Source organism: Meles meles, chromosome 9 (assembly GCF_922984935.1).
Source record: "Meles meles chromosome 9, mMelMel3.1 paternal haplotype, whole genome shotgun sequence".
In the NCBI taxonomy this organism is placed as follows: domain Eukaryota; kingdom Metazoa; phylum Chordata; class Mammalia; order Carnivora; family Mustelidae; genus Meles; species Meles meles.
The window spans coordinates 99,446,432-99,590,610 of record NC_060074.1 but is presented as its reverse complement, the minus strand read 5'-3'; the positions used below and the strand labels follow the sequence as shown (position 1 = coordinate 99,590,610).

Genomic DNA, 144,179 nt, shown 5'->3' with positions numbered 1-144,179 from the left:
TACATACAATGGAAGATTATTACATGTTAAAAGAGGAGATCCCATCACAGGTTACAAGATGGATGAATTTTGAAGACATGATGCTCAGTGAAATAAGCCAGTCACAAGAAAGACAAATGTATTCCATGTATAAGAGGTATCTAAAGTAGCCATGTCTGTAGAAACAGAGAGTAGAATGGCAATTACTGGGAGCTGGGGGGAAGGAGAAAAGGGAAGTTGTTGTTCAATGGGTATAGAGTTTCAGTTTGCAAAATATTAATGTCATAGAGAGCCATCGCACAAAAATGTGTATATACTTACCATTACTGAACTGTACACTTAAAGATGGTAAATTTTATAGTATGTGACTTGTTCCACAATTAACAACTTTTTAAAATAAAAACTGTTCCTACAATTCCCTGTTGGAAACCTTTTCCTGGCATACTTTCTCATTTAGCCTTTACAAAATCTGTCTGCTGTGCTTGGAACCTTCTTCAAAATACCTCTCCTCCCCCACGTCCTCAGCTCCTGACAAATGCCTGCTGGTCCTACTGGATGGCTTCTCTGACCTCCCTCCTTTGTGCTGCCATGGCCCCTACACTTATCCCACTGGGGCACTCACACTAAGTAGCTGCTGCCCATTTTCCATGTCTGCTCACACTAAGAGATTGTAAAGGCCTCCCACACCAGTTCTCCAGCATCCTTCTTCTCTACATTTCTGGAGACCAGCATGCTGCCCTTCTCATGTCGCAAGGCATCCCTCAGAACCCAGTGCTGTGCTTAAGAAGGTTTCTGTTGGATTACATTTTTTCCATTTTATTCTACCTGAAATGAATGTTTCTCCTGTTTACACAATCTGAGTTTTCTGCCTTCCTTTTTTAGAGTCTCTTTCCTCGGTAAACTTCCGACCCTGGCCTGGTCGTGTCCTGACTAACCTCAGGCTTTCCAATTTCATTTTGCTTATTCTTCTCTCCCATGGCTGCTGGATTCCAACGCTTTTCGTCAATGTGATTTCCCTCCGACAGTATGGAGGATGACCGGCTGAAGTGGAATAAAGTCTCATTTTAACTGAGACCTATTACAACAAGGTAGTGGCCGGCGGGATTATTTACATGGAGTTTGAGGGATAATCTATTCCTCTGAGCCACTGGAGAAATTTCTGGACATTTCTCCACCTCTGCTCTGTTTTAAAAGGTAGAGTTTATTATTATTCCATTCTGGTGAGGCCGACAGATCAGGAGAGGGCTTCCATTAAAGAGATAGTTGGCTACTCACAGTGCCCAGGAGCAAAGGGCACACCACCCATCAGACCCTTAGGAGGAAGGAGTGAGGTGAATTCAGAGGCAGAGGAAGCTAGGAGAAAGCATTGATCAGAACTTTTCTTGTGGTTTTGGCTGGAAGAAGGGTGAGGCAGGGTTAGCAGGCCTTGTACATTTAGGATTGGCTACTTGGAATACTTACAGTAGGCTTCAGGGCCTAGCCATCTGGTACCTGGCCCTGTGGTGATCACGGCAGCAGGGTATAGTGGCTCAGAGTCTGAGAGCCCAAAAAAAGGAGGTGGGTGGGAGAGATGGGCTTGGGATCAGTTGGTTTTTGGTTTGCATGTGGAAGGTACGGAAGAGTCATAGTTATCTCTAGGGATTGGCTTACCCTGGGAGGGACAGTGTCTTCCCCTCTCAGCTAGTCTCCAAAACATCAGAGCATTATAAAATCCAGACAATAAAAAAATATGCTAATATACTTCCCAACACCAGAATCAGACCATAGGGCAGGAAGCATGGCTGTAGGGAGGACAAAGAAGAAGAAAAAAGTACGGATAATGTTGCTATTAACATTGCAGGTAACCCAGAGTATTCCCTGAGTCTTAAAAAGTCAGAAAGAAAAATTCTTGTAGCTATAGATTAAAAATAGCCACGCACTTTCTGAGAAGCCAGCTTCTAAAACATTTACTTTAGATTTCTTTTTATGTGAAGTGATAAATATACATTTTTCCCATGGAGAATATTTATGAAAACTTTTCTGGGAAATGTCTTTTCACTAAATATAGGGTCTCTGGAGACAGATCAGGAAAACAGCCCCCCAAATGTGCTGTCAATTGTGACCTGACAGTCTGAATTACCATATTTTTATATTGTAACTCACTTCCTTTAATGATATATATTCTACTAATGGTGTGAAAGAGATGGAAACTGGCAGCTTTAATGGTGCGTGATGTATGTGCTCCCTTAACCATTAAATGCAAGGTTTTGCCTGAGATAAGAGGGAGCTCCAACTTGCCTTCATCTGGGACATGGGCTTCAGCTTGACACTCAGCAGAGGTGACTTAGGAGGTGACATGGCACATGAAACCCCTCTCCTTAGTGCATATTAATGATGACCCCCAGCCAGACTTTGACAGTTGGTATGCAACTTCCTTTTTCCAGATGGCCTCCCCCTCCTACTACTTGGGTCCCTCCTCCCTCTCTTCTTTTTTTTTCCCCTCTCTTCCTGGATGAGGCTCTAGCCCTCCGCACTTACTGGAACTGATTGTCAATTCAAATGACTGCACCCAGGGGTCATCCTGCTGGAGGAGAGGCGTGATCACGTGTGTCTGCATTTTGAAAACTGGTATGTTTAAAATGAACCTGAGGTGGTATTTATACAGGAGAGTGCCCAAGGGTGCCCCTATCTGGTGGCACTTCCTGGAACACAGGACACCCTATCTTGCTGGCAGCCTGTGGCATGCTCTGCCCACACAGAGGGTATCAATGCCTTCTCCTTGATTGGCTGTACACCGAGAATGGGCCCAGTCTTCCAATCTTGATAGAATTTCCCAAGAGAGCGTATCTGTCTTAGCCACTTTCTGTGTTGTGCCATGTCTGCCCCTCACAGAGACATGAATGGTGTTTGTGCCTCGAGCCCTGTGCAGACGGCGTACGCACTGTCATGCTTACCTCCACTTCTCCCAGCTCTGCTTCCTCTCCTCTTCTTTCTCAAGACTGAAAGCTGCAAACCTGTCTTCCCTCATCCTAGCAACCCGTGACTACTGTTTGACATCTCAACATTAGGCCCACAATTTTTTTAAGTCAAAAATTATACTTTACATAAAATCAAAAAAAAAAAGAAATTAGGAACTAAAAAGACTACTCAAAAGATACTTGACTGCTTAACCATCAATCAAAAGACTTTTGTCCACGAGACCAATCCAATATCTGTACTGGCCCTTAAGGAGAAAAGAAATCCTGGCTTTTAAATCAAGAATGTGGACAGCTATAATAAATTAAAGGATATTTTTTGAAAGTTTCAATAAATGAGGAGATACACCATGCACCTGTATTTGCAAACTAAATATTGCAAAAACATCAAATATTTCAAAATGAAGTTCAGGCTTTAATGCAATCTCAATCATATTCTCAAATGAAAGTCTTTTTTTTATTTAGTGCATATTAATTATGGAGTTCATCTAAGATAGAAAACAGATAAGCAAAACAAAGGAAAACAACTGAGACTATTTAAATTCAATAGAATAAACAGTCCAGAAATAGACCGTATCATAAATGACAATTTTATATGTAGTAAAAGGATATCATAAATCAATGGCAACAAGGGTGGAAGTATCCCAATAGCATTGGTTTTGCTGATTAGCCTTAGAGGAAGAATTACTTTAGACCCAAGTAACATAATAAATAAATTTAAATGAATAAGAAGTTAAATGTAAGACTGTAACCACTAAAACATCATCATGGATATTCTTATCACTGATAATTTTTAAGTTCTGGAAAACCTGGAGGAGGGATGACTTTCTAAGTACAAATGTGATCAAAGAAATCAGAGAGAACAAGGAATAAATTTGTAGGAAAAAGTTAAAAACACCTAACCTCCAAGAAAAGTTATTAACTGAAAGAAAAAGATTAAGCTGGAAAATATGATATGGAAGTGAATAACATTTTAAGCATTTAAAAGTTCCAACTTCCAATAAACACATTCAGACCCAATACATAAACTAGAAAGACAATGAGATAATAAAATTTGCAAACAGGAAAGATGACTTTGCCAGTTATAAAACTAATGCAAATTAAACAAACAAAACCCATATTACATATTAAGTTAAAAAAATAAAAGTCTAATGGTAATTTATATTGTAATAATGGCAAATCAAAAATATTGTTACCTACATTGCATATGGCATTTTAAATCAATGCTATCCTTTTGGAAAATTCCTTGGCAATGTAGTTCAAGAACCATAGGAAAGATTCTATTGTTGAAAATGATAATCCTACTTTCATATAAACTATGGGAAAAGATATACACATGAGGATGTTTATCACAATATTATCTTGGCAGCAAAAACAAACAAACAACAACAACAACAACAACAACAAAAACCCAGAAGTAAACAAATGTCCAGTGATAAAAGAAGAACCAAACGGGTTGTGAAATTGAATTTTAAAACATCTCTGCAGACTCTTTCATCATACAGCCAGCAAGACATATCCTTTCCCCTTGAATCTGACCTTGATTACTGGTTAGTGTAGCTGGAGGGGTACTATGTGAAGGTCATAGAACACAATGCAGCTTCGGCCTGGCTGGTTAAAACATGCCCTCTAGAGCCCTGAATCACCACATAGGAAGGCCTGGCATCCTGAGGTTGCCATATTGTGAGGAAGCCCAAAGTAGCATGAGTCAGGGCTCCACAATGAGATGCTCTGAGACTACACAAAGAGAGATGGAAGCCTGGCCAACCCCCAACTGCCCCACATCCAGCCACCATGAGAGGGCAGCTGCATGAACTTAAACAAGCCAGACAATCTTTCCCAAGCTTGGGACACATGAGAGATAAAAGAGTGGTGGTGGTTGTTTTAGGTCACTAAGTTCTGAGAGGTATGTTGCACAGCAATAGATGACTAAAAGAAAAATCACTATTACACAGAACATGAAGCAGCCATGTTCTGTGCAAGATGCAAGACAAAATTTTTGTACATTATGATTGTAACCTTTTAAAATCCATACCAAAAAGGAATAGAATGGAGTAAGGGCCACGTTGAAAGTTGGGTTACATTGGTAGCATTAGAATAATATTATTGTGCTAATGTCTAGACTTACTAAAATGTAGCTATGATTATGTAATGAATTAATGAGAACCACTTGTCTCTTAAAAGAAAAAAAAAAACAGGGAGAGGTGCAAGATGGGGGAGGAATAGAAGACCTAAATATCATCGGGTCCCAGGAGTTGCAATAGATAGTTACCAAACCATTCTGAACACCTATAAACTCAACAGAAGATCAAAGAGAATAAGAGAAGCAATTCTAGGAACAGAAAATCGACCTTTCCGGAAGGTAGGACATGCAGAGAAGTGAATCCAAGGCAACATTTGGGAAGATAGACTGTGGTGGGAGGGGCCGGCTCCCAGCAAGTGAAAAAGGAGTGGAACACAAAATCAGAACTTTTAGAAGTCTGCTCCATGGAGGGATGTCGCTCCAGAGGACAAACTGTGACAGTGTGATCTCACAAAACGACCATGGGTGTCTGGGTGTCCCCAGGTATCAAAGCGGGGAAGCCAGCTGCAGCGACAGAGCTGAGGAGTGGGCTCTCAGCTCAGGATTACCTTAAACCATGATCCAAGGCACAGTTGGGCCACTGTTCTTCAAGCAGAAACCCCACAAATGGCAGATCCAGAGAGACCCCCTCTTTCCTCCTTTGGAAGGAGTGGTGTGGAAGCATGCTGCAGGAATCTGCTGGGTTGGGAAATTCCAAACAGGGCTATGTACCAGAGATAGAAATGCTCAGTACAGGCTGGGTGAGCTCAGAGTGTGGCAGGAGACCAGGGATATGGGAGGGACTGACTGTTTTTCTCTGAGGGTGCACTGAAGAGTGGGAACCTGAGCTCTCAGCTCCTCCAGGATGGAGATTGGGAGGCCAACATCTTCATTCCCATCCTCCAAAGCTCCACGGAAAGCATTCAGGGAGCAAAAGCTCCTGAGAGCAAACCGTAAACCTGAGCAGATTATACAGCCTGGCTCCTGGCAAGGGCAGTGCAATTCTGCCTCAGGCAAAGGCATTTGAGAATCACTGAAATAGGCCCCTCCCCCAGATCAGCAAGAATATCCAGCCAAGACCAAGTTCACCAATCAACGAGAACTGCAAAACCTCAGAGCTTTGGAAATACAGCACATAGAATTTATGGCTTTTTCCATGACTCTTTAATCCTTCAAAGTCAAATTTTTTAATTTTTATTTTTTTCTTTTTCTATTTTTTAACTTTTCCTCTTTCCTATTTTAATGTTTTTTAACTATTTTATCTAATCAAAACCTTTTTAAAAATCTTTTTTTTTAATTTTCATTGTTATAGTCATATTCTATACCATCATTTTATTTAAACTTACTTTTTGTATACATATAGGTTTTTCTTCCTTTAATTTTGGGGATACATTATCTTCTAACAGATCAAAATATACCCTAAATCTAGCACATGACTTTGTTCTCATCTCCAGCATGATCACATTCTTTCCTCTTTTTTTTCATTTTCTTTTTTTCTTTTTTTCACCAACTTCTTATCTTATCAATTCGTTTTTAAGAACCTTCTTAATTTTCATCTTTACAATCATATTCCAATCCTTCATCATGTTTACCCTTATTTTTATATATTTTATATATGTATATAAGTTTTTCTTTCTTTAAAATTTTGGGAGGCAGCTTCTTCTAATAGACCAAAATACACCCAAATCAAGTGTGTCGCTGTTCTATTCACCGGTCAAATAAATATATTTTTTTTCCATCCTTTCTTCTCCTCTCAGTTTCAATTCCCTTCTGATTTGCTTAGTGTTTATTTTTCTGGGTCATTGCTACTCTTTTAGTACTTTGTTCTCCAATTCACCTATTCTTATCTAGATAAAATGACAAGGCTGAAAAACTCACCTCAAAAAAAAAGAACAAGAGGCAGTACCAATGGCTAGGAACCTAATCAATATGGACATTAGTAAGAAGTCAGAACTAGAGTTCAGAATAACGATTATCAAGGTGGTACCTGGACTCAAAAAAAGCATGGAAGATACTAGAGAATCCCCTTCTGGAGAAATAAAATCTCTGTCTGGAAGAATAAGAAAACTAAAATGTAGCAAAGTTGAAAACCAAAAAAAAAAAAAAAAAAAAAGCTATTAATGAGGTGCAATAAAAAAATGGAGGGATATAGAAGACCAAATGATGAAGAATAAAGAAGCTGAAAAGAGAGATAAACAACTACTGGATCATGAGGGGAGAATGTGAGATGTAAGCAATACCCTAAGATGAAACAATATTAGAATAATTGGTATTGAAGAAGAAGAAGGAAAGAGGGGGGCATAAGGTATATTGGAGCAAATTATAGCAGAGAATTTCCTTAATTTGGTGAAGGGAACAAGCATTAAAATCCAGGAGGCACAGAGAACACCCCTCAAAATCAATAAAAATAGGTCAACACCCCATCATCTGATAGTAGAACATACAAGTCTCAGTGACAAAGAGAAAATCCTGGGGGCGCCTGGGTGGCTCAGTGGGTTAACCCTCTGCCTTCAGCTCAGGTCATGATCTCAGGGTCCTGGGATCAAGCCCCGCATTGGGCTCTCTGCTCAGCGGGGGGCCTGCTTCCTTCTCTCTCTCTGCCTACTTGTGATCTCTCTGTCTGTCAAATAAATAAAATCTTAAAAAAAAAAAAGAGAGAGAGAGAGAGAGAAAATCCTGAAAGTACCTCAGGGCAGGACTAGAGGTCTGTAACATACAACAGTAGAAATATTAGATTGGCAGCAGACTTATCCACAGAGACCTGGCAGGCCAAAAAGAACTGGCATGATATATTCAGAGCACTAATTGAGAAAAACATGCAGCCAAAAACACTATATCCAGCTAGGCTGTCATTGAAAATAGAAAGAGAGATAAAAACATTCCAGGACAAACAAAAACTAAAAGAATTTACAAAAATCAAGCCAGCCCAACAGGAAATATTGAAAGGGGTCCTCTAAGCAAGAGAGAGCCTAAACGTAACAGACTAGAAAGGAACAGAGACAATATACAGGAACAATCACCTTACAGTCAATACAATGGCACTAAATTCATATCTTTCAATAGTTACCCTGAATGTAAATGGGCTAAAATGCCCCAATCAACAGACAGGGTATGAGAATGGATAAAAAAAATAAACAAGACCCATCGATAGGCTGTCTGCAAGAAACTCATTTTAGACCCAAAGTTACCTCCAGATTGAAAGTGAGGGGGTGCAAAAAATTTACCATGCTAATGAACATCAAAAGAAAGCTGGGGTGGCAATCCTTAGATTAGATAAATAAGATTTTAAGCCAAAGACTATAATACGAGATGAGGAAGGACACTATATCATACTCAAAGGGTCTGTTCAACAAGAAGATTGAATAATTTTAAATATCTATGCCCCTAACATGGGAGCAGCCAATTATATAAACCAATTAATAATAAAATCAAAGAAACACATCAACAATAATACAATAATAATAGGGGACTTTAAAACGCCCCTCACTGAAATGGACAGATCATCCAAACAAAAGATCAACAAGGAAATAAAGGCCTTAAATGACACATTGGACCAGATATTTTCAGAACATTCCATCCCAAAGCAACAGAATACTCATTCTTCTCTACAGCACATGGAACATTCTCTGAAATAGATCATATCCTGGGTCACAAATTGGGTCTCAACCAGTACCAAAAGATTGTGATCACTCCCTGCATATTTTCAGAAGACAATGCTCTGAAGCTAGAACTCAACCACAAGAGGAAAGTTGGAAAGAACCCAAATACATGGAGGCTAAAGAGCATCCTTCTAAAGAATGAATGGGTCAACCAGGAAATTAAAGAAGAATTGAAAAAATTCATGGAAACAAATGAAAATGAAAATACAACTGTTCAAAATCTTTGGGACACAGCAAAGGCAGTCCTGAGAAGAAAGCACATAGCAATACAAGGACACAACCTAACCCTACACCTAAAGGAGCTGCAGAAAGAACAGCAAAGAAAGCCTAAACCCAACGGGAGAAGAGAAATAATAAAGACCAGGGCAGAAACCAATGAAACAGAAACCAAAAGAACAGTAGAAAAAAAATCAAAAAAGCTAGGAGCTGATTCTTTGGAAAAATTAATAGAATTGATAAACCCCTGGCCAGACTTATCAAAAAGAAAAGAGAAAGGGCCCAAATAAAATCATGAATGAAAGAGATCACAAACACCAAAGAAATACAAACAACTATAAGAACATATTATAAGCAACTATACACCAGCAAATTTGACAATCTGGAAGAAATGGATGCATACCTAGAGCCATCCAAAGCACCAAAACTGAACCAGGAAGAAATACAAAGCCTGAACAGACCCATAACCAATAAGGAGATTGAAACAGTCATCAAAAATCTCCCAACAAGGAGTCACCGATCCCGCGGGAAGCGCCAGGACAATGGGGACACAGGACGACGAGTACGACTACTTATTCAAAGTGGTGCTCATTGGGGACTCGGGGGTGGGGAAGAGCAACCTGCTATTACGCTTCACCCACAACGAGTTCAACCTGGAGAGCAAGAGAACCATCGGGGTGGAGTTTGCCACCCGCAGCATCCAGGTGGACGACAAGACCATCAAGGCACAGATCTGGGACATCGCGGCCAGGAGCGCTACCAGGCCATCACCTCCGCTTACTACCGTGGCGCAGTGGGCGCACTGCTCATACGACATCGCCAAGCACCTGACCTAAGAGAACGTGGAGCGCTGGCTGAAGGAGTGCGGGACCACGCTGACAGCAACATCGTCATCATGCTCGTGGGCAACAAGAGTGACCTTCGCCACCTGCGGGCCGTGCCCACTGACGAGGCTCCTGCCTTTGCAGAAAAGAACAACTTGTCTTTCATCGAGACCTCAGCATTGGATTCCAGCAACGTCGAGGAAGCTTTCAAGAACATCCTCACAGAGATCTACCGCATCGTGTCGCAGAAGCAGATCGCGGACCGTGCAGCCCACGACGAGTCCCCCGGCAACAACGTGATGAACATCAGCGTGCCGCCCACCACTGATGGACAGAAACCCAGCAAGCTGCAGTGTTGCCAGAACCTGTGAGCGCCCTGCGCCCCGCCCAAGCACGCCTGCGCCTCCTCGTCCTCCGCCGGCCCCGCCCCACACTGCACTCCCCGGCCCCGCCCTCTCCCTCCCTCCGTGACGGTGACCGGCTCCTGCCCTCACATCGAGCTCCGCATGGCTGGCGGAGGCCCAGGAAGAACAGGAGTTGAGTGGCACCTGCTGTCCCGCTCAAGGAAAGCCAGACGCCCCGGTCGCTGCGCCTGCTTTTCTGGGGTCCCAGTGTGCATCTCGGCGGGCCAGGGAGGGTGGCAGCCTAGACGGGCCGGTCAGAGGCGAGGAGGAGGGGCGCGCCAAGCGGGCTTCTCCAGGTTTCCACGGCAGACTCCAGGAAGCGATTGCCTCCCTCCCTCTGTGGCCAGTTGGCTTCACCCCTCCCCTGATCCCCACCCAGAACCCCCTTCCGAGCTGATGCTCGAAGATCAAGGAGCCAGGGGGCCGGGGCAGGCGAACACTCTTGGCTCCCGGCCCCCCTGCTCCCCCACGCACAGCCAGCACCGGCACACGCCTTGGACCTCTCCCGTGTGTGCGCGACTCCAGCTCCTGCCTGTAGATTTATGCTGGGGGAAGACCCCTCTCCCCCATCACTCTCTTTTTGCACACAGCGCGCTCTCCAGCCCCTCCCTGTGTCCCGTCTAGTCAGGAACCCTTTGCAAGTGAAGCAATATCTCTGTGTTTTGTATATACAACTGCTCTTGTAGCCTTTGGGGTTTTTTTTGTTATTGTAGAGAAACACAGATTCTTTATACACTTTGTAAGATTGACGCCAAACCCCAGCTCTCATTCTCTTATTCTCCCTGTGCCCCCCCCCCCCGCACTGTTGCCCCCGATGCCTCATTTCTCCCGCCCGTTACTAAAATGTATAATCCGACTTCCTGTACAGAAAAAAAAAAAAAAAAAAAATCTCCCAACAAGGGGCGCCAGGGTGGCTCAGTGGGTTAAGGCCTCTGCTTTTGGCTCAGGTCATGATCCCAGGGTCCTGGGATCGAGCCCCACATCGGGCTCTCTGCTCTGCAGAGAGCCTGCTTCCTCCTCTCTCTCCCTGCCTGCCTCTCTTGCCTGCTTGTAATCTCTGTCAAATAAATAAATAAAATCTTATTAAAAAAAAAAAATCTCCCAACAAACAAGAGCCCAGGGCCAGACGGCTTCCCAGGGGAATTCTACCAAACATTTAAAGAAAAGTTAATACTTACTCTCCTGAAAATGTTCCAAAAAATAGAAAAGAAAGGAAAACTTCCAAACTCATTTTATGAGGCCAGCATTACCTTGATCCCCAAACCAGACAAAACCCCATCAAAAAGGAGAATTACAGACCAATATCCTTGATGAATACAGATGCAAAAATTCTCACCAAAATACTAGCCACTAGGATCCAACAGTACAAAGGGTGATTCACCACACAAAGTGAGATTTATTCCTGGGCTGCAAGGTTGGTTCAACATCCACGAATCAATCAATGTGATACAATACATTAATAAAATAAAGAACAAGAACCATATGATACTCTCAATAGATGCTGAAAAAGTATTTGACAAAGTACAGCATCTTTTCTTGATCAAAATTCAGTGTAGGCATAGAGGGTGCATACCTCATTATCATCAAAGCCATCTATGAAAAACCCACAGCAAATATCCTTTTCAAAGGGGAAAAACTGAGACCTTTCCCCCTAAGGTCAGGACCAGAGCAGGGAGGTCCACTATCACCACTGTTATTCAACATAGTAGGAGAAGTTCTAGCCTCAGCAATCAGACAACAAAAAGAAATTAAAGGCATCCAAATGGGGAAAGAAGTCAAATCCTCACTCCTTGCAGATGATATGATACTTTATGTGGAAAACCCAAAAGACTCCACTCCAAACTTCTAGAACTCATACAGGAATTCAGTAAAGTGTCAAGATATAAAATCAGTGCAAAGAAATCAGTTGCATTTCTATACACCAACAGCAAGACAAAAGAAAGAGAAATTAAGGAGTTGATTCCATTTACAGTTGCACCCAAAAACATGAGATACCTAGGAATAAACCTAACCAAAGAGGCAAAGAATCTGTACTCAGAAAACTATAAAGTACTCATGAAAGAAACTGAGGAAGGCACAAAGAAATGAAAAAAAAAAATCATTCCGTGCTCATGGATTGGAAAAGCAAACATTGTGCAAATGTCTATGCTACATAAAGCAATCTTCACTTTTAATGCAAGCCCTATCATAATACCATCAATTTTTTTTTCAAAGAAATGGAACAAATATTCCTAAAATTTATATAGAACCAGAAAAGACCTCAAATACCAGAGGAATGTTGAAAAAGAAAACCAAAGTTGGCAGCATCACAATTTCAGACTTTAAGCTCTGTTACAAAGCTGTAATCATCAAGACAGTATGGTACTGGCACAAAAACAGACACATAGATCAATGGAACAGAATAGAGAGCCCAGAAATAGACCCTCAACTCTATGGTCAACTAATCTTTGACAAAGCAGGAAAGAATGCCCAATGGAAAAAAGACAGCCTCTTCAACAAATGGTGTTGGGAAAATTGGACAGCCACATGCAGAAAAATGAAATTGGACCATTTCCTTACACCACACACAAAAATAGACTCAAAATGGATGAAAGACCTCAATGTGAGACAGGAATCCATCAAAATCCTTGGGGAGAACACGGGCAGCAACCTCTTTGACCTCAGTTGCAGGAACTTCTCCCTAGAAACATCACCAAAGGCAAGGGAAGAAAGGGGTACTGGGACTTCATCAAGATCAAAATCTTTTGCACAGCAAAGGAAATGGTCAACAAAGCCAGAAGACAACTGACAGAATGGAAGAAGATATTCATAAATGGCATATCAGATAAAGGGCTAGTATCAAAAATCTATAAAGAAGTTATCAAACTCAACACTCAAAGAACAAATAATCCAATCACAAAATGGGCAGAAGACATGAACAGACATTTCTGCAAAGAAGACATCCAGATGGCCAACAGACACATGAAAAAGTGTTCCACATCACTCGGCATCAGGGAAATACAAACCAAAACCACAATGAGATACCACCTCACACCAGTCAGAATGGCTAAAATTAACAAGTCAGGAAATGGCAGATGCGGGCGAGGATGTGGAGAAAGGGGAACCCTCCTACACTGCTGGTGAGAATGCAAGCTGGTGTAACCACTCTGGAAAACAGCATGGAGGTTCCTCAAAATGTTGAAAATAGAGCTACCTTATGACCCTGAGGCTGCACTACTGGGTATTTACCCTAAAGATACAAATGTAGTGATCCGAAGGGGCATGTGCACCCAAATGTTTATAGCAGCAATGCCCACAATAGTCAAACTACAGAAAGAACCTAGATGCCCATTAACAGATGAATGGATAAAGAAGAGGTGGTATATACATACAATGGAATACTATGCAGCCATCAAAAGAAATGAAATCTTGCCATTTGCAACGATGTGGATGGAGCTAGAGGGTATTATGCTAAGTGAAATAAGTCAATCAGAGAAAGACAATTATATTATCTCTCTGATATGAGGAATTTGAGAGGTAGGGAGGGGGGATTGGTGGGTAGGGAAGGAAAGAATGAAACAAGATGGAATCGGGAGGGAGACAAACCATAAGAGGCTCTTAATCTCACAAAACAAACAGGGTTGCTGGGGGGTGGGAGGGTAGGATGAGGGTGGTTAGGTTATGGATATTGGGGAGGGTATGTGCTATGGTGAGTGCTATGAAATGTGTAAGCCTGATGATTGAAAGACCTATACCCCCGAGGCAAGTAATACATTATATGTTAATAAATATAATTAAATAAATTTTAAAAAATAAAAAGAAAAGAGCAAACCTGCAATAAAAAAACTAATGATGTACTATATGCTGGCTAACTGAAAATATTAATACATACATACACACATACATACATACATACATAAATGAACAACGACAATCAAGAAGTGTAGGATGAATGAACTTGCTTTTTAAACTGTTAAAATATTTTTATCTTTGTGATAGACTGATGAACCATCCTTGACATGTTTCGTGATTCGCTATAGAGCCACACATTGTGCAATTGCACTAGAAATCATATGAACAGGGAGAGTTTCTCTAGCCATGCTTTCTCATTCTGACAATATAGATGGCACCAGCACCCTCCCCCACTCTGTGCCTACCCCACAAGGCAATTACTTGGATTCCACTGAGTGTAGCATTCCACCTCAGAAATCCAACTGATTCATCTCCTCTTATTTAGAGTGAAGCAACCAAATGAACCTGGTATGCAGTGACTTTTCCAAAGTGATGAATCCAGTGGGGACCAAGTTCCTCACCTTCCAGACTAGAATACTTTACCTCATACCATGCTCAGTAGCAATGAAGAAATAGCAATGAAGAAATCCTGTGGAAATGTTCAAAGGTTAGGAAACTCAAGTTTAATGTAAATATTCTCAATATTTAACAGAGACAAAAGTATTATTGTGGAACAGAGACAAAAATGGGTGTGTGACTACTCACTCTGGCATCTAGGGAGGGAGAATTCTTGAAAGCCAGCTCAGCTCCTGGGCTGTCCTATACTTGGAAATTCTGGAAAGGGCAAAAGGGAAAGTAGAGAGAACAGTTGTGCTTAAAACTGTCAGGCATTGGTTTTTAGGGACAGGAAACAACAGTAGAAGAGAAAGATTATCAAGGGGCAAAGGATATCAAAAGGAGCACCAAGGCAAGGAAAACTCTTTTAAAGAGGGCAGCCATATATTAAGAACACAATATCTTCTTTCCCATTTCAATAAGAACTGAAATATTTGTTATAAACTTTTGGCCACCATTTTGCTCCTTTGAACATAACACCCTGCCCAAACCGAGCCTTGAGGTATTCTCTAATTTATTCAAATTATATTGAGAATCAAATTTATCTACCCAAGTCACCGACTCATAATTCAGGAAAAGAGTGCTCTCAGAGCCTCTTTTAACACACCATGTTTTGCTCTCCCTTATTGTAGTACATGAGCTGACAGCTAGTAGTGAATATTCAGGAAGTAGAATTCTAGTAGATGAGTAGAAATCTAGTAGATGAGTCCTTACTCATCTTTGTATCCCCAAAGTACCTACCACTGCTTTTACATAGGTGTGAGAACTGTCAACATTGCTAAGTTAACAAACCATCTGAATCTTCTGATGATTCTCAGATGTGAAAAGGGAAAAGGACAGCCGTGCCTTGGGCTCTGTGGTAGAAATGATGCTTATCCCCCAGGACAGCACAGGATACCTTGGCTGGTGTTGAGAAGAACAGTGCAGGCTGCATTTCCATCCAGTGCAGTCCTAAGTTTCAGATTTGGGGATTGATGTTTGACTTGTAATAGATTCTCCTCTGGAAGAAGAAAAGAAAGACAGAGAGCAAAGGGTGAGCTCAGAAGACCATTCCAGGAAATCGATCTAAGGCAGAAGCAGCAGGGACAGCTTTTTTTGAGAAGATGGCCAAAACGCATCAGCCCAAACATAACAAGAGTTCAAAAGATCCCAAGTTATTTAGATGAAAGACAATTCCAATGCTTTTTCTTGCACGCAGCCCATCAGAGCTGAAACAAGTGGACTGCGCAAAGACTCCAGACGATACCGTAAGAGTTATTTCCTTAGAAAACCAAGCTTGCAAATCCAACCAGCTCTCTGTCGGCCAGAGGCTGGCAGTTCGATCTGTGAATCCAGACTAATTCTTCATCTCTTTGAGATCCCTGCTATCTGCTTTTTAACACTTCGCCAACTCCCTCAAGCCTGGGAGGGAACATAAAAAGAAAACTCAAAATAGTTCATCCAGGAATTTGGATTATCAGTGCTTTTTTTCTCTTCCTCTGTCAGTAAAGTGATATTTCTCTCTAGACTACAATTTCTACCATTGACCAAATTTTATGGCCCGTTTCTTTCTCTATCAGTTAGGTTATGCTAGGTGAAACTACAGTAACTAACAACCGCAAATCTTAAAAGCTTAAAACACAATAGTTCATTTCACAGTGTATGCAAGTTCTGGCACCTTCTAGGCACTGTCTTGAGTGTTATAACACCCCTTGCCCCAACTTGTATGATCACCACAAGGAAGAGAGAATGTGGAAAGCCACACCAGTTCTTTATTTCTGTCTATTTTAATTTCCTGGTATTTTATTTGTTTGTTTGCAGTACAAGGATTATTTTTCTTTTTTCTTCTTAAATTGAGATTTAATTGACATAACTTTATATTGGTTTCAGGTGTAGAGCATACTTGTCTTCAATACTTGTACACACTTTGAAATGATCACCACAGTAAGTCTAGTTAACACCCATCACCACACATAGCTACACATTGTTTTCTTCTTATAATGAGCACTTCTCGGATTTACTCTTAGCAATTTTTGAATATACAATATGCAGCATCATTAATTAGAATCACATACCAGAGTAGCAGAGTGGCGCAGCGGAAGCGTGCTGGGCCCATAGAATCACATACCAGTTCTTATTTTTTATATTTTATTTATTTATTTGACAGAGAGAGATCACAAGTAGGCAGAGAGGCAGGCAGAGAGAGAGAGAGAGAGGAGGAAGCAGGCTCCCCACTGAACAGGGACCTCAATGTGGGGCTCAATCCCAGAACCCTGGGATCATGACCTGAGCTGAAGGCAGAGGCTTAACCCACTGAGCCACCCAGGCGCCCCCACATACCAGTTCTTAAGCATTTCCACCCAGAAGGGACCTACATCTCTCCCACTCACATCTCATTGACCGAAAAGATTAATGGAATATCCATATTCAGAGGCTGGGAAAGCACAATCACACTGTTTGGCCAAAGGAAGGAAGCAGGAAATATTGGGGGGAAGCAGTAGTCTCTTCCCCACCTGGCCTGCTCCTAAATATATTAAGTCTTGTTGTTGTTTGCTTTTTACTTTCATTTCTGAAAGCCCCAAGCATGGTAGGGAAGTGTTTTCCAGATGCTTGGGAGTAAGAGTGTTGGAAGGAATGACCCAAGTCTGGCCACCCTCATCCTGACCATCCTCTGATACCAATTACTTCTCCAAAACCTCCCTTCAGATGCTATGGTGACCCTTGGGGATCTACAGACAGTGCATGTTCGATAGGGTTCCATTTTAATGACCCATCCTCAACCCTGTCATCACTCCTTGTAAGTGATCCCAAGCCTCTGTACAACTAGAGAGCCTGTGTGACTTTGGAACCAAGTTTCAGAAAGTCTAAACTGACAACACTCTTTAAAAACAGCCCCATTTCATACGCAACACATGACACAGGAGAAACTTGAGGCCCAGAAATGAAATAACTAGTCAAAATCACAAAGCAAATAGATGGATGTTGTTTTAAGTTGCTAAATATATAGTAGTCTGTTACACAGAAAGAGAAAAAGAATACAAAGTTATAGTTTCCCAAGAGTATTTTCATTTTAAGTAAGCTCAAACTAAGACCTAATGTACTAAAAATTGAAAAGTCATTAAAAATATCTTGACATTCCACAGTCACTTCCATATGTAACTCAAAATGAAATGGAGTTTTGGGGCACCTGGGTGGTTCAGTGGGTTAAGCGTGTGTCTTCAGCTCAGGTCATGATCTCAGGGTTCTGGGATCAGGCTCCCTGCTCAGAGGGGAGCCCGCTTCCCCCTCGCCATCTGCCCTTCCCTCTGCTTGTGCTCTCACGCTTTCTCTCTCTCTGCCAAATAAATAAATAAAACTTTAAAAAAATAAAAATAAACAGAATGTTGTTTTTGAAATGTTTATATGTATGGTATAATTAAAACAAATTTGTTACAGATTTTCGGACTTCAAGAACCTGGATCTTTCTATCAACACAATCTCTTTCTCCTTTTTTCTTTTTGTAACAAATCCACCATTGATTTGTAAGATAAGAGAAGGAGCATTAAATCAAAGTTAATGTCTAACTATGGAATTTCAGAAATCAAGGTAAGAACGGGGGCACAGCCTGATGCGGAGTGGAACTCTTCCCTAGGGTCCAAAAATCATCTCAAGTCCACTTCTCCTGCCAGTCAGTAGACCACCACCCACATCAGCGGATTTCAAGCAGCAGGCCTTAGCAGGTGTTCTCTTAGTCTCCCCATTGGGTTCTCTCACTCCTCCTGCACTACTTTGGACTCATGCTTCTACCGCCATCCTCTCCAGCTATGTCCAGAAACTAAACAACACACAGTGGAATTATCAGATGCCTTTCAAGTCACATTCAGGTTACTTTGAGGTGGGAGAAACTAGTGAGGCCAACGGACTTCCTCAGGGCCATGGTTGCCAGGCTCTGCTGTGTGCAGCCAACCAGCACTGCACTACAAATAGACCAGCGGCTACTGAAGCAACTGCCCCCTTCAGGTCAGCCGCTGCCACCCCCTTGTAGCCAAGGTTTGCAGAAGGTCAACTGGGAAAGAAGTGGGGGGGGGGGGGCAACTGAGGGAGAAGGTGTACACACCTGTGGGAGAGAGCAAGTGTCAGGCCACCATGAAATAAAATTCAGTTCTACACACCTCAAGCCTGTGCAGAAGCCAGTCAGGCCACCCTCAAAGTAGTCTGTAGAGGTGAAGAACAACAGCCTTGACATCTTTTGCTACCCATGACCCTCAGCAAGTTATCTAACTTTAAGCATCTGTTACCTGCCTGTAAAATGAAGATGATAAAAGTAGCTTCCTCATTGGGCTGTTTTGGAGATTAAGTGAGTTAAAACACAAAGTGCTCCGGTGTCTGACAGAGAGGAAGTACTTTTTTCCAGACACTCTCTTTCTAAGCTCTGGTAAACTTGCTCTCACCCTGAAACGAAAGAATAACCATCCTCTAACTCCCTTCCCAAATGCACTTGACTTGCTCACAGGACCAAGTTTGGTACCAATGTGGAAGTTCGCTCTGCACTTGGCTTCTGTTTCAACCACTGCTTATCCCCTCAGCTCGCCCCTGAGCTGCCTCTAACACGACAGCTAATTGATGTGGGCAGTTGTTTTTTTGGGTTTTTTTTTTTTTTTTTTCTTAATTTGGTGCCAGAGGCAATGGCTCCTTGGAATCAGAGCTCTGATAGTTCTCAGTTAGGAGGTCTGGACTCTGTGAGGGGAAGTTGTGTCTCTTTCCCATTCCAAGTTCTCCCTGGCATGAATCCGCTTGGAGGTCAATATGGCTGGCGCAGTCTCGCATAAGTGGGCAGCCCTTGAGCGCCATCGCCCATCTGGAGAGAGGAAATCACAGATCCTGCCCTGCCCGCAGCAGTTGGCGAACCCCAGGCCAGCACCCTGAGCTGTAACAAAAAATAATGAGATGAGAAAGAAGAAATAGGCAAAAGGATTGTGGCTTTAAGCTACATGGTCTTAATTTAAAGAGGTGTCCAGCAAGTTCTCTGAACCAAGAGAGAGAGTATAGGAGAGTGATGGAAACAGAACACTGACTAGCTTATGAAACCAACCGGCAGAGCTGCATCATACCAGAAAAAAATTATTCAGAAGGTCTTTCAATTTATAGTTCAAAAATTACATTCCCTTGGTCAACTTTCTAACCTACCTTTGAAGGGACTTTCTTGTCTGAGCCCTGTGCTCAGGATGAGATGAAAACAGAAATAAGGGATTCTAGTGAGCTCTTTGATCCCCATAGGGCTGGGCCAAATGGCCTGAATGAGCTCCAAAATCTCTGAGTAAAGTTGTCTGTCCCTCAAAGTCACAGATGGGAAACTCTGATTCCAAAACCCCCCACAGATGAAACAAAACAGCATATCTATTATCTGAGCAACAGGAAGTCAGTGAAATTTTTCCGTCTTCACTTTCCAGTGTAGAATCTTTACCTACGTGTTGAAACCTCGTGGTTTAGAGCTTGTCTCATCCTTCATTCCAAAATGCACGGGCTCCATTTGTCCACAGAGTGGTAGTAATATGCTCTTTCCCAAAGAGAACGGCAGCAAGAATGGAAATGTAATTTATTTTTTATTGCTGAGTTGGGCTTTTGCAAATGATTCTTGCAGACGTATCTTTAATAGATTTTCAGACATATTTTATTTGTTGAAAAATTTCCATGCCCTAGCATAATTTCAATTATTCAATGGAAACCAGAGTTTGGGGAATTGTTCCAGCCACTCATTCAGCCCATTGAATAAGCTATATTTATCACGCGAATTGATTACTTTGTCCATTTGAAAATTAGCTCAGATGAAGGGAGATTAGGAGAGAATATGTTTCAGATCTCTCCCTCCTGCAGTCACACAGGGGCTCTTTGCTTCCTTGGAGAAGTTTGGAGCCTGGCCTTTCAGATCACTGGGCTCCTGAGGAAGAAGTGCAGGAGGAAGAGGGCATCACTGAGGGCACTATGCTCCTGAAGATACACTCAACAGTGTGTTTATTCAAAGGACAAGAAATCTAGACATGAACAATCACTGCTCTTGGTCGGGGGATCAACAATGCCCCTGGTCAGTGTCTTAGCATGTTTTTGGACCAAAGAAGGATGCTACCAGTCAGGTCATCACATTCATCAAGAAGAGTAAAGGGAGAAGAATCCATTTAGTATGATCTGCCTCTTTTTATTGGGAAATCAAAACCTTTTCTTGAAGCCTCCAGCTGATGTCCACATACTTCCACTGTCACCCTTGGTCAAGTCACCATCATATCACCCCATTGTCTTCCAGTTCTCACCCACCTCCTTCCCCTTGACCCATCCTGTCCTCTCTTAATACACCAAGCAGAGTGAGCACATTAAAGTAAAAATCAAAAAAGGCATTTCTCTGCTCCAAGCCCCAACAGCTTCCCAGCACACCCAGAGCTAACTCTGAACTCCTCAGAGGGGCTAATGAGGCCCGTGTGATCTGGTTATCTTATTTCCACTTGATCCCCTCTTTGACGACACAATCCTTGTACATTCCACTCTAGCCACACTGGCTCCCACTATTTTAAGAAGGCCAGGCCTCCCCTTTGCATCTGTTGTTGCCTCCACTTGGCATGCTTTTCCCTCTGTCGCTATATGGCTGGCTCCTCACCTCCTTCAGGCTTTGTGCATGTTTCAGCTTTGCGGTGAGACCTTCCCTGACCACCCCATTTATAATTCCACTTCCCTTCCACCATTCCTTTCTGTTACTTATTTTAATACTTTTGCAAAGCATTATCTAACATATATACATATTTTTTTCCATCTCACTCAGTGGCCAGAACAGTGTTTGGCACATACCAGATGGCCATATACTTTCTATTGAATAATGCGTGGCGGCATGCAATCATGAATGGGACAGAACTGTCTTGCATGGCCTCTACTAACAAGTATTTGCTCCTCCAGCCTCTAGAGCAAGAGCCAATTGGGAGAAAGGGGACTAGGAATGACTTTTGAGTGGTCAACAAATAGGGTGTGTCATATGGATCTACCTGTGAATGGTTGGAGCAAAATTGCTCAAATTAATTCTGCTTGTTTTTATTAAGTAAGGATCCCAAAGGTGGTTAGAGTATTAGGTGTAAGGGAAGAAGGAAAAAGTTAAAAGAAGTCCAGAATCTTCATAGACACTTTATGTGTTACTTCTTTAAATTCCCCAAGACAGCCCTGGAAGAGAGTGGCAAGTTCAGAGACATCAGGTAATGTGGCCACAGACTTTCAGCTGGGATGGAAGGCTGTGGGTTTTAGTCTCCAGGTTCTTTGTTTTTCCCACTGTCAGGTGTCTCCTGATGGACATATCAATGCCCTGATTTTTGCATCAGTAGCTGAGAGCATACCTTTAAGAAGCTGAGGGATATCAGTGTCCTTACCTGCCACCTTGGCCAATCACGTGGTCTGAAAAGGATAGGAAACAAAGGATAGGAAGATTTTAATCTCTGGCAAATTATAAGTGTGATTCAGAAAGTCTGGCAATGTTACCCTGTCCCTGGCCCAAAATATGTCCCACCCACTTCCATGTTGCTGCTCAATATTCCTTTATCCCCAGTTAAAGTTTTTATGATTTTAAATGCTAACTGAATATGTCTAGTCTCACAAATTTCTCCTGAAATTATTTTGATTTTTTTTCTATTTCACAGTTTGTTTGCCTGTCACAGGCTTTTGTGTGTCGTCCTTCCTAGAGCATAAGTAACTGAGGAAGAAACCATAGCGTACACACTTACCATAGCATTCTTTCCCATCAGTCAGTCAGTATTAAATAAGTGCTTGCTGATTGATTATAAAGTCAAAAATGCAAATCCCCAGGGGAGTGTATTGTACTGGGATAGTCCATGTTTGGGGCAGCATGCTGTGGAGAAAGCAGAGTGAGTCACACGTGCCTCAGTTGCCATCCTCGTTCTACCACTTATCACCTGTTACACCTTGGACTGTTGCCTTTCACCTCCCAGAGCCCTCAGTGTCCACATTCGAAGAATGGGTCTGTAAAGGGCCCAGCACAGTGCCCAGCCTGTCTTGTCTCTGAGTCAGATTCAGAATTAAGGACCCTCAGCTACGGCAGCAGGACATAGCAACTCCAATCCTGCCCCTCGGGGTGAAATTCCCCAGCACAGAAGATAGTGACCCTTCGGTGAAAGGATACCCCAAGGCTTAGATCCATCCCAGGCTCAGCACTCACTCACAGCAAGATCCACTCAGATAGAAGAGGAAACCAAAATCATCACACCCCCATTCATGCCCTGATACCCAGCCACTGGTCTGGGAGAAGCTGAGAACCACAGGCCCACAAATTCCAGAGTTTCTGGCTGACCCCCCACCCTTTCTAAACACCATGCCTGCCCTCCCTACCATTTCTGGGGCAGCTGCTCTCCTGTCATACCTGTGTCTTGGGGCCAGGTGGCAGATCCAGCTTCTCACACCTCCTCTGTGCCCTTCCAGACAATTCTTGCCACCCTTAGTCTGAAGCACAGTTGATTATCCCCTTTCCTGACCCACCCCTCAGTATCTACGGCAGAGACGTTTCTCTCCTCCCCACTGTAGAGATCTGCACTGTCAAGTGTGGCTTGGGAGCCCTGAAATGTGGCTGGTCCAACTTGAGATGTGCTGTACGGCCAAAGGTAGACCAGATTTTAATGACTTGGCATAAAAATAGTAAAATATTGAATATCTCTTTAAATGGATTATATATTGAAATGAGACTATTTTGGATATATTGGGCTCAGTAAATGTACTGTTAAAATGAATTACACTAGTTTGTTTTACTTTTTTAAAGTGACTCCTAGAAAATTTTAAATTACTTTTGTGGCTCATGTTTTATTTCTGTTGTATAGCACTGGTAAGGACAATTCATCATATTATACTGTCATTATTTGTTTTCTTTTGGTCCCACCCACTAGACTGGGAGCTCAAGGAGGGCATGAGGAGTGTCTTCCGGTGCCCCGAGAGAGGCTCTATCCAAGGTTAACCTTCCACAAATGCTTGTTAAATGAATGAAGGTATGACCAAAAACAAACACAACTATTCAGTGTTTCTGAAATAATTACAAAGTCACTTGGAATTATATGCTATGAATTGCTATTGAATTGCCTGCTGATCTCTTTGGTGTGGAGATGACTTTCAATACATATGGTTGGTATGTATGCCCAGTTCTGCCCACAGGTGTAAACGAAATGAATATTCCAGAACAACACTGAACCTTATGCACGCAGACTTGAGCTTGTACATTTATCTCATAGGTGAGCTGGGATGGCTACCAATTTATAAAACGTAAATAACAATTGCCCTTTCTCAAAATTTGGCTGTTTAGTCAGCTGTTCTGTTTATTGCCTTGGGTGAGCCAAGGACCACAGCATGAGCATCACCTGGGAGCTTGTTAGAAATCCAGAATATCCGGTTGCATCCCAAACCTACTGAATCAGAACAATATCTCTGGTTAATTGTATGCACTTAAAATTTGAGAAGCCTAAGCTATGCATTTTTGTTTCTCAACTCTAAGGAAGAGGACCACCTGGGAACTTGGCTATCATTCCCTTCTACTCTTCACACTTTTTTTTTTCTAAAAATGTGTTGAACTTTCACTTTGTATAAGATACCATCCTAGACCCTTGAGATATGAGGATGAACCAGACACATGACTGTAGTGGCTCATGTCTCCTGTGACTCATGTCTCCTGTGACTGAGCCTCACTGTGTGTGGGACAGCTGGACACACTGGTCTGCAGGAGGGTAGGACAGGAGTGTAGGGGACAGAAATGGTGCAAAATGGCCCTCTGTCTGGAGCAAATCTACAGACAGATGCTTTATGAATCATGCATGCTGAGGGTGTCCAGAGGAAAGGAAGCAGCCAATATTGCCCTTCTCTTCAAGAAGAAAACTTTTCCAGAATCTGCCTGTTTCCATGGAGACCCAAGAATCTGCCAAGCTGCCATTAGTTCTCTAGTCCGCAGGCTCAAGTTCAAGCGAGCTTAATTCACCCTTTGTCTAGTCTCTGGGGTAGTGCTAGTTATCTTCCTTGGAGGGAATACGGGTTTGTCAGTCTCATCTGTGTGTTCCCGGAGATACGAATCAACTCAAACTCTAACTTGGCAGCAGTCCCCAGACACTCTGTGCATGGTGAAGTACAGTGAAGCCTCAGTTCACTCTCATCCAAATAACCAGAAAATTGAACTACCAGGATTCTTTTCCTCTATTTCTACAATTATAATTGCATTCACTTCATTAGTCAAATTCCTTGAGCACCTATGGAGTTTACTATAAAGAATACAAAGATGCCCTTCCTAACAAGAGCAACTGATATGAAAACAAGTTATAGCTTAAAAATCTTCCCATGGCTCCCATTGCTTCATATATGGAAATTATTGTACAAGTGCATGCCCTACCAGGCTCTGTTCTGAATGGCCCTGGTCCCTCTGATTCCTTCCTGGTGCTCTGTGCATGCCAGCCATACTGGCTGCTCCCACTGCCTCCTCCCCAGCCTTCTCCTCTTCCCCTCATCTTTCTCCTCCTCCTCCTTGAAGGCCCTTATCTGGAATGTTCTTCCCTCCATCCCTCCTTATGCCTAGTAAACTCCTATTCATCCTTCATATCTCATCTCAAGATCACCTCCTCAAGGAACAGTTCAGATGCTCAATGGACTACATGCCCTAGGTCCCTGCTCTGTGCTCTTGAGCTGTTCTTCCTTACACTTCTTTCATTCATCCCTTAGGATACACCTCTCTTTCCTACTGGTACAAACTTTATTCCACAGGCTATGAGAATCTGAAAACTTTCAAGCTAGAGAGAGATAAGATTAAAGTTTGGAAAGATGAATTCAGCAGCTGAGAGCGGAGTGTATTAAACAAAGGGAGAAATTGCAGGCACGGGAAAGAGACTGGAATGATTCTCTTTGAAGTGCCAGGCCTGGGGCTATTTTTTAAATATTATCTTATTTGTTCTTCATCGTAGATTTATAGGGAAGGCATTGATGTCCCCATTATTCGGTTGAAGAGACTGAGAACACGAGGGGTTTAATAACTTGCTCCAGGCCACAGAGCTGGTGTGCCAGGTCTGCCTGGCATCTATAAGTCTACCTCCCAGAGAGACTATTGTAAGTGTTCCTTTATGGGAAGATATGGAAAGGAAAGACCTGACCTAGCCGAGATATTATATTGTGTTGTACATGGGAACATTGAGTGCAGCAGAGGAACTCATCAAAGATGATTGAAGTTCTCGCCTGGCCAGTTCCTCACAGAACTGTTCCAGACACATCTCCCATGTGTTCCCTTAGCACCCTGTGGATCCCCCCCACATCAGAGCATGCTTCATAGATTTTTTAAATCCCCAGTCTTCCCCGCCAAGCCCATTGTGGGGTTCACTGCTGGACTGACCCCCTCAGTGAGGCAGCCAGCCTATAAGCACCCAGTGAAGTCTTGCTAGATGACTATGAGCCAATGAAGGAAGGAAGGACCACATGACTGGGAGAGTGAGGACGCCAGTGACAGAGTCAGAGAGAGAAGTACCTGGAGCAAAATGCCAAGCATCAGTCAGTTGAAGCAGGTGGGTCAGCGGCTCTGGGGGAGACCCAGAGTGTTTGCCTAAGAGGACCTCGGTGACTTAATCCCACTAAGGAATGGGACTCTTCCAGGTGCAAGTGAGGTGATCAGATGGGGCACGGTTGCAGCCGCAGAGGAGACTCAGCTCATGCATCCAAGGCTAGGTACAAAGTCAATAATGCACAACTGCAAATCTCAGAGAATCCTTAGTGACTTGTTGACGGGAACATTTGGCACTTGAAGAACAATTTATGCCACAACTTTGTCAACGCCTTCCCCATAAATCTACGATGAGACTTTAACAACCTGAAGAACTGGTTTCCCTTGAGAGTTAGCAAGAATGTTCTACAGAGAGAATCCATATATTGGTTGCTCAAATGGCATCTACCTCAAACTTTATCTGTTCCCAATCTGGGGAAGGGTCAAAGAGCCTGCACACCTGTGATCACCATTTTATTCCCTCTGAAAGTTGTAAAAATTCCTCTTCACACTCTAGGGGAGTCTCAATATCTCCCCCACATCTCTCTGTGTTGGCTCTCGTCACCATCTCCTGAAAACACCATGCCAGTCACCTCCTTCTAATCCGCCGATACGATTTCTCCCCTTCTCGCACTTTCCTCCACACTATTAATAGATCCACACTGATCAGAACCAAGAGTAGAAAATTACAAGTTCTCGAGCTGGCATTCATGATCCTTCATGCTGGCTGTCATCTCCCTGCCTGGACTCACCGTCTACTGAATCTCTTTCCAGGTTCACAGACCACAGTCAAGCCAATTTTTAGCTCCTCCTCTATCCCATGCTCTGCTTTCTAGCCATATAGTCACTTTCAGCCCACGATGCCTTCTTTCCAAGGACTTTGTCAAAAAATCCTACTGTCCTTCCAGAATTTTCTCAAATACCACTTCCTCTCTGAAGCTGTTCCAAATTCTCTCAACGAAAGTTAACCTCTCCCTTTATATATTCCTGTAGTACTTCTTTTTTATGGTTGACAAAATTTTTCAAAAGACTGCCTCATATTGTATTAAGTTCCACGGAAGTTTATGAAACAGCCCAATTGCATCACGGTCTCATTTTGCATAATATGGTTAAGATACAACACATCAGCACATCAGTGGGTGGTTCTGGTGTTCTTTGCAACCTAAGAATTTCTGTATTTAATGGCCCTAATTAAAACTCTCAACATATCAAAGCAATTTTTTAGAAAAACAACAACAATTAGCTTTGGAAATTTTCACAATTTGTTAACTTTGTCAAGCTCAATAAACACTGTGTCTTTCTGCTTACAAGTCTCCCAGGGAAAGCTTTGAAATCCTGAAACTTCCCCTCTAATGAGTGGAATTAGCATGGGCAATCATTTCCAAACTTTTCTCTTTTTACTTCCTCTCCTATCTCAAGTGAAAAAGAGATTCTACATAGTCTTTAAGGGACGTCAACTCAAGTATTCATTATCAATTGTCCTCTTTCTCTTTGATAGTTCTTAGCTCACAAGAATATGTTCAAATCCTCCACATTTAACTACCTTCTCTTTTTTTTTTTTTTTTTAAAAAACCACACAACTTCAGCAGAATTTCATTTGTGTGTTTTTAAAAGATTTTTATTTATTTATTTGACAGAGAGAGATCACAAGTAGACAGAGAGGCAGGCAGAGAGAGAGAGGGAAGCAGGCTCGCCGCTGAGCAGAAAGCCCGATGTGGGACTTGATCCCAGGACCCCGAGATCATGACCTGAGCCGAAGGCAGCGGCTTAACCCACTGAGCCACCCAGGCGCCCCTTAACTACCTTCTCTTAACCTAGCTCCTCCCTCCAAAAATGACAACTACAAAACTTCCCAGAAAGAATTGTTCATATACTCCCTATCTGTAGTTTCTCACTGTCTATTCTCTGTTTTCTAATTAAATTTATATTTATATCACACTAAATATAAAATCATTGTGGAAAATGAGAAAATACATATAAACTAAGAGAAAATTAAAAGCACTTTTATGCGAAACTGCTAAGCACATGGTAAAAACTACATTTCTCAGCCTCTTCTACAGTTGAAGTGCACACTTACATTCCATTGGTGAGTGCAATGTAGTCTCATAATTTCAAAAAAAATAAATATTTCAAAATATTCAAAATATTTTTTTGAATCTTCAAATTCAATATTTTTTTAATTTTTTGAATTAATTTGAATATTCAAAATATTCAAAAATATTTCAAAAAAAAATAAAATATGAGTGGTAGTGCTACGTCCTGCTTACTGGCATGCGCCACAAACCCCCCTGCATAGCCTTCTGTGCTCTTTCCTCTCCCAGGAAGAATGAATTACAAGGACCAGAGCAACTTAGAAAGCCAGGTTTTTTAAAATAGCAGAGTCAATATTAGTCTTGGTCCTAGAAGGACTTTGTGGAGAAAGACCATCTGCTAATATTGAAGTCTAGCCCCAGAATACTCCAAGACTAAAAATAAACCTCCATTAAGTTTGAGCCATTAAGAAATTGATTTCCAGCATTAAGAAATGACTGACTTACTTCCCAGTGAAACTAGTGGAAATTATTTTTTAAAAATAATTATTCAAAGCCTTTGGTAATGGTCCTAAAGGTAAAAAGCAAATAAAGAAGTACGTATTCAAGAAAATCTATGAAAATTCAGAAAGAAAGAAGAGAGTCTATGGTTTCTGAGCCAGTACTGTTCCTTTCTTCTCCTTCCCTCCAGCTCAGTAGTTGGACACTCCACCCAGACTGCTTTAGTCAAGAGCCCAGGGCTCCTACTTGGGAACAGGGTATCTCTGTTTCTTATTCCATCCTCAGTACCTTACTGCCAAAGCTAAGTTTTGGGCAAGTGTCATTAAGAAGTAGAGATTCACTTCTTCCACCCGATTCCTACTCTACCTTGGCTGTGTCACACTGACTATACTAGGGTCCTGATGGTCCTTACTTTGACTCACAAATCAGTGGTTCTACACCAGAAGAGGCTAGCTAAGAGAAACCTAGGCTGCTGCCCCCTAACAATGTTCAGTTCCTAGAGTGGGGGTGTCCTTCAAAGAAGCTTACCATTTTCCCTACTCTCAGCCTCACAGTCCTGCCTAAGCAAAAATCTTAGGGGAAGAACAGGTCATAAAACAGATAACTCCTAATCTCTTCCCAAAAGAACTGACTTCATTTGCAACAGAGCATGTAAAATTTCAAGTCTAAGAATGTTCTCACAAATAATGAGGATTGTAGTGAAAGGCAATTGGAAGGAATTCGTGGATCAATGAAGATACAGCCCACACTTTAGGCTGGCTACTACAGGAGAGGAATGAGGAATAACACAGCTGGGAGGAACTTTCTTGAAATCAGAACAAACATCACACACTAACCACAAAAATCATTCCTCCCAAAGAACTACAATTTAACTGGATTAGTTTGCAGAGGAATATACACTCCAGAGCTTTGTTAAAACCCTAGAGCAATCAGGTGGCAATTACTGGAGTTTAATAGCTGTGTGTGAAAGGAGAAGAAAGCTTTATTAATGCCACTGCCATGTGGTGTCATCCTAGAGTGAGGAACAACATCAGAGGATTAATACTGTGGGAAAGGCACGGAACAGACTTCACTAAAATGACCCAGACAGTCACTAAACAAATAAGCAAGCAAATAACAAGTAAGCAAACAAACAATAATTAACAAGCTAGGCAGTGTTGAGAGGAGTTAGACCAATACCCAGGGTTGCTACAATATGTTATCTAAAATGTCAGTTTCCTTAAAAAAAAATTATAAGGAATGCAAAGAAATAGGAAAGTATGACCAATAACAGGCAACAGAAACTGCCTGTCAGAGTGAACAGACAGAAGATTTAACATAAAAATGGTTTCAAGATAGCCATTATAAATATGTCCATAGAACTATAGAAAAGCATGGGTAAAGAAGTAAAGGAAGGGGCGCCTGGGTGGCTCAGGGGGTTAAAGCATCTGCCTTCGGCTCAGGTCATGATCTCAGTGTCCTGGGATCAAGCCCCACATTAGGCTCTCTGCTCAGCAGGGAGCTGCTTCCCCATTTCTCTCTGCCTGCCTCTCTGCCTGCTTGTGATCTCTCTCTGTCAAATAAATAAATAAATCTCTAAAAAAACAAAATAAAGGAAGGTTTAATAACAATTTTGCACCAAATATAGAATATCAATTTAAAATGAAATTATTAAAAAATGAAAATTCTAGAGATGAAAGGTACAATGCATTAAAAAAAAGACAGAAGACTCAAATTGCTAGAATCAAACATGGAAGAGGGAACATTATTACCAACCCTACAGAAATAAGAAGGATTAGACTGGATGAAATGGACACATTCCTAGAAAGATGCAAACTACATAAACTGACTAAATCGACCTAAAACAAGTGAAGAGATAAAATTACTGATCAAAAAACTACTCACAGAGGTTGCTGCCTGTGTTCTCCTCAAGGATTTTGATGGATTCCTTTCTCACATTGAGGTCCTTCATCCATTTTGAGTCTATTTTCGTGTGTGGTGTAAGGAAATAGTCCAATTTCATTTTTCTGCATGTGGCTGTCCAATTTTCCCAGCACCATTTATTGAAGAGGCTGTCTTTTTTCCATTGGACATTCTTTCCTGCTTTGTCGAAGATTAGTTGACCATAGGGTATTTACCTTAAAGATACAAACATAGTTATCCGAAGGGGCACATGCACTCAAATGTTTATAGCAGCAATGCCTACAATAGCCAAACTATGGAAAGAACCTAGATGTCCATCAACAGATGAATGGATAAAGAAGTGGTAGTATATATACATAATGGAATACTATGCAGCCATCAAAAGAAATGAAATCTTGCCATTTGCGATGACGTGGATGGAACTAGAGGGTATCATGCTTAGTGAAATAAGTCAATCGGAGAAAGACAACTATCATGTGATCTCCCTGATATGAGGACGTGGAGATGCAACAGGGGGGGTTAGGGGGGTAGGAGAAGAATAAATGAAACAAGATGGGATTGGGAGGGAGACAAACCATAAGTGACCCTTAATCTCACAAAACAAACTGAGGGTTGCTGGGGGGAGGGGGGTTGGGAGAGGGGGAGTGGGGTTATGGACATTGGGGAGGGTATGTGCTATGGTGAGTGCTGTGAAGTGTGTAAACCTGGCAATTCACAGACCTGTACCCCTGGGGATAAAAATACATTATATGTTTATAAAAAATAAAAAATAAATTAAAAATTAAAGAAAAAAAAACTACTCACAAAGTAAAGCCCAGGTCTTGATGTCTTCACCACTGAATCTGACCAGTCAGTTAAATTAGAATTAACACCAATTCTTCACAAACTCATCCAAAAATATAAGTGTGGATATCACCTTACAACTCATTTTGTGAGGCCAAAATTGATAACAGAACCAAGAAGATACCACAAGAAATTCATATTTCTTATGAATATGGATGTAAAACCCTTCAACAAAATGCTAGCAAACAATATCCAGCAGTGTATAAAGCAAGTTATACACTATGATGAAGTGGGATTTACCCCAGAGATGCAAGTTTGGTATAAAACAGGAAAATCAATAAATGTAAGCCATTTTATCAATAACACAAAAACAAAAATGATGTGATCATCTCAATAGACACAACAAAAGCATTTAGCAAAATCCAACATTCTTTCAGGATAAAAACACTGAAAAAACTAAGAACAGAAGGAATTTCCTCAACATGATAAAGAGCATCTATGAAAACCCCAGAGCTAATAATTTACTTGCTGGTGAAAAATTGAAGGCTTTTCCCCTAAGATCAGGAACAAGACAAAGATGCCCATTGTTGCCACTTCTATTTAACATTGTACTAAATGTTCTAGCTGGGGCAATTAGCCCACTTGAGCTGCTATAAGAAAAATACCACAGACTGGGTAGCTTAAACAACAATTTTTTTTTTTTCTCACAGTTCTGGAAGCTGGAAATTCAAGAGCAAGGTACCAACAGATTCTTTGTCTTGTGAGAGCATGTTTCCTGGTTCAATGATCAGTTTTCTCACTGTATCCTCATATGGCAGAAGGGCCAAGGGAGCTCAATAGAGTCTCTTTTATAAGGCTCTGCATCAAAACTTGATCACCTTACCAAACATCCTACCTCCTAATGCCACCACATGAGAAGTTAGGATTTAAACATGAATTTGGGAGAGATACAAATATTTAGTCAATAATAGCACTTAATGAAGAAAAATAAATGAAAAGAAATCATACTGGGAAGGAAGAAGTAAAACTATCTCTATTCACAGATGACATGATGTTGTACATAGAAAATCTTAATGAATTAATTTAAAAAAAAACCATTAGAACTAATAAATGAGCTTGGCAAAGTTGTAAGGTACAACATCAATAGATAAAAATCAATTGTATTTTAATACACTTGTAATAAATTATCCAAAGATGAAATTATGAAACAATTGCACTCACAATAGTACTAAAAATAATAAAATACTTAGGAATAAGTTTGACCAAAAAAGTGCAAAATTTATATGCTGAAAACTACAATATATTATTGAAAGAAATTGAAGAATTAAGTAAATAAATAAACATGCCGTGTTTATGAATCAAAGGCTCAACATTATTTTAAGATGGCAATCATCCCATGTAACATTGTGTGTCAACTATACTTCAATAATTAATAAAAATAACAAAACTAAGTTAAGTTTTAAAAGATGGCAATCATCCCCAAACCAACTTACAGATTCAAAGCAGGATCCATCAGAATCCTAGTGGACTTCATTGTAGAAATTGACAAGCCTTTTCTAAATTCATACGGAATTGTAAGGAACACAGAATAGCTAATAAAATTCAGAAAAAGGAAAAATAGGGGGTAATACTTCCCAATTTCAAAACTTACCACAAAGCAATGGTAATCAAGATAGATTGGTATCAGCACAAGATTAATATAAATGATGCAAATCAATGGATTAGAATTGGGATTCCAGAAATAAACCCATACATCAATATTCAACTGTTTTCCACAAGAGTGCTGAGACCATTCAAAAGAGAAAGAATAGTCTTTTCAACAAACAGCACTGGAACAACTGGATAGCCACATGCTGAAGAATGGAACTGAAACTTTTCTTGACACCATATACAAAGATAAATACAAAACGAATCAAAGACCTTAATGTAAGAACTAAAACTATAAAACTCTCAGGAGGGAACATAGAGGTAAATCTTTATTCACGACCTGGTATTTGGCAAAGGAGCCTTCGATATGACCGTAAAGATAAGCAACATGAGGAAAAAAATGAACAAATTGGTGAGGACACGGAAACTTGAAATGTTCGTACACAGCTGGTGGGAATTTAAAATGATGCAGCCACATTAGAAAACAATCTGGCAATTCCTGAACAACTAAATATAGAGTGACCAAAATGACCAACCAATTCTACTTCTAAGTATATACACCCAAAGTAAGTTAAAATATATTCCACACAAAAAAGTATACTTAAATGTTTATAGCAGCATTACAACAAGCAAGGGTGGAAACAACACAAATGTCCATCAGCTGAGGAATGGATAAATAAAATGCAGTAAATTCCATCAAAAGGAATAAAGTACTGATCCATGCCACAACATGGAGCAACCTTGAACACTATGCTGAGCGAAAGAAGTCCATCACAAAAGCCCACATATTCTATGATTCAATTCACATTAAATGTCAAGAACAGGGACATCTACAGAGACAGGAAGTAGATCAGTGGTTGCTTGTGGTTGGGAGGTTAGCAATGTAGGAATAAAGGGGTGATGGTTAGCTAAGGGGGATAGGGCTTCTATTTGAGGTGATGAAATGCTCTAAAATTCACCATGGTGGGAGCTGTATGTATCTGTAAATATACTTTAAAAAAACCTTGAATTGCACATTTTAAATAAGATAATTGGATAGTGTATGAATTATATCTCAATAAAGCTGTTTTTAAAAGTTTGAGCCATTGACCATCGGTGTCTATTTGCTACAATGGTTCAGAATATCCTAACCAATATAACCCATAATCTCACAATCCAGTGATATACTTACTTTCATATATATTCTCTGGACTTTGTTTTGCAGGAATATAGTTTTAAATCAAGCCAATATTCTTTAAAATGCATTCTTCCACTTAATTATAACTATTTATGTCAATACATGTCTCTTTTTCATTTCATTTGCTATGTAGCACTAAAAACTTTCTGTTTTATTCCAGTTTAAAATCTTGAGTTTGTCAAATAGCTAAATTTTCATTTTCTATCAGTTTTACTTTTTCATAGTAGTATGAATTTTTTAGCTTTTCCCCCATATTTGTGTTATACTTTATATTCTAAAAGATTTCCTTAACTTTATTACACCAGTTCTTTTGGCACATTTTACATCTCCAACCTTCTATCTTTTTCTCTGAATATACCTTCATTATGGCATCCTATTGTTTTTCATGAACGTAAAATCTTCTCTTATGTTGCTGAAGGTATTGGAAGTTTTTGTCTGATCTCTGCATTGTCTGACTTCTCCAGGTTCTTTTTCTTTTCTTTTTCCTGTTTGTTTAATGCTCTGTGTTTCATCATAAAGGATTCCTCTGAGTATATGTTCTTCACTGGTTTTCTGTTCACGTCTAAAAGCGAGACACTAAAACATGACTGGAAGCTGTGTTTGAGCGCAGCGTTGTGTGCTAACTGGTGAGCTCACTGAGCTGTGAGGGAGCGAGTATCTGACTCCTTTACTGTGGTTCCTAAATGTCAGTATGTGGCCTTATTCTATCTCACACTAGACAGTTTCTCCAGGCAGAAGCCCTCCCACCTCCTGGCCTTCACACTTTCAGCTGCCAGCTTTCTGGTTGCTGAGAAAGGCGACAAGGCAGAGGATACCCCACCGGTATGTGGAGTTTCCCTTGATCCCCTCTGCATCCCCTTGCCTTACTTCCTTGTGGCCACTCCCAAGCCCAGAGCTTCTCCCTCCCAGTTTCTCTCTTCAGCTCATTCTGATCAGTTTTCCAGACCTCTGCAATGAGGAGTCTCTTATCTAAGTCCTTCATGGCCTCCATCTTGCTGAATCCCAAGGATGTTTTCCTGTCCTCATTTCAGCCTCATGGAAGAACTGAACACAGTTTAGTGTTCCTTCTTTCCAGAATCTTCTTATTTACTCTAGGACAAGAGATCTCTTTGCTATCTTGCAATCCATTTCCCACAATCTTTGTAAATATAATATAGACATGCCACTCTCCTGCCTAAAATATTTGAAAGCTTCCCCACACACTTTGAAAGCATCTGGCTTCCTTACCATAACTCGTAAGACTCCATATCACCTCTTCTTGTCTGCCCCTCACCTCATCTCTGACCACCCACTGTGCATTCACTCTGCCTCCAGACACACTTGTCTTCTTTCTGTGGCTCCAAAATATGGACTCGGTCTCCAAGGCAGGGGTGGGGGAGAGTTTTTCACTTATGCTCTCCACTAAGCACGCTTCCCTCAGATCTTCCTGAGGCTGGCTCCTTCTCATTATTCAATTCTCAGCTCAAACGTCTCCTCTTCACCCAATCCAACTATGTATTCCCACCACCATTACCCCAGCTACCCTTACTGTAACAATCTCTTCTGTTGCCACCATGACATTTAAATAATTACGTGAGATTATCTTATTTTTTTTATTTATGGTCTGCCTGAATTCTCCACAAGAATGAGGTGTTGTCTGATTTCCTCACAAGTGTCATCAAATGGTGCCTTGGCGTGCAGTAGGTGCTTGATAAGTGTTTGCTGCATGAGGGAGTGATGTGACTCTACAGTCAAGAGCCGAGGCCTCCATGAGAAATCACTGCAGTACAGCTCAGTGAGTGACCTATTTTCAGCTCAGACTACTACCTAGAAGTAACTCTTCCCAACAGAACAGACTTAAATTCTCCTCAACCACCATGGTTCCTAGAACTACTTAGCACCTCAGAGAACACAGAACTTTTAACTAGAAAGTCAGGGGACATACCTCATACAGACATTTCTCCTCAGTAGAGAAACAGGCAACCAGCAAGCAGGAACATCTTCTGAAAAAATTAGTCACAATAAAGTCAGCACCTTAAAACAGAACTTTGGACAAGTATACAAGTAAAAATCAAGAGTCTCACACAGATAAGTGTAATATACAATTAGCAGGAGAGCATCCAAAATAGTCTAAAAGAAGGACTGTTCCCTTGGTTCCACTGGTCAGAGGTTCTTGCCACTTTCTGAAAGAAATTAAATGTTGCCACCAAAATTTGCTGTAAGTCTTTTAGTTTGCAAGTTATATAAATATGCAAAGTAAAGTATATAATAAAATGGTGCTGGATTAGTCACTGTCAATGAATTCTGACTTAAAGAATTTCTCTCAATATTTCTTACGTACAGTACCCAAACAGATGGACTGTGCTGTGATTTCTTAAAAATTTGACCAATTCTTGGCCTTACAATTCTACTTTAAGGAAGTTAACCAAAGGAAATAATTAAGAATGTGAATTAATTTTCGGCTATAAGAATACTCAGTACACTATCATTTATAATAACAATCTAAATGTCCAACAATAGGGGCACCTGGATGGCTCAGTGGGTAGTGCATGTGACTCTTGATTTTGAGGTTGTGAGTTCAAGCCCCACGTTGGGCATGGAGCCTATTTAAAAAATTATAAATAAATAAATAAATACCCAACAATAGGAGATTGATTATAACCATTTACAAAATTATATTCCATGGATAAATATTTATTGGCAGAGAATGAGTTCATTAGTTTGGAAAAGGCAGGTTACAAAGCAATATGATCCCATTGTATTCATACAATTTTATATAATATAAATTTAAGAAAGAGTAAGGGGGAAAGGAAGGGCATAGACTAAACTGAGATTTTAAAGAATTTTCTCTAGATAGTAATTTTATACAAGTTTCTTTGTGTTTTTTTATCCTAACCTAAATTTTTTTCTTTTAATAAATAGTTGTTACCACTGCAATATAAAAAAAAACAAAAACAAAAACAAAAACCCTGTAGAGCTTGGGTGGCTCAGTGGGTTAAGCCTCTGCCTTCGGCTCAGGTCATGATCTCAGTGTCCTGGGATCGAGTTCCACATCGGGCTCTCTGCTCGGCAGGGATCCTGCTTCCTCCTCTCTCTCTCTCTCTCTCTCTCTCTCTCTGCCTCTCTGCCTACTTGTGATCTCTCTCTGTCAAATAAATAAATAAAATCTTAAAAAAAAAACCTGTAAAATTAAAATAGAAATTTTGTTGATGATCAGAATGGGCATAATCAGTTAAGAAACATTCTTCATAGTATTTCTTAATAGGTTTATTCTACCCAAAAGTGCCATATACCACACACATGGACAATATCAACCATTAAGTCCAAAATAGCCTGACAGAGTCCAACAGACAGCTCCTGTTCAGACATTTCCCAGCACTTTCTTCTCCCTGTGTGATGCTCACCCCATGAAGCCCTTTCCATGCTTTCCCTCTAGCATCCCATCAGTCTTTGCTTTCTTTCCCAGGAGCTCCTGTCTCAGTCACCCTGAGCTGATTACAAAATACCACAGATTGGATGGCTTAAACAGCCGACCTTTATTCCTCACGGTTCTGGAGGCTGCAAGTTCAAACTCAGGATGCTGGCTGATTCAGTTTCTGGTGAAAGCTCTCTGTCTGCTTGCAGATGGCACCTACCCCTCTCTTCTCACGGTCTTTCCTCTGTGCATGCAAGCAGGGAAAACAATCTCTCCCTTCCTCTACTTATAAGGCCACTAATACCATCTTGAAGGCTTCACCCACATGACTTCATATAACAAAATTACCTCCCGGAGGCTCCATCTTCAAATACCGTCACTTTGGGGATTAGGCCTTCAGCATGAGAATTGGGGAAGAGTGTGGTACAATACTCAGTCCATGACACTCCTCTTTTCCTAATTACACATGAATGTTTTCCAGGGATCTGTCCTGATGTCTTACACATTCTTCATCATTCACACACATTAATGGTTTCCATCCCATTTTTTTTAGATCCCAAATATGTCCCAAAAGATTCAAACTCCAATCCCAGACCTAATCTGCCCTGAGTCCCACAAAGAGTTCAAACTCACATGCCCTGAAGTGTTCATCCTCTTCCAAACCGCCTTCTTCCCCATCACCACTGTGGGAGATGCATAGCATGACCATCCGTTCATTTACCTGTGCTGAAAGACTCAGTAGCAGCAGATGGCCTAGACTCTTCCTCTCACCCATAATAGCTAGACACTCATTTTGTATCTGAAGCCTTGGCCACTCCTGCCCATAGAAAGACGCAAAGTATGTAAGAGGTATTCAGGCCGTGAAGCACTGGCAGAGAAAAGGGGAAATTGCTCAATCCAGAGCAATCTCAGGACTCAGAATTCAGAGCTTAGCATGACAGGTGTGACTTGCTTTGTGTGGAACTATCAGATACTGATACTGATGTGGCCGGGCCACGAAACCCAGAACCCTTGGCCTTCCTGACCTGGTGGACATCTCATGGAAGTGGACTGTCAAAACCTCCGAAATATAGGACCCATCCAGGAGCAAGAGAGGCAATAGTATGTCGCAAATGGCATATCATCTGTTTACTTGAGGTTTTGTAAGCAAAATAAAAGCAGCCTTGGACTGAGTTGAAGCCTTCCTTCTCACCAAATCTGTCCTAACTCGCACGGGTCCTGCAGGTTTCTAGAACATGTCCCAAATTTCTTCTTCCCATTCCTCTTCCCTCTTGCTCCAGCCATTTCTCATCCAGTTTAAAGCTTAGCTCCTAATTTCCTCCTTCACTCAAATCTGTTCTGACTCCCAACTACTGTCCATGTTGTCCCAGGAACGGTCTTTCAACATGTCAGTCTAACACATTTCACTCCCTGAAACCCCTGAGATGGCTTCCCATTATCCCCTAGAACAGAGATCCTTTATGACCTGGCTCCTGCTTGCCTGCATACCTCCACACCTCATTCTCACTCATTCTTGGCAAACCTGCTATTCCTCTGCTGCCTCCAGTCCTTGCATATGTATCCACTCTCACTGGGTCTCCCGTTCGCAGCCTCCCAGCTCGTCTCCCACAGGAGAACTTTCCTGGGTGCCCTCCCCAACACCACCTCAGAATTCCTTTCTACCTGATCCTGTTGTACCTTGTATAGCCTTTGAGGTAGCCAGACCTCGCTATATTTCGTGGACCTCTAACTCCTCCATGATGTATACATTTCCAGAAGAGCTCTGAAGTCCTTCTTACCTTTCTTCACACTTACATTTTTGAGCTTAGATATAAATGTTCAATATTTTGGAATGAGTTGATTAACAAGATGAAGGACAAATCAAAGAGTGACCAGATGGCACCAATGATGATAGACATTACCTCTAGGGTTAAAATATGCTTCAAAAGTGCTTGGGAATCCTTGTGGTCATGAATATGGGACATTGGAATTGGGAGAATAAAAAGGGTAGGGGGCCTCTCTGTGATACAGGACATCAGGAAGGTCAGGGTAATCCAAAGATGGGAAGACGTAGGAAACTGGCCTGAAGAGATTTGCAAGCTTCTGTAATGTAGATTTGGTGATTTTCCAATACCCAAGAGAAGGAAACATTGGAGCTTTTCCTAGCAAATAAACCCACATTTCCTTAGCAAATAAACCCAACCTTCCTCAGCCAAAAAAATGACCCTGGGGAAACAAATCCCACTGGAAGCAACATCCTTTTAATCAGGGTCTCTGAGATGTGACCTGCCCAGGCAGCTACTGGACCTCTTCTGCCATTCTATATTTCCTCTTTAATCAAATCCCTGGATGCTACAGTTCTCAACTTGCAGAGATTTAAAAGGCACTTTGATTAATGGACTTGATCAGTGTCCGCTCTTGTTTAACCACGGTGTTCTCCTCCACGTTTCACAGTTCACACCCACATAGCACCATTCCCCTTTTATTACAGGAACTGAAGAATGTGATGGCCTGCCAGACAGCAGAGTGATTTATGAAAAATATATTTTTAAAGGGCGAGTGTATTAAAACTTGAAAAGAACTCAGTGCCTGTTGCTATTTTAATTTTAAATAGGCTATGCAAATAATTACATGTCAGGTCATATTGACACCATCAAATTTAGGAGAGTAGAGATGGTGTACAGCTCGAGAGTCCTAGGGAATATTAAATCAGATCAGATTTACCAGGGCACTGAAACATATCTTGCTTTTGACATGAACTAACAGTATCGATTGGGTTAAAAATGAGCCAATTTTCAAAAACCTAAAAACCTCTACCTGCTACAAATGTTTCCATATACACCACAATTCTTTAAAAAGAGATAAAAAGAAATTGAGATGAATTTGTAACTTTATATTTAATCACTAAATCCCTCTTTGGTTTTTTTTTTTATTTTTCTCAAGCCTCTCCTGCCTTACACTAGCCTATTTCAAATATTGACTTCCAAGAAAGGATGGATGAGAACAGCAATATTCAGGGCTAAGGTAATGGATACTGCTCGCCTTACTTTAAAACAGTTCAATTTGGATATTTACCTGAACTTTGTTCATGGCGTTGTACACTTGAGTCGTAATTGGTCACACGAATGTGCTCTGTGTACTGTGTACTATGGTGCAGCTATTCTAGATTAATATGCAAGTCAAACATCCCTTTAAAATGACACTGAGAAAACACAAGTCATCAACGAACAAATATTTACTGTGGGAAGAATTGCATAATATCATAGAAGTTCTGTGATGAATAAGACACTACAGTACTTTTGAAGAAAGGAGATAACAGCAGAAAGTATACTTTTCTCCTTTTAAATTCTTAATTGGTGGTTGAAGGAAATTCCTATTCCCAGAGTACCCAATGACTGGTCAAACTGAATCAAGCTGCATGTCAGGAGGAAACCAGTTTTTCCTCCAGGATTGGTTTGTCCAATGACCCAACCCTATGATGAGAAAAGCTTGGCACTAACATCACGACTTGTCTATCCATGGACTATGACAGACACGACTAATCGATTACAGTGTTTGAGCAGAAATTCCACAAATATTTACTGAGTTTTCCCTACCCGTCTGCACCCTAAAATGCACAGAGACATTGTAGGGGATGAAAGAAACAAAGTCCTTGCCCTCTTGGAGCTCACCTTCGAGCAAGAGAAGAGGCAATGCACAAGGAAGATTGCTCATTTCAGATAATGAGAGGTGCTACAAAATACAGCTAAGCAAGGAAACCTGATAGAGTATGGCTGAGAGGATGAGGGAGGAATGGGTGGTTAAAGTCCTCTCTGTAGAGGTCACTTTGGGGAAGAAACTTGACCAGGGAGAGAGGGCCAGCAGTGAGCAGATCTGACTGAATCCTCCTAAGCACAGCACTGCAGGTGGCCATTAAGAGTCAAGTGCTGATTAGCTACGGATGAGTCCCGTGCAAGGCATGCTGGGGGATGCGGGGAAATCTAAGGTGAAAACGTATTCCGTATAGCTATGGGAACACATGTAACAACATCAAACACCAAGGGATTTTGAAACACGGTATGGAAGGAGGATGTGGAATGCTTGGGTTCTAGTCTTCCTCTTAGAATCTTGGTTTTCTCATCAGTAAAATGAGAGGGTGGACCAAATGATCTGTAAAACTCCTTTTAGATCCTATGACCAACAGTTCTAGCTAAAAAGTAGAATAGGGTTTTAAACAATTGGAGAGATAAGGTAGATTAAGTAGAGAAGTCCTTCCAGGACTGGGGTCATATGAACAGTCAGATGAGAACTAAGATACAGCTATGCCTTCCTGGAGGCTTCTTGGAGATTTCAGAAAAAAACCATAATCAGTCCCCAGTTTTTCAAACAGCTTCAAACTGCCATAAACCAAAGCAGTTTTCACCTTGAAATCTGGTTGAAAATTAATTGGTGTGATCTTCTCAGCCATCCGCATATTCCAAATCATCATCCCAATATGTCATCTGGTCATCGCAGAACACAAAGGGCTGCACAAAGGCAAATCACAACGCTGTAGAATAAAGAGGAAAGAGTTGTCAGGGACCCGTCTGGAAGAATTCACCTTTCCCTGCTGCCTGACAACAGGAGAGCCAGCACAGAGCGCCACAGGAGAGAATTATAGGCTTGCACGGTAATGATGGGTCTGGATCAAGACTCAGGTATTTAGTTCAAAAATTCCTGGTCTTGCTTCACAACGGCATTAAAAGCAGGTCCCAAGTGCATGAAAATATCCCATCTTACAAGCAGTAGTTCAAGTTTGGGTCACCAGCCATAATACAGATACTTACATGTGAGTTTGGATGATAAATGATTGAAATTCACTTTGTGGGTACAAAGTGCTTCCTAAATATTAACCTCCAGAGAGACTTCGACTCAGAGTTACTCACTCCATCTGGACTTCTCCAGGGTCACACAGGGTCCCTGTTCCTTTTGTAAATATTTCATGTTCTGCATGAATCTCTTCACAGTTCTCACTGTGGCTGATGGGCACTGGCTTGGATCTTGCCATTCCGGCAGACCAAGAGATCCAGAACAAGCCAAGAATGGTCTCTTGAGTAACTTCTGATTCCCAAACACCCCACCGACTTACTATTTCTCAGCTTTTCCATGCTCTGAAGCAAAAAATGGAACTATCTCTGTGACTTATTCCAGATCACAGGGATGGATGCTCTCTCCAAAGAAAAGTCCTTACAACCAGCTCAGTGCTTTTGGTCCACAAACTGTTCATTGGCCAAGGTACAGACCCCACTTCTCAGCCAGGAGCTAAACAGGAGGATAACCAAAGGCTTACATTCTCTGGAAACATAACAGGAAAGGACAGTGCCGACATCATCTCCTCTATCTCCCTTCCTAAAGCAACAGTTCAAAAGACATTCACTCAACATGGTTTTGGCCTGCACTCTAGACACCCTTTAGGGCCAGGATGGAGTTGTACTGCCAGAGAATTCATGGTTAGTGATAGAACACGGCAGCAATACTATGCCCTCTTCCTAATCTTCAATCTTCTCATTTATAAAATGAACCTCTGCATCTTTCTTGTAAGGCCTTAACATCCATGGTAGCCTGTTTGTTGGATAAGCCTGCTAGGTGTTCAAAACTCTTCTCCGGCACTTACTGTTTCGGGAGCCTGACCTCAACTTACTTGTTCATAATAAAATAATGCCTACCTCACAACGTAATTGTAAGAAATAAAACTAGTTAAGCATATGAGTGTTAAACCACAGTGAGCTGTTTCACCTTCATACATTACCATCCAGCACAGTTCCCTCCCCTTGGAGGTGCTCACTAAATGCTAGATTGATTACTTGTTGGACTTAAGCTGAGAACAAAATTGGACCCTCAAGGTAACCCAAACCCTGTTTGAATGAAGAGTTTATCTGGATCACCTCTTTTGAGGGTAGAGATCCCAGGCTAATCATACCTCTCAACTCGTCACATTTGGTTGAGCATCCAGCCCTGCAACATGAAGGATCCATGTTGAGAGAAAAGGAAAACCAGAAACCCAGGTGTGAGTAGTAAGTACATATCTCTTTCACTATTTTCTTGTCTTAAGAACACACCATTTTATTATATCTCATGATTTGTAGGTCTGGAATTCAGGCCAAGTTTAGCTGGAGGACATTTCAGTTCCACATGGAAGTAACTGAGGTCAGTCTGTGATATTTCAGTGGTGAGTTGGCCGGACTCAAGGGTCCAAGGCAGTTTCACTCACATTTGGGAAGCCCTGGCAAGACTGCCGGAGGTCTGTCTTCAGCAAGACTGCCCAGAGGTCTGTCCTCAGCTGGACTGCCAGCTGGAGCCGCTGAATACAACTATGCCAACATGGCAGTCTCAGGGGAGCCAAACATCCCACACAGTAAGTTGGGAGTCTTGAGGTAGCATTCTGTAAGACCAAGGCAGGAGCTGAAAGGCTTTTTCTGACCTGTCTTTGGAAGGCACGCTCTCTTGTTTCAGCCACATTATATCGGTCCACTGGTTCTACTGAATGACTGAGGCTGATCCAGATTTCAGGGGACAAGTATCTTTAATTTAGCTCAGTACCCAAGCCTCAGTTCTGCTGCATAGAACCAGCTATGCGTATAACCTCTTTCATCTTCTCATCCTTCCCATTGTTACCACCAATGTCTTCATCATGTAATGAGAATGCTAAGAATGAGACATCACCAGGGTAACAGAAAACCCCAGCAGGTAAGGACTGAAGGACCCTCTGCTTGCCACCCTCTTGAAATATCTGGCTGTGTCCAGCCAGTTTTCATTAGCCAAGAACCTAGAACCAAAGATCTTCCCAAAGTCTCTACTCCACGGAGATGAACACTGTCAACAGGAGCTTCTCTAGAGGCTGACACTTCCCAGGATGCTCTCTATCACCTGCTGTTGATGGCAGGCATGCTGAAATGTGAAGGGAATCAATCTTCCACAGAGAGGACAGGAAAATTGGGCAGCCAATAGGCTGTGTCCTTCTGCAGTTGGTAGCCATCGTGCAAGAGGGACCCAAGTCTGCTCAGAGTTGTCAGGGTGTTCCAGCCCTCTTCATTAGTATTAGTCCAGGGTCTTACAACAATGGAAGTTTGGTTTTTCGTGTGCTGCATTCATTGTGGGTTGACTGTGGCTTTGTTCTGCATCATCTTTCCAGGACCAAGGCTGAGAAAGTAGCCTCTATCTAGAACAGTCAGTTGTCACAGCAGAGGGAAAGGTGGACTCCAGGTTTTTTATCCTTCTGCTCAGAAGTGGCTCCTGTCACCTCTGACACACACGTGTCATTAGTCAAAGCAAATCAAATGGTCACACTGAATATCAAAGGATCAGGGTGTGGGACCCTCCCACCACAGAGAGGGGCCCTACGGAGAACGGTGCCACAATATTTGTTGAGTAAGAACATAATCCACCACTGTCTGTACACTGTACACCATATATGCCGTTCTTTTCCCTGTGCTCATAAGTGGACACTTACCCTTCCCAAGGGAGACAGCCTCCAATGCCCCTCCGGGGCCGTTCTGAGCTCAAAGTCCAGGATGTATGCATATGGCGCAATCACCTCTCTAGCAAGTTTGGCTGTACCTCCTCTAGGTGGGGACACTTCATTAAGTATGTCACTTGCTCCTACAGAGAAATTCAATATGCAGTTAGGGCAGGGACACAATAAATACTCCCATTTGGAAGTGGAAGCATGAGAGTCATTAACAGTCATTCCAGTCCCTCCAAGCAGACATTACAAGCAGCCCCTTGTCCTAAGGGTAGGACACATTCTTTGGTTAGTTCCCACTGATTCTTCCCCACCCCCCAGAAAAACTCCCAAGTCCACTATTCTCCATAGTCTGTGGCTCTACCCACTGACAGTTCCTTCCTTTCTCACTATCCTCCTTTGCTATATCTAAAAAGGAATATGATCTCTTTGGGGGTTAATCAGAGCTCTCACCCTACTCCTGACCTATAAAATGTTGGGGGAAGGGGCAAAGTTTGTTTTAAGTATCAAATGGGTGCATTCTCTTTTACTCCAAGCTGGTGGTGTTTTTGCTGATACAATTCTCTTAAAATGTTAGTTGGTTTCTTATATGTTTCATTCTAGTCAGCCCCAAGGACCAAGAAAGGTAATATTAAAATGACTACTTCTGTCTTAATCTCCTCCATTTGGGATCAGTCTGTTATGTAGTTGCAGATAAGCAGACCAAAACAGCTACAAAGTACAGACACCCAGGCCCAGGCCAGGCCAGAAGAACCAGAATCCCTGGTAGAGAAGCCTGTACCTCACCAATTTGTTTCTCCAGATGATTCTGTTGCTGCTGAGCACTAAAACCCTGTGGATCTTCTGTAGGCCGTATAGGGAACCAAAACAAAGGGTTACACAAAACATCATCTTTGGCTTAGCCCTACAAGGAACCACGTTTTCTTGTTTTGTTTCATTTTCTCCCCTATCACATTCACTTCACAGTCAGTTTCAACCAAGTAGACAGTGACCAGATGGCAAATGGTTGGAAACTACATCACAGGAAGAAAGTACAGGAGGCATGGGGAGGTGTTTAATGCAGAGATGAAAAGCTGAAAGGGAGCCTCGAGGTGTCTCCATGCATTTAAATGGTTAAGGAAAGCTTTCTCTGTGTACTAGAAATCAATAGTAAGCCATTAGATAGAAATCACAAGGATAGAGATTACACTTGGTATAATTTATTGTAATAAGATGAAGAACGTAGTATTTTCTTAGCAGCCATTACCAGAATACGTAACTAGGGCAGGGATTTGGGCTTTTCACAAATAGCCTGTGTTCTCTCCTACTGAGTACATGACAAATGTACAAAGGGGTTCCTCACCCTTTGAGTTTATGAATGACCAAATGACCCACTTTGACCAAAAAAAAAAAAAAAAAAAAAAAAGTGATTGGAAATGCTATATATTCCAGAAGAAAACTTCAAGAGCCAGTGTGCAAATGGCCATATCTCTTTTCTTTCTGTGATGTTTAGATAGTAGAGGTACCATTTGCCTGGGTCCAGAAAGGGGATGTGAAATGGAGTCCCCAAATAGCACTGCCAGATAAATTACAGGATTTCTGGTTAAATTTGAAGTTCAAAATGTTAGAATTGTTAGTATGCATTTTGGGGGACATACTCACTGCAAAAAACAAACACACAAACAAACATTACCAATTATTTGAGGGTATCCTGTATTTTCCCTTGCTAATTCTGGTAACCCTATCCCCAAGTGATCCACACGGGCCATGTAGCATTAAGAAATAAACCTTTGTTATTTTAAGCTGTAGAAACTTGGGGATTGTCTGTCACAGCCAAATAACTTAGCCTAAACTGACTTAACAATTTCCCATTTTTTATACAAAAATATTTTGATGAGATCTAAGTGTAGCCCTAATATGTACAAGGAGATAGGAAGCTTCTCTGCGTAATAAAGTGAAAAACTGAGAACTCCCAGCACGTCCTTGAAGAAGAGGAGATGGAGGGAAAACTGTTAAAACAGAGCCTCAACCGTCAGGGACTTTCTTGTCTACTTGAAAAATCAAGTAAGAGGAAACGATGGTAGAGAGGAGCCTTGAGGTCATAGAGTCATCGTGGGTTTGGAGTAAGCATGGAAGGACTCCATGGAAAGCACAGGCTTGCCTGCCCCAGGGATGGCCACATAAGCAGGAGTGAGCCTACTGAATAGCTATGAGAGAAGAAATGCCCCGTGGGGGACCGGCCACCTTCCAGCTTCATCAGTGCACGTGGGCCCTGGTTTCGGGGCAGGGCTGGAGATGAAGCTCTAGGTGGCCACCTGGACCCAAGCCACAGGCTTGATCTGACGCTGAGAGACTGACTGCATTCCATGATGTAGCTTCTGGCAGGCAGGGCGGATGGTGGTGGGGAGCCAACATTTCAACCCCCAAAGCCAAATATGTTGCCAACTTTTGTTTGGTACATCAGTCTTATAGGAAAGCTCCTTGAGAGCAAGGCCTGGATCTCTCATTTCCATGTGCCCTCACCCCACATAGCCCTCTCTTGGACGTGGTGGGTGTTAAATAAACATAGGAGTAATTGCTGGGAGGAGGCCCAGGAGTTTATTTTGAGACTACTTTAGCGACTCATTTTGGCCAGCAGGGGGCAGCATAGTGTCATGAACTATAAACTTGTGGGGCCTTCAGAATCAGCGTAGGCGTGATTCCTATTATAAACCAGCTGGTCCTGGGAGGCGGGTCTGTGCCAGCGTTTTCCTGGGACCACTGAAAAGGAGATAGGCAGTCATGTTTTCTTTTCCTATAAAGCTACATTGACCCACTTTAAAAGGACGGTCCTTTTTTCTGAGATTTTTCTTAATTTTTTTTTTTTAACCATTAAAACCTCCTTTCTTTTATGTGGTAGAGTTTTTGTTTTGTTTGCTTTTTACATCCTTATTTAACCAGATAAGTAATGGCAACCTTCTGATGTTCCAGAATATTTTCAGTAGATGACTTTTAAGGTTTGTGAAATCAACAGTCAGGAGATCCCTTAGTGTTGAATGTCAGAATCACACAAGGACCATAATAAAAAAAAAAAAAAAAGAAGAAGAAGATGTAGATGAACTTTACCTTTGGGTCCCCCAGGCCCTCTTTCCTGCCACCATTGCTCCTTCCTTTCTGCTCACCCCTGCTGTGGCCAGTGAGCCAGCTCAGGGTCCTCCGGCTCTCTCCCTATCCAACCTCCTCATCCGAGCTGAAACCTGTTCTCGGGAAAGAACCAGCTATCAGCAGCTCAGACCTCCGTGAGAATGTAAATTGCTCCCTTTCCTCCCATAAACCTTGCCTCCCATGTCTTCTCTCTGATTCCACAACACAGGTATGTGTGGCCAGTTCAAGGGACTTCAGGCATCTGCAGAGAACGATATGACATGACAGGCAGTCAGCAAAGTGATAAGATCAGGCCACCCAAAGGACTTGCAGATCCTACTCTGCTTTATTAGGGAGGCTGCAAGAGCCACCCCCAATGCACACGGACCAGTTCCTCAGACAGAGTGGCTCCAAATGTTTATTTTTCCCTCACCTTTTTGGAAAATCATAAGTCACACCCTTAAGTGCTTATGATATTTCGATCCAGATGACAGAGCCTTCTGTCCATTGGACATTGCACACGGGTTCTGGCTTCGGGGCAGGGCTGGAGATGAAGCTCTCGGTGGCCACCTGGACCCAAGCCACAGGCTTGATCTGACGCTGAGAGACTGACTGCATTCCATGATGTAGCTTCTGGCAGGCAGGGCGGATGGTGGTGGGGAGCCAACATTTCAACCCCCAAAGCCAAACATGTTGCCAACTTTTGTTTGGTACATCAGTCTTATAGGAAAGCTCCTTGAGAGCAAGGCCTGGATCTCTCATTTCCATGAGCCCAGGCCAGCCCAGGCAAGAGGCCATGTCCCAGCTCATAAAGAGGCTGCTTCGGTCACAAACCAAGACATATGATCCACACTATGTTTATACCCCTTGCTAGTGTTATGGGGGACACAAAGGAGTATGAGACACAACAGGGCCTGGCATCAAAGGTAGGAGTGTGACAGGAAACAGCAACGATACAGCCTGATCAAAGGGCTGGAGTAGGGAGCGCACGGTTGTACTTGGAGCACAGGGCCCAGTGCCATTTGGCATAGTGTCAGGCGTGCAGCAGGGAAAATGAGAAATAATAATGAAGGACGGGACAGCTTGGCAAGCTGGCAGAAGTGGGCCTGAATCCCCCTGCCAGAGCGGACCACTCGGTGGCCGTGGTTGACTCGCTGGTCAACGTCCTAAACTTCAGCTCCTGGAGCAGCAAATCTTAGCCCACAAACCCAAGCAATAAGACAAGTTGAATAGTAATCACTCCATTTCTTACGCACTTTCTGTGCAAGGCCACATTCTTCCTGATGTCGGAGATATCACTGCCCACAGTCCAGGCTCCCACTGTACGTGTTCCCTGCCGCAGTGGGCCCACCCGGTACTCAGTGCTGGTCTCAGTGCTGGCCTCTCCATCTCCAGGCTCACCAGCTGGGACCATGCTAAATGCCTCTCCTCCACCCTTGTTCCGGTCAGGGTCATTGCGGGAGCTGCTAGAACAAAGCACTACAACCTGGGTGGCTTAAAACAGCAGACACGTATCCTCCCACAGCTGTGGAGGCTGGAAGTCTGAAATTGAGGTGTCGCCAGGGCTGGGCTCCTTCCAAAGGCTCTGGGACAGGATCCTTCCTTGCCTCTTTGTCACTCCTGGTGGTGGCAGCTGGTAGTTCTGGGCGTTCCTTGGCTGTGCTGTCATCTTCACAGGGCACCTTCTCTCTGTGTGTGCCGCTCTGGTCCACGGTTCCCTTTTCTTACAAGGACACTAAAGCATTGGATTGGGACCCACCCTGATCCAATACCACCTCGTCTTAACTTGATATCTGCAAAGCCCGTTTCCAAACACCGCCGCGTGGTGAAGCCCTAGGTGGACATGAGTCTGGAGGGGCACTGTGCCGCGGGCCCCTCTCCGAGAAGTGCCTGCAAGCCCACGGATTTCGCCTGCTGGCTCGGCGACTCTCTGAGGCACCCAAAGCTCTCTGGCTCTCTGCTCTGGGGTAAGAAAACAACCCTCTCCTCTCTGAGGCCTGCACACCCCTCCTGTGCTCCCCACCAAGCCAAGGGGGCCAGGGTCCTCACCCTGAGAGCACACACTTCTCATCCTTGCCGGCGAGCTGGCAGAAGGCAGATGAAAGCCAACATGCTTCCCTGCTCAGAGACCCACGTCTCATCACCCCAGCCACTTCTCCTCTCTTTCCAACCTGAGAAAACTATTTATTTACCACCTCTTCTCCCAAATCTATCAGCTAAGGCCTAAACTTGTGAAACTCAGAAGCCAAGAGAAGACTCCTTTCCTCCAGAACATTGCTTTCCCTGACATAAGTCTCACTGGCGAAAGGGAACCTGGGAATCTGATAGGGAAACAACAGCAACAAAATGATTCATAATTTCAAAATAGTATCGCGCTGCCCCAAACCCCCAGCTCACTTCATGTGTGTGAAGGTCTAGCCTCATCCCTGGTGTGTACATCCCAGGCAGCCAGGATGACCAACCACCCCGGGCCAGAAGCAGGAAAGTACCAGACGGTGGGCTCCCTGCAGTAAAGACCAGTTATCCTCCCATTCCAAGGACACCAAGCAACCCGGGGAGACTGCCACTCAGGCCTCAGAACCCAAACTGTTCAATGATGAGCAAGTCTCTCCAACTGAGGCTTTCTTTTGTGGGATATCTAGCTACATTTCAGAGCACTCAGCAGTGTTGGGCAGACCCCGGGGAATAGCACTGAGGCAGCACCAAGGACTTTTATGACCAGGCCTCCTGGGGGCTAACCTCAAAGTCCTACCCTCCCTGGGAGACTTCTCTATGACTTGATTCCACACATCTGCCCGTGGCTCTCCTCATTACAGAAAAGACCCTTCGGCTTCAGTCCCATATTCCTGAAAGTGAACACACTGTAGCCACCCCCACCAGGTCCTCCAGTGCTCCCACCGGGAGAGGTGTTCTCATCAGCTTCCTTTCAACAGTAACCCGGGGCAGGCGTCTGACTCTGTAGCTGGTCTGCGGGGTAGAAAAAATGATGTGGAGTTCCACAGCCTGAAACGTAATTTCTGGTAGGAAGGTACCATCTGGTGGATAGTTGGGAAACTGCTCACGTCCTGCGTTTGAAAATGAGCGTCTGAGGGCAGTCTGTGCAGCCGCATGCCAATGGAAATGTTACTCTGAGACAGAAGGACAGCCCTGCCCCCGAATAGGGGCTGAGCCCCTTAAATGCTGGACTCCACGTGCAGATGGTTATTCTTAGAACCAATCTGAAGCATCCACAAGAGTCTTCTCCATGTTCTGGCCTCCGCTGTCCAGTGTACCATGAATTCAAACAGGGACTCGTAGTCTGTTCTCTTCCTCTCAAAGTAGAGTTCGTGCTTCTCTCTATCACATTTATTGATGAGCATTTTATCTTGAGAAATCTAGTTACACCTCATTCCATGAACACACTCACACAGTCAGCAACCCTTTGCCGGGGGGCTTCCCATGGCCCTTCTGCTGAGACTCACTCTGGCCTGGCCTTTATACCCATGCATCAGCCAGTCTCTGGATGTGGGTCATGTGGGAAAGGCCAGGACCTTGGACAAGGAGGCTGTCTTCAGCTGAAGGCTGTCTGTTGACCACTAGGAATGGTGAGACAAGTCTTCCCCTGAGGGAGAACCCAATCTGTGAAAACACACTGGGCTCTTAATGTAATTTTTACCCACTTGCTAAGGTCTCATTCCCACTAAGAGATGGCATCTTTCTTTTCTTGTTCTGTCTCTCTCTCTCTTTTTTTTTTTTTTTTTTTTTTTGCTTTGTTTCATTTGTTTTTCTTCTCTTCCTTCTTTACCTCACTCCATGAGCAATGGACATTTACCTAAAGTAGATCAAACCATTCCCAAAGGGCGCCTGGGTGGCTCAGTGGGCCTCTGCCTCTGCCTTCGGGTTAGGCCATAATCCCAGGGTCCTGGGATTGAGTCCCGCATTAGGCTCTCTGCTTGGCAGGGAGCCTGCTTCCTCCTCTCTCTCTGTCTGCCTCTCTGCCTACTTGTGATCTCTGTCTGTCAAATAAATAAATAAAAAATCTAAAACAAAACAAAACAAAAAACTTTCCCAAAAGATCGGAACCTCTGTGAGGAATACTGGGAAGCCATCAATATCTGTTCCATTTCTATTCTTGTTCCTTTGCCCTTTCCTTTTGCTGTACCCTCTCTCCATTCCTTCCTCCTAGAGTCAAGAGTTCTGATTTCTGGAAGGATAAGCAACAGGATAGACTGATTTATACTACGGAATGAGTGACTGCTAACCAATCATTCCTGTCCAATGTAATCTTCTCTATTCCTGCTATGGACCAAACATTCAACACAAGTGTATTTAGACGCTCCTATACCTGCTCTCCCTTCTCCACCTCGTCTCTAGTCTACCTTGACTACTGAAGCCATACCAGCAACCTTAAATTTCCGTTTTGTCGTGTCACTCCCTCATTCAGTGTAACCTCACCTCACTGACATGCCCAGTCCAAGGACAAGAGCGCTGGACCAGGAGTCAGAGGTCTGAGGGTCCGTGAGGAACTGAGAAATTAAGAGCACAAGCTCTGGAGCCCAACTGTGGCCTTGGAGTCTCAGTTCTACCACTTACTGGCTGGACTTTGGGCAAGGTACCAGTACTCTGCTGCCTTAGTTTCTCCACGTGTGAAAATACCATTTCAGAGGTGAAAAGAACATAACCTGTATTAGATTAGTTGATACACTTAAAGCACTTAGGATAATGCTGGCACACATAAGTACTCTGTATTCTTAGCTACTAATAGCACTGTTAGTACCATCATTAGTACTGCTATTAGTACTACCAGTTGTAGTACTATTCACCACGGGATTCCCAAAAACCAAATGATCTTGACGTTGAACAACTCACTTCATCTTGTGGAGAAGGGACTTCAGTTCCCTCATCTTCAAATTGAAGGGATTGCCAGTGTTTCTTCCAGCCCCAGAATTTTGTTTCTCCCACCCTCTGTATATCTTCTAGGACCTAGCCATCAACATGCATTAGATTATTGTGTGGTGGCTATAATTTCTGGCTTACCCTTACATAAGCTTCTGTTCAGACTTCGGCCAGCCTAGACTTGTCCATGCACCTCTCCTTGTGCTGTCCGTCTTCCGAAACATAAGACAGAATGTTGGTCTCTCTGATCTGTGTGCACGCCTATGGACTCCGGTATAGCTTCTTCTATCTGGGTGTTCAGGAAGTGTTTATTGATCAAATTGATGTCAAGCACCAAATGGTTCTGGCCACGTTCCAGCGATTTGTCTTCCCTGCCTCTCCCCCTTTGGAACGGCTCCTCTAACAGAGGTTCTGGAAATGCTCTGGCTTTTTCAATTGCCAGTTTAATCTGCCGCCATCTGTCATAGAGTGTGTGTTCCCAGAGGCCTGGAGCACATCTTCCAGGGGCTCAGTGCTGTGCCGAGTCCAACCACGCAGAGTGAGTTGACATGCAAGAAGCCCATTTTGGTGGTGGGAGGGGAGAAGGAAGGTGGAAGCTAGAAAGCAACACGCAGTTATGGCCTCCACTTCCTGAACTACGCTCACTCAGGGCGCACTGAAGCAATTTAGGAATTGATATCTAAACATTTAGAAAAACCAGTGTCCTTGAATATAGGAATCTCCAGAAAGATAACCTCCAACACACCATTTATTCTTTTGTATGTTGCCACTTATAGCACCAACCACAAGTAGGTTGAGGTTAGGCCACGATAAGAGAAGGAACTGACAACAAGTCTCAAGATCCACAGGTGTGAGAAGGGAGATGGAAGGGGCCCTTTATTTCTCAAGGAATCAGTGATAAATGTGTGATAGCAGATGAAGAAGCCACCACAATGTGAATGAGTGCAGCAGCCTTGCACCAGAGTCCTCTGTCTAGAAGGTCAACAAATATATTCGCGTATGTTTCAACCTGTGTATATTTGGGCCTTTTATGGCAGCCACACTGAGAACACTTGCTAGAGGTTTCAAAAAATATATCCTTTTTAAGAGGTAGCCAGTAGTATCCAGAATCTCTAAACACCTTATCAGACTCAATGCCCAAAGAACAAATAATCCAGTCAAGAAATGGGCAGAAGACAAGAACAGACATTTCTGCAAAGAAGACACCCAAATGGCCAACAGACACATGAAAAAGTGCTCCACCTCACTCGGCATCAGGGAAATACAAATCAAAACCACAATGAGATACCACCTCACACCAGTCAGAATGGCTAAAATTAACAAGTCAGGAAATGACAGATGCTGGCGAGGATGAGGAGAAAGGGGAACCCTCCTCCACTGTTGGTGGGAATGCAAGCTGGTGCAACCACTCTGGAAAACAACATGGAGATTCCTCAAAAAGTTGAAAATAGAGCTACCTTACGACCCTGCAGTTACACTACTGGGTATTTACTCTGAAAATACAAATGTAGTGAACTTAAGGGGCACGTGCACTCCAATGTTTATACCAGCAATGTCCACAATAGCCAAACTATGGAAAGAACCTAGATGTCCATCAACAAACGAATGGATCAAGAAGATGTGGTGTTATGTGTATATATATGTGTATATATACACATACACACACACACACACACACACACACACACACAATGGAATACTATGCAGCCATCAAAAAAATCTTGCCATTTGCAATGACATGGATGGAGCTAGAGGGTATTATGCTAAGCGAAAAAAATAATGAGAGAAAGACAATTATCATATGTTCTCTCTAATATGAGGAATTTGAAGGCAGGGTGGGAGGACGGGTGGGACAGGAGGGAAAAATGAAACAAGATGGGATGGGGAGGGAGACAAACCATAAGAGACTCTTAATCTCAGGAAACAAACTGAGGGTTCCTGGGGAGTTGAGGGGGATAGGGTGGCTGGGTTATGGACACTGGGGAGGGTATGTGCTATGGTGAGTGCTGTTAATTATGTAAAACTGATGATTCACAGACCTGTACCCCTGAAGCAAATAATACATTATATGTTAATCCAAAAATAAAAGAAGGGGCACCTGGGTGGCTCAGTGGGTTAAGCCTCTGCCTTCAGCTCAGGTCATGATCTCAGGGTCCTGGGACCGAGCCCCGCATGGGGTTCTTTGCTCAGCGGGGAGCCTGCTTCCCTCTCTCTCTCTCTCTGCCTGCCTCTCTGCCTACTTGTGATCTCTGTCAAATAAATAAATAAAATCTTTTAAATTTTAAATAAATAAATAAATAAAAGAGGTAGCCAAATCTGTAGCAACTTCAACCATCCAGAACACAAATGGGATCCCAAGTAAAAAGCCACAGCATTTCTGTCTTGCTGTGCATTGACTTGTACAGAATCATCTTAGACTGAGCAACACACGCTCCCAAGCATCACATCCATTGTGAAGCCCATCTAATCTTCTGGGAGTCCCTTTCGTGCTGCAGATATAATTTTGAAAATGAATGCAAATAAGCAGCGTTTCTGAATTCAAAGTCCAGTGTGTCCCAGGTTTGCTTTGTCAGCCTTCCGGTCGATGCTAATCTCTCCTGTTTGTGCAGTAGTTCCATCCCTGATAATTTGATCAATTGACACGTGGCCAGTGTCTCTTGCTAACACATCATAGTTGGGTTCCTAACCTAGAGCTTGCTGCCATCTGCCACAATGTGATAGACATTACAGATTGTCTCCTGGGAGGAGGGATCTGAAAGAGGGATCTCTACCATCTAGCCTGAGCAGTTAGAAGAGGCTTCCTCTATACGCACAGCTTTGAAATCCAATTTCCTGAACCCTAAAGGAGGCCATTTTATAAACTTCACATATTTAGAGTAGATAAAACAGAAAATCTCTTAAGGAGGGTGTCATGCCAAAAACAAGTGATTACAACAAGCATGCTCCATCCACACCTAGGAAGGGCTCACCCATTGTCTCCTCCTCTACTGCTTTAAGAGAAGACTGACTCTTCTCTACAATTCACTTACCCACACCCACCCCCAGCACTTTCCATCCCACTGTCTCTTACAACTCTTCTGGGAAGCTGAGTCAGAAACACTCTCTGCCTCCTCTGCCCAGGCCAGGGGCATGCTCAGTGCTTCCCAAGGAAACAAACCTCACAACCTGTCCTCCAGCCTTTCCTCCCATCCTCCTGCTACCCCAGAGCCCTTCTTTCATTCCTCGAAGTGCACATTTCTTTAAAAAAAAGCTATTTAGTTATTGGCTCTATCTCAGTACCCTCTCTTACTCCACAGCTCCTTGCAACCTGCTTCAACTCCCATTTCCTTTCTGTAATTGATCCTTCAAAAGCCAGCAGTAAGCTTCCAGTTGGCACATATAATGACCTGTCATTGTTTCACCTTGGTCAGCTCTCTGAAGCTTTGGCATTTCTGCTAACTACTTCCCTATCCTTTGCTCTCCCAGTTCTCAAGATATTCCATGCCCTGCTATTCTTATCTTAATGCTGTCACCACTCATCCTTCCCCCTTTGACTTCTCTTCCTCCTTGAGCCCTCTGCATGGCCTTCTTCAAAGCTCCACCCCTGCCTATTTATCTCCTTTAACTTTCCTTTCTCAAGATTTCAACATTCACCTCCTTGGGTATAACTCTCGACCTCACCCTCAGTTCTGAAGATGGTATTGAACTGGAGATCTCTTTTACCAATCCAGTGGACATTTCCAGTGTTACCTTCCATACCCCCCTCAAAATCAACAGGTACCAAACTAACTCATCCTTTTCCATCTTAGGCCTGGTCTACTCCTAGTTCTGCCATTGGCACCAACACTCATCCTTACTCCCAACCTGATCATGTCGGTCACCATCCAGGCTAAACTGCTCAGCCTTGTCCTTCTAGGACTGATGAGGTACCAACTTTCATGGGTGCTGCCCCTGCACCAGCTCTCTCTACCTTGTTTCCATGTTCCACTCTAACTCAGGCCCTCATCACCTCTTCCCAGGACAGGCTTATTTGTTATCAATTTGTTTTCACATTACCTTTCCCTCCTTTATCCCATGGAGACACTGAATACTTTGTGCATCCTTGCCTCTAGTAAAGTCCTTTATGGCTTTTATTGGAGAAAACATACTTAATGCCTCTGAAACCAACAAGGAGAAGGAAATGCTTTTATGGAAAGGGAAAGAAGGGAAAGACAGAAAGACAGACAGAGAGAAAGACAGAAAGAAAGAAAGGAAAGAGAAGAGAAGAAAGATGAAGGAAGGAAGGAAGGAAGGAAAATACAATTCCATAACAAAAATTACTAGGCAACAAAAAAGGAATGACTGTTGTCAAACACAATATGATGAGTCTCACAGATAAAACGTCGAGGGGAAAAGAAGCTGGAGTAGGATTTTACTTATATGAAATTCTAGAACAGGCCCACTAATCTTTGGGGAAAGAACTGACAGGAGTAGCTACCTCAGGGTAAGGAGAGGATTGCTTGGAAGGGGGCATGAAGGAAATTTCTGGAGAGTATCCTGTACCTTCAATGGGATGTGGTTACAAGGGTATTTGACTTATCCAAACCCTTCTAACTCTACACAGAAGTCTATAAATTTCACTGAATTCAAAGCTTAAAAAGAAGTCGGAGATTGGGGCACAGTGATGGGAGCAGTACTGATGGCAGGACCCTGAGAAGGAAACACCACCTGATGTCTGTAGAGAATCTGGACCTTGGACTACAAGGGTCTCAGAATTCCTAAAGCTTCGCACATTCTAAGCCGCAGGAGGCCACCAGCCTTCGTGGATGTTGGCGCAACCATGATGGAATAAAGGTCAGGGATTCTTTCCAGGCCAAGTGTGTAGTAATGTTTTCCAGATTCCAGAGTATGCTTGGGAAGGCAGAAGTGCCAAAGAATGGCTGATACTGAATTTCCTACCAGCCCAGCAAAATGAAACTGAAAATTAAACGTGAAGAAATAGGCATTTCTGGCACATCAGACTTACTGGGCTGAAAGTCAGACTCCTACAAATGTAAAAACCTCTTATATTTCTCTCAATTCTTATCTACTTTGACAGATCAGTCTCCCTAAATTGTGGTCAGGATCATGTCTTCCTGTGGCTAAAATCTTCAGTGACTCTACATTCCTTGGAGCAGGAAAAAAAAAGTCTATATCCCTTACCCTGAAATTCAAGGGCCTCCTTAATCTGTCTACTTTCCCAAACTCAGTAGCCAGCACTTCTCAGTAAGGACAGAGCGAGAGGGACACTATACAACACTAACACCAGTCAGAGGAATTGTTTTATTTTAAATGTTGCTGCCCTATTGCTGGGGGGGTGGGGATGGGGGGGCTCACATTCAAGACCACAGTTGTTCCACACACCACTTGGCTAATGTTGAGAGAATGTGAACACTTTAATACTTTAATACTTACATAACCCAAATATAATTTTAAGTGCAAACTTCTCAAAACTTGGGATTTGTTCCAGTCATGTTTTTTCTTTTTTTAAGATTTTATTTATTTGACAGAGATCGATCAATCACAAGTAGGCAGAGAGATAGGCAGAGAGAAAGAGGGAAGGAGGCTCCCTGCTGAGCAGAGAGCTGGATGCAGGGCTCAAATCCCAGGACCCTGAGATCAGGACCTGAGCCAAAAACAGAGGCTTAACCCACTGAGCCACCCAGGTGCCCCCCAGTCATGTTTTTCTTAAGAGTCACACGCAAAAAACCCTCATCCACATGTGAGCTTGGGGAGTGAGGCACACCCGGGCTTTGGGATGAGACAGACTGGGTTCGAATCCCTGCTCTGCTGAGAGTAGCAGACACGGTTGGACATGTACCTAACCACCAAGCACGCAGGCACACACACCCCTTCCAAACTGCCAGATGTTTCAGTAAGTCGCATTCCCCCGCTTGTCTCCCACTAAGTCAGTCACTGAAATCCACCCCACTTAGGACAGACATACGTGGCAACTCTGATCATTGAGACATAAGGAGAGCTCTTCTGAGAAGCTTGCAGGAAATTTTCCTCTCTTAAAATTAAACCACCACCCAGAAAGAGAGGGCTCTTTTGATGCTGGATTTGATTATGTCTGGATGTGAAGCCTGAAACAGCAATGTCATGTCAACCACAGGAGGAGACACCCTGAGGACAGAGGCTCTCCACTGAGAAGGGCAAGGCAGAAAGATGGGGGGAAATGCTAGGGGTACAGGTATCGGTATTGGCAGATCAATGACACATACCCCTTCCCAGGCTCTGAGAGGCAGAGATTTCCGGTTCCCCACCCGTCCCCTACGTAACAGGCAAGGCCCAGGGGGAAGACACTGGAGTAACTGAGACTGTGCTTTCAATGCTGCTACATTCAAATCTATTAATGTCTTCAGTGGTTTTCCTGAGCTATTTTTAATTGATGGTTTAGTTCGCTCTTCTTCAACTGAAGTGGTGGATGAACAGCAGTAAATACGCAGAGGTCTGAAAAACAAATGAGGTTGAGGTGAGGAATTGTGCATTTACTTCTGCACATTTTCAAATGCAAATGACATTGTTATTTCCTCAGAGTGGAATCTGACAGCTGATCACCTCTTTGAGTTCCTGCACATCTATTTATCTCTAATGATACAGCTAACAGGGGGCTTATTTCCACTTACCACACATTATGACAAACACATCTATCCATTGACATTTAGGTGACTGCAGAGAAATGGAGCCATAAAAAGCTTCAATTGCTCAGCGCCTCATTGCCTAAGGATAATTTGTACGTTGTAAGGTAGAGGTGGAATTGTGAAGAAGATACCACCAATCTGCTTCTTTCAAACTTAGCGGAAGTATCAAAGAAACAGCTAAGACACAAAGATTCCTTGATTCAATGTGGAAAGTATTTATTGAGCATCTACTGTATGTGCAACACTAGCCAACACTGAAAAAAATTCAGGTGAAATTTTAAGCAGCCAGACTACCCTGCAAAAAGAGATGCTACCCTTGTGGAAGTAAAGTATCTACATATAAAATCATAAAGGTGAAAAAACATGACACTGGGCTATGTGTAATGTACATCTTACATAAATACTTTACACATACACATATATTTAATGCTAGATTGACAACTGTCAAAATGGAAAAAAAAAATCCAAAAAATGGAATTGTCAAAAAGAAGAAAGTTTCTGTGGTCTCAAATCTGTAAGACCAAACAAAGAATGACATCTAATAAATCATTAACGCAGCTGCCTTCTGGACGTGTTCCTGAACACTCCGTTAAAATCAGTTTCTGGATCTTACTGTGCTTTTGCACTTTTAATGCACTTCTGTCCTAGGCTATCAGCCTAAGACTTCAGGGGAAAATCAACACTTTTCCTCCGACAAAGTCAAATTTATTGACCCATTCCTATGAAGGACGCAGCACACTGAGGAAAGGTGGAAATTTTAAGATCTGGGGTGGGGTATTCAAACAAAAATGAAATAAATTAGCTCTGCGAATAGGCTCAGAGTAAAGCACAGCTGAAAATAGAGGGCTAGACATCAGATCTGGACTGCAAAGTGGACCAAGGGGAACATAACCTTGGAAACTAAAGTTTAGATGTGAAGTGCTATGTCCCCAAACCCCTCATCTCTAGCTCTGTACCTTGTCTGGAAACCGAGGCAACTTCTTTGGATCAAAGTAAATTATATTAAAAGTGGGATGTTTCATTCTTACCGGTGTCATTTCAAACAGCAAAATTTCTGACAGTCTGATTTTAAAGAACAAAGTTCCTCTGAGTGAAAAAGCAGTAGACACTGGAAGGGAGTTGTTATGACAGGGTACAGCTACAGCATGTCCCTGGGAAAATTATGTTTTCTGTTAACTGCAGTCGGCTTTATCTGTGTCTGATGGCAGGGCAAGGCAGATTTATATTTTCTTAGTCTGAGCTAATTTTTAGTTTCTCACCTCCATTACAACTCAAAACACACACTGCCTCGCATTTTGGTTAGCGTTCAGAGCTGTCTCCAAGCTAGACTACAAATACAAAGTGTTGTGTGCCCACCAAGGGCTAGCAGTTGTCTCTGATGTGGTCGGTGGGTGCCCAAAAATATTTCCTGGATTTGATTACCAAGAAATAGCAATACTTCAACTTCATCAATGAGGGCACATCAGGCCCAAGGAAAACTAAGATCAGGGGACATCAAGTAGGAGGTTAGGAATTTCTTCTAGCAACGAAAAAACCTCCCACTTGCAAAACAAGGCAGGCCATTCCTCCTCAGCTGGAAGAAACATTTAGCAGGATTTCAACAGGAATCCATTTAGCAAAGATGCACCTACGAAAAGAACTTGCAAAAGAAATAAGCAGCTAGGCACACGGGTTAGCCTTCTGCTATATGAACAGTGTACTTTCAAATCTGCATCATTCAGATTTTGCTCTTTTATGAATGGTGACAGTAATCAGCTTTTTCTATCTTATCCTGCCCTAGGCATACATAATTGCTTAAAAAGGCATAGCCTGTCAAGTTTTTATTTGTTCAAGTAATGTCTGTTCAATCATCTCAGTTCAAATATGTCATCATTAAACAATCACACCATTATATAGAACACAATGAAACTATTTGGAGTGGAAAACTGTTCTTAACCCCGAAGTACCCCTTAAGTAAAGGGCTTTTGTGTCATAGGAACACTTTCCACTTCCTCTCATCATGAAATGTTAACACAGTTCAACTTGTTTGTCAATTGACCTAGTGGGTGGAAACCAGAGAGCAATCTGTACAAAAAGCTGTTGTTCACAAGACCTAAAGAAATGACACTAGAATCTTTCTATGCATTTAATAATTGTAGGGTAAACTTATGAGGATTTGGTGATGCCACAATTCCCATTTCATAACGCAGTTCTGCTTTGCACCAAATTATAAGCAAGAGTCCATGTCAACATTGAGATTACTGAATGAAAACCATTCTTAAAGAACATTCCTTACCAAGAATTCTTCCATGTCCTGATGATCAGCCACATCTGGGAGAACGGGCATTCATCTCAGAGAGTGTTAAGACACGGGTTCAGAGGCAGCAATGATGACAAATGTCAGCAATGCCTCTCCCCTAAAAAAGACTGCATTGTTTTCATTCAACATGTGGAGCCCCCTTTTGAGGTAAGGAGCAACATGACACGTGTATTACTATAGCTGTGTTTTAGAGTCGGGGTCTCCTGCCTGGTGTAATCTGCAAGTTCTCCCACTGTAAAGTAACTCAAGGCCACCTAAAATACTTAGGCACAAAACAATACATAGGACATTTATCCCATTTTCAAAACATTTGTATTTAGCTTCAGGGAGCTTTGATCTCAATCTGAATAACCCCCCCAAACTCAGAACAGCCAAGGGACATGCGGGGTGGGGGGGAGGTTAAGAGTCAGCTTTGGCTTGTGTTCAGTTCATTTTGAGGTTTAGGAGGATGCTCTAGAAGAACATAATAGCACACAGAAAAGAGAAAAATGCTTGTTTGATAAAGTATAACCAGTTTATTTACTACTTGGGCTAAAATGCCCCACACCCACTTAACCTTTAATCACTTCCTTCTGCTATTGTTATGTCACTCACTTTTGAGACCATAACGGGCCCAAGCAGGAAAGCTTCCTGGGAATGGGCCATTATCTAGCCAAGAACACAAGCAACCCAGAGGACACAACTATTAGGTCTCAGAACACCATAAATTCTCACTTCTTGTTTCAGTTGTTAAGATGTTCATCAGTTAGGACAAAAAAAAAGTTGAGCTTTTCTTTGGGAAATCACTAAACAATAAAATTATTATAATATGTAATAGAGGAGGGGAGAATCCTGAGTTAATATATTCTGGAATCAAAACCACAATCCTCTACCATCCCAAAGTTCAAGTTTCTCAGGACCAGACTGCCTATGATTAGTTCTCTGCTAAAACAGTAAGAGCAACTGACTAAACCAATTCATACTGTCACCCAAGGTTCCGTTCAATACATGTAAAACAACTCATGGAGATCTACATCACATGTTGCAAAGCAGTCCAGAAAAGAACCTTCATTTACATTGAATATATTAATAAGAAAATGTGGGGCATTAAGCTGATGGTTGCCTGATATCTGCATGACAAATTAAAGGCAATTATCATGTCCATGTACCTTCATAGTAAGGGAAGGAAATCCACCTTCCATTTCTTTGTTGACTCTGCAATCAAACTCTGCATCTTTTCAATGATCCGTATCACTAAAGAGAAATTGTACAAAGTCTAACCTTAGAGAAACATGGAGAACACTAGTAAGGACTATTTTTTTTTTTTTTTTTAGATTTTTATTTGTTTGACAGAGAGGGAGAGAGGGAACACAAGCAGGAGGAGTGGGAGAGGGAGAAGCAGGTGTCTTGTGCAGGGAGCCCAACACAGGGCTCGATCCCAGCACGCTGGGATCATGACCTGAGGCAAAGGTAGACAATGACTGAGGTACCCAGTTACCCCTAGGAAGTACTATTAAAAACTAAACTTAAAGCATAAAAAAGGCTTAAAGTGTTACCCAACCCCTTACCTTTTCTGGCTTTCCTTAACACAAGAATATAAATGACGATGGTTGCCATATTGCAGTTTTCATATATTCTGCTGTGGCCTGAACATTCTTTTAAAGTTCCAGGAGGCAAAGACATGTCTGTTTTGCCTATTATATCCCCACACACCTTGAAAAGTGTTTAGCATATTAAAGGTTCCAAATTGATACTGCTGAATAAATTACACTGACTTACTGTCACAACCTAAGGAACATCTTTGTTTTTATTGAAATCATGGGTATGTTGCTGAAAATGGCATACTTTAAATGGGAACATGAAATGTGTTACTTCCATAACTCAGATCCAACTTGCTTTTGACAGGAGCAAATTTAATTGGAATATATTCATTTACAGATGAGGGGAGGAAAGAGAGACATCTAGTGGATGGACTGAAATATTCAAAACTCAAAAGCCACATCTACCTTTCCATTCTTCTCTTGCTAAATGTCTCTGAAAAAAGTCATTGTCTTCTTTGTAAAAATTTCAAGACTACTACTAGAATGCTAATGCCTGAATGAAAATTCTTCTACCTGGGAGTTTAAGAAGTCACTTCGTTCTCCTGGGGGGAGATGTAGGGGGCTACTTAGAACCATTTCTGTTCATGCTCCAAATGCCCTAAAAAATAATGTTCATAAAGTTGCAACTTCTATAATGGTGAAGGAAAAAAATAGGTAGAAAAATTTAGTGCTGTTCAGATCAAATAACCCAATTTCTTTTGGGAGAAATATTAGAGGCAGGTGAATCCACAGACATACAATTCAAATGTAATCCAAATATGAGTTCATTAGCAGATTACCGATCTTGAATTTATTAAAACATACATTCATATAAGGATTGAACCATTTTTTTTAATATTTTATTTATTTATTTGACAGAGAGAGAGGTCACAAGTAGGCAGAGAGAGAGGCAGAGAGAGAGGGAGAAACAGGCTCCTCACTGAGCAGAGAGCCTGATGCGGGGCTCGATCCCAGGACTCTGAGATCATGACCTGAGCCGAAGGCAGAGGCTTAAACCACTGAGCCACCCATGCACCCCTTGAACAATTTTTTCAATGGACCATCTTGAAAGGGATGAATTTTTAAAAGATAGCTATAAATGGTTGGGGCGCCTGGGTGGTTCAGTGGATTAAAGCCTCTGCCTTCGGCTCAGGTCATGATCCCAGGGTTCTGGGATCAAGCCCCACATCCCGCTCTCTGCTCAGCAGGGAGCATGCTTCCCTTCCCTCTCTCTCTGCCTGCCTCTCTGCCACTTGTGATCTCTGTCTGTCAAATGTCAAATAAATAATAAATAAAATCTTTTAAAAGATAGCTATAAATGGATATGTAAACAGAATTTTAATTTGTGCCAAATGTGATTTTAAGAGAGGGAAAGAGAATCCCAAGCAGGTTCCTCTGCTCAGTATGGAGCCTGACATGGGGCTCAATCCCTCAACCCTGAGATCATAAACCAAGCTGAAATCAAGAGTCGGATGTTCAACCAACTAAGCCACCCAGGTACCCCAAACATGTGATCTATTTTAAAAATATATGATCATGCTGCCTATATCATAAGTATTCTTAATTACTATCAAAACAGTAAGAGGATCAAAAACACCATTTTCACAAGTGTTTTTTTAATCCAGAACTTTTTCAACAAATATTTGAGCACTTGCCACATGCCAAGAATTGTATTTCATAACATTATCACAAAGTTCACTTTTATCTGTAGCCTAAAGATGCTTTCCCAGTCTTTAAAACCAATTCAGGTACTTTCTAATTAATAAAAATCCAGTTATGTCACTGGCAAGTTTAATTTCAGTAGATCTGCTACTAGGTACATTAGTCTAGCTAATTTGGAGAGACATGACCAAAATGTGCAAGAGCTCGAATACACTACTGGGCCTAGATCACGACAGTTCAATGTTTCAGAGGTTGTTCTGTATGAAGTGGGGTCTCTTTTTTCTCTTCTTTTTAAAGAGATCATTTCCTCATAACATCCAATTCAGTCTCCAACAGATTTACTGAGTTTTTGCCTCCCGCTATTAGCTCAGCACTTTATAGTCTGCTAACTGTGGACATCATGCATGATTTGGTAGACACATTTAAGGTCATCTGATACCTCCCTTGCACCAGCAGCATCTATCACAATGAGATCAGCTCTCCCAACTAAATGGCTCACTGCCAAATTTTGAGAAAACTATTTAATAAACCATATGCTGTTCTGTATAAATAAAACATAAAAAGAATCATTACTAACAAGTCCTATTCTGCCCCTAACTACTAATATGGCCTTTGCCAAGTCACTTACAATATCAGTTGTCTTCCTTCATCTGTAAAACGTGATTAGGACTAGACCACTCTGAAAATTCCACATTACTGATGTCAGCTGTTTGCATGAGTGGTCTCAATCTCAACCACATCCACTTTTTTCAGTCCATGTGTGAAGACAGCAGACATCCCCATTGCAACCCACCACTGTTTCCAACTTGCATACTATAGTCACAACACACTCACCCAGACCACAATCACTAATTGTTACTCAGCCTGCTTCTCCCATACTAAAATATCTTCCCTACCTACTTTCCATCTACCGAATTCTTACTCACTGTTCAACATCTTGGGAAAGTCTGTTCAAACAGAACTGCTCTGTAAAGTACTTTGGTCATCCCAAAAATGTACGAGAGATCTCAATTAAGCATTATTGCACCAAAAAAGGAGTCTCATATTTTCTTATTGCACAACCCTCTGAACATTTTTCATTTGTTTGTAAAAGATACTATGTGCTCCTAATAAGAGAAAGGATGTACTCTCAATTCCAATATCAACTTTCTAATAAGACTTCCAACAAAGAGGAACAATCCACCGTACCAATGATTCTCATTCATTGAAAATGGGAGGAAATTTGGGGGCACTTGGGTGGCTCAGTTGGTTAAGTGTTATGCCTTCAGTTAAGGTCATGATTTCATGATCCTGGGAATTGAGCCCACATCTCTTCCCTGCTCAGTGGGGAGTCTGTTCTCCCTCACCCTTTACCCCTCCCCATTCTCATGCTCTCTCAAAGAAAAAAGAAAAGAAAAATGGAGAAAGTTTTTATTTAAGTCATCATCTCTAATATATCTCAAAATGGGATCTGCATAAGAGAGAATTGAAACTGGTCAACAAAAGCAAAGCTAGAAATTAGTAGAGTTCCTACTGTTGATAGTGAATTGTACCAAACATTTCAAAGCATTTCAGTTAGCACTGTACAATGCTCAGATTTAGAGTGAACATTATATTACAAAGATTTTAAAATGACCATAAACTAGATGAAGAATTACTGAAGACTCACTTCAGAAAATTTATGATCACTTAATAATCCTCCACTGTTTTATATAGAATTTCACTGTTTTAAGATAAAATCTAGAGAAACAGAAAAATTTAGTAATTTTTACTTTCTTGATAAATATGGGTATCTTTTAAAGGACCAAAAATTATATACACAATTCAAAGTTTTAATTCCAAAATGAAGGATGGATTTTACTCACTCATCCATTGATTTATCAAACACATTTACTGAACCATTACTATGTGCCAGGTAATATGTAAGGCACTAGAAATACCAAATGAATTAAGAATGATCTCTACTGGGGCGCCTGGGTGGCTCAGTGGTTTAAGCCTCTACCTTCAGCTCAGGTCATGATCTCAGGGTCCTGGGATCGAGCCCCGCGTCCAGCTCTCTGCTCTGCAGGGAGCCTGCTTCCTCCTCTCTCTCTGCCTGCCTCTCTGCCTAGTTGTGATTTCTCTCTGTTAAATAAATAAAATATTTAAAAAAAAAAAAGAATGATCTCTACTGTGTAATTATTTTCTTCAACTATTGTTGGATTTAATATTTCTGATTGTTTTAAGAATGCCAAGAACAGGGGCGCCTGGGTGGCTCAGTGGGTTAAAGCCTCTGCCTTCGGCTCGGGTCGTGATCCCGGGGTCCTGGGATCGAGGACCCTGCGGAGCAGAGAGCCTGCTTCCTCCTCTCTCTCTGCCTGCCTCTCTGCCTAGTTGTGATTTCTGTCAACTAAATAAAATATTTTAAAAAAAAATGCCAAGAACACATAAAAGACTAATTTTAAACTGCAGCCACGCCTTTAACTTTTACCGTAGTTTTTTCCCCTCAAAATAACCACCTCAACCACCATCATCTTCATGAAGAAAAATCCTAGGTTTATTAAGACATCTCTGAAATCTCACTCCTCTGTGTATTTATCACTATACTAACCTCTGAGCTCAGGGCAGAAAGTTTTATTTATCATGAGACACAGTGCCTAAAACATAGTATGCAGTCAAGAAATGTCTCTTAGGATTGGGAGGCCCAAACCCTGATGCAGTACATGGGTGGTATAAATGAGTTGTAGTGTTTGAACAACTGTGAAACCATTTCAATTCAGCACCTTAATTTTAATATAATGTATAAAAGTCACCAAAAGTGATAGAACGCTGAAAAACAGTAAGGATCATTTGTTAAATCAAAGTAAGAGTAATTTTTTTCTAATTTTTAATTTTCTTAGTTTTTTCCTTCAGTTGCCATTTTTGCTAAATCACTCATTTATATTTTTTGTACCCCTTTTTTTACTGCTGCGGCATTCATTAGAGCAAGATTAACACAATTCTGAAACTGAATAGGTGTTATTTAATTCATTTAATTCAGCTCCAAGTTCCAAGTGCATCAGTTAAACTGGGTTATGGCATGGAGAGTACCACAGACAGCCACAGACTTTAATTTGTTTCTGTTAAGATTCTATTAAGACCAAGCACGTTACGATAAAGTGCTGGTATGCTGATAAATAATACTATGGAAGAGGAATGAACAATATTGAGGAGTCATCAACACAGAATAGCAGAAATCCTTTTTCACTCAAGTCTCCAGACCTTCCTACAGATCTAAAAATTCGTTAAGGTCAGCTTAAATGCGATATGGGCCTAATTACAAAAACAAAGTCCTTATTTTTAGGTTTTGCTATGAGAGTTTCACATAATTTCTTGCTGACAAATCTGCCCATGGCCGGGGCATTAGGCATCTGCTTCGGCTCAGGTCATGATCCCAGAGTCCTGCTCAGCAGGGAAGCTGATTCTCCTTCTGCCCCTCCCCCTGCTCTCTCTGTCAAAAAAAATAGACTATATCTTAAAAAAGGGAGGGGGGGGGGCAAAAAAACCCTGCCTATGGCCAAGTGTATAGACTACATGCTATTACACTGAAATATGCTCTAGGGCCTAGAGAAGTAGAGGTTTCACTCTGAGAGTTTGTTAAGTATGTTGGTTTCTGTGTACTTTAGGTAACAGATTTAGTAACATTAAGCCAAGTCGGGAATCTATGTGCTAACAGCTTCAGAGACTGCACCAGGCTACTGGAGGTACCCAGGCACAGTGATACGAATAAGGTAAGGAAGTAGAGGGTCACAGGAATCAAAGCTGAGCTGGTAACAAAAGCAGGAATACACTGGACTTTATCATGGACTGATGAGTCCAGTATTTAGAGGAAGAACAACTCTTTACAATAGCACAAATACCATATGACACTAAAAATAATTTCATCAACAATGTTACCTGGTACCACCTTTATGGTTATCTGAATGAAGAAAGTTTCTATTTTGTAGATATATTCTCTAGGACTTCTCTGTAGAAAATAAATAAATAAACAATATAATAGCCTATTATCCCTCTACTTCATATTACTTCTGAAGCTATTTCTACAAGTAACTGCAAGAACAGTTATTTCAATTTGTTCAAGTAGCTTTGAAAACAAACCAAAAAATTATATTTGGTGGACCTTAACAATATTGGATCGTTCTTTTTTATCAAAAAAGAAGGCAGACAGGAAGGTGGACAATTGCAGTATATGCCACTTACTAATGGGTAAAGATTAAGTTGTGAAAACCCGCTTACTGAAGAGCAGGCAAACTAGAGAACCATTATCTACTTTATTTCTGTCCATTAATATTTCCCAATTGATCAAAGCTCTGCCTATTAAAATGGAGACATCAGAAAACACCTTTACTATCACAAATGAATCAATTCTAACAAATCATAAAAACGGCACTGTTAATCCATATATCACCTTCTATGTAAAGTGAACTAAGGTCCAGAAAATTCAAAGAATTCTTCGAGGATTATACAAATATATCTTCCATGTTTTAATAATAACAACAAAAAATAAAAGTTGAAGGAATTCTATCATCAATTTGTAGAACCAGAATAAAAATTTCAGTCACTGGTCTCATTTCCAATGTACCACACTCATGCAGCCTGGTATCAAATCAATGTTACAGGTCTGAATTCATCTTGGCCAGAATCTACACATATATAACCAAAGGTGCTGTAAATTGAAAAATGATATACAGTAATAGGGAAGATGTAAAGAAGAGCACTGTTTCTCTCATACTACAGCTCAGTCCCAGAAAAGCAGAGCAAAAGGGACAACAAGAAATATAGTAAAGGTTTGAATCTTGTTGTTTCCCTAAAATATATGTACGTTTTAAGGAAAATTTTTGATTCAGATTTTTTTTAATCAATCAGTTAACATCTTTATATAAGTATGCATGAGATTGTAATCTGTAGCTCTGTAAACATGTCTTTTGAGCTTACTCACTATTCAATAACACTAGGTGGAAAAGACATATTTAAGGCAATGCTAATAATACTTTATTGGACCAGGAGGATGAAATCTTTAATGCTTATCCATTTAGTTCTGTATCAAAAGATTTGAAAAGCAGAATGAAGAACAGTATATGTAGCAAACTCCAATTCGTGCTAAAATAAGGGAGCTATACTTCCTTCTATATGCACAAAAAATTACAAAAACACAAAGACATTTCTAACTGAAATGAGAAAATAAGACAAGTTAGGGTGAAAAAGAAAACTACTTTCACTATCTACTCTTTGGTACTGTTTGAATAGTTTTTTTCTTTACATATTCATGAACTACTTTTTTTAAGTGAGGGGGGGAAAAAATAAGATCTTTGATTCTGATACTACCACTACCAGAGGACATACACTCTGTTCTTTACTCCCATACTCAAAGTTTCACAGAAATGATTAATATAATTTTAAGTACCTGCTTCATTTTAAATAAAATCTAAAGTTTACTCCTCAATTCTATCTTTATATTAACACAAACAACAAAGACCCTTTACTTGTTCTTCAACTTTTAGATAGACGTATACTAATTCTCTGTGCGTTTTCACGGATAATGAAGTTCAAGTGTGCACTGGCATTAATGCTGAAGTTCTAAAAAGCCTAAAAAACATCTTCCATTTTTATTCTTCTATAAACATAACTGGTGAAATTTCAAGTTCACAAGGTATTTTCTACCATACACATTATAGCGATTTCAATGAATCCCTCTATTCCAACAGAAACAGAAATCCTGTAAGATACATAAACACAAAATAGAATGACACTGCTTCTTAAAAAAAAAAAAAAAAAAAAAACTTTAGAAAAGGTAATTCAGTTTTAATTTATTTTCATCACTTTTTCTTCATGATCCAGATATTTTAAAATGCAAAGAAAATTAACTTTCCATGATATGTCAGGGACTGGCACTAAAAAAATTTTCAGACTGCAAATGAGTTATACAAATGAAAATATCAAATGGAGATCCAGTTATCAAAATGAAAGCACTCAACATATTAAAAGTTCACAATTATTTGTTTAGAGCACATAAAAAAGTCAGCTTGCTAACCAATTGTTGTGATTTTAAAGAATTATAGCAGAGGTTTGAAGAAAATACATTAGTTAACTTATAAAGAGATTAAAGAGCTTGAAACAAGTATTAAAAAGAAATTTGTGCCTTTATTAGAATGGTGTTAGGCTTTAAATATACCAATTTTGGTAATCAAATTTACTTTTAATAAGAAATGACACTACAGAACTGCAGTACTGATCCAACAGTCTTCTCTTTACTTTTCCTTTAAAGCAAGAAACAGGATTCGAGTAGTCAGAAAGCACTAGCGGGCATCAGTTAATCCAAGATACTAGCTTCTTAGTTCCAAAAGCACTTGCAAAGAAAACCATTGCGGGGTACAAGGGGGTGGAAGCCATTTGTAATAACTGGAATCCCATGAGTGTGTGTGTATGCCAAGTCTCAGGAGGCTTTTTTTTTTTTTAATTTATCCTTTACTTGGTCACTTGTTTTTCCTCAAATACTAGTTTTTCTTTGACTTTTTTCCTCAAAGTATAAAAAGTATGAAATATAAACAAGCTCTTGCATTGCACACTTAGAAGTGTACAACTCAAGCATTATAGAGCTATCTACATACCGATAAATCCCATCAAATCTTGGATAATTCAATAATATACAAAATATCAGGGCACAGAAAGAACTAAAACCCATTTCTTTTTGTTACACATAAGATTCAAATATTCAGTCTAAAGAAAAACACTTAATCATTTTGGCTCCTCTACATTCGAATGTTGATACACTTATTAAAATATTCCTGTATAATTATGTTTGGTCTTACTTCAAGTCAGGTTTAAAACCTCAAAACCAGCCATCCAGACAAAACAGGTAATCAGAAAGATTATTTCTTCCCCACCTCCCTAGCCCCAATAATTATGAAATCAATTTTACGACATGACTCCAAACACTGGATTGTGACGACAAATGCTAGGTCCAATTTCTTCATAATCCTTTTTGGTGTGGCATACTTGGTAGAACTCAGGCTGAAAATAAAAACATGTACTTTTTACAAAGGTCAAATGTGTACCACCTCTCAAAATGCTTTAAAATAGAACAAAATGTTTATTATTAGTCCATCTGGGTATTTAAATGAAGCTTAAAAATTCTAGAAACCGTGACTTAAAAATCAGCTACAAATAGTTATCAGAAATGAAAAGTAGGATTTAACACATGTCCTAACACACATCCTCCTACCTCAACACGATTCTGATATTCTGAGGACTGGAAGACTGATTCTCAAAAGCTCAAACTATTCTGATGAGATTTCCCCACACTGTACAATAAATCAATATTCTAAAAAAGCAGCATTAATTTAAAATATAAATAAGGGGCTCCTAAGAGGTGCAGTTGGTTAAGTGTCTGACTCTTTAAGCTCAGGTCAGTGATCTCAGGGCCATGGGATCAAGCCCGCATTGGGCTCCATGCTGAGCGCTGAGGAGTCTGCTTCAGATTCTCTCTCACTCTCCCTCTGCTTCCCCACTCGCACCATCACTCTCTTTCTCACTCTCTAAAATAGATATAATTTTTAAAGTAAAATAAAATATAAACTCCTCTTAGTCATATACAAAAACTTCTAGATTGTTTGTTTCCTCAATAAAGATCTGATATAGACAGAGGCTCTCTCTCCCTGAAGGGCAAACTTACAAACTCATCAGGTTATATGGGACAAATGGAAGATAACTAAAGTAAGGAAGAAAGTAACTTTACCTCTTATTTTTCAATGGTTTTAAAAATCCAAGTTTATGTAATTTTCAGTAATTCAGATAAAATTTCTTTATCGTATTTATCTGTGTACTACAGGATAAAGCACTGATATTTAATAGGCATATGATGTTAAATTATCTTTTAAAGAGGTTTTAAGATGTTTTGTTTTGGGGAAATGGCCCTTAGAATAATTCCCTTTACTAACTTTTGAACATACTTCCTATGCAGTGATCTTGATGTTTTTAAATATTTGCACAGAAAAAGCAATGACCTTCTGATATCTGTATCATCACAAGATTAAAAGAACCTTACCTACAGATTAATTTTAAAAGTCTTAAGTGTTCACTCTAAAAAACTAAGCAAGCAAAAAATAAATCCAAATAACTACATTTTAATATACTATGTACAAAAAAATGTTTCTAATTTTAAAACTTTCTCATGCAATCTACAGCTATATGCAGATAAATTTAAAGAAATTTCCCTTGTTATTCTACACTGCATAAATACTGGCAATTTCTTCTCTCTGGAAAAAAAAAAAAATCAAATTTGAAATATAAGCTTTATCTCACCGTGGAAGCCAGCATGGATCCTCCAAACCAAACTGCATATCGCTGCATGTGGTGTGTAATGACTTGTACATCAATAGGTTTTGGCTAAAAATGACATAGCAACAGCAGTTCAATAGTAAATTCAAGTAACAATTTCTGTATCATTTAACCGTAAATGTATAACACAAAACTGTGTACTCAAATAAAACTTCAGAAGAAGCAGGACACATATAAAGCAAAATAGAATACAACAGAAACAAATTAAGCTAATTTTATAGCCACACTGAAGTGGGGAAAGAGACTAACCCAAGTAACTTATGAACACAGGATTATGACTAGCCCTCTGTCTTAAGATAAAAACGAAGTAGGGTGACTGGGTGGCACTGTGGGTTAAGCCTCTGACTCTTGGGTTTTAGCTAAGGTCATGATCTCAGGGTCAAGAGACCTAGCCCTGCCTTGGCCGGCAGGCTTAGCACAGAGTCTGCTAAGGACTCTCCCTCCCTCTTCCTATCTTTTGGTTTAAAAAGATAAAAATGAGGTAAATATTGAACTCCAGTTAGTATATTTATCACTGTGGTATGGATTAATAATTCTAAAAACACTATAATATGTATTACAGTTTGAGCAAAAACATAAATATATTGTAGATAATGGAAGCCAAATTTCTGTCAGAGAACAGCATTACAAATAAGGAAAAGTGGAAGGCTACAATGAACTTCTGGTATTCTGGAGCTAGCAGTATCACTATGAATTAAGTTTTTCATTTATATAAATATAAAACTGGATACAGATAAGTGTGTATAAGCATGTGCACAAATACCTCCCAGTTCTGACTCCCAAGAAGGCCTAAGGCAGTGACCCTCAGTAACAATGAGTATTTGGTTCCCTTTTCTTTTTTTTTTAAAGATTTATTTATTTGTCAGAAAGAGAAAGAGAGAGAGCACAAACAGGAGGAGTGGCAGGAAGAGGGAGGAGCAGGCTCCCTGGTGAGCAAGCAGCCCAATGCAGGGCTCCATCCCAGGACACTGAGATCATGACCTGAGCTGAAGGCAGACACAACCGACTGAGCCACCTAGGCATCCCCAAAATGTGTTTCCTAAATAGCATTCTCCACTAAAAGGAACAAGGGTGTCTCCAGAAAGGAAAAAAAAAAAAAAGGCTGACTCCAATATTGGAGAACAGAAAGTACAAGATGAATCTGAACTGTTCTGCTGTGTCAAGGAGTAGCAAAGAGCCTAAAGAATACTAGGGCCACATCAAAAGGACAAAAAGCTATCTTTAATGGCTCCCACTAGCCAAATCTGAGAAAATTTGAGCATCAAAATTAAAGATATTAATAGTATTGATGTGTTAGTATTTTATTGCAATGATATCAGTGATACAGCCTGAAGAAAAATATGAGAAATCAGGTTTTTATAGAGGTATTACTGAATGAATGAATGAATGAGAAGGGAAAACTCTTCCTTACAGTAAAATGAGGCTAAAAACCATAGAAGAATTAACGGAATTTGCACAATACCAGTTGGCAACTACCACATAGTGGTAACTATTTTAGAAAAGAGAAATGGTGTTAAAACCAGTGGCTCAAAGTCTGATAAGAAACATGATAGCTACATAGTCTGAAAGTATCTTCCCATAGTATTCTTATTACACATAAAGAAAAAATTATAACTTTATAGAGAAACCCAGCAGACACAACTTTAACCAACTGATCAAAATTAACATCTGGGACAAATTACACCATGTGTCTAGTGATACAACAAACTAAAAAAGGATACAACATCATTTCTGTGGTATTACTGCCAAAAGTACATAATCTGAACCTAACTAATCATGAGGAAATACCAGACAATCCCAAATTGAGAAACATTCTGTAAAATATATGGCCTCTATTCTTAAAAAAAAAAAGTTAAGGTTGAATAAGAAAGACAAAAACAGGGTTTGTGGGTGGCTCAGTCAGTGTGGAGTCTGCTTCAGATTCTTTCTCCCTCTCCCTCTCCCTCAAACCCTCTCCACTCAAGAGCACTTATGCACACACTCTCCCTTGCTCTCTACAATGAATAAATAAATGGAAGAAAGAAAGGAAGGAAGGAAGAATGAATGAATATAAAAGAAGACTGAGTACTTACTCCAGATTGAAGGGACATGATAACGAATTAATGAATTGAAATATGCAATCCTAAGATTGGATTCTAGACCAAAAAAAGGTATGTATTTTTTCTCCCTTTTGCTATAAAGGACAATAATGGAAGAAGTGGTGAAACGTAAATCAGGCCTATAACTAGATTTTTTATTTTATCAGGTTAGTTTTGTGACACTTGCAATGTCCTGTTTTGGGACATACACACTTAAGTATTTAGAGGTGATTGGGACATTATACTTCCAATTCATGTTCAAATAGTTCAGAAAAAATATTTGCACATATAGGTATGTGTGTATATTTGTGTATGTAGGTATCTTTGTAGATAAAGAATAAAGCAAATATAAAATGCTAACATTTGGAGAATCTAGGTGAATGATACACAGAAATTCCTATTAGGTTTATACGTTTTCTGTAAGTATGAAATTATTTCAAAATAAAAAGTTTAAAAATACATGTCATAAAAAATGGCATTTTTTTTTGGTTAAGAAAAGCTATTTAGTTGTTATTAAAAATTACAAATTGAAAGGCAATAAAGTCAGACCTAGATGTAGATATATAAAAATGTGATGAAAATCCATAAAAATAAAAAGTAAAATAAAAAAGGCAGAGTCCTCCAGTAAACTGGATTTCTCCTTTATCATTAATGTCAGTATAGTGCTAATATCACTGAGGGGGAAAAAAAGTCCTCATTTCTTATTCTGAAATGTACAAAAAGCCTAAAAATGTTAAATTTTTACCTTACTAAAATACTATACTAATAAACGGCATTTGCGTCATTTATCTATAATGAGCCATTACAAATTAAACTACTATGAAACAAACTTTTTTTACTGTGCTCCAAGGCTAAGTTTAAGATAATCAAAATTTAGGCACTGAAAACAGTCAGCTGTCATGAAATTTCTAAACAAGCAGCAAACCCTAGAGGATTATGTTTTACTTTTAAATAATTTTGAATGACTAGTAGTCTCAGATGAAGCCCTAATTCTTGGTAATTTTCCAAGCTGAATAAAGCTTGTTTTTATTTAGCAATGTATCCTCTAAGTCAATATTTTGTTCAGTATTCTACACTGAACGAGGATAAAACACAATATTTACTGAAAAACTGTCTCATAAATATAGAAAGCAAGCATCTGAGAATTTAAATTCATTTTGATTTTGACAGCAAACCCAACGTCCAAGACATTGTAAAAGAAGTTATTTCTGCTAAACCACCAACTGGATTTCACACTATGAGGCTGCTGTGGGAAAGTTAGAATGAGTCTGTGCAAGCAGGATAAACCTCACAACATCAGCTTCTCTACCAACTAGGCTTTGTTGTACTGCTATAGTACTCTTTAAAATTGTGTGGGTCCTTATGGAGTATTCCTAAAATGCAAGGAATTCTTCTCTATGTAAGTTATCCATGAGATATGTATGAAATACTGTCACTCACACAGGCTAAGAATATTTTCCAGAAATGCTGATACTATCCTAGAGGAATCAAATGACCAATCAAGGACATGATATTCTTGAACGATTCCATGTATGTAAATCCTTTAAAACTATATGTTTTTCTGAATACATGCACAGTTAAAAACATGACCTGGGTAACCTAAACTCATGATAGCAACTACCCTCGGGAGGAAAAAGAAAGGATGGAAACCCAACAGAGAAAGGAAAAGGTCTAAGGAAGGTAAGATACTCTTTTTGCAATATTTTATTTCTTAAAATAAGATCTCAATATGATTAACCACTTTCCATTAGAAAACCTGACAGAAATCCTCTTATTTCCCTAAATAAAAGTAGAAGTTAGCAGACATTTCCCATCCCCATTACAATTATCAAGGCACCCTCAACCCTCCCACCAATATCTGAAAAAACCAACCTTCAATCTGCCACCACTCAATTCCTCACTTAATTTCAGCCTGGCATCTACAGTTCTTTTCAAATCTCTTTGCAAGCGACGTCCAAAGTCCCTGAACATGGTTGAACCTCCAGAGAGGACAATATTCTATATCATTGGAGAAAAATAAATAAGTACGATTTTTATTTAGAAAGAAAAAGAAAAAATTTTAAGACATATGAAACAGTACTAAAATCCTATCATAGGCTTTTGAAGAGAGGATTTTTAAATTTAATATTCAACAATGGACAGAAAAATAAAGAAGTTTTTTAAAAGAAGACCTTGAACAATTTTGCTGTAAATACTGACCTTGTAGAGTGGACGTCTGACATCGATAGGGCAATTCTGAATTACTTCATCTACAACTTCTGAGATAGGTTGAGTAAAGTCTGGATTAGCAAACTGAAAAGTAAAGGTGGATATATGATAGAGATTAGATCTCTACTTAAATATCACAATAAAAATTTAAGAAAGTTTTCAGTAAAAAGAAAAAGGACTTTTTACAAACATAAATTTTGGTCTCTAACTCAAAATTAAAGACTCTGAAATCAGAGATTTCAGAAGAAATCAAATTATAGTAATGATGATATATACCATTTCATAATCATCAGAATAGCAAAAATGTAAAACCACACGTATACCATGAGCTGGTAAAAATCCGTAGGCATGCACATGAACCGCACTCTGAAAATCTGAGCTGACCAGCACATTCATAGTTGAGGTCAAAAAAGGAAATGCCCAGTCTTCTCATTTCAGCTTTCACACTGTAAGTGTCCTTTTCATCATCTATTTAGTGCCAGTTTCCACATTTTTCTGGGTAATTTTGCTATTTAAAAGGGTCTCTGGGGCACGCGGGTGGCTCAGTCGATTTGGGGGTCTGCCTCTGGCTTAGGTCATGATCCGAGGGTCCTGGAATTGAGCCCTGAGTCGAGCTCCCTGCTCCACAAGGAATCTGCTTTCTCCTTCACCCTGCTCTTGTGCTCTCACTTTCTCTCTCTCTCTTAAATAAATAAAAAATCTAAAATAAATAAATAAAAGGTTCCCCAACCATAGTAGTGCCAAAGTGCTATCTACTATTCCTAAGCTTAAGGTTATGATATATGTCATGAAGAAAATACAGTTTTGGATAAGGTTCATTCAGGCATGAGTCACAGTTCTGCTGTTGGCCATGGGATCAAGGCTAATACATCAATGATATATACTAAATAGTGCATCTTTAAACAGAAACACAAATAACAGCTCTATGTTCAGCTGACAAAAGTGTTGTAACCTAAAGCTCTAAGAACCTAACCCTGTTTCCCCCTATGAGCAATGATTCAGTATTCACTAATTCAGTGTTCATAGCAACTTTTTGGAGTATCTACTGTGAATAATGAGAATAGACTGTATACTCACATGATGTTATAACAGTTAAACTATTTCCAACAGTTGACACTCAAAAAGGAAAACTCATTTTTTAAAAAGCTGACTTCAAAAAAACTTCAGGAATTCCATATATGTAAATCCTATAAAAATATGTTTTTCTGAATGTATGCACAGTTAAACACATGAACTGGATATACACTAAATTTATAATAGCAACTGCCCTCCGGAGGAAAAAGAAAGGATGGGAACCAAATACAGAAAGAAAAACGTCTGAGGAAGGTAAGATACTCTTTTAGTAATATTTTACTTCTTAAAATCTCAATATGGTAAATATTAAAATATTAATGCGTATTTATTTGGAATGGAAGGTACATGTATTACACAAAACTTTTTAGAATTCTTTAACAGACTGGATAAGGTGTGAGGTAGAAAGCAATTTGACAACTTCAATTATTATGGAAATAGAATGAGGTTAAAAATAATAATTTTTTAAAAAGTGTTTATATATATAACAAACAGACTCATCAGATAAAGTACCCAAATTCCATAAAGAATTTAACAAACTCAACACCCAAAGAACAAATAATCCAATCAAGAAATGGACAGAAGACATGAACAGGCATTTCTGCAAAGACATCCAAATGGCCAACAGACACATGAAAAAGTGCTCAACATCACTCGGCATCAGGGAAATACAAATCAAAACCACAGTGAGATACCACCTCACATCTGTCAGAATGGCTGAATGAACAAGTTGGGAAACGACAGATGTTGGCAAGGATGAGGAGAAAGGGGAACTTACAGTGTTGGTGGGAATGCATGCTGGTGCAGAAACTCTGGAAAACAGTACGGAGGTTCCTCAAAAAGCTGAAAATAGAGCTACCCTACAACCCAGCAATCGCACTACTGGGTATTTACACTAAAGATACAAATGTAGTGATCCAAAGGGGCATGTGCACCCCAGTGTTTACAGCAGCAATGTCCACAATAGCCAAACTATGGAAAGAACCTAGATGTCCATCAACAGATGAATGCAAAAAGAAGATGTGGTATATACATACACAATGGAATACTATGCAGCCATCAAAAAGGAAATCTTGCCATTTGCAACGATGTGGCTGGAACTAGAAGGTATTACGCTGAGTGAAATAAGTCAATCAGAGGAAGACAATTATCATATGCTCTCTCTGACATGAGGAATTTAAGAGGCAGGGCGGGGGGGTCATAGGGGGTAGAGAGGGAAAAAAATGAAACAAGATGGGACCGGGGAGGGGGACAAACCATAAGAGAATCTTAATCTCACAAAACAAACTGAGGGTTCCTGGGGAGCAGGGGGTAGGGATAGGGTGGCTGGGTTATGGACATTGGGGAGGGTATGCGCTATGGTAAGTGCTGTTAATTGTTTAAGACTGATGATTCACAGACCTGTACCCCTAAAGCAAATAATACATTATATGTTAATAATAAATAAATAAATAAAGCTTAGCAACAGAAAAAAACTTTTTTTATATACAACAAACAGGCCTTATAAAAGGAGAAATAAGATTAAGGAGGTCTTCCTTTCTTCCCTGTTATTTATTTTTATATGCATGCTTATGAGCCTCCAAAATCATATAGATAGAGAAATGTGGCTTAATCTGAACCTTGAGAACCCAACCTATAGACTATTTGTTCTGTCAGAAGTAGCCCACACTGTATTCTGTGGAAAAATAGGAGAACATAACTCAACTCAGCTGGCTCTGTATGCCATGTATAGACAAGCTTAGTTTACTGGCAGGGAATGGCTCAGTCCACAACTAACTAGAATGAGCAAAAGAACTGGAATCCTGAAAATTTTGTCATCTGCAGAAATTCTCTAGGTTCTGACTATAAAATTTCTAAGGAAACTAAGTTCTCAAAACATGCTTTTATGATCCCATAAAGATACCTCAACCTGAGACCTAATCCCCAAAATGTGGACAGAGGCCAATTTGATAGAAAATATGTTCCAGGATATCTTAATAATAATATCAACTTATTAATACAGAACTTACAAATTCTCTACATTATCTTTATTAGCTATATTCCTTCAATATCTATCTAAACAACACACACACACACACACACACACACACACACACACACACACACACACACCCTCACAGAGGAACACATGTGCTCAAGAGATTAACCCTCCCATAATTCCTTCCTTAACCTTTAAGAAAGTTATCTGCTGTAACAAAAGCAAGTAAGACAGGAATAGAGTAATTGATTTCCTGTGCTAGGCCCTTCTCATAGCAATTTTTAATCAAGAACATACAAAAGAAAGAATTTATACATTCTTTAAATATTCACATATTCTGGATCTATACACAGATATTTTGATTTAGAAAGACATGAAGTCTGATTTGAATACGTCTTCACAAAAAGCTCGTGGACTATTATGCTATACAGAATCCTGGATGAGAATAAGAATAATAATATGCAATAAAGCAGCAAACATGGATACTCAGTAAATAAACAAAGGAAAAGAGTAAGAATTAACAATAAATTGCTGTAGGTTACTTAATACTTGACTATGCTCAATGTAGGGTCTCCATTAAGACTATTTTTAGGCCTTTTGTTTTCATTTTCAGCAAAAGGGTTAGTCTTGCCTCTAAATGCTAAATGCTCTCTGATCAGGTCTTAATACTACTGTAAGTGGCTATCAAAGGAGGAGTATCTTTTCTCTTTTCTGGAAAATTTATAGAGAATACACCCAAGCAAACAAAACAGTCCAAATAGCTTTGTCAAAAAAACTTAAATTTCCTTCAGAGGAAAAAAAAAAAAAAATCAGAGTGCCAAGTCAAGCCTGTTCCTTCTAAAAACAGTTCTTTCGGGGCACCTGGGTGGCTCAGTGGGTTAAGCCGCTGCCTTCGGCTCAGGTCATGATCTCAGGGTCCTGGGATCAAGTCCCACATCAGGCTCTCTGTTCAGCGGGGAGCCTGCTTCCCTCTCTCTCTTTCTCTCTCTTTGCCTGCCTCTCTACTTGTGATCTCTCTGTCAAATAAATAAAATCTTTAAAAAAAAATAAATAAAACAGTTCTTTCAAGCATCTGTGATGAATTTAGCTACTCAAAAAATAAATATCCTTACTCTTTCATAGAGTTTATGTTCAGTGTCCAAGTTTAGATACCTACACTTTCATCTAGACAAACAAAAAACAGAGTGAATATTTCAAATGACAGAGGAACTCTGACACAGAAATATCCAGAACTACAAAAGACAGAATCTTAAAATTCGCTTGGGAAGTGACACAGTTCATAGGATAGGAAAAAAAAAAAAAAAAAAAAAGGCTATTGTGGAAAAACATGGAAAAACTAAGCACACATATCTCAACTTGTTATCCCTACTAAAAGTACCAAAAAAGAATTTTTTTTTCTTTTTTTTTTTTAAGGAATAATCCCAAATGTATGGAGAGAACAGAACAAGAAGAAACAGCAACAAAATCTGGCAAACTGGAATCTGGAAAGCAGATGGACAAGACAGGCACTCCCTCCAAAACATTTAGTAAGTCATCAGTTAGGAAAGCCAAGAATAAGACTGTTTTCTATTACCACCCCACCCCCTAGCCAGAACTGGTTGTACCTGTCAGCACTGAAAGTGAGGTAGAAGGACAGGAAGGAACACTGGTTGAAAGTCTCTGTGGAAAAGCAATTAAGTCACAAACCCCAACCAAGTAAGTCTATGAAATGCCTCCTCATCCAAGGAGAAAGGTGACTTACCTATTCTCTAAAGGGGATAAATTAGAGCCCCAGGACTCTTATAAATGGCTGAAAAGAATGAAAGCTGGGGGCTTTTAAGTGAATGTATGCAGCCCACTGCTGACACATAATGGCTGACCCTCTTCCCATTTGGCTGCCAACCTCTACCCTCCAGGCAGCAATCTTCCTAGGACTATCTGAAATGATCTAAGGAAACATACATAGGGCATTCCCCCAAAGAAAAGGACATAGTCTACAAGCCCTATCCACAAAGCTCAGATTTCCAATCAGATTTTTAGTGTTCCCTTCTTAAATGAGTGGCCTTCAAAAACCTCTAGCATGAAAAATACAGGAATCAAAACAAAGAAAACAAAGAGAAAAAGCAACCTGGAGAAAAAGACTAGGCAGAAAGAAGAAAACTTAAAAAAACCTAGACTAATATCCTCAGAGAGCCAGAAGATATACAAACATGAAACAAGAACAGAGCAGCATAAAAAAGGAATATTCAAGAGCAGATGTAGGGGAGGCCTTGAAAATTAGGTATGTTATCAGAAATAAATTCAGTTGAAGGTTCAGAAGATAAAACTGAATAACCTAGAGAGTGGAACAAAAAGTAAAACTAGAAGAGAAAAAGAGAGTACATCAGAATGTTAGGGGAACAAAGGGACAATATACAAGTATCTGGAAAGAAAAAAAGCAGGCCCTATAAAAGGTTTAGGAATCAGAACTACCTTTTACTTCAAGTTATAACAGGAAGCAACTGAGCTGAGGCTTCAAAATGCTAAGGAAAAATGATTTACAATCTAGAATTCTATACCCAAATTATCAGCCAAGCATAAAGATAAAATGAGTACATTTTCAAACATACAAGATCCTGAAATTTTCATCCTTCATGTGCCTTTTATATCAGGAATCGCAAATGGAAATGATTTCCACCAAAATAAAGAAAGATAAAGATATGGGATAGAGGGAAGAGGGATTTAAGTGAAAGGCAAAAGAAATCTCCACAACAATGGTGAAGGAAGATGACAACTCTTTACCAGGTACAGAAGAAAACAGGTTCTGATTGGGATGTAATGCATGCTCTGAAAAATTAAATTAATTATAAAACCCTATGCATCTGAATATCCTGAGAAGACAGTTTTAAAACTGGTAGGTAGAATTCAGAGGTGAATTAAGGATCATTATTTTAAAACTAAGCAAACAAGTTACTATTTCCCATGGAAAACAAAATATAGGACAGAAAAATATTTCATGGTAAACTACATAACTCAGATTTGATCAGAATTTGTGTTCACAAGATCTGATTAAAATTTGTGTTCACAAAAATGTAAGCACTGAATTTTTACCTAACTAAAATCACAATGTAATTACTGGGACAAAAAGGTATGGAAAGGTACTGCTTGTCATGGCAAAAAAAGAAAGGGAGAAAAGGCAATCCTCTTCCTCCATAGCTGGAAACTGATAGAAAATGCCTAAAACTGAAAAATGCAACCAAAGCAATTTGTAGCAATGGAGGCAATCACCAAAACAATCAACTAAAAAAGGTTGAAGTGCTTGCCTCTAGGAAAAAAAATAGAGAAGTATGCTGCAGGACACTCCTAGTTATTGTTAGAAGTTCAATAATCAGGACTTTTAAACAATGTGCATATGCATAACTGGTTTTAAAGAACTCAGAAGAAGAGAAAAATACGGATTTCTACAGAAGAAATTATTTACAAAGAAAAAATGCTATAGAGAGTAAAAGATGTCTCAAAGTTTTAAAAAACTTAATAAAGAAAACTCAGCTTATCAAATGATAAAGATTAAATTAAAGGAAAAATATTACATATAAAACATTAGCAGCAAGGTAAACTGACATCCTGACATCCCTTTCCTAAGCAGCACAACACAACCAAAACCACAGTTTATTTAGGTATCTAATATGTCAAAGATTAAGACTGTCAGGACCTTGCTGAGGATGCAAGTATTCCGCTCAAATGCTTCTTCCTTTAAAATCCAAGATATCTCTTACCTCCCACACTATTATCTATCTTGTGACGATCCTATTCATCTAGGACTTTGGTTCTGGATCTTCTGCAATTCTCTAATTCCTGTCCTCCACATGGAGGTTTAGTATGTCTCTCCAATATTTCAACTTCAACTGATATTCCTTAACCTGTGACCTTTAATATGTTCAACTTCAGCAGTTCACAATATACATGACCCCAAAAGAAAATGTGACCTGACTGCCAGATACGTGGTTACCTTTTGATCTTCTTAAATCACTACTAACAAGACAGAAGAAAATTACAAGAAAGGATAAATGCCCAAGGATGAAAGGAGAAGGTGAGTAAACATGAATAAAATACTTCAATCCTGTTTGGAAGACAAAAAAGGAATGTTACATCCTAAGTGCCTCCAGAGGGCATACTGCTAAGAAGTCAATCCATTCACCCTGCAGAACCTTCGAAGTCCCCAAAATTCAAAGGATAAGGAACTACAAAGAAAAAAGTAAAACAAGGTTTTAAAAAAACTGTTAAATTTCTCTATATAGAAATAGACCCCCAAGATCCCTTCAGATTACAGTTAATTATACAACCTCAATGAATAAATGAAATAAATGAACAGAGAGAAAATGACACAAATGAAGAAATGAGGTAAAAATTTAGGAGAAGCTCAATTTAAGAGAAAAAATTTACATTACAATTTTGCCTCAAAAGCAAAAAATATTAACAGGCATAATAATATTTATATACTGTAAAACTACTGATTTATCTAATAACTATAACATAACATACAGACACGCTGAAGGAAGAGGGTCTAAGGAAATATCAACTAACCTAAAAGGAAGCTGGTAGATAAATTACTTATGTTGCTATGTCAAGAAATAAGAGGACAAATATTTGGAGATGTGAGGTAATTGCCAAGAGTGCGGGCTAATGAGAGCTAGTGAATGGTCTGCGGAACACAAAAAGAGTGAGAGTAGGGGTGGAGGATGAGGAGCTGCTATTTTCATTTAAGCCTGTCAGTGTTCTTGTAAAACTTTTAAAACTATGTACATATGTCCTTTTATGAATTTTTAAAGACTGCAAAGAAAACATGCTGTCTAAAGCCTTAAAACACCCATATACTTGTCTGACCACAATGCCTTATCCCAGGTGCTCGCTCACTCCTTTGCTCCCAATTTACAGCTATATGCCAATTCATCATGATCTCCGATCCCTGCCCATATCTCCTTCGCATCCAGCTGTTCAAGTTACATATATGGGAATCACAGATTTTTCATATTTACTCCCCTCACATCTAAGTAATCAGTAAGTCATGTTGATTCTATTGCTTTTTTTTACCTCTTTCTCAATCTTACTGGCCTGATATTACTTATCCTTCATCTGGAAAACTGCAATAAACTTACCTGTTTCCAATACAATTCACACCCCTGTTTCAAATCCATCCAAACTAGTGCTGTCAGAGTGATCTTTCTAGTCTGTGTCATATGCACTAAAGATCTCTGCACAGAATCCAGAACTCCTTTCTATACCATATTAGTCCCTCATAAACACCCATCTGGGTCCATCTCCTACCAATCCCTACCTTTATAATTTTATTACCTATTAATCTCCTATCCCAAACTTCTACCCAACCTATCTCTTCTGCCAGAAAGATACTTCCCTAACATACCTGCCTGACAAATATGTACTCACCCTTGAAGTCTCAGTTCATAAGAAGCTTCCTTCGTTCTCCCAAGCAGACTTAGATGTTCTTTGTTCCTATGCCCTCCCCAAATCCATGCCTTTATTGAAACAACTATGCCTGTTTAGATATTCATCTCCCTTACTCTCTGAGCTCAGTTAAGAGCAACAAAAATACTTTTTCATCTTTAAATATTCCATACTTGAACTGAGACCATGAAAATTATATTCACTATTTGCTAAGTGAATAAACAGTATTTTTTTTTTTTAAAGATATTTGATAGACAGAGATTACAAGTAGTCAGAGAGGCAGGCAAGGAGAAAGGAGGAAGCAGGCTCCCCTCTGAGCAGAGAGCCCGATGTGGGGCTCAATCCCAGGAGCCTGAGACCATGACCTGAGCTGAAGGCAGAGGCTTTAACCCACTGAGCCATCCAGGCGCCCCGTGAATAAACAATATTAAAAAATAACTTTTTAATGCCAAGTAAGCACAGTACGCATTTAATGTAATTCTATTAATAATAATAGAATTTCTTCTATTAAGTTACTGGAAGAATTTTTCATATTAAAAACACACCTTTTGGGGCGCCTGGGTGGCTCAGTAGGTTAAAGCCTCTGCCTTCGGCTCAGGTCATGATCTCAGGGTCCTGGGATCGAGCTCCGCATCGGGCTTCTCTGCTCAGCAGGGAGCCTGCTTCTTCCCTCTTTCTCTCTGCCTGCCTCTCTGCCTACTTGTGATATCTCTCTCTATCAAATAAATAAAATATTAAAAAAAAAACACTTTTTATTTACTTAATAAAACCTCCATGTTTCTAACATTTCATAGAGACAGAAAACTATTTTGCTAATAAATATTTTGTTATGATAGTCAACTAACGGTTCTTGGTTTAACGGTTATTTTATATAGGGCACTAGTAGTTCTAGAACTTTTCCAAAATACTTTATTTAAATAGTCATAAATTTTAAGGGCTCCCCTCTTTCCATGATCCCACATAAGCCACAAATATTAAAAAGACAAGTTTTAGTTTTCTAAATATACAAAAAATAATAACTTGTTTAGCCTATTTCAACATAGGAAACTATTCCTCTTGAAAATAACTCACAATAGCATTTTAGCATACAAAAGAAAAGTTCCTGAGATTAACTCTTCCCTGAATTTCTCAAAACAATCCCATCGAAGAAGAAAAAAAAAAACTTACCTCTGGATGAAAAAAGATTTCAGGTCCCAAGAATCTCTCATAACCAACATCAATAGAAAACTCTTTCTTTGAGATAGCATTGATTCCAGTATATTGCTTAATCCACTTTGATCCATCTGTGTCATACTTGTTAAATTCTTTTACTAAATCTGGGCAGACATAACTATAGCGTTCCTAGGAAAACAAAGAAATGGGTCATTATTTCCTCATCTTAGGAACAGTAGACAAGGATGACATATTTTTGGCAAACCAGAATCAAATGAACAAGTATCTTTGGAAAATAAAATTAAGAAATTAAGCTGAAGATAATTTCATGTTAGGACATTAGTTTATGTTTAGTACAAATAAATAACTCATCTCTCATTTCCTATACATAATTCCTAGCTTCATACATATTGAATAAGTCTTGATCAACTGAAGAGACAACCTCTACTATCTCAAGGTTATTTTATGAAAACATTCATTATTGTCTTTCAACATTTTATGCAGTTCCAATAATTAATGGAGTCTGCCTTATGAAGAGGAGAAAACATAAAATAAATACAGAACCAGAAAATAAATAATAGTTGATATAACCCACAAATTAATATAGACCTTTAATCCTTAATACCTTCCTGGAACAAAACTGAATATGATCTAAGTAAATAAGCAAAAGAAAAAAGGCTAAAAATAAAAACTATTCTTTTTTAATGTATCACATACAATGCCAAATTGTTGCATATCTGGTTATAAGTCCTAAGTAAAAGTTTTCATCAAAAATGCAATTCAAAAATGTTATGGGTTATAACATTCTATTTGCAATTTATGGACTCCTGAATCCACTTTTTTTTTTTTTTTAAAAGAAAAACACACACTTCACATATTTTTGTACATGAAGAATTCTAATCCACTATAGATGCAAATACTATTACTAATAATATAAAGACATATAAGGGAGGAATATGGAAAACAAAGAACAATTTGATGTTATTGTAGGTCTTCTTTTTCCAACATCAGAAGTAGGAATTACATGCAAATGATAATTCTTAAAATACATTCAGACTGAGCATCAATATTGTCTAAAACAGATTTTAATCCTTGGTGCTTTTGTTATTTTTTTAAACCCCAAAGGCTTCCCAAAGATGCTAAAGCAGTATTCATGTTAATTTTTTACATATTTAATTTTGATGCCATCCTTTGGGTTAGTTTTGGCAGCCATTTCATAATTCCTTTACTACTAGGAAGCAGTAAATTCCTTAAAGTTATTTTGGCTGGGGGATTTTTGCTTTCACATACCGAAAACCTATGAGAAACCCACTAAAATTTTTGTAGGTATGTTGGCAAATGATAAATTTAAAGAGTGATAAGTATTTTGACAGTTTACATAAAAGCACTGATCTAACAAAGACTTATATAACATACAAATTATTAAAACACCTTAAATAGTCTTCTCATTTTTCTTTTATTTGCCGTATCACGTGAGCCAAACACCACCTCTATTCTAGTGAAATGAAACAATTACATCAAAAAAAATTTTTCAACAGAAAATTGTTAGGATTAAAATAAAGAATTCAGGGGCACCAGGGTGGTTCAGTGGGTTAAAGTCTCTGCTTTCAACTTGGGTCATGATCCCAGGGTCCTGGGATCAAGCCCCACATCGGGGGCTCTGCTCCGCGGGAAGCCTGCTTCCTCCTCTCTCTGCCTGCCTCTCTGCCTACTTGTGATCTTTGTCTGTCAAATAAATAAATAAAATCTTAAAAAAAAAAAAAACAAAAAATAAAAAATTCAGTGAAAAAAACTGAGATACAAGAACTATGAAATGAACTAATTATTCTTACTATGGGGAATAATCACAAAAATGTATGCTTGAACACACAAATGTTCTTGACTCAAACGTGAAATGTGGAGACAACAAGGCACGGAGTTGATCGTCCTGCAAAATCTCCTTACAAGAAATAAAGAGAAAACATATATGTAATTAAGGGTAATAATTTATAATTGGCTAAGTAAAAAGGTTTTTTCTTTTAAAGTACTGCTCTTCACCGGAGAGTTTTCATGTTAATATTGTAAATTTGATTTTAATTTCTAGTTGAATTATACTCTGATCATTACTTGTTTACCTTTACTGCCTTAGCAGTTTCCAAGGATTGCTCTGGAGGGATTCCTACTTCTCGGTCTCTCAACAACTGCTGAATAAAATATGTTATATCTCGTCCTGCGATTGGAATGTGCTTAATACAGCTGCCAATCACATACCCTTCAGCCTATATGGGGGGGGAAAAAGTGGCAAATTTACTTTCAGTGATTTCAAAATTAAAATAACCTAAATAATCATCAAAGATCAATTTCTCAAGTTAGTGTGTTTATATACCCAAGTACTGCTTTATCCCAGGAGAGTTCTTCTAGTCTTTATTCTTCAACCGTATTCCTCACAATACTGTATAATTTATAATACTGTACAGATATTATGAACAAGAATGGCCAGCAACTTAGATTTTTCTTTTACTGGTAAGAGTTTATAACTAAGACTGAAATGGCTTAACAACACAGAAATGACAAATTTCAGAAGTTTAAATGTTTTGATAGCAGACCAGATAGGAAATTATCTTAAAATCTTTTATAATTTCAGTAAACAATTTAGATAGCATTGTAGGAAATCTGATCATTAATCCACAAACTCATTTTTCCTAATGAAACAGGTACCAATTTCACAAGGCAGAGGCATTCTATGCATTATTATAATGCCAAATAATTAAATTCTACACACTCATAAATTAACAGATATGAGTCAGAAGTACAAAAAATAATGTAACAAAATTAAATTTCATTAACAGAGAATATCATCTGGCCATGACAGAGTATTAGGGATTGGATTTAACCTCTCACCTTAAAGGGGAAAAAAAAAGGACAAATTAAATGAAATAAATGTTTTCCGACACTAAACAGGCAGAATAGGGCAGTGTTCCCAATGAGAAGGGAAAGCAAACAAGGTGAGTACTATAAACATCCCATCTCACTGCCTAGGAAGAGTTTCTAGGCAGCAATAATGGGAGGAAGAACCCAAGCAGAGTAAGAAAGTCTCATTAAGTTTAGGATACAAAATTTAGATTTCAGGGAAGTCTACTGCTACAGCTTACATGTCAAACTACCAAAGCTGAAATAGCTACAGTTACACAGAGCTCTGAGATGTGAAAAGTAACACCTTAGCTGACTAGTAATCATCACATTCATGTTAGGAAACCATCAAGGCCAGAGAAAGAACCTCTGGAAAGCGGGAACAAAACAATCCTCAAAGTTTATTGTAGCTGAGAATAGTTTACATTCCCATTAGCCACTGTAACAAGACCTCAAACACAGGACACTGGAGTAAAATCCTCAGAAGAGTGCTTCAAGAGTGAGGACAAAGTAGGACCAGACAAAAGATTGTTCTGGACTTGCTCAATAATGTTTAAAAGGAACCCCTGAAAGAATCAAACTGATTCTTAGTAATATAACTGTATCCCAGGAAAAATACCTCAAAGTATCTTTAAAAGTCCCCAAATCCAGGACATAACAATGTGAACATACAGTACCCAATGAAAAATTATACCCAAGCAAGAAAGCTGGAAAATACAACCCCTGACTGGGGGAAAAAAAATCAAGAGAAAGAAACAGAAATATCAAAGATAATAGCATTCATAGAAAAAGACATTAAAACAACTACTATATATTCCTCATAATCAAGAATGGAATCATGAATGGAAACATGAATGAGAGAGAAAGAAAAGATATAAAAAGATCCAAAGAGAACTGCTATGGAGAAAAACAAAAAATCTAAAATTAAAAAATACCCTAAATTGATTATAGCAAACTAAACAATAAAGAAAAATGTGAACTTGAAGAGAAAGAACGAAATGCAAAATGACAGAGATAAAAAAAAAGATCAGGAAAAAAATGATCAGAGTGTCAGTAACCTGTAAGACAACTTTAAGTAGCCTAAGAGACACATAACTGGAATACCCAAAGATACAGAGGAAAAAAGGGATACGAAAAAATATGTCAAGAAATAAAGAACTTCTCAGGTATGATTAAAAAAAAAAAACAAAAAAAAAACTTGCAAATCTAGATTCAAGAAGCTCGACAAATCCAAACCCCAAGGAGAAGAAATGGGGGGGAGGGGATAACACATTTAGGTACATCACAATCTTGAAGGCAGCCAGACAAGTAATATCACAAAGAAACAAGCAAAGGATTGACAGCAGACTTATTTTCATAAACAATTTAAGCCAAAAGGCATTTGAACTACAATAGAACTACAATTAGAGCTACTATAACATACTGAAAGGAAAAAACTATCAGCCTAAAATTCTACGCCAAGTAAAAATCTTTCAAAAAAGGCAGGCAAAATACTTTTTCAAAGGATGTACGTAATGAAAGATTTCCTAATCAGCAGATAAGCACGGTAAAATATACTAAAGGCCAGGGGTGCCTGGATGGCTCAGCTGGTTGAACATTCAACTCTATTTCAACTCAGGTCATGGTCTCAGTGTTGTGGGATTGGCCCTGTAGGGATTCTCACCTTAGCGTGAGTCTGCTTGTCCCTCTTCTCTTTCTCTCCCCCCGCTTTGCCCCTCCCTCCTCCCTACCCCTACATGCACGCATGCTCTCTAAAATAAATAAACAAATCTTTAAAATAAAAAAAAAAATCAATGCTAAAGGCCATCATTCTGGAAGAAAGAAAATGATGTTAGATGGAAATCTGGACCTTCACAAAGGAAACAAGCACTGGAAATGCTAAGTCCGTAAATACAAAAGAAATTTATCTTTTTCAAATTCTCTTTTAAAGATGGCGATTTGGGGGTACCTGGGTGACTCAGTGGGTTAAGCCTCTGCCTTCAGCTTAGGTCATGATCTCAGGGTTCTGGGATCGAGTCCCATATCGGGCTCTCTGCTTGGCAGGGAGCCTGCTTCCCCCTCTCCCTGCCTGCCTCTCTGCCTACTTGTGATCTCTCTCTCTGTGTGTCAAATAAATAAATAAATCTTTTAAAAAAACAAAAAATAAATAATAATAATAATAAAGATGGTGATTTGTTCTCAGCTGATATGGCCTACCCCTTCCAAAATTCGTATGTTTGAAGTGTTATCTTTGGATACCTCAACAATGTGACTGCATTTGGAGATGGGAATGTTAAAGAGATAATTAAGTTAAAATGAGGTGATTAGAGTGGATCCTAATCTGATATGATTAATATTCTTAAAAGAAGAAATCAGGATACAGACACACAAGGAGACCATGTGCAAACAAATGGAGAAAATTGGGCCACCTAGAGAGAAGACAGAGAAGCCTCAGAAGAAATCAACCCTACCAATATCTTGATCTCTTTGTTGCCTCCATCTGTGGAAAAATTAATTTTCTATTGTTTAAGCCACTCAGTCTGAGGTACTTTGTTACAGCAGCCCTAACAAAATATACTACTTACAGTAAAACAAATTAATAATGTACTGTAAGTTTATAACATGAAGAAGTAAAATGAGTGACTATTATAGTGTAGAAGCGAAGTACACTGTTGTACACTTCTATTTATAAAACAATATTATTTGTAATTAGATTATAAATTAAAGATGTTTATTATAAGCCCTAGAGCAACCACCAAAAAATCAGCAAGTGACAATAAGAAGTAGAACATAACTAATAAGTCAATAAAGATAAAATGGAATTATAAAAAAGTACTCCATTAATTCAAAAAAAGCAAAAAAGAAAAGAGAACAAAACACAGGAATATCCAATTCTTAATACCCTTATGAAAATTCATTCTTATTCATTTGATAGCATATATCTGAAAATTACCTCATTTGAATATTATCAGGATACTGATATTGCTGGTTACCTGTGCAGATGTTAAGACTGGGGTGAGACGAAACCAGTTTGAATCCTAGCTCCCCAACCTATTATGTGGTGATCTAATGCAATTCATTTATCTGCATTTTTAATGAGTAAACTGAGGTCTTCAATGTAACTTACATTATAGATTCTGAGGTTTAAATGAAAATCTTAAGTGAGTTACGCCTCTGCCTTTAGCTCAGGTCATGAGCTAAAAGGACCCTGGGATCTTGCCCCTGCATCGGGCTCCCTGCTGAGCAGGGAGTCTGCTCGTACCTCTCCCTCTGTCTCTTTCTCCCCACCACCACTCATGCTCTCACTCGCACTCTAATAAATAAATATAATCTTTAAAAAAAAAAAAAAAGGGCATAATATCTTTTACCATTTCTGTTACTCCAACATTTTCTAATTATGAATTAGAAACAATTTCTACTATTTTTAAATCATATTCTAATTACAGTACAAACCTACAGAGCAGAAGAAAGATTTTGGAATTTCTTTATAAAATTTTAATAATCAACTTGAGCAAAACACAGCCCTAGATGAACAAATGGCCGAATCAGTGCAAATTTTTCAAATGTTTAAAATTTTTTAAAAAGTAGTATTAATTCATATCATTTAACTCTGCCAGATATGTTATCTGATAGGACTATTTGATAATTTTAAAATATCCTTACCACTGGAATGACATGGGTGACACCATCTCCACTGTCTATTACTGTACCAGTCAATGTCCGTTCTCCTACTTGTCTTGAGGTCCAAGAGGCAGCTAAGGCAAGAACAGCCTTAGACCAAAAAATATGACAGGAAAGAAAATAAAAACAAGCACAAAGAGTTAATAGAAAAAAATATTTCATGGAGTACTTCAATTTTAAATGTGCAGTTGACTCTGGAGCAACACCAGGGTTAGGTGCACTGATCCCTCCAACACAAGCAGTCGAAAATCCAAGTATAACTTCTGACTCTCTAAAAACTGAACTACCACGTGTCTACTGTTGACCAGAACACATAAACAGTAGATTAACACAGATTTTGTATGTTATATCATATACTATATTCTTAATAAGTTAGAGAAAAAAAATGTTAAGAAAATCATAAGGGAGACAAACATTTTTAGTACTCATCTATTGAAAAAAATCTCCATGTAAGTGGACCTATGCAGTTCAAACCTGTACTGTTCAAGGGTCAACTACAGTAATCTCTGACAAGAAAATACATAAAATTCATTTACGTTATGCAATAAAATTATTCATATACTACAATTTAAGAAAAACGTAACAAGCTTGTATTTACTTCTAGGGGTATATTTGTAAATTTCCCATGTTTTTATGCAGGCCAAAATGGGGAAGACTAACATCAAGTATCACAGCACTAAGACTGCTAGGACTTAAAATTATGTTTATATGGGCTAGCCTGTATACAAACCACAAAGTGTAAGTAAGGTAAAGAAATACACAAACACCCAATCACTAGTTATTCCATACAGAGATGGCTATAAACAAGTATCTCTATCAAGATACGCTCCAAATTTTTAACTGCAACATGCATTTAGGAATATATAACAAGTTAATTAACCACAGGAAAAGCCATTATACACTTCTAAATATCATGAGTTAATTAGGAAACAAAGTTAATGAAATTATATTTTTCTATGAAAAAGACTGGCATGGGCAATAAAGTACAATTCTTTTTTTTAAAGTTTACAAACTAAGAAGTTAACACAGCTAATTCATTTTTTAAAAACCAAATTTCATATAATGCAAGCCTCCAACAAGATATATGTCCAATGATTAAAAACAGAGCTAAACTTTAACCTACTTGCAATATAATAGCTGAAAGGGACCTACAGAGTTATCCAGGACATCCTCCTATTTTAACACAAAATCACACATCATAATCACTGTTACCTAACAGAACTATACAATAGTTTATATACCTATTAAGCATTTGTGATATGCCAGGCATCACATTCATTACAGGGTAAGAGGTGAGCTGTGATCCTGAGAGGTGGGAGAGAAGCCATTCCATGAAGATACATTTACAAAGTAAGTTCAATATTATTGGAATTTATATTAATAAATTATTACAGGAATTTATGACACAGAATACAGAGGGGCACAAAAGAGAAAGTGGTCAAATATATCTAGCAGTAAGTGAATCAAAACAATGAAAAAAGGACACAACAAAAGTTTCAAGGATAAACGAATATGTATATAAAGTTCTTGACCTGAAATAAACACTCTGTAAATATTAATACCCTTATTTCTGTCCCATGAAAGCCTTAAATTATCTACAGATCAATAACTTACTTCCTTCAACATTTCTCTTTTACAAACTCCTATTTCCTATGATTTCTAAATTACTGATTCAGGAGAGAACAATGATATGCTCTGAGGTCATAAAAAATATATATTTAAGAGTGAATTAACCAGATAAAAATTCAAAAGTCAAGCTTATCTTGACTTGTGAACTTTCTTACCTGCACAGCAATGTACAAGCCTGGAACATTGAAGGATTCAAACATTATTTCAGCAGTATATTCCCTGTTTTCTGGAGTATTCAGTGGAGGTTCAGTCTATTAAATTGAATAACATTTTAAACAGACAAAACCAGATTATTTTGGCAACTTTTAGGCAATTTTTAAATAAAAAATAATTTATCTTAGAATTTTTATTTAAAAAATCTTAAATTTAGAGATACAAAGATAGACCAAAAAAAGAAAAATTTTATAAAGAATTCAAACAGATCTATGCATATATGAAAAGAATATAATCACTCACACAAAAAAAAAAGAAACCAAATTTCTACATTACACCATTAAACACTTATAAAAGGAATGAGAGGGAGAAAGGAGACCTGGTCAAATCATCTTATAAAAGGGTAATGACAGACCTCCAGAGAGACATAACAATGGTGTTTCTAGTGGCAGAATTCTCACCTATGTAATGTTTTCAGCGGGATGTACCAGGTCTGTTTATAACTACAGTAAATAAGCCAAGATTCTACAAATTTATGCCATGCTTCTTGGAAACTGTTATTTAAGGGATGTAACTGTTAAGAGTATTAAAATGGAGATATTTACACAGTTCTCTTCAGTTTATATGACCATATATATCACTTAGAAACCTGCAGATTTAAGTCTGGGGCAGAACACATTCTAATGAGGCAAGAGAGGACTGAGGAAACAGTACTTGCAATACTGGACTTCATGTTTCCCATATGCTTCGTGATTACTTAAGTCATTTAAATTAATAAAGTTGAAACTCTGTAAGACCTGATTCTTATGAATCTGATCTGACAATCCTTGTTTTCTCAAATATCAAAATGAAAGGCAAAACTTTTAAACTTCAGAAATGCAGAGCAATGATGTTTTTGATCTTGAGGTAAGAATGACTCCTTAAATGTCAAGAACACAAATTACAGAGAAACATGAATAAAACTTGAATTCATTGCAAATTAAATCTTTTTGTTAATTTAAGAAAACGCTATAAGGCTTTTTAAAAAAATGGTCAACTAGGAGTAGATTTTGTGCCTACATAAAACCTTTAATAGCTAAAACTACCTGATGTGTTTAAACTTATTGAAAGGAGTTTTAGAACTATTTTTCAAGGCTTTGGAGATAATTTAGTGACAGGTACATACTAAGCAAACTGAAAAAATCAAGTTAAATTATAAACTCTAAGAAAAACATAAGTTCTATATAAAATAAAACATAATCAGAAGACCTCCCAAGGAAAATATACTAATAGTTAATAAGCACATAAAAAAGCGCTAAACATCATTAGTCATCAGGAAAATGCAAATTAAAACCAAAATGAGAAATTTTACACACCCACCAGAATGGCTAAATTTAAAAAGACTGACAAACCAAACGCTGGATAGAGCAAGCAGATTGCTAACACATTGCTGGTGGGTGTGCACAAAGGTACAATCCCTTGGAAAGAGCTCTGAGAGTTTCCTATAAAGCTAATCGTGGACCTACCCTACAACACAGCAATTGGGTATGTAGGTCTTTATGTAAGACAAATGAAAACATGTCCACAAAAAGACTTGTATAAGAATGTTCACGATAAAACCACATTGTTCGTAACAGTCAAAAACTAGAAACAGCCCAGGTAATCATCAACAAAAAGACAGATAGTGAGGCATATTCATACAACAGAATATGATCCAGCAACAAATTACCAATATATGCAACAATGTGAATGAGTCTCAAAGATTATGCTGAATGAAGTCTTACCAAAGAGCATATAGTTCTGTATAGTTATAGAGCATGTATAGTTCTATTTATATAAACCTCAAATATAGACTAAACCAATCCGTGCTGGAAAGATGAGAACAGTTTAGGGGCAGGAATTAATCAGGAAAGGGCAGCGGAAAACTTGCAGGCTGAGAGTAATGTTCTATATCTTGATAACGGTTTAGGTTACACGGATGTATGCATCTGTTAAAAACAGGAGCTGGGCAAACTGTATCATGCATTCTATAAGACAAATCCATCTCACCACTTGTTTCTGTAAACACAGTTTTACTGGAACACATTTAGGTATCATCTAAGGCTGCTTTGCTGCTATAACAGCAGAGCTGCAGAGACCAGATGGCACTCAAGTCCAAAAATATTTACTATCTGGACCTTCAGAGAAAGTCTGCCAATGCACGGTCAATACCCACAGAATTGCAGAGTTAAGATTTATACATTTTATAGCATGTGAATTTTATATATATAAAAGAACCATAACTAAATAATGAACTCTAGGTGATGATATGCATGCTAACGTATTTAGGGGTGAAACTACTCCATCTGCAACTCATTTTGAAATAATTAAAAATATAAGATGGAGTGACAGATAACCTGATGGATATCATAAAGCAATTATAATAAAATACTTGAGTCTAGGTTGTGCACATGCAGGTATTTAAAGTTCTTTCAACTTTATGTTTACGGTCTACCCATAAACAATATTCACAAATTATAATAAAATATAGAACACTGATTTCATATAACTATATTGTAAAGAGGGGTAGAAGACAGGGATTCTGTGTTAAGAGGAGGGTAAAATAAAACCCTCATCTTTCCCACTTAGGAAGTCAGTAGGTAGTGTCAAGTATTTAAAAAATAATAAATAAAAAACATGTTTAAATTTATGAGATAACTATTAAAAAGCTCTTTAAAAATTTAAAAAGAGTTTGTCTCTAGATAATATGAATCAAAGGCTGGGAAAGGTGAGGAAGGAGAGTGCTACTTTTTTTGTTTCAAATCTTAGAGCATTTGATTTTTGTAAGCTATAAAAGCGCACTGCTTTGATAAAAATAAGTTTAAAATTACATTGTATTTTTGCTGCCAAGAATTACAAAAGAAATAATCAGACCAGTTATAAAAAAAGGCAAAGTGTCATAATTCCAACTTTTTTTGAACCTTACTATTCCTATCATAAAGATAACATATTAATTATGAAAAGAACTTTTTCTAAGTGCCTAAGCCTCAGTACTTCAACATATTACAACCCTACTGAAACCCAGAACTGGACGATCTTAAAGACAGTCATTATAAGAGTCTTTTAGACATAGGACAATTTAATAAACAATAAAGTATGCCCTAGTGAGTACAGATGTGATAAAAACATTCTCACTAAGTTTCTTCGAAAATGTCCTTGCTGAAATTATAATTTGTACTTACCAAAAGAAAATAATGGTCTTCTGGTTCTGCCCTTAAATATTTAAAGATCACTTGTTCCATAAACCTTTCCATCAAGTCCCAATCTTCAACTATACCATGGCGAATTGGCCACTATCAAAACACAAAACACAAATGAAATCCTTTAATGTCAAAAGTAAATAAAACTACCAAAAAAGGAGATTATTAAATCAGGACAGTGATTTAATGATACTGTAGATCACCCTTAGGAGACGCATACTTTACTATTTAGAGAGCAATGGCATTATTCCCCCAACATATTTTAAGATGGTTCAATTAAAATACATAATGTTAATATTAGGAAGAGAATCATCAGAGCAATTCTATGATAAACAAACCAAGAAGGATAAATATTATTATATACAATGGGATTTAACAAAGAGCTTAATAATAATCTGAGTGCAAAGAATCTAAAACTAAGTAAGTTTGGTGTGTTTGTTTTTAAGATTTTTATTTATTTGAGAGAGAGGGAGAGAGAGCACACGAGTGAGCAGGGGGAGCAGGAGAGGGAGAAGAGATTTTCAAGCAGCGTCTTCACTGAACCCAATCTCAGGACCCTGAGATCATGAAGTGAACATAAACCAAGAGCAGTATCGTTAACTGACTAAGTTAACTGACTAAGCCACCCAGGCAACCCAAGAAATTTGGTTTTAAAAGAGGAAAGCAATAGCTAAAAGGCTCCTGAGGAAAAAGAACAGGAAAAAAGACTGAGAGAAGTTTTATTGTTTTGGTTGGTTTGTAGCATATGGAAGACTTAAAAATGTATTTAAGAGAACAGAATCAGTGCAGAAAACTCTGGCCTCTTAGCTCACTGACTTCATCACCTTCAAAGATTTCTTTTTGCTGTTTCAATCTTTGTATCACTATCACATCTCTAAATTCCTAAAATCCAAATACATCCCTCTCTGACCACAACCCATTCTCCTCCTACCACACTCTAGCAGCCCGCTATACTCCTGATCACAATTAGACTTGCAGTCCACTGGCTCTTGTAATTATTCCCTAGCCATCAAACCTGCCCAAACACACACAAACACATACATAGAGTTTAGATTTTATGCTCCATCACTTTGAGTATTATTTCCTTTTGTCATTCCACCTATCAAAACCCAACCTAATCAGTGGGTTAAATCTCTGACTTCGGCTCAGGTCATGATCTCAGGGTCCTGGGATTGAGCCCCGTGTCAGGCGCTCTGCTCAGTGGGGAGCCTGCTTCCTCCTCTCTCTCTCTGCCTGCTTTTGATCTCTGTCAAATAAATAAATAAAATCTTAAAAAAAAAAAAAAAAAAAACAACCTAGCATGATCCTTCACTAAACTTGCCTATACCCACAATGCTGATAACTAGGTGGATAAAATTAAGAATTCGTAGTTGCTATTCTCAAATGAACCTAACTCTGCATGGCAAGTCTTTGTTTCCCTACTCTGTTCATCTTCACTCTTCACAATGATAATTTTAAATGTTCTCCCTATCACTCATTATTTCACCTTCTCCAACTCCTTGGGCAGCAGAGATGACGTCACCATGTATTTCACAGGGAAAGCAGAGGCCAAAAGTCAGGAGTCAACATCCCTTCACCAGATCTATAAAACTGATTCTGTACTTATTCATTTCACTTTTTTATAATATAAGAGACCCTCCACATTTCAATTAGATCATCTGTGCTGTGGATCCCATTCCTCTAGCTTTCTCAGAGACTGGGGATTGAACTCCATCTTTCCTGTTACTTAAATCTAATGGCTCCTTCAGGTTATCATCTAAACATCTCTTCCATTTTAACTCTACAACTTGTCTATGCAACTATCTCTGCGTCCCAATCACACCCAAACCTCATTGAGTATTACTGTCATTTTTTCCTGGCCTAACATTCATAATCCGACCTACCTGAACCCAGCCTCACTGGGTTCTCACTCTTCTAAAACTATTCTTATTAAGGTTACAAATGACATCCTTGTAGCTAAAGACATAAATAATATATGGGCTCTAGCTTACTTGATAGCATAGCAGCATTCCACACTGTTTACTTCCTTCCCGTCTAGCGCAGTCTCTCTAACCATGGTTTCTCAGTTTCCTTCATAGGCTTTTCATCTTCTACCCAAACCTAAATAGTACATTGAACAGGCTCCATCTTGGGCCTCTTCCCAAGTACACCCCCCTAAATAATCTCATCCTTTCTAGAAGTTAACTAATACCTTCCAAATATTTGTCTCCAGCTGTCTTATTTCAGAGCTCCAAGAACCACATTATTTGACAGCCTAACAATGTGTAAGATGTCTTTCATGTACCTCAAACACAACATTCAAAACTAAACATGTATCTAGATGTGGCAATGTGGAAGCAAAAGAAAGCCATTCACATCGACGGCTCTGAGATCTAATGAGTATGGAAAAGTAAATACTGCTCATTTGGGTGAAAATTTTCCTCCCAGGATTAAAAAAAAAATGTTAAAGCAAGACTGGGAAAAGCCACAGGGAAAAAGAAATTTCTATGGTGAAGAAGTTGAGGATATTAAGCCTGTAACTGAGTAAAATTCCAGACTGCACAATCACTGAACTAATTATTTTTTTAACAGGTTTTTTTTTTTTAAGATTTTATTTATTTGACAGAGATCACAAGTAGGCAGAGAGGCAGACTGAGAGAGAGGGGAAAGCAGGCTCTCTGCTAAGCAGAGAGCCTGACGTGGGGCTAGATTCCAGGACCCTGGGATCATGACCTGAGCCGAAGGCAAGAGGCTTTAACCCACTGAGCCACCCAGGCACCCCTGAACTAATTATTCTTTAAGATTTTATTTATTCATTTGTGAGAGAGAATGAGCACAAGCAGGGGGAGAAGCAGGCACAGGGAGAAGCAGGTTCCCAGCCAAATAAGGAGTCCAATACTGTACTTGATTCCATAACCTGAGCCAAAGGCAGACGCTTAACTGACTTAGCCACCCAGGCATCCCAAATTAATTTTTAAAAGAAAATATTATTTTTATAAATCATAAAAAATATACCTTTGTTGCATACGTAGGTTTTTCTATTGCTTCATCACCAATAAAGAAGTCTAGGTCATCAACACCTTTCATCACCCTCCTTTGAGCTTGATCACCCACTTTTGCAGACTCCTTAATAGCAATACCTTAATAATAAAAGTTATTTATACATGTCAAAGTTTGTTTTCAAATGAGACAGAATTTTAACTTATAATTCTTTCATTATAAGTATTACTAAACAAAACATGATTTAACACACTTAATCTGCTAAAGTTAAAGCACAGAGGTCATTTAAGAAATTGGTAACAAAATTCATTTAACACAATGAAATCTCAACTTCCAGCCAAGGCTTCAAGTGTAAAAAGCCCCCAAAAAAGTATTGTTGTGGGAATGTTTCAGCTGTATTTTTAAAAACCATGTAAGCTCTATTTCAATTTAAGTAAAATTATAATCCTACAAAGTCAATCAATATATACTTGATGGACAATCACAAAGAAAAAAATAAAAAACACTAACAAATGAAAATAGGAAAACTGCAAGGGGAATTTAAAAGAAAAAAAAAAGCTGTCTCCCTATTTGCACTATTACAGACTTGCAATTTAAAAATAACACTGGCATTGGGTTCTGTTAAACTCTAATCACATACACAAAGGGAAATTTCAAATCATTTAGGTAAAAATCAAAATAATCCCCTCAAATAATTTCAGAAATCCAGCACACCGTTTTTGACCTAAAAGTTGTGACATATTTTAAATTAAGTTATAAATCTGGGAGATGGAGAGGAGAAAGGAAGGTGAGGGAAATTGGAAGGGGAGGTGAACCATGAGAGACTATGGACTCTGAAAAAGAACCTGAGGGTTTTGAAGGGGCGGGGGGTGGGAGGCTGGGGGAACCAGGTGGTGGGTAATAGGGAGGGCATGTATTGCATGGAGCACTGGGTGTTGTGCAAAAACAATAAATACTGTTAACACTGAAATAAATAAATGAATGAATGAATGAATAAATAAATAGAAAGAAAAAAGAAAAAAGATTTCTGAATGTCAAGTTAAGCAGTCATTCATTCAAAATAGTTACCTGCATGCACTTAAATACTACACTTTCATTTAATAACAATTATATCCCTAATAAGATGGATAGAAAATACTTAATGAGTGACATTCTAAAACTAGTTTACTCTTTCAAAATTTTAGAACGCTTCTCTAGTATTTATAATGTACACAGACATCGAGATAGCTCATTATAAGTTCCCTGAAAATCAAAGATATATGCAAATGATCTTGAACCATATAAAGAGGCTTTCCAGATCAAATACCCACGCTCATCAGTGGCAATCAACTGTATCTAAACTGGTTATAAACACTGGACTTGCACCATTAAAATTGGTGGGGAAAAAAACCAAATCAAAAACCTTCTTTCAATAGGAAAATGGATTTTTAACATGCTGCAACTTCTCATAAGAAAGACAATGAAAACTAAAGTTGCATATTTTGGCAAAGAGATGAAAAGAGAGACTGGATACAATGGTGATAAGATCCTAAGGTTCTAAAGGTCTCCAACAAAGACAACACAATCACTTAAGAACATAAAACATCAGTAATCTCATGAAATAAATGTGTAACCACATAAACCTTATGAAAGATTATAAATCATGAAATAACAAATTTGGCACTTTATGGGTTGAATTGTCTTCCCAAAAGTTATGCTGAAGTCCAAATCTCCAGTACCTCAGAATGTGACCTTATTTGGAAATAAAGTTGTGTGAGTTAAAATGAGATTATTAGGGTGGGCCCTAATCCATTATGACTGCTGTCCTTATAGAAAAGGGAATTTGGACTCAGCCATACAGAGAGGACAGACAATGTGAAGACAAGAAGAAGACAGCCATATGACTGGAGTGGTACAAATACAAGCAAGATAATACCAAGCATTGTCAGCAAACATGGGAAGCTAGAAGAGGCAAGGAGGGTTTCTCCCCTCGAGCTATCAGCAAGATTATGGCCCTGCTGACAATACCCTGATTTTGGACTTCTAGCCTCCAGACCATAAGTTCCTAATGTTTTAAGCCACCCAGTTTTGGGTACTTTGTTATGGTGGTCTTAATGTGTGTGTGTGTGTGTATAATGTATATATAACATACATAATAAGTGTGTATATTACACATGCGTATGTATATTATTTATGTGTATGTTATATATGTGTCTATATATGTATGTATATATGTGTGTATATAGTATATAAGCTTCCCTTTTAAATACAATTTTGATAATGCATTTCTCATATTTCACGTTTAATTTTGTCCTTGCTATATTAATTACGAAACCACTGACCTATTCATGTCCAATGAGTGTCCATTTGAAACTAAAGATTGGCAGTTTTTGATAAGCTCAATAATTTCTACCTTGCTCTCAACTTCACTGATTGAAACCTAAGTTTCTTTCACTACTATCCTACATGTTTATTTTTCTATTTCCTTATTTTCATAAATTAAGGAGAATACAATACACAAAAATATTTATTCACATAAACTCCTGTGTAAAACTGGTGACACTCTAGAAGGCAGCATCACCAAGCAATGGCTCCAGAGGTTTTTCATCTGATACATTCAAGTCTTCATGTGGCAGTAGGACAAGTAGATCAGAGGTATTCCTATATGTATAAAAGGTTAACTATTTGAAAGTCAAAAGTACAAAAGTATGTCTATCAAGAACCAGATACATATTCCATACTAAAAATAAGAACACTAACAAACCAAGTGTGAGAGTATTTCTTAAAACTAGTAACTACTAAAAGCTGATGGCCAGCCCAGTGTGAAGTTAACAATAGGACAGAACAAAAACAATGGAAAATAGCTTAAGTCAATCAACATCTCTAAACATGAGATGTCATCCTTCTTTTGAAACACTGACTCAGGGATGTCATCTGGGATGTCAATAAGCCCAGGCCTGGCAAACTGCAATCATGTCCACACCCCAAAGAACAGTCTTCACATACATGTGATGGAGGGTGCGCTACTTAATATTTAAATCCACGCACTGTTAACAGCAGTATCCTCAAAGCAAAAAATATTTAATTAGCAGCTCATTTATTTTTGTCTTTAAAAGGAGACATTTGGTAGATTTGGTAAACAAAAAACTAAACAGCTAAAATGAATGGTGAGAGGTTTGGAAACCAGGTCACACTCAGCAAACCATATTTTTTTTGTTTTGTTTTTGTTTTTCATAATTTTATTTTTTTATAAACATATAATGTATTATTAGCCCCAGGGGTACAGGTCTGTGAATCGCCAGGTTTACACACTTCACGCAAACCATGTTTTTAAAGAACTAAATCTGATACAGTGTCAGAAACAATTATCTTTTAACTACTACAGAAAAAGATCTTTAAATCAGCTTATTTGCGACTTAAAAGAATACTTACAGGAAGGGATGATAAACTGTGGTTCTGTATTTCCAGCATATCCTAGCTTTGTATACCTGCAAAACAAAAAGGGAAATTATAAGGATTTCACTAATATCTTAGTGATTACAAATTTATTTCTTAGATTTCCATTTGTTATTAAGTGCGATTCCACTGTGGGTAAATATACGAAATTCTATAGCTTCAATGTATTTAAGCATCCCTACATTCCAAAGCTATACCAAAATTATACCCACAGCTTTAAACAAATTCTACTTCTAGAAACAGATCCTACAGGGATATTCATACATATGTGAAATAATATGCAACAAGACCATTTGCTATAATCTTGCTTATAACAGCAAAATATAGCAAATAAACATGAAGTGAGAAACTAGTTAAATATGCTAAATGTATACTGTTATGTTATGCAGCTATTAAAAAAGATTGAAGAAGCTTTTTATGGACTAATATGGAACAATCTCCAAAATGTATTGTTAACTGAACAAAGTAAGGGACAGAACAATGTTTTCAGTATGCTATAGTTGTACAAAAGTAAGGGAGAAGAATAAGAGCATATAAAATATATTTGACTGTACGGGCATAGAATATCTCTGGAAGAATATAAAGCAATCACTAATTTCACTTGTCTCTAGGGAAGGAATTGGGTAGGTGACAGGCAGGAGTAATGAGATTTTTTTATTAAATATTTTTCATACCATTTGAAAGCATTACTATTCAAAATAACTGGAAATTTTAAATGTTTTGCCACAGTGGATTCAGCCTATAACCTTACAACTGGAAAATAATAACAATGATGATTAGGAACTATAAAAGCTGAGCTTTGATAAGCTGCATGTTGTGGGCTACATAGGAGATAGCCGGACTTCTGTGGCCATGCATGAAAACCTATTAATGATGACTAGGCTTTAAAGAGAAAGTGACAACCTTTTACATTATTCCATATTCAAATTCACTGCTAAAGAGCAGACAGGTAAACTGCTGTGAAATTCTTGAATTCTAATAGTATCTGTACAGTTTTTTCCCCCTAATGTAAGAAGGAGGAAAAAAAGCTCTCTTTGGGGGATATTTTAGTCCCAAAACTAAGTTCAGGAACTAAGAGTGCTGAATATGCTAAATCACTAAAAAAAAGTAGACAACATAAACTGATCCAAATGGAATATGCTCTGACTAAACCTCTTCCAAGGTTCCCCAATGTCCGCGTTTGAAAAATCAACAAGCAAAACTTCTTTGCAAGGCATACAGAAGAGCTCCCTTAATATTTGGCTCTTTATCACCTTTTCCAGCAGCCCTGACACACTACACCAGTCTCCCTAGCCATAAAAGAGCTAACAGTCTCTCGATAAACCAACTCATTTGCATGGCACAAAGCCATTTCCAACACTGTTCCAACAAGAGATGTTCCCCTTTCGATGCTGAATGCAGCTAAACTCTTACCCATCCTACAAAATTCAAGTCAAGTATTACTGTCTCTATATGAAAACTTCCCTAATCTTCCAACAGTATACTTTGCCCCTACAGCAGACAAAAGGAACTCACTTATGTCTTATTACAATAAAGACTTACAAAACAAGATAGTCTAAAACTGTCTGAGTCACAACACCCTAAATCTACTCTCTTAACACCTAATTATTCCTTCATCTAATCCCTCCACTTTTTTTTTGCCATTAGTCACCAAGCAGTTCAAGTCTTACACACAATACCCTTACAGAATAACTTACTTCCAATTCCATGACCCCTACAAAGAAAAATCTCCCTAAAAATCACTGCCTAACTCAAAAATCCTCAAATGAAGCTGTAGTGCCTACAAAACTTATTCCCATTTCTATAAAATGATTCACTGAAAGTAATTCCTAATGTCCCTTTCAGATAAAAAAAAAAATTACATGATTCTGATTCCTTCATCTGAATATTATAGTACTTCACAATAAGCCACAATTAAACTTTTTAAGTGTCTCCCATCATTTGCGTCCATGAATTCAGTTCAAAATGCACTTGTTACTCATTTTCCCCTACATGACTTGCAATTTCCCCATCACATGTGATCTGTGCTTACATTGCACCCTCTCAAAATGCTCCCACCACAACTTAGGACTCCTCCATGAAGTCCTTCCCGATCACTTTAACTATCAATAATTCCATAAACTCTATTTCAACAACCACTCACTACACAGGTCTATATTGTTATTTTCATGTGCGTAAATACCATCTCCCAAATACGGCAGTAAGATATTTGAAGTAGAAACCATATTATAGTAGAAATTCCCTTAAGGAAACCTCCATTTATCAAGTTCACCAGATTAATCAATATTCCATCCCTGGTCAAAATCAAATCCCCTAGGCTGAGCATATTCAGCAATAAATTACTTTCAGGACAAACACCAAAAGAAGAATCTAATGAAGGTAATATAGAACAGTCAATACATAACCAAAATAAGTATGCTCTTCCCCAAAAGACAAAAATTAGCTACCTGTAACATATCAACCATATAGATATGCCACAACATTTAATCATTTCTACTACAGTTATAATACTACAGCCAAATAACTTCATGACACTGGATTTAGCAATGATTTCTTGAATCTGATACTAAAAGCAAGGCAATAACAAAAAAATAAACTAGACATCATCAAAATTTGTAACTTTTCTGCACCACAGAACACCATCAACAGAGTGCAAAGACACCCATGGAATGTGTAAAAAAAAAAAAAAAAAAAAACCCCACCTACAAATCATATACACACAGTTCCCAACTTAGAATGATTCACCTCAAAATTTTTTGACTTTACAGTGGTGCAAAAGTGATATGCACTCAGAAACTGTACTTTGATTTTTTAATTTTGATCTTTTCCTGGGCTAGCAATATGCGGTATGATACATCTGGTGATGCTGGGCAACAGCGGTGAGCCTCAGCTCCCAGTAAGCCACGTGATCATAATAAACAATGAATACACTTGCAATCACTCTGTACCCATACAACTATTCTGTTTTTTACTTGAGGAAAGTAGTCAACAAATTACATATTACCTTATTATAAAACAGACTTTCTGTTAGATGATTTTACCCAAATGTAGACTAATTTAAGCTTTTGAACATATTTAAAGTAGGCTAGGCTAAGTTATGATGTTTGCTACTTTAGATGTACTAAATACATTTTCAACATAGGGTATTTCCAACTTACAATAGGTTTATCCAGATGTGAGCTCACTGTTAAGTGAAGGAAGATCTTTATTTGATAAAGAGTTAATATCTATAATATATAAAGTACTCCTACAACTCAACCACAAAATAAACAATACAATTAAAAAGTGAGCAAAGCGCTTGAATAGACATTTCTCCGAGAGAGGGATACAAAAAGCCAATACACACAGAAAAGATGCTCAACATCATTAATAACTAAGGAAATATAGATAGGAGAAGAATAAATGAAACAAGATGGGATTGGGAAGGAGACAAACCATAAATGACTCTTAATCTCACAAATAAACTGGGGGTTGCTGGGGGGAGGTGGGATTGGGAGAGGGGGAGCGGGCTATGGACATTGGGGAGGGGAGGCGAACCATAAGAGACTATGGACTCTGAAAAACAACCTGAGGGTTTTGAAGGGTCAGGGGTGGGAGGTTGGGGCAACCTGAGGGTTTTGAAGGGTCAGGGGTGGGAGGTTGGGGGAACAGGTGGTGGGTAATGGGGAGGGCACGTTTTGCATGGAGCACGGGGTGTTGTGCAAAAAGAATGAATAATGTTACACTGAAAAAATAAATAAAATGAAAAAAAAAATAAAAAATAAAGCCACTTCCTCAGCAAGAAAAAAAAAAAAAAAACTAAGGAAATATAAATCAAAACCAAATTAAATGCCAGTTCATACCCATTAGATTGGCTATTACAGAAAGGAAGGAATGGAGGGAGGGAGTGAGGAAGGGAGAAGAAAAGAAAAGGACAAATGTTAGTGAGACTGTAGAGATACTGGAACCATTGCACATTCCTGGTAGTAAAGTAAATGGTACAGCTGCTGTAGAAAACAATGTGACAATTCTTCACATAATTACTATGGGATCCAGTGATGCCATTTCTGGGTATATACCCAAAAGAAAAAGCAGGGACATGAAGACCAATGTCCAAAGCAATATTATGTATATAAGCCAAAAGGCGGAAGCAACTTAAGTGCCCACTGTCAGGTGAAAGGATAAACAAAATGTGGTAAATACATCACACAGCAGAATATTAGCCTTCCTTTTTAAAAAGGAAGGAAATCCTGACACATGTTACAATATGGGTGAACCTTGAGAACATCATGCTAAGTGAAATAAGCCAATTGCAAAAAGTCAAATATTTTACAATTCTACTTATATGAAGCACCAAGAGTAGTCAAATTTTTAGACAGAAAGTAGGACATTCAGTTTGGAAGTTTGGAAGTTGCAGTCCGAGAAGGTGAGAAAGTTCCTAAGATGGAGGTGACAGCTGCACAAAGTGAATATACCCAATGCCACTGAACTGCGCACTTAACAATGTTCTGATGTGTGTATTTTACCATAACTTTAAAAAAACCTAAACTTCGTAGCTACCTGAAAAATAATTAAATTGGGTACATGCCATACCATACATGCTTAACTAATATAAATCTAAATGCATCAAAGATTAAAGGGAAGAAAAATTAAACCATAAGTCCTAAGATATAGGATAAAGTGTAGACTTTCTAACCAAAATTTAAAATCCAGACACTAAAAAATGTATTTCAAATACATAAGAATTAAATACGTCTTCACAAAACATACCAATAGTAGCCAAAAGAAAAATGACCAACAGAGAAAGTATTCAAAGACAAAGAATTAATCTCCTTAATATATATATATATAGGAAAACCAGAAGGTGATGATAAGGGAGAAAGGGAAATAAAGAGGAAAGGAGGGAAGAAAGGAAGAAGGAAGAAGGAAAGGCAAAAGACAGTAGCCACTTGAAGAAAAAGAAATAGAAATAGCTATAAATGAAAAAGAGCTCAATTCTTTGGGCTTAAAATAATGCAGATTAAAAGTACACTGATATAACGTTCATACATTCATAGATGGAATGCAGGATAATAAGGTTATTTTGGAAAACATTTGAAAATTCACTTACCATATGACCCAGCAATTCTACTTCTAGTACACACACCCCCAAAATAAAAACACATGTCCACACAAAGATGTGAACACACTTGTTTAAAACAGCATTATTCATATGGCCCAAAACTGTAAGCAAAACACATGTTCATCAACAAGAAAATAGATAAACAAGGGTGATATCTTCATATAAACCAAAATTACTCTACACGTGAAGAATTTAAAAATGTAACCCATTCTCCAAGGAAAAGTATTCAACATAAGATAAAATGACCCAAATGTTGGAATTATCAGGTAAAGACTGGAAAGAAGTTATGACAATGAAATAAAGAAAAGTGCACTTTTTTTTAGGGAAGTGCACTTATAATGATTAATAACATAGTAAACATCACCAGAAACTCTAAAAGTACATAAAGAACAAATGGAATTCTAGAACTGAACAATGCAATACCAGATATACAAAAATCACCGAATGAGCTAAACAGAACACAGGTTAAAGAGGGTAAAAGAGGAAATAATCAGTGAACCTGAAAGCAGATCAGTAGAAATTATCTAATCTGAAAAAGAGAGATGGGGAAAAAATTGAAAGAAGAAATATGAAGAAAAAAAGAACAGAGCCTCTGAAACTTGGGAGACAGTATGAAAAAGGTGATAATACTGAAGTCCCAGACAGAGAAGACACAGGGTAGTAAACACTTTCTAAAGGAATAAATGACAGAAAACTTTACCAATTTAGTGAAAGACTTCAATTTATAATCTAGAAGCCTCAAACAACAACAACAGAAACAGCGCAGAATAAATACAAAGAAACCATACCTAGGCACATCACAGACAAACTAAAAATCAAAGATGAAGAAAAAAATACTGAAAGCAGCCAGAGGAAAAGGCCCATGAACAGGAAACAAAAATTCAAATTACTACCTCCTTCTGAGAAACTATGAAGCCCAGAAGACAGTGGAAACACATTTTTGAAGTCTGAAGAACATAGGGAAACAGACAACCCAAAAATCTATAGGAACCAAAATATCCTTCAAAAATGAAAGTGAAATAAAGACATTTTCAAACAAAAGAAACTCACTGCCCTGAAACCTGGACTAAAAAAGTTTTTCCACACTGAGGGAAAATGGTACCAGTGGGACAGTGAGCATTAATAAAGAACATCAGAAACCGTAAACAGGTAAATGTAAAAGATTTTTTTTACATTTAGTTTTTTGAACATAGGTATAACTAAAGCAAAAACCATATTATCTTATAGAGAATTATACTGTATGTAGAAGTAACATCTATGACAAACACAGCATAAAAGGACAGTGGGAAGCTCTGGCATGGGAAGCAGCAGGCAGGGGAGTTAATAGACTTCCTGAGATGCCGGGTCTCTGCTCTTTGTATGAAGTTTTAAATTAACTCTCAAGAAACAGTGAGTAGCAACTTTTCTTAAAGATTTATATTGCAGGCCCTACAGCAATCACTAAAAAATGCCAAGAGGTATAGTTAAAAGGCCATAGGTAAATTAAAGTGGCATTCCAAAAAATATTCAAATAATTCAAAAAAAGGAAGGAAAAGAGGAAAGAACATCAAACAGGGACAATAAAGTCTTTAAAATAAATACGCAAAACAGTACACCTAAGTCCAACCATAACCATTATTACATTAAAAGAGACAAACTCTCCAAAAAGAGTTGATTTAAAAATAATAAAATAAGCCCCAACTATGCTGTCTGCATGATATGCACTTTAAATACAAAGATGGAATGGATGGAAAGCAAAAAGCAAGCCTAAGAAGGCTGGAGTGGCTATACGGGTATCAAATAAAACTGCTCTTTAAGAAAAAGAGTAAATATCAGAGATAGAGTAATTTTATAATAATAAAAGGATAAATTCATCAAGACATAACAGTCTTAAATGTCTATGTGCCTATTAACATAAGTTTCAACATACTTCAAATGTTATCATAATTGAATGCTGAGATAATTCAACTCTTACAGTAGGAACTTTTGTCACCTATCTCTTATTTAATGGATAAAATGATACACATACACACCCCAAAATCAGTACAAGCATAGAGGATCAACATTAATAACCATTTTGATCTAATCTTTACAGAATATACTCAAGAAATACAGATTATGAATTCTTACTAAGTACACATGGTACATTCATTTGGACCATGGATGAGTAAACTATGGCCCAAAAACAAAATTCTACCTGTGATCTGTTTTAGTATCACTAGTGAATTAAAAATAGTTTTTATTTTATTTATTTATTTTTTTTGCATTTTAGAAGAAGGAAGAGAAGTGAAGAGAAAAGGTAGGAGAGAGGAAAGCAGCAGCATAAACCATGTCTGGTCCACCAGCTTAAAACAAAGATGATATGTGGCCCACAAAGCCTAAAATATTTACTATTTGGTCTTTTACAGAGAAGTCTGCCAATCTCTGACCTCGACCATATGGTAAGCCATAAAACAAATCTCAACAAATGTAAAAGATTTAAATCATAAATACAACGTTCTCTGACTAAAAAGGAATTAAGTCAGAAACCAATAGCAATAAGGTACCTAAATAAACCCCAAACCTTTGGAAATTAAACACTTCTGACTATAATCCATGATTCAAGGAAAAAAATCACAAGGGAAATTATTTTAAGTTGATTAGCAATGAAAATAAAAATTACAACATCAAAATGTGTGGGATGCAGCTAAAACAGTGCTTAAAAGGGAAACTCCAATTTTCAGTGCTTAAGCTGCTAAAAACTGAAAGGTCTAAAATCAGAGACCTAAAATTCCACCTTAAAAAGTTAGAGAAAGGAAAGAAAGCAAAGTAAACCCGAAAAAAATAGAAATAAACAATAAGATGGGAAAATCAAGTTCATAGGAAATAATTAGAGAAAATTAACAAGAAAAAGATGGTACCAGGAAAAAGGGTGATCAAGAAAAAATAGTACGGAAATTGCCAGCAAAGAGTGGTAAGCTGGTTAACTCCACAAGTGATACAGACATGAAAATGGTTAAAAAAAAAAAGAAAAAATTAAATTAAAAAATAAAAAAAAATAAACAACCATGTCATCATATTAAACTCAAGATGTAATGGACAAAATTACTTCAAAGATACAATTTACCGAAATCAACACAAGATGAAACAAAAAATCTATTTGAATAAGCCCATAGTTATTAAAGAAATTATCAGTAACCTTTCCAAAAAGCAAACTGCAGGCCCAGGTTTCACTGGTAAATTCTATCACTCATTTAGGGAAGAAATCATTTTACATAATAATCATTTTACATAAGTTCTTTCAGGAAAAAGGAAAAAACTCATCCCAAACCCTTTCATGAGGACAGCGTAATTCTAATACCAAAATCAGAGACAGACATTTCAAATAGAGAAAATGGCAGGACAATATCCATCATGAATACAGACACAAAAATCCTTAACAAAACAAATACAACAATATGCAAAAAAGATATACATATACCATAACTATGGAAGACTTAGCGCAAGAATTCAAACTTGGTTTAAAAGTTGAAAAGTCAAGCCTCTGCTTTTTTAGAACATCTCAATTAATTTCACTAGTTTGAAGACCACTCCTCAACATGCTTTGGTCTGATGCCTACTTACCTCCCCAGACCTATCTAAATACCCACTTCACTTTCATAACCCTCAGCCCCTGCAAAACACAGTTGTATCTGAAACGCACAGTTATACTCTTATAAAAAGTCTTGATAACTGGTTAGGAATAGCACACATAAATCCTAGCACTTACATGACATAAATGCTCATTCTTCTTTCCATCGTTGTTTTTGTTTTATTTCACCCCAATCCTTTATTTCCTCACAGGCCCTTTTCAAATCTCTCATTTTCATCATTCCTTTTGGACACATTCAATTTTCATAGCATGATTCCTAAGCAAAATTAGTAAAGTCCTAATGCCTTCCAACTTCCCATTTTTAAATAAATGGTGTGTACTTCTGTGTGTTCATATGTGTACTTTAATATTGCTTACTACCTTGCACTTGTTACCCAGCACTACCTTAAGAATACTTTCAAACCTAGTCCTTTTTTAATGTCAATTCTAAACAGGGAAATTACATTTTGTGAATACCCTGAAATCTCAAAGATACTTTCAAAAGTGGTCTTTTTTTTTTAATATCAACTGTAAAAAGATTCACATTTACATACAGAGTAGAAATAAAATTACACAACAACAATTCTAGTACAGAATGCTAGAATATGCATACATTTTTTCTTCAAGAACTCTGCAAAAGAAACAGTAAATTGTAAATTGTCTCCAGGCAGCACCATGGAGAGAAGGGAGAATATTGTTTTCTAAATTTACACTGTTCTGTCTTAAATGATCTAACGATACACATGTTACTTTTTTAAGTAAAAGCACTTTGAACTGACTACATCTGCCCATCATTAAAATTTTAAGTTAAGTTAAGTTTCCCAACCATGCCTATATCCCCTAGCCACCCAGGTGCCATCCCAAGAGTAAATCTCTTACATATCCCAAAGATCATTCATACATGAACTTGTGTATGTATTACTTTGATTTTAAACATGTTACTGGGCAAACTATGAGTACACTTTCTTTACACTCTCCCGTATTTAAAAAGTAAGTGTAATTTCCCAAATGGTTTTTAAAAAGAGACCATAAAATGAAAAAGGCAAAGCTATCCTACCTAAGGTTTATGAAATGCATAAGCACAATACAATATTTTGGAAAACTAAACCAAATTTTCCTTTGTGACCCAAGGCAGCAAGCTAAATTTACAAAAAGCCCCTGAACTATACAGCAATGAAAAAAATCTCCAATGCTGATCTGGGTCAGCAAGGAGGGAAAAGGAATTGGAAATGGCTTAGAGAAGGGAACAGAGAATTCAAAAAACACTTTTGAAGTTATCAAAGACTTGGTGATTAGAATGGTAGTGGAAATGTAATGAAATTATAAAAGAGGGATGACCTGCACTGGGAGTAATGAATGGCAAAACACGAACAAGTTTTATGTAAGAAATGGTTGGTCTATCATGCTCCTAACTGCCTCTGGGGTAGGGAAAAGTAGATCTGGGAATGAGAATAGTTATCAATAACTCACTCTCGCTCTTAAAAAAAAAAATGAAACAAATATGATAAAATGCTAGCAGGCAATAATTCCAATAAATAGGAGTATCTGTCCTATTATTCATTGTACTTCTCTAGAAGAAAATAATTCATTTAAGGAAAAGTATTTTCAAGTAGTAAAACCAGTTATGCTTGTTAAAAACATTAGCATCCCTTATGCTGGATATTAGTTTTGATTCTACAAATTCAAATCTTCCTTATTAAAAGCATGTAGTTGACAAAGAGTACTTTTACTTAATATAATAGTTCATATTTCTTTTTGCTTTAAAAACTATCTCAAAGCAAAAAGCTCTTTGAAGATTCTAATATGTTACTAATACTGAACCACTAAATGGGAACAGAATCTTTTTTTTTTTTTAAGATTTTATTTATTTATTTGACAGAGAGAACGAGATCACAGGGAGGCAGGGAGGCAGGGAGGCAGACAGACAGAGGAGGAAGCAGGCTCTCCAAGGAGCAGAGAGCCTGATGTGGGGCTCGATCCCAGGACCCTGGGATCATGACCTGAGCCGAAGGCAGAGGCTTTAATCCACTGAGCCACCCAGGCGCCCCCGGGAACAGAATCTTTAAAAAAAAACAAAACAGTTCGAAATGAACTAGAATAAAAAAAATCATTACAGAAAAGAACAAACATATTGAGGCCATCACAGTAAATCCAGTTAATAACCTACAGCCTATGTAAGGGAGAAACAGCACTAGAATTTTAACCTTCCATGTTTCCACAGTCTTAAACCATATAACAAAATGAATATAAGACTCTCAAATTTAGGATAGAAAGAACCTTAATGATCTAGTGCAACCCAGTTTTCCAAAATTTCTGGGTATGAACAACCACTAATTTAAAGTTGAAAGAATTCTATCTCAATATGACCAGCTTCCACCTTTACCTTATCATAAGAACAAAGTATGTATTATGTATAAATATCAAATTTTAAATGAAAATGGAGGTCTACAAATGAATCCCACTGCTTAACTTCTGTAATGCCTCAATTCTCCACTTAGCTATAGTTTTCTTTGTACTTCTAGTGTGAGGAACTTTTAGAATAAGAATACAGTGGCTAATTCACAGGCAATATTGGCTATAAAGATAATTAGCAACTATTTGAAAAGAATTTCCAATGCCCTCCAAGGTATTCTCACTATATTAAAGTAAATGTTTAACATGACACACACAAAAAAACTGATAGAACTCTTAAGTGTAAGAAAGGAGTGGACTCCTCTGTGTAAAAAGAAATGATATTCTCCCAGTCCTTTTAGGTCTAAAACATAAAATCTAACTCCTTTTCACTAGTGAGGAACAAAGAATATGGACCTTAGCATCAAAAAGTCATGAGTGAAATGTCTGTTCCACCATTTACTAACTATCCCATGATCATAGAGTATTCCTAATTCATAAGGAATAAAACTGAATTCACTGTCATGAGGATTAAAAAAGACAACAGTAGATGGCACTAAATATTCAGTAAACTCGACCCACCCCCAGATCATTTTCCTTTACCCATGAGCCTTCTTTTATTTCTCTACCCATCCCTGTAATTTTTCTTTCAAAGACTTACCAATGTTTTCCCAACCTCTTTGCTAGTACACCAGTCCAACTATCCACCACTTAAAGAAGTATTATTCCACTTATATGAAATGACTACAAAGGCAAATCCATAAAGACAGGAAATAAATTAGTAACTCCCAAGGGTTGAAGGCAGGGAGAATAGAGTTTTGACTGTTAAATGTGTATGATGTTCTTTTTGGGGTGATGAAATATTCTAAAATTGACTGTGGAGATGGTTGCAAAAACTTGTGAATAACTCAACTACACACTTTAAAAGGGTAAATTTTAGGCATGTTAATCATATCTCAATAGAGCTGCTTAAAATAGAATAAAGTACAAGATTCAGACTGACACTGCATAAGTTTAACTTTTATCAATCTTCTGCTTAATGATCAACACAATCTACTGCCAATCAAATCAATTCTAAACCACTGTTTCCCATTTAAAATCCTTCCCAAACAAGGCAAGATAAGTAAAATTAACTACCTACTGTCCCACAGATCCAAATAGGGTCAATTCCAAGCAGGCCAATCTCCTAACTGATCCCTCCCTCAAATATTGTTAAATTCCTGCCTGACTTAACTTCATCAATAAAATATTTACTGAGCATTATTAAATACTATGCACAAGGCCATAACTTGGAGAGAGTGAACAAAAAAGATATCCTACCATCATAAAGCTTCCAATTTAGCTTCCATTAACAAAGCTTTCCCTCCCTTCCATCTATCATAACCTATTTATGCTTTTCCAAGAATTTGAGCAAGTTCAGCTCCTTCATAAACCATCCTCCCAAATACTACAGCCTTTATTAATCTCCAATTAAATAATTATATATTATCTTCAGTTATTTCACATACATTAGTTTCATCTCTGGAACTAAACGTAAGCCTAAAGAATAAAATCATGTCATAACTTTCTGTATGCACCAAAATATTCAGCATAGAACTGAGAATTCCAGTGATGAAATAAGAAGTTGATTGCCTGCAATACCTTTTTTTTTTTTTACATATATCAATAGTTCATTCCTTTTTATTGCCGAGTATTATTCCATGGTACATAACAGTTTGTTTAACCATTCACAAATTAAAGGACATGTGGGTTGTTTCTAGTCTTTCTAGTTTGGGTTGTGGGTTTTTTTTGGTTTTTGGGGGTTTGTTTGTTTGTTTTGGGTTTTTTTTTTTTTTTTTTAGCCTTTTAATGGCTTTACTTGGGGACTTTTTTTTAATTAACATATAATGTTATTATTTGTTTCAGGGATTAGGTCAGTGATTCATCAGTCTTACACAACACCCAGCACTCACCACAACACATACCCTCCCAATGTCCATCACCCAGCCACCCCATCTCCCCAACCTCCTCCCCTCCAGCAACCCACAGTTTGCTTCCTAAGATTAAGAGTCTCTTACAGTTTGTCTCCCTCTCTAGTTTCCTCGTTTCATGTTTTCCTCCCCTATGATCCTCTGCCTTGTTTCTTAAATTCCACATATCAGTGTGGCAATGAAATATTGCCCAGCCATCAAAAAAAAAAAAAAAAAGAAAGAAATCTTGCCATTTGCAACAATGTGGATGGAACTAGAGGATATTATGCTAAGTGAAGTAAGTCTATCAGCTAAAGACAATTATCATACGATCTCACTGATCTGCAATACCTTTTTATAGCAATTTTAACAATAATTGCCGTTGTACTGTATATCAATTATTTTGCTATATGCTTTGTATTATCCCCGTTACCAAAACCATGCAAAATGGATCTATTTCCATATTGGGGAAGCTGCACCTCACAGAAGAAGAAACCACTGCAAAGAAATGTTAAAGCTAGTATGAACTCAAGATATCTATCAAAATCAATGACTTTTATACTGCGCCTTCTTTAAATATGAGGGGGTTACTTCCAAAATAAAACCAGAGAAAGGACTAACAGTATAGTTTGTCATGCTTGCTATGAGGATCTTCCCCACTTATACTTTCTGCATCAGTTTCATCTTTAAGAGAGTAACAGTATCTATGTTACAAGATTAGGTATCAAATGAATTAATAGATAACAGTGCCTGGCACACAGTATGCACCATAAATCACCATAATGAAGTCACCAAATATACTTCCTATTCTCATAAGCTTGGTTTGTGATAGATTCTGGCTTCATACTACCTATGGCATAAATACCAAAACAGTGCAAAATTCAAGGTCTTTCACATCTCCATAATCCTGGGGGTAGAGTTCAGTGGTAGAGCATTTGACTGCAGACCTCCATAATCCAGTTCCAACATATCTTTTGAACTCAAGAAGCACTTACTATCATACATCAGACTCTTTCACTACTTTCCTGTACTGTATTAAGTATTTCACTACTTTTCTGTACCATATTGTATATCACTATTCCCTTGTACCATACCAAACCTAACATATCCAAATTTCAACCTATACTCTTCCACCTCACTTTGTTTCCTACCACTGTTCTCTCACCTCGTACGCTAGTCTTATTTCTGCCTATCAACACTTTATTCAACCTTAAAGGCCTACTTCAGTTATTATCTCTACCAGGAAGTCTTTTTTCACCCTCCCTGGAAAAAGTAAATTTTCCTTCATCTATTATTCCATGAAGTTCCATTTATACCTGCCAGAGCATTTACCATACTGGTATTATTATGTGACGTGAGCTTCCTATAGGGCAGGCACCATTTCCTAATCACCTATATATTCCCTACAACAGAAGTACTGTAAAAGTATGCATTTGCTCAGATGCTCACTAGAGTTACTGAAAAGCAGTTTTTCCAACTATCAACAAAATAGATGCAAAAGCTATTTCCTACTTTCTAGGATTTTATCATATATGAATAAATATATACGGCCCATTATCTCTGAAAAAGAAAAAAATTAGCACAGCTCAAATTCTCGTAGTTATAATTCAGGTTTACTATTTTAAAATGTTTAAAGAAATGGTCTATCATATCACTGAATTAATCAAGTTGGTCCTACTTTCCAAAATATTCCATAATCCCAAAATTACTTGACTGTTAGTTACATCTCTGTTCTAATGAAAAATCCCGTATTATTCACAACATCATTAATTATTCCTTTAAAAAACTGTCCTTGATTCACACATTTAGAACAAATGCTGTGTGAAACACAGTGTTTTTGCACTTTTGGAAAAAAAAACGTGTTAATTCAAACCGCTAGTTATTAAAAAGGATCAAGCAGTTATCAAAATGAAGGAATTTAAGGCAACATAAAGATAAATGGACAAAAATCTTTCCCATCCTCATCTTTCTAATGGCAGTGGACACTTACTTTTTCTGCCAGCATCAAATCTCCACTACTATTTTGATCAATCCACCAAGGATTAAGTCTTTGCAGCTCATGAAACCTCACATCTCTTTATAGAAGGAGGGACCTGATACTGATACAATCCATTTCTGCCACCTACTACACATAACATAATCGATATCAAACCAATCTGAGCTCAGGTCAGAACTCTGAATCTTGACTAAGTACTAGACGAAGAGATGTTTTAGAATTTATATTGCTAGTATCTAGTTATAGCATCCTGCCAACTTCCTGTAACATGACTTTGATAGCAGACTTGCTGCCTCGTCTCTGTTTTCTCAGCCTGGTCCTCCAGCCTTCCCATCAATTTTGTGATCTAAACCATATCCCTTCAATAATTACTTTTCTGGGGGGCACCTGGGTGGCTCAGTGGGTTAAAGCCTCTGCCTTCAGCTCAGGTCATGGTCCCAGGGTCCTGGGATCGAGCCCCACATCGGGCTCCCTGCTCAGCAGGGAGCCTGCTTCCTTCTCTCTCTCTGCCTGCCTCTCTGCCTACTTGTGATCTCTCTCTGTCAAATAAATAAATAAAATCTTTAAAAAAAAAATAATTACTTTTTTTGGCTTATATTAGCTAGATATTTTGTTGTTTGCATCCATGATTTCTCACTCATATAATCACATTACATTTCCTTCGTTTCTACTTCTCAGAATCTTCCTATCAATTTAAATCCTGCTTCACTATTAAAAATAAAAAAGTTTTCTTTTACTTTCAAATCCTGACAAGGCAACTTGAAACAAATAAAGCAGGTCCCTTCAAAATGTATTTTGGAAGCAATAAAATTCTCAACTAGTCTATTATCTGAATAACAAATTAATCAAGAAAAGAAAAAAAGCCAAGCCCAAATAGGTCTCTTTCCTTTGCTTTGTTACCTCTACCCTTTTGATTAATATGAAGCAAAATTTTAAATACTTTCAAAAAGGAAACATAAGCTTCTACTACAACTGTGTACTTTTTAGATGAAATGTATCAAAATTCATCCTAAACTCCAGAGATAACAATCTCTTTAATTCTATTTTAGGGGAGAAAAAAAAAAAGCTTTCTGGTAACCCATGTGTTTCTCTTAATCTATATATTCACTACTTTCAGATCAAATACCTAATATTAAGTATTCTCAGTCTAATAAAAGAAGTTTCTTTTTTGTAATCCTACAGTCTTAAGGACTTATTCTTAAATTTAACTGTTTCATTTTGGGGTTTTTTTTAATGCAGTCATTAATGAGAGAAATAAATTTGTAATGGATCAATTATTCAAACTGCAGCTTCAGAAATATGTATACCTTTATTCTGAAGTTATATGTAATTAAACATTATTTCCTTAAGTGAGCTATCTTGAATTAACCAGCAACCATCAGTTTTATCATGTTTCATACAATGCCTGTCCTTACAATATTCAAACAGTTAATAAACAATTCTATGTCAATTAACTTTGCTTGTATTTTGGGTTTATCAAATCAATGAATTAGTCACTAAGGCTTTCCTATATATCTCATATTTGTACTAAAAATTACCAGTTCTAAAAATATATTTTGTTAAAAAAAAGTATGTTTAAATTTTAATACTCTTGGGGCAACTGGGTGGCTCAGTGGATTAAGCTGCTGCCTTCGGCTCAGGTCATGATCTCAGGGTCCTGGGATCGAGCCCCGCATGGGCTCTCTGCTCCGCAGGGAGCCTGCTTCCTCCTCTCTCTCTGCCTGCCTCTCTGCCTACTTGTGATCTCTCTCTCTCTCACTGTCAAATAAATAAAAATTTAAAAAAATCTTTAAAAAAATAAAAAAATAAATTTTAATACTCTTCAAAGACTTGGTTAACAATTTAACTACTGATACTGAATATATACCAATTGAATGCAGTATTAACAGTGGGTTCTGGAACCAGCCTGAAGGCTCAATGCTAGATCTAATACTTAACTGTAGCTACTATTTAATTGAACAAGTTACTTAAGTTCTCTATACCTCAGTTTCCTCATCTTTAAAATAGTTATTATATCACCTACACATCACAGAGTTTCTGAAAAGGTTATACAGAATTATCTCAAAAACGTAATTCCTAAAGGACTTTGAAAGGCTGAACTGTACACATCCCACATGTCTTTAAAATAACTGATAACCAAAAACTAAACTAAGTACTTCTAAAATTTAAATGCTTGAAACAATTAAAAAAGCATATTTCCTTAAAAAAAGGCATTCATTTTATGAATAATTTCTGAATTTGTGTTAAAATGTTATGATGGGAAACAAAATTAGTCTTGCATCTGTGCCATCTACTATGCATTTGTATAACAATAAAAACACTTAAAGATTTCTGAAGAATGTACTGAACCAGGCCTCAACCAAACTACTTTAATCATTAAAAAAAATATATTGTTATTTCAACTGGCAAGAAGAAACTTTAACTACTATAACTCAAAAATATGAACTCCTAAGAAATTTGAAGAGAATTCAACAACGCTATCAAATGATAACTAGGAGTAATCCTGAAAAACATTTCTCAACTCTGGACCTCTGTCTCATTTATAAATAAAGAGCGAGTTAAATTATTTCTCAAAGTCTTCTTCATCTCCATAATTCTATGTAAGTCATTTAGGCACTTCCCTTAATTCACTAAAGTAAGTTTCACAAATACACATTAAATGCTATTTTTGCAGCCCCGAAATAACTGAAGGTAAAAATGCTTCAAGAAAAACACCTCAAACTTATACTAAGCTCTAAGACTTTAACTAAGCAAAAAATAGTTTTATCATAGACCAATACTAAAAATATAGTAATTTTACATAGTTCCAAAACATAGTTCCAACCCTAAACTGTAAGGCATTTTGCACCCTAATTCCCCATCTTAAGACTTTCAATTTCCTTGTAGTAATCCCTCATTCACACTAAGTACTGTAACTGAAAAAGTCTTAAAGACACCCTTATCAAAGGAATTGCATTTTCACAATGGGCAAGATGACTTAAAGGAGAGAATATTTAAAGATGTAATGTTCAGCATCAGACCAGATAAAATATTTTTGTGAGGATGTGTTAGAGGTAGAGAGGAGTTAGAAAGGAAAATATATCAGACCACACAAATTCAAGGCTGTCCCTTTACTGGTTATAAGGAGTATGTCAGAATGACATGAGTTTAAGGCAACAGTTTTGAAAAAACTTTGAAAAAAATCTTGAAAGAAAATAAAATTACACGAATGGTCCTTTGGAAAAATGAAAATACTATTTGTCTTTTTTGTTCTGGTATTAATCCATTATGGAAGTATCTTTCATATATTTATTGTATAATATAAAGGTCCATATATTAGTAATTGAAAAAAATATATAAAGGTCCATATAAAGATAATAAAACCACCATATAAAGATAATAAAGTGATATTAGTCACTATCGTATTTTGGAGAACCAAATTTAAACATTAATCCAATAATAGCACCTTATCTTGTGCTGTTACTTAATAATACATGAATTTATAAGTGCTTGGTAAACTATAAAGCGTGTTAATGTAGTGTTATTATTACTTAACTGCTTTGCTCTTGCCTCTATGCCAGTGGCTATTACAGAACAGTAATGTCATAAAAGAGCCTGCAAGTTCCAAGAGAATTACAGACAAGGATTCAAATGTCTTTATCATATAGGAATTTTGTTTCAGAAAACATACTGCTTGAAGCTACATTTTAACCATTCCAAACTCCTGCCCCTACTTCAATCATTCAGCTGTTTTCACCTGTTGGAGGTGGGAAAGCACACTGGATAAGGAGGAACACTGTGGAGGGAAATTTAGCCCTATGCTGAGCTAAAATGTCCTAAAAAGATTCTGCTTTAAAGATGTAAAGCAAAAGGATGAAGCAAAAGACCAGCTGTCAGCATAGGTGATCACTCATCACTTCAAGCCATGTGTGCTCACTCATTCTTCTCACTGTGATGCTCAAGAAGGCAGATTACATATCGAAGATTTTTAAAAGGAGGAACATTAATATTCAATCTTCTTGTTATCTATTATTTTATTAGCTTCAGTTTATAAATCGCAATGATGATTGCCACATCTCTATCTTCACTCCTGACGTTCCTGTATTTTAACTTCCTTTAGAGTATTCCCAATTATGATATCATCCAAATTCAGTAACAAATAACAATTTCACTTAGCTTCTTGAAACCAACTCCCTTAACTGTCCCACTCAAACTCAAAATCCTGACATCTTCATTGATGACTACAATCCACCACAATCAACTGCCAAGCCCTAGCTATATACCTTCATCTCTCAAATCAGCAAAAACATTTGACTGTGCAAAGAACTGTTAAGCCAAGCACTGCAGAAGAAAAATAAATATCCGTAAGACACTGTGTTCCTTTCCTTAAAAAATAACAATTCAATAAAAAAGAGTTAATTGATAACTATAATAATTATGACGTATCAAGTTTTTACTATGTGTCAAGCACTGTGACTAACCATTTTCATGCATTATCTCAAAAAACAAGAAACAGGGGCGCCTGGGTGGCTCAGTCCTTAAGCATCTGCCTTCTCCTCAGGTCATGATCCCAGGGTCCTGGGATGGAGGAGCCCCCAGCGGGCTCCCAGCTCAGCACGAAGCCTACTTCTTTCCTCCCTCAGCCTCTCCCCCTGCTTGTGCTTTCTCTCGGTGTTGTCTGTCTCTGTCAAATAAATAAGTAAAATCTTTAAAGAAAAAAAAGAAACAAATGAAAAAACCTCACTCATAAGGTAGATACTATGACCTCCAAATTACACATGGGAAACATGCGACATGCAAAGTTTAAAGTGTACAAAGTCATATAGCTAGAAAAGCTTGAACTCAGAAACAGCTATGACTACAAAGTCCTTGCTAACCATAATACAAAACAATATAACTGCAGAAGTACAAACAAACAAACAAAAAAAAGCAGTGTTTCCCAAATTTTCCTCTTCTGCTCTATTCCTACTGCCAATATCCTATTTCAGAATTTCTGCAAAGTTGGTGCTGAGAGGACTGCTTAAAAATTATCTAGGAAGATCACCTAAATTTATATTCCTAGGTCCAACCCTTGAGATTCTGAGTCACTGGGTATGGGGTGTTTCCCAGGCAGTTTTTTTAAACCATACCCTAATTCTTGTTCCTTCATTCATTTGCTTATTCATTCAACAAAGATGTGAGTTCATATTATGTGTCAAGTCCCATAACTTCATCCCAAATACCTCCTCTACATCCGTTTCAACTGCATTCCATTCTGCAAATATTCTTTTTTTTTCTTTCACCCATTCTGCAAATATTCTTTTTTTTTTTATTAAAGATTTTATTTATTTCTTTGACAGAGACAGATCAGAAGTAGGCAGAGAGGAAGGCAGAGAGGAGGAAGCAGGCTCCCTGCTGAGCAGAGAGCCCGATGCGGGGGGGGGGGGGGGGGGGGGGGGGGGGGGGGGGGCTGTCGATCCCAGGACCCTGAGATCATGACCTGAGCTGAAGGCAGAGGCTTTAACCCACTGAGCCACCCAGGCACCCCCCATTCTGCAAATATTCTAAAAGCCCTATTTACAACATTTAACTACTCTTGTAAAGGATTTTTATTTCCTATCAAGTAAAAATATTTTGAATCAAAGTTCTGCTGACACACAATGAATACCTGGTACAGTAAGTGCTCAATAAATGTTAGTTACCCTTCATATTATATAATCTAGATTTGCGTTATTACGTGGTCCTCAATTCCAACAGAAGGGGGTGGTGCAAGGTATTCCAACAGGGCTAAATACAAAAAGCAGTTTCTCTCTGCTGCATATGCACTTCCTTCTCCTGAATCTGTCCAACTCCTTAAAAGGAGAGCGTATTATCTTACCTTCACTGCAACTTCCTGACTCTTCCTGACCACAATAATCTCTCATACAACCTATAGAACAGCTATTACTATCACAAAACTAAGTATCTTAACATTCGATAAAGTGCGATCTTTTATCGTCCTAATTTTTAAAAATAATTTTTAGCTCTTATGTCATCAAGATTCTTGAAATCAGACTGTATTATACATTTTCATTACAATTCCAAGAGTGTCTGACCTGCTGCCAAGTCTATAGTTAGCCTTGATTTGGCAATACCACTTCTTTTACCTGTGCAACTAATCCTTAAGTTACTAACACTGCTTTCTGCCTTTACAACATCATAAATGAATTTTCTCAAAAAAATATCTAAATGATTCAATACTGTTAAAGGCTCATCCTCTATGTAAGGAGACTATTATATAGAGTAGGGGCTATACCACATTTATTTACAAAACCTCGGTCAAATAGTTTAACCTCTTTAAACCCTATTTTTTTCTGTCTTTAAAACAGATATAATTCTTAGGTTGATGTGAAAATTAAATGAGATGATATAAAGCACTGGGTCTGACATGTAATTCTTTTTTTTTTTTTTTTTAAAGATTTTATTTATTTATTTGACAGAGAGAAATCACAAGCAGGCAGAGAGGCAAGCAGAGAGAGAAGCAGGGAAGCAGGCTCCCCGCTGAGCGGAGAACCCGATGTGGGGCTCGATCCCAGGACCCTGAGATCATGACCTGAGCCGAAGGCAGAGGCTTAACCCACTGAGCCACCCAGGCGCCCCTGGGTCTGACATGTAATTCTTAATAAATATCAGCTGTTAGTATTTCCTGATAAAACGCAGAGTAAATTTTTTCCAGAATTTCAATGTAAGCAAAGTGACATGGAAATAAGCTAGGAATTCACATACACTATATATAAATTTTACATATATATAATTTTTTATATATGATATATATAAATACATATATACTTATATAAATAAAAATCTGAAAGATTTCCACAAGAATTCTCTAATTCATTAAATCAAATGCATAAGGCTAAGATTTATAATAATATTTTAAACAAGAAGAGAATTAGCCTTACTAATAAAAACAAAGAAATGTACAAAATTCTGATAAGGGCTCAGGAATCCCCACAGTGTAATAGAAAGAACACAGGGCTTCAATACAGAAAAGCTTAAGTCCAAATAGCAACTCTTACCACCTGCTAACTACATGCCACTAGAAAAGTAATTTACATTTCTCCAATCCTGTTTGCTCACTTGTAAAATGAAGTAAGAATGACTGTCACGAAACTAATAAGATAAATATAAATTCTGGCCAGCATGTCCTCCGCTAGTGCAGCTTCCCATTCTGTGCTTAAAAATAAATTTCTGAACTGTGTCTTACAATTAGGCTGGAAAGTTCATTAGATACAATATATATACACAACCCAAAGTCAGCATTTCAACACAGAATGTGCATGCAGGGAAAGAGACTGGTGGGGAAGGAAAGGAGAAAGAGTTTAGGTAAGTCTAAGTAAGAAAATGACTTCTCTTTCATTCCCATCACCCATTTACCCCATCCCCCCACCCTCCTCCCTTTCTGCAACTCTCACTGGGTATCATATTAAACTAATGAATAATTGAAAATAATATTAAAAACTAATGATGTACTATACCTTGGCTAATTAAATTTAAATTTTATTTTAAATGTTCAAAAAAAAAAAAGTGACTTCTCCACAGGAGCCTGTTACACTTACTTCAAAGGGCATACAAAACACAACCCCTGAAGGAATAAGAATTTCTGTGTCTTTTGGTAACAACAAGATACTGTAAACGTTTCTGCCCTTGGATATGGCTGGAGAAATAGTGTTATTATTAAATATTATGTACAGAATTCACATAGGAAACATGAACTTCCCACTTGTTTTTCCCCACCCACTCAGTTCTTCCCCATTGGTTCTCAAAGAAGATTATCCTATCTGTACTAATTGCTAGAATGTGGCCACAGTAGGAATTTTATAAGCTCCTCATCCACTGACTCCAAACAAAATATGTATGCTTACATTTTAAAATTATGCTAGGAAGCTTATGTCAATTATGGAAATTCTTGAATTCATTCTAAATCTGAATCTATCTAGATATCAATATATAGCTCTCCAGCAGGGTCATATTAACCTCTGCTATCATAATGGAAATAATTTACCACAGCAGTACCGATCAGATAAAAAAGAGACACCTGGGTGGCTCAGTGGTTAGGTGTCTGCCTTCTGGGTTGGAGCTCCACATCCGGCTCCCTGCTTGGCCAGAAGCCTGCATCTCCCTCTCTCACTCCCCCTGCTTGTGTTCCCTCTCTCACTGTGTCTCTCTCTGTACAATAAATAAATAAATACATAAAAGCTTTTTTAAAAAAGAGAGACATAAAGGGGAAAAGGAAATCTGACAATGCAGAGCTCTATAACTGAGCTATAGCATAAAAAAGAGTATATAAGGAGTTCCTTTATTTGACTTGAATGTTGGAGTGAAAACACAAAAAATAACTTAAGATCCTCTTAAACTTTACAAGTGTTACAATGTTATAAAAGTGCTTTTGAAAAAAAAGTTTCCCTCACAACTGATATTTCTGTAATTTAGTTTCTTAAGCAACCAGTTCTATCAATGAAAATCTCTACGCAAATATTTTTCCTACAGCACTATTCCAACACAAACCAAGAAAGTGTGCAGATATGACATCAATATGAAAGAAACAGTTATTTCTAAATAATTTTCCAAAGGAGTTATTTTCTTTTATGATCTCAGCTTAGGTGATTCTTTATCTTATGTTGAGTTAAAGGATCTTTGCTGGAGGATCTCTAACTTTGGTCTGGGGTTTAAACTTCATGTTTCCTAACTCTTAAATAGCTTTTCTTATTGGAGAACACCAAGTTTCATAGATAGCCACTTTTTCCAATAATCTTTTTCCTAACTTACCTGATGAAGTGGAACAAGCAACCAGATTCAGGTTGTAACTTTTCACTTATTTTTATCACTTACATTAAGTGAGTAATAGTAATTATAGACCAAATAGATGAATGCATTCTCTAAAGTACAAATTACATCCACACAATTTGCATCTGGGGACCACAGTGCTCTGGAACATAAAACTCCCTATGAAGGCCTTACTTAAATATGCTTATCGCAGTCCCAATCTCAAAGTGCTATCCCCTTCGTGCTAATAAAGCTGCAGGTGTGACTTTCCAGGAGTTGCATTAATAGGCAACACAAAAGACCAAAAACCTTTTGAAGACCAAAATAAATGGAGCTCTGACAGATGGTTATAAAAAAAAAAACAAAACGGTGAGAGGCAATGGGGAATCCTAATTAGTTCCATTTAAAGCATGAGTGTCCAGTTAACTATCTCACCTTGTGAGGTAAAATTAATGCAGTAAAGTAACATGTAATAATGTAGTAATAACTGAAATATTAAAACAAAAATAACCCTAAGTATGGACTGAACCCCTCCCACATCTCCTGGTCACTCAGGATGTGTTTCAAATTCAGGGTTGCTCTATCAGAAGGAGGTCACTTAAGGACAGTTAACCTCAATGAAATACCTAGTATACTAACTCAAAAATAACCAGAACTGATTTCGAAATGAGAAAAACAGAGTGAGAAAAAGTAACATCTTACTTGTTACCATGTTAGTTGTTAGGACTACAATTATCTACATTAATTTTATTAACAACCCAATAATTTCTAAAGCATAAATTATTAATTATGTAGCAGTATTTTTCATTTTAACAAAACACACCTGAAAATTCCTTCTCACTGGGGCCAAATCTAATTTTAAAACTGACCCTAAGCATGAAACTACTCACCAATTTGACTGAGAGGAGGGGGAAAAAAAGAAAAAAAAAAAAATATATATATATATATACTGGCTCAAGAACATTAGATGGGATTAAAAAATAATAACTTTAATAAACTGTCCATCAAAACAATACATTTAGAAGTTCCAAGGCTAAAGTACGCTGGTGTTTCCCAAAGGAAAATGTTAATAAATCGGTGTTTCCACATGCACGGCTGGGATTTTAGAAAGTCACACTACCAAAGTTCAGAGCATGAAGATTAGAGCTAGAGCTGTTCTACAGAGAACAAACGGAATGAGGAGTTTGTGTATACAATCCCTTAAACAACAAAAGTTTGCTGAATAATGAAAGGAGGTAAACTAGGCTAATACTCTACCTCTCATAACCCCCCGCCCACTGGATTATTTTGGGAATTAGAAATATAACCATATATCGGCACAGGACACACACTCCCAACACTGCAACATTAAGAAGTCATTCCACATTAAAATATAGACAGTATTTTTAATGAAAATACAAAGTGTGCCAAAACTCTAAAATGCCTGTTAATACACTTTAACGCCAGTCTACAGTTAAAAAGGCTATCCTGCAGATCTGGTAACTCCTTGAAATGCAACCATGTCCCTTTATAGCTCTATACCTTCCTTCTCGATTTTGAGATACCTTCACAAGACGAACGCACACAAATTATTTTCTTTGGTGCTTCCCTTCCTCCCGCCCCACGAAACATCAATACATATATATTTTTAAATTCGCATAAACTGGTAACTGGCACCAGTAATTCAATGTTTGGAATACGCTAAATTTTGAAAGTTCTAATAAGATGTGTTCAGGTTGGAAGCGAAAAACTACCTTATAAGGGTATAAAAGACTGAAAGCAGGAAGCGGCTTTGACAAAACTAAGGAAGTTGCAGCGCGCTTGCTCACTGGGGGACTTTTTTGAGGCAAGAGAAGTAACACATGACATCTTTCTCTCTCAAATTAAAATGTGACTTGGTTCACCGGTATAAGCGCAGTAGGAGATGGAAAAGACCGGAGTCGGAATACGAGAGGAGGTGGGTGGTCAAATAAAAGCCCCGACCTAGGTTCCCATTTTCAGAGTCTGATTCTTCCCTTTCCCCACCCACACCCCTGGGCAGAGTGTTGTCACAGCAATCTTGCAAAACCTACAAGGAGTGCTTCTCTTTTCTCGCTCCTCTGCCAGGCTGTCCCCGCGCTCGATCCATTCGGTCCCCAAATCCACGGGCAGGAAGGGACGTGGAGGCAAAGGAGAGCCGGGTGCACTGGGTCTGCGACCACCCCGACCGCACCGCGGGCCCCGGAGGGGCGACCGGCCCCACGTCTCCTCGGGCGGCGCTGCCCACCCCGATGGGGGAAGGGCTGGGAGGGGTCGCGCGTAGCAAGCCGCTCCCAGGGGGGTTCTCAGCCCCGCGCCCCCGCCCCGGTCCCAGCGGGTGAAGCCAGGCAACAAGGGAGGCCCTGGCTCCGGGCCCCACCCCTGGCAACACCGCGCGGCTAAGACTGACACGGCCGGCGGCAGCACCTTGCCGCAGCACACAATCTGCCGACCTCCACCCTCCCCCGCCATTTTCCCACCTCCGCCTCAGTTTCCCCACCCCCTCCCCCGCCCGTCAACCCCCTTACCCCGTGCCACAGTCCACCACACAGGCCGGCAGCCGTCCCGCCATCTTCCTCCTCGCCTGCTACTGCCGCTGCCGCCGTCTGCTCCGTGCTGATTGGGGCCAGGGATTGGCGGCAGGAGATCGGAGCTATCTGACCATCCACAGCCGGGCCGCCCTCTCCGTCCGGGGGGGAGCCGGGAAGCCGAAGCAGTAGCGAGAAAGCAGCAGGCTCGGTCAGCGGCTACCACTTCCGCAACCCAGGCGGGCAGACAGTCCCCGCCCTGCCCCGCCGCGGCCTCCTCCCCCTCGCTCCCCTCCTCCTCCCTCCTGCCCCCACCCTACAACTTCTTCCCCCCACGCCGCTTTGCCCCGGGAAGCCAAGATGGCCGCCGGTGCCGCCGCCCCGGCCAGGCCAGGCCCAGGCCGCGAGCGCTCCCCCTTCCGGCTCCGAGCGGGAGGGGCGATAGAGCATGCGCAATGACGTGCTGCCGCCAACTGCCACTCGCCTCCCGACGTTAATGAAGTCCACTTCGGGTTTTCCCAGAGGGTAGGGGCGGGGAAGTCGGCCGGAGCCTCTGATTCTTCTGAGCTGGAAGGGTTCTTTAGTTTCAATTACTTCTGTGCTAGGATGGAAGAACTGCATCCTGCAGCCGCGAATATCCTCTCCATTTCCCCGGGGTAGACTGGCTTAATAGAAAACGTTCTACACACAACCTTCCTGTAACTTGGAGAGTCGACTTTTCTGGGTGCAAATGAGCGATATAAGACCGCGGGTGAGCACTCGGGGGGGATGGGTAAACAAAGGCTTGCTCCGTAGCCCTTCTGCCTTCGTGCGGAGTTTTTAGCTATTTACACCTGTGCATTGTTACACTGCACATGACAAGTGTTACAACATTGTCTAGATTGTAGGCCACCCCAGGGGCAGGCCTGTACCCACGAGGAAGACAAACCTCCTGGGAGTGCGTTCTACATAATGTGTACTCTATAAACGAACGGTTCGTTATTCAAGGCTTTTGGATGACGGCAAAGATTCCCTCTGCGGTAGTTTAGGATTTTACTGTTTTACCAGCAGGATTATACCAAAGGTTAAGGACCCAAAAAAAAAATTACGAAAAAAAGGTTTCAAACTGAAGAGCCTAGAACAATGGTTTTCAAATTTAAATGTGCATCAGAGTTACCTGGAAGGCTTGCTGAAACGGATTCCACATCTCCGGAGTTTTCTGTTTAGGCGGTCCGGAGAAGGGCCTGGTAATGTGCATTTCCAACAAGTTCTCGGGTGATGGCGTGGGACCCCACCTGGGGAACCTAGAAGTTTAACAGTTTTCCACCCGGCTTATCTTCCGATAAATCATCAATTTGCTTATGTGGCTGAAATAAATACTTTCCCTAAGAAAGGATGTCATATTCACAACGGAAGATAAGAGTAAGTTGTTAGACTGGGCTGCGGGATGGAAAGTGGGCTTTTCACTCATCTGACAGATAAGTATTGCTCACCTACTCAATTATGGCAGGGACCCTACTGCCTCTGAGTAGTCACTGGGCACAAAATAGATAAGGTCTTTGCTCTCAAGAGTTCAGTTTAGTGGGAAAACATAAATTGTGTTAAAAGCAATACCAGAGAGCAAGGAACTATGAGAAATGGAAAATAAGGGTGGAAGAATGGGAGGGAAGTGGAATATAGGGAAGGCTTCTCTGACAAAGTGACATTTTAAAGATGAGGCAGGAGATAGAGAAAAGGGTGAGGAGGAAGGGGAGCCCTCCAGAACAGGAAGTGGCAAAAGTCAAGGACCTGAGGTGGGAAAGAGCTTGGCTCCTTTTACAAATTCAAAGAAGACCCAAATGTTCAAAGTGAAGTGAGTCAGGGAAGTTGCAATGGGAGATGGAGCCAGGGAGGTAAGAATCAAATTGCAAGGATTTGTAGACTTCTCCACGAATCTTAAAATTTAGCCTAAAAGCAGCCTGGAAGCCATCAAAAAGATATAAGCAAGGAAATGTGGCTGCTTGGTAGGGAATGGATCCCACAAATTAAAGATTGAAGTGAATGGTCTTATAATACATTGTGTGCTATAAACCAGGGATAGAAATTATGTGAGCAGTAACATCCAGGTGGGACCAAACATGCGGAGAGACAACTTAGAGGAATCATCATCACCAACTAGTGCCCAGCACATCCACAGCTACTCACAGAAAACAGATAAATAATCCTCCGGGGAGGCTTTCCTCAGTGATTGTCTTCCAAGAAGTCATGCAGAAGTGGTTTTCTGTTCAGATGCATAGTTGCTTTTCTCCGTACATTTTAGAAGACGCTAAGTGAGGATTCTTTGCTGCCTTTTACAACATCAGATATTTAAGGTCATTTAAGGTCATTTCATCTTTCAGAAAAGATGCCTGAAGATCAGCTGTGACAGAAAAAGGGAGTGGGTTGGTTGGGGTAAACAGTTGTTTCCAGCATTACCGGTAGTAAGTCAGGAGCGAAAGGATCTTACCAAATGGGTCCCTAGAACAGAGGTTAGGAACTTAAACAGTTCCATCAGGGAAACCCACACTGGTGGATCCTCAAGATGGCTGCTCACTTTATCTCAGCAGGGAGTCAGTTTCCCCCTCTCTCTTTGTCCCTCCCCCTGCTTATGCACACTCCCTCTCACTCATCCTCTCTCAAATAAATAAATGCAATCTTTAAAAAAATACGATAAAATGAGAAAAAATATGCAGAGCTGATAAGTGTACATGCACTTGCACTGTACACTGTTCTGAAAACGTGAATTGCCTCACTTCCTACGAAGTTAGTCATTGATCTCAATTTATTTATGTGTATTAGTACATATTAGCCTTAGGAATCCTATTTTGGTGAATCCTAAAAAAATAAAAGTACTGTAACAGGAGGGAGAGAAGATTATGATCATGAAGAATTGTTTTTAAAATTTGGAATTTTAGAAATACATTCTTTTTTTAAAAGATTTTATTTATCTATTTGACACAGAGAGAGAGCACAAGCAAGCAGAGCAGTAGGCAGAGGGAGAAGGAGAAACAGACTCCCTGCTGAACAAGGAGCCCAAAGTGGGACTTGATCCCAGGACCCTGGGATCATGACCTGAGCCGAAGGCAGACACTTAAAGAACTGAACTACCCAGGTGCCCTAGAGATACATTCTTCAAGTGCCTCTCTGACCAGGTAAATCTCAGGTTGCTTCTGTCATAGAAGAAGGGGAGCTTGGGTCTTAAGAGGCATTCACAATCTTCCATATATCAGTAATAACCTGCAGGGCAATGTAGCAGAGACTGATATTTATGTCTTCTCCTTAATAACAATACCTGGATTTTACTAATGGGTCTATGTGCCCCGCCCAAAGGCAACATTTCTCAGTTGTATTTGCAACTGATCGTGCAGTGCAATTAAGTTATGGCCAGTGAGATACAAGTAGAAGTAGTTAAGTGGAGTTTCTAGAAAATAACTTTAAAAAAGGTTTACTCAGAATACCAATTTTTTTCCCCTTCACTTTTCTTCTGCCTACACCGTGGATAAAGTACCTGGAGCTCTTCAGCCGCTATGAATGGTTAACTGACGTTGAGACTAGGAACCATGTCCTAAGGAAGATGGGGCAGGAAAATGGAAGGAACTCAAGTTCCATATGGCCCTAAAGTGCCATATAAGCCCTTGACCATCCACCTTCAGGCTTATTTTACCTAAGAGAAAAATAAACCCTTAGTGGTTAAGCCATCATAATTGGGTGTTTTTAGTTATACACAGCTGAATCTCATCCTGATTGATAATGCCATGATACTACGCTAAATACAAAAAGCAAGTTGCTACTGAGCAACCAGTATTGCTTCGTATCAGAAGGATATAAACTCAAATGCTTACAGGTGATGAGTGGGTGGTCAGGGACTGGAGAGACCGTGTTAAGCTGGAAATGCAGCATCAGTAATATTATCGCCATATAGGCATGTGGAGCCAGATCTTCCAGTTTTTCATATTAAATTTTCCCCAATATTTTGTTTTGTTTTGTTTTTTAAAGATTTTATTTATTTATTTGACAGAGAAAGATCACAAGCAGGCAGAGAGGCAGGCAGAGAGAGAGGAGGAAGCAGGCTCCCTGCCGAGCAGAGAGCCCGATGCGGGACTCGATCCCAGGACCCTGAGATCATGACCTGAGCCGAAGGCAGCGGCTTAACCCACTGAGCCACCCAGGCGCCCAAATTTTCCCCAATATTTTGTGAACAAAACGTTTTCTTTGCTGTATCTAGACCAAAGGCCACCAGTTTGTGACCTTGGATTTGTAGTGTGATCTAATATTTGGAAAGATGCACAAAAGCGGCGAGTAAGAAAGGGAGAAAGGAAGGAAGGCCTTCTGGTTGACACAAAATGAACAAATCTTTTAGAATCTCCAAAAGTAAGAAGGAGAGTTTAATTCAAGCCCAAGTGAACACCGCTGCCTGGGGAACATGTTCTTTACAGGGAAGAAAGTGCTCCAGAGAATGAACAATCTTTAACAGAGTTAAGTACTTTCTACATCTTATTAAAGCTCAACAACTTATAGTTTCACATATAGAGAGGAATCATGAATTTTATTGTAAAGGATTGCAGGCAGTGGGAGCACTGATGAATATCTCAAGGATAAGACAGTTTCCCATTAGGCTACTCATTCACAAAGCAGATGTACAATGCGTGCATGGTGGGCCATAAATCAGGCTCTGGGTTTGAACAAAGTTTATGTACAATCATGTTGATTTAGAATGAAATCTACAATGGCTTCCTTTGTATATCAGGCCTTTAAAGAGGTTTTTTTCTCATCACTATATATGTACCTTACCCTCCCCTATCCACAGTCTTGCTTTCTGTGGTTTCAGTCACTAGGGACAGCCACGGTCTGCAAGCAGATGACACTCCTGAAGTAGCCTCAAAGGTCACACAGGTGACACTATGTCACAACACTTGTGTCCTTCACCTACTTTATCACATCACGTAGACATTTTATCATCTCACATCATCACAACAAGGGCAATAAGACATCTTGAGAGAGAGTGAGAGAGACCACAATCACATAACCTTCATTACAGTATGTTGTTGTAATTGTTCTGTTTTCCTGGTAGTTATTGTTAACCGCTGACTGTGCCTAATTTATAAATTAAAGTTGATTATAGGCAAGTCATTAATTTAAGTATTAATACCTAAAGCTAGAAAATACAGATTTGAGAGGGAAAGCATACACATATTATAGGTTACAGTGACTTTTGTTAGGTGTAGATGAACTGGAGGTCACATATATATGTCTGTCAATTACAGAAAAAGTGCTCCAGGAAATGGTACCCTCATTATTTTTTCAGTGAAAGATAAAAAGAAATACGTTCTTAGTTCTCTAAAATTACATTGTGGCTCAATGTGTGCATTGCATTTAGTTTAACACATTATGCTATTTTATTAAAACCGATTCTAGTTTTGGAGTAACTCAGATTTTTAAATATTTATTGCTTTTTTTTTTTTTTCCTGCTTTCCTCTCAGGCATTGCAATGCTCTTGAAAACACATATTTCAAAAATGTCCTGGCTTCTCATTCCAATTTAAAACTGCATTTGGTTCCAGTTTGAGGAGAAGAAACTAAATTGTGAATACATTTGTTCAGACACATTTATTTTCATCCTTTGGTAGATTTGACAACCTGTAACAGTTCTCACATTTCTGGAACAAGTCCACTAATTATAGAAGAAACTAATAATAACAATATGATAAATAATAAGTTACTTAACTGTTTGGAATTATCCGAAATGAAGTCATTGAACTTTCTCCGTGTGCTTGTTCCTCCCAACCCCAACCCACCCTGACATGCACCATGTACCACAATAGCATATATGCCTAGGGAATTGTGATCCTTAAATAGTAGTCAACTGCTCTAACATCGAGTCAGTGTTTTTCTCATAGAATAATAATTGTACATGAGAGACGGTATACCTCCCCAGTTTAACAAATGAGTAAACTGGAGCACAGAACTAAGTGACTTATTTAAGATCTCACAACAAATTAGTACAGTGTATCTCTACTTAAATATGTCTCTAGAGATTCATAGATGATAAAAGCTATATTGAAAATCCAAACAATTGGGGTGCCTGGGTGGCTCAGTTGGTTAAGCATCTGCCTTGGGCCAGGGTTATGAGATCCAGCTCAGTGGTGAGCCCGATTCTCCCTCTTCTTCTGCCTGCCTCTCCCCCTGCTTGTTCTCTCTCTCTCTCAAATAAATACATAAAATATTTTTTTTAAAGAAAGAAAATCCAAACAATTCTTGTGAACTATAACAAATTCAATGATGTTATAAAATCTTGGCATAATTTCTAGTAGGTCAAGACACTTATGGTGGTAAATAAGAGAAGCCAAACTCAAATCAGCTCAAAAATAAAAAAAAAAAATGTTTTCTTTAGAATGAGTGATTTCAAATAAGTGTAAATTCCGAGAGGCAATTGGGTTCAAGCGTTGCTGGATGCAAAACTCAAAAATAGCAGAATCTGCCTCTCTCTTTTTGGCTTTGCCTGCCACTGTGGTCATTCTCAGGCAGCTTTACTGACAGTGGCAAAAACGGCCTATGTTCTAACAGTTCATCAACAGCGGGGCAGAGAGCACATCTTTCTCAATGGCCGGAGCAAAGGAACTAGGAGTAGCTCTCACTGGCTGGTATGGTTGGGTGTCCGTCCTGGCCACTTCACTGGAGCTACCTGGCTAAGCCTGAGTCACATACCCTATCTCTTCCCTACAAATTCCATCAAAAAGAACTACCTGTACAGGAAGTGGAGGAGGCATAGTCACACAGGGGAAAAAGTGCTTACTACCCAAATAGAAGTAATGAATATAAGGCAAGCAAAAACAAAGTCTATTAGGGCGCCTGGGTGGCTCAGTGGGTTAAGCCGCTGCCTTCCGCTCAGGTCATGATCTTGGGGTCCTGGGATCGAGTCCCGCATCGGGCTTTCTGCTCAGCAGGGAGCCTGCTTCCCTCTCTCTCTCTGCCTGCCTCTCTATCTGCTTGTGATCTCTCTCTGTCAAATAAATAAAATATTAAAAAAAAAACAAAGTCTATTAAATTTACATTGAATCGTAAACTGATATACAATTAAGTGCTAATTTCTTGCTTAATGGTTGGGGGCTCCTGGTATTTTCATTAAAAAAAAAACAAAAAACTACCAACCCTCTAGAAGAGGATACTGTAATACCAGGAAAAACTGAAATACGCTGAAAAATATTGTTGAGTTTGGAAAAAAAAAAAAGATGCATGGTATGTGTATGTGTATATTGACAGTCCATAAATGAACACAAAGGCAAAAGAAACATTAAGATGTTGGACATCTGCCAAACATTACATTAATTTAAATGCTTAATTATTCCCTCAATCCTGTACTGGGAAAGCAATCATTATGTTTTTGCAGTAGCATTTGTTTATTTTGGTTTCCATTTCATCTCTAACGCTGATGAGCTTGTGCTAACTTCACTTAATCGTATTCCATTGGAAGGCATATAATTATTCAGTTCATAAAGAGTAATGGCCTCATACAGAGCTAATTTTTATCACAGTGTAACTAGAACTCTGCTCATTCATTTATTGTTCATTTACTCATGGGCCAGTTACGAACCAGGAACAAGGCTGGACATATGATTAGAGAGATGAGTAATCTGCAGCCTCACCCCTTGAAGAAGTCAAAGTGCAGTGACGGAAACACACAAATAAAAGTTAAAGAACACTATGGCAAGGGATTTGCACAGGTCTTTAGAAGCAGAGGAGGACCCGTAACTTACACAGCTGAGAGACCAGGCAAGGCTTCAAAAAAGAAGGTGTAGGGCATTCTTTCCAGGGCAAAGCAGGTGACAGGCAGTTCTGGAGAGAATGACATGTGTGGCAACACAAAAGCTTAAAAGGAACCGTGGGGGTTTCAGAAATGGGATATAATTGTGGCTGTGGTATAAGCTGTGTACAGGGTCAGAGTCAATGTGAATGACTCCTTGTGCTAAGTTTGGACTTGATCTTGCAGTTCCCAAACCCTGGTTCCCAAAGTGGGACCCAGCTGACAGCAAAGAGCCATCTGGAGAGCTTGTTAAAAAGACAGATTGCTCAGGCACCACTTCCGGAAATTTGGGTTAAGGAAGACTCTGTGTTTTAAGAAATTTCCCTTTGTGATTCGGGAACATATGCAAGTTTGGAGAACCACTGTGTATAGACAACGGGGATCCTTCAGAGGGTACTGGGAAAGAGAATAACGTGTTTTGGAAAGATAGCTCCTTGCCAGTGGAAAGTTGCAGTAGAGCAGGTCAAAACAGGAGATGGAGAGACCCGATAGGAGACCGTTGTGATAGAACAAATTGAGAAAGGGCTAGCACCCACACGGCAGCCGAGGCAGTGGGGGTGCAGAGGAGGTGAACGCTCATATATTTCTGAGAAATGTAACCCACGGGACTAAATGATCTGTTTGATGTGAGAAGTGGTGTGTGTGGGCGGGAGAGGGGGTTGGGGAGGGAGGGGGAATCTACTTTGCGAAGGGTGCCCTCGAGAACCGGAAGTAAGAGGCAAGCAGGAGGTGTGGCTGTGTGTACCGCAGGGGGATGTTAGCTCAAGGTGGGAGACCAAGCTGGAGCTTGCCAGGGGCAGGAAGCCAAGGCTTGGGACTGGGCTATGCAAGATCCAGAGGCTCGGTTCTGAGCTTGAAAACTTGCTGACGATCTTCACCTGGGGATACCTCCCTTCTTTGTGCCACGTAGGGTCCCTGCCAGTAGTCATCTCTCACAGCCCCTATAGTAGCTACTTAGGCTTTTTCTCTCGTTTATAAACTGAAGCCAGAAATTATGTGACGCTATGTTCTCAGAGCCTAGCCTAGTGCCTGCACATACTTGATGCTTATGTTTCTAGGTAAATGAATTTTATTAATTACCTAGATACAGCTACAGCCTCATTATATCTGTAGGGCCAGGGCCTCGTGTGTGCGTGTGTGTGTGGGGGGGGGGGTAATATAAACTTATATTTCTATAATTGTACATGCTTCCTTTATTACTTTACAAAATGCACATTTTTATGAAGAATAAGAGTATGCCAGATACAGGGCTTTCTTCCAGACACTAATTATTGCAAGATGCATGTGTAATTAATGAACCAGGCATCTGCCACAGATATTTAAATTCTACCAAAAAGAGCTTGATTAATAAAAAATTACTTTCTAAAACTTCTAAGCTAATTAATTAAAGACAAGGAGTAATTTTCAATTCAACTATCCAAATAAGTGCATATGTATCTACAGAGATTATTTTTAAGTAGAGTGGTCTGATCACTTAAGGTATCAATCTTTTTCTCATTGGTAGTACATGGAATAAATAAGAGAAGCTAAAGCCCCAAGGAGTCACTACCATGCAAAATAAATAATAGGACAGAAAATGTAAGGCTAACTGAAAGGATATGTTTTCACTTTCTTCATTGATTGGATCATTCCTTTTTTTTTTTTTTAATTCCCTATTATTTTTGCCTTCCTTATTGCAGATGAGAGCCCACTGAGTACTGAACCGGAACATCTTATTTACAGGGTTTCAAATCAACAGAAAACTCAAATACTTACAATTTCCCTTTATAATCTACCCTCATGAGAAAAAGCCATAACAAGTAAGCAAGTTAATATCAGCAATTACAAAGTACAATTTCCAAACAGATGTGGGAATTAACGTCAGAGAACCAAAAAATGTAAAATAGCAAAGATATCAGCAAAAATTAAGAGAAGTATTTTGGGGAGTACCTGAGTGGCTCACATGGTTAAGCATCTGCCTTCTGCTCAGATTATGATGTCCAGGTCCTGAGATCAAGCCCCAGGTTGGACACCCAGCTCAGTGGGGAGTCTATTTCTCCCTCTCCCTCTGTATGTCCCCCCTGCTTATGTTCTCTCCTCCTCTCTCTCTCTCAAATGAATAAATGAAATCTTTAAAAAAAAAAAAAGTAATTTTTGGATTCTAATGCCCACATTTCAAACTGGTTATTTGTACTTAATTTTTACCTATGGATACCAAATTATACCTCTCTATCCCTCTTTAACTCTGTGTTATTTCCCAGTGTGTGTAAATGTATTTGCTATAGCCTAATTACTGTGAAAATTTGTAACTTCCTGTTTCCCCTGATCTCCAGGAGGTTGTTTTATGCTTCTCAAGTTATAATTTACAATATGTATGTGCTAGTTCATTGCCCTTCTCTTGCTCCGTCTATATCGAAGGAAGTTGGGTCTTGCCAACTCCATTTGCTAGGCTCCTTTGCCTACGCCATAAAGAAATTAGCACAATGAAAGATAAAAAGACAAAGTAGGAACACTGGCAGAAGAAGAGGAGAAACCAAGGTATTTCTCCTCCTCTCTGACTCAGGGAGCCTTGCCCACAATGGCTGCTTCTCTATATTCCTATTCCAGGTCCAGCCAGGATCAATGGTTCTAGGACTCTGTTGACCCTGGGGATGGAGAGGAGAGGCTTCCTGCTATGGCTACTGGCTGGGGTGCCCATCCTTCCCCAGTTTGGCTTTTTGGTCCTTCCAACACATTTGTACCTAGTTCCTGGGGTTCAATTCCCTCAACTGAACTACCTCACTTCAGCTCTGATTTCTGGTTGGACCCCCATCTCATACACTGAAGTCGCAATACCCAGAAAGTGGTTAGGCAAAGAACAAAATGATTATCATCACAGAAGAATTTATGTAGGTACTGTAAGGCTCACATCCAAAAATGTGAGATATAAAATAACTAATGAACGTGTTGTTGAAAATATATAATACAATGGAAACAGTTATTTAATTTTTTAAAGCCACTTTCACTTAGTTCTTATCTTCATTCATTAGTAATCTCCCATCAATAGGGAAACTGTGGGGAATGGAGCAGAGCGAACAAAGAATCATGCCCACGCTGAGCCCGAAATAGTTCCAAGTAGAATTGCCTGTACAAAAGAAAGAGAGATGCAATCAGCACTCAGGGTAGGAAGCAAGATGCATTTACATGGTTACTGTTAAATAACAATGAAGACCTCTCTGAAGTCCCCCACAGCTCACTCCCCAGACACTCTTTCTCTGCATTAATCTGACCTTCCCAATATACAAAAGCAGTCAAGCTTCATTGGATGGGAGAGTCTAAGACAGTTGTCAGTGACCTAAAGGGCCTGGGATGAGCATCCTTTGAGATAGGTTTTGAAATCAGATTTGGTGCTCTATGCAAAGTGAACGTTGTGGTTTCATGATCTTGGGCAGGGTTTGGTTCATCATGTCTAGCTCCCAAGCAATCCATTTCTGATTTTGTTGAAGCCACAGTGGAAGCCCCACAAGGGACCAGTTTTATTCTCCAAGGAGTGATGGACCATGTGTTAGTTTCCTGGGACTGCTGTAGCAAAGTACACAAACTAGGTGGGGGGGCACTTAAGCAACAGAAATTTACTGTCTCACAGCTCTGGAGGCTGAAAGTCCAAGACCAAGTTGTGGGCAGGGGGGCTCCCTTGTGAGGGTTGTGGGGGAAAATGTGTTCCAGGCCTCTCTTCTCACTTCTGGTGGTTTGCTGTCAATCTTCTGTGTTCCTTCGCTTCCAGAAGCATCATCCTGATCTCGTCCTAGCATTCTCCTTGTGTGTGCATGTCTGTCTCACGCGTGTGCATTGTCTACCCCAATTTCCCTCTTGTCAGGACAGTAGTCATTTTGGATTAGTGCTTACCCTGATGATCTCAGTTTAACTTGATCACCTCTGCATAGACTCTATCTATAAATAAAGTCACATTCTGAGGTCCTAAGGGTTAAGACTTCAACAAATCTTATTGAGAGGAACACCATTCAACCTCTAACTGGCCATTTATACAGATTAGCTCTTTGTTTCTTGCTGAACATTTCTTCCCACACCCACCTACCCATTTCTTTCCACCACAGCCTTCTGGCAGAACTTAGGTCAGGAGCCCATTTGGTAAACTCATTCACACTGAACGTAATTCACTAGAATTGTCTTTGTCTATTTATAAAGTATAACAGTCCAAAAGGATATGAAGCAGCAATAAGAAAACAATAAAGTTTAATATACTGTCCCTTCTGGAAATATGTACCTTTTATCAAATCACAAGAATATACCCATTCCTCACTGTAATGTGAATGGTAGCAACACTTTTTACTTTAAAAAGTTGCTAAGAAGCCCTTGGTTTTCATTGTAATTAACATAAAAACTGCATTTTCTATTAATGGCAGAATAAGGTTAGATTCCATATTGTTAATACAATGATTTGCACTCATAATTTCTTACTGAAGATTACTGTAAACTTCTTTAACACTAGCTAAAAACATAAACACTGCTAAAGGAACTGTAAACTTGGTAGTAGCTACTGAAACATTATTTCTTTCATAAGTGGTGCAAAAAAATTGGCAAGATATTTGAACCACTCAAAGGAGCAATGGCTTTTTTTTAATCCATGCCCTCCTATAATGCCTCTACTCATAGCATTTAACCCACTGAGCCACCCAGGCGCCCCTACCCATAACATTTAAAACCCATGTTTGCACCCAATGAAAGACTTATCTTTTTTAAGCTAAAAAATGTGGGATATGATGGCACCAATATCACATTTAAGAAAAACTTAAAAATAAAATGACACTAAGAACTCAAAGGTAAGATAGAACAACTTCATGCTCTAAAATACAACTGATTCTTAATATTCACAGGATCGATTTTCTAGAGTCTCTGCCAACCTGGAATTAGCAAAATACTAGGCTGTCATTCCTATGG

At 38.9% G+C, this 144,179-nt stretch overlaps 1 protein-coding gene and 1 pseudogene across 1 annotated transcript; one reads left to right on the top strand and one right to left on the bottom strand.

Moving 5' to 3' along the window:
- Window positions 1-9,398: 9,398 nt before the first annotated feature.
- LOC123950928 lies at window positions 9,399-10,478 on the top strand (annotated as a pseudogene).
- Window positions 10,479-71,169: 60,691 nt separating this feature from the next.
- ACTR3 (actin related protein 3) lies at window positions 71,170-131,714 on the bottom strand. The gene is made up of 12 exons (XM_046019101.1): window positions 131,466-131,714; window positions 105,128-105,183; window positions 101,732-101,856; window positions 98,720-98,830; window positions 95,522-95,617; window positions 93,720-93,827; window positions 89,303-89,446; window positions 87,204-87,377; window positions 77,558-77,650; window positions 77,231-77,356; window positions 73,245-73,328; window positions 71,170-71,954 (listed from the first exon to the last, which is right to left on the bottom strand). Exons 1-12 carry the CDS (start codon window positions 131,507-131,509, stop codon window positions 71,859-71,861), a joined length of 1,257 nt encoding a protein of 418 aa, XP_045875057.1. The 5' UTR covers window positions 131,510-131,714; the 3' UTR covers window positions 71,170-71,858.
- Window positions 131,715-144,179: the final 12,465 nt, after the last annotated feature.

Coding starts and splice junctions, on each gene's coding strand:
- ACTR3 (XM_046019101.1), bottom strand. CDS start 131,509: ATGGCGGGACGGCTGCCGGCCTGTGTGGTGGACTGTGGCACGGG. Junction 101,857..105,127: donor ACAGTTTATCATCCCTTCCT/GTAAGTATTCTT, acceptor TTTATTATTAAG/GTATTGCTATTAAGGAGTCT. Junction 77,651..87,203: donor AAATCTTTTTTCATCCAGAG/GTAAGTTTTTTT, acceptor TTTACTTTTCAG/TTTGCTAATCCAGACTTTAC.